At 30.2% G+C, this 120370-nt stretch overlaps 15 protein-coding genes across 22 annotated transcripts; 11 read left to right on the forward strand and 4 right to left on the reverse strand.

Moving 5' to 3' along the window:
- The first annotated feature begins 9610 nt into the window (after positions 1-9610).
- On the forward strand, positions 9611-18441 carry LOC115725051 (serine/threonine-protein kinase BRI1-like 1). Of its 3 annotated transcripts, none has more exons than XM_030654464.2 (3): positions 9611-9819; positions 13955-14032; positions 14150-18441. In XM_030654464.2, exon 3 carries the CDS (start codon positions 14368-14370, stop codon positions 18001-18003), a length of 3636 nt encoding a protein of 1211 aa, XP_030510324.2. In that variant the 5' UTR covers positions 9611-9819; positions 13955-14032; positions 14150-14367; the 3' UTR covers positions 18004-18441. The 3 variants fall into 3 exon arrangements, with proteins under 3 accessions (XP_030510324.2, XP_030510325.2, XP_030510323.2); XM_030654465.2 differs by having other exon boundaries at positions 9646-9810; XM_030654463.2 differs by lacking the exon at positions 9611-9819 and having other exon boundaries at positions 13611-14032.
- Positions 18442-24003: 5562 nt separating this feature from the next.
- Positions 24004-28185, forward strand: LOC115725114 (probable WRKY transcription factor 2). Its single transcript, XM_030654543.2, has 6 exons — positions 24004-24555; positions 25108-25587; positions 25901-26098; positions 26187-27031; positions 27184-27342; positions 27463-28185. Exons 2-6 carry the CDS (start codon positions 25156-25158, stop codon positions 28013-28015), a joined length of 2187 nt encoding a protein of 728 aa, XP_030510403.2. The 5' UTR covers positions 24004-24555; positions 25108-25155; the 3' UTR covers positions 28016-28185.
- An 866-nt stretch (positions 28186-29051) lies between these two features.
- On the reverse strand, positions 29052-30926 carry LOC115725698 (putative F-box protein At3g20705). Its single transcript, XM_030655290.2, has 2 exons — positions 30382-30926; positions 29052-30291 (listed from the first exon to the last, which is right to left on the reverse strand). The coding sequence occupies exons 1-2, from the start codon at positions 30431-30433 to the stop codon at positions 29222-29224; spliced, it is 1122 nt and encodes a 373-aa protein (XP_030511150.2). The 5' UTR covers positions 30434-30926; the 3' UTR covers positions 29052-29221.
- A 1298-nt stretch (positions 30927-32224) lies between these two features.
- LOC115725369 (chloride channel protein CLC-f) lies at positions 32225-37264 on the reverse strand. Its single transcript, XM_030654863.2, has 9 exons — positions 36715-37264; positions 35831-36245; positions 35198-35392; positions 34414-34868; positions 34208-34312; positions 33863-34096; positions 33557-33769; positions 33226-33458; positions 32225-32704 (listed from the first exon to the last, which is right to left on the reverse strand). Exons 1-9 carry the CDS (start codon positions 37174-37176, stop codon positions 32623-32625), a joined length of 2394 nt encoding a protein of 797 aa, XP_030510723.2. The 5' UTR covers positions 37177-37264; the 3' UTR covers positions 32225-32622.
- A 1234-nt stretch (positions 37265-38498) lies between these two features.
- On the forward strand, positions 38499-41398 carry LOC115724993 (uncharacterized protein At4g26450). The gene is made up of 4 exons (XM_030654383.2): positions 38499-40424; positions 40509-40698; positions 40900-40954; positions 41047-41398. The coding sequence occupies exons 1-4, from the start codon at positions 38857-38859 to the stop codon at positions 41100-41102; spliced, it is 1869 nt and encodes a 622-aa protein (XP_030510243.2). The 5' UTR covers positions 38499-38856; the 3' UTR covers positions 41103-41398.
- Positions 41399-54026: 12628 nt separating this feature from the next.
- On the forward strand, positions 54027-60372 carry LOC115695694 (uncharacterized). Of its 4 annotated transcripts, none has more exons than XM_030622761.2 (4): positions 54027-54224; positions 54555-55080; positions 55595-56954; positions 57220-60372. In XM_030622761.2, exons 2-4 carry the CDS (start codon positions 54926-54928, stop codon positions 60091-60093), a joined length of 4389 nt encoding a protein of 1462 aa, XP_030478621.2. In that variant the 5' UTR covers positions 54027-54224; positions 54555-54925; the 3' UTR covers positions 60094-60372. The 4 variants fall into 4 exon arrangements, with proteins under 4 accessions (XP_030478621.2, XP_060972723.1, XP_030478623.2 ...); XM_061116740.1 differs by having other exon boundaries at positions 54052-54349; XM_030622763.2 differs by having other exon boundaries at positions 54052-54224; positions 57232-60372.
- A 5084-nt stretch (positions 60373-65456) lies between these two features.
- LOC115694773 (uncharacterized) lies at positions 65457-69032 on the reverse strand. Its single transcript, XM_030621859.2, has 2 exons — positions 68869-69032; positions 65457-68616 (listed from the first exon to the last, which is right to left on the reverse strand). The coding sequence occupies exon 2, from the start codon at positions 68539-68541 to the stop codon at positions 65611-65613; it is 2931 nt and encodes a 976-aa protein (XP_030477719.2). The 5' UTR covers positions 68542-68616; positions 68869-69032; the 3' UTR covers positions 65457-65610.
- Positions 69033-76924: 7892 nt separating this feature from the next.
- On the forward strand, positions 76925-80088 carry LOC115724888 (WPP domain-interacting protein 2). Its single transcript, XM_030654254.2, has 3 exons — positions 76925-77084; positions 77224-78445; positions 79194-80088. Exons 2-3 carry the CDS (start codon positions 77377-77379, stop codon positions 79922-79924), a joined length of 1800 nt encoding a protein of 599 aa, XP_030510114.2. The 5' UTR covers positions 76925-77084; positions 77224-77376; the 3' UTR covers positions 79925-80088.
- A 3107-nt stretch (positions 80089-83195) lies between these two features.
- Positions 83196-86182, forward strand: LOC115725676 (uncharacterized). 2 transcript variants are annotated; one of them, XM_030655260.2, is made up of 5 exons: positions 83196-83378; positions 84453-84643; positions 84725-84832; positions 85457-85531; positions 85633-86182. In XM_030655260.2, exons 2-5 carry the CDS (start codon positions 84510-84512, stop codon positions 85862-85864), a joined length of 549 nt encoding a protein of 182 aa, XP_030511120.1. In that variant the 5' UTR covers positions 83196-83378; positions 84453-84509; the 3' UTR covers positions 85865-86182. The 2 variants fall into 2 exon arrangements, with proteins under 2 accessions (XP_030511120.1, XP_030511121.1); XM_030655261.2 differs by having other exon boundaries at positions 83197-83378; positions 84444-84643.
- A 909-nt stretch (positions 86183-87091) lies between these two features.
- Positions 87092-91192, forward strand: LOC115725152 (transcription factor HHO2-like). Its single transcript, XM_030654583.2, has 5 exons — positions 87092-87579; positions 87681-88039; positions 88174-88540; positions 89003-89079; positions 90725-91192. The coding sequence occupies exons 1-5, from the start codon at positions 87354-87356 to the stop codon at positions 91040-91042; spliced, it is 1347 nt and encodes a 448-aa protein (XP_030510443.2). The 5' UTR covers positions 87092-87353; the 3' UTR covers positions 91043-91192.
- A 2745-nt stretch (positions 91193-93937) lies between these two features.
- LOC115725209 (KH domain-containing protein At5g56140) lies at positions 93938-98432 on the forward strand. Its single transcript, XM_030654647.2, has 7 exons — positions 93938-94184; positions 94435-94520; positions 96368-96513; positions 97279-97398; positions 97482-97598; positions 97687-97830; positions 97934-98432. Exons 1-7 carry the CDS (start codon positions 94057-94059, stop codon positions 98084-98086), a joined length of 894 nt encoding a protein of 297 aa, XP_030510507.1. The 5' UTR covers positions 93938-94056; the 3' UTR covers positions 98087-98432.
- Positions 98433-98985: 553 nt separating this feature from the next.
- Positions 98986-100126, reverse strand: LOC115725154 (probable calcium-binding protein CML21). Its single transcript, XM_061117687.1, has 4 exons — positions 99958-100126; positions 99571-99776; positions 99343-99517; positions 98986-99253 (listed from the first exon to the last, which is right to left on the reverse strand). The coding sequence occupies exons 1-4, from the start codon at positions 100124-100126 to the stop codon at positions 99114-99116; spliced, it is 690 nt and encodes a 229-aa protein (XP_060973670.1). The 3' UTR covers positions 98986-99113.
- Positions 100127-104496: 4370 nt separating this feature from the next.
- LOC115725523 (F-box protein SKIP2) lies at positions 104497-106424 on the forward strand. The gene has a single exon (XM_030655075.2). It carries the CDS (start codon positions 104619-104621, stop codon positions 106293-106295), a length of 1677 nt encoding a protein of 558 aa, XP_030510935.2. The 5' UTR covers positions 104497-104618; the 3' UTR covers positions 106296-106424.
- Positions 106425-108538: 2114 nt separating this feature from the next.
- On the forward strand, positions 108539-112455 carry LOC115725085 (ubiquitin-conjugating enzyme E2 8). Of its 2 annotated transcripts, none has more exons than XM_030654502.2 (5): positions 108539-109964; positions 110256-110368; positions 111260-111387; positions 111829-111933; positions 112033-112455. In XM_030654502.2, the coding sequence occupies exons 2-5, from the start codon at positions 110299-110301 to the stop codon at positions 112177-112179; spliced, it is 450 nt and encodes a 149-aa protein (XP_030510362.2). In that variant the 5' UTR covers positions 108539-109964; positions 110256-110298; the 3' UTR covers positions 112180-112455. The 2 variants fall into 2 exon arrangements, with proteins under 2 accessions (XP_030510362.2, XP_030510363.1); XM_030654503.2 differs by having other exon boundaries at positions 110275-110368.
- Positions 112456-113326: 871 nt separating this feature from the next.
- On the forward strand, positions 113327-115475 carry LOC115725086 (uncharacterized). Its single transcript, XM_030654504.2, has 2 exons — positions 113327-114174; positions 114829-115475. Exon 2 carries the CDS (start codon positions 114835-114837, stop codon positions 115165-115167), a length of 333 nt encoding a protein of 110 aa, XP_030510364.1. The 5' UTR covers positions 113327-114174; positions 114829-114834; the 3' UTR covers positions 115168-115475.
- Positions 115476-120370: the final 4895 nt, after the last annotated feature.

A 120370-nucleotide genomic window follows, 5' to 3' on the forward strand; every position in this document is an offset into this window, starting at 1 on the left:
TTAATTTTTATACTTTTTTCAAAAACTTATCCCTTGTGCGAGACATCCTTCTCGGTTAAGTAAGTTGAGACAAAATAAAACACACAAAATCATATGTACAAAGAAAAGTACTTATTCATTATATTAATTATTTATTTATATATATTCAAGTAATTAAATTTCCATTCTATCCAATAAACAAGTTAGCATTTTGGTTAATTTTTTTTAGGATTGTATACGTAATAATAATTTATGATTGTTTGTAAATTTTTAAAAAAATTTGAGTAATTTATAATGATAAAAATAAGATTACATATTTTATTGCATGCATTATTTTTTATATGTAATTTTTAACATTATAAATTATTTAAAAAATTTACAAATAATCTTAAATAGTTATAACATGTACGCAATCATAAAATAAAATTAGATTAATTTTTATTTCTGAATGAAGAAATAGATAAAAAATTTATTAAAACGGCCTTTTGAATTTTTTTTTTTAGAAAAAGTAAATATTGGACAAGACACTATAGTAATTATGTATATGTTGAAAGGATATAATAATATCATTTAACTTATTCTTTTACCCTTTTGCTAGCTAATAATAAGTAACAATAAGCAAATGCAAACAATATATAATCATTCTCATGCATGAAAAATCAATTACCTTGTTGGCAATATTGTTTTACTTTTACCCCCCTACCTATATACCTTTTTCATTAATTATTATTATAATTCATTGGTTAATATTAAATTTTGTAATAAATAATTTTGAAATTAATTGAGAAAAGAAGCAATTAGGCAATGATCAAGTCTTTAATTAAAGTCACAAATTAATTAAGATGTTGCATGTGTATAATTATAATTATAACTAATTAATTTCTCATTTTCAAACATAATTATTTGATGCACGTACTATATATATATATCTTAAACCCATCTAATCATATACACACAAATTTTAAATTTATTTATATATAATATCTTTATACGAAATTTATGACTTAGTCAAAAGAGTAATATACGTAATGTTTGAATTAAATATGTATATATATATATAATAGGGAAATTTGATTTTCTATGCTTAGAAAATCAAAAAATTTGATTTATAAACCAATAATTAAAACCCTAAAAAAACTATACCTTTTTTTTCAAAACCCCAAAAATACCCCCAAACTAAAACTATCTCTCTTTCTCTCTCTATCTAGCCGGTCCCAATAATCCCACACCCCAGGTCCGATGGTCGGACCATGGGGTCCGATGGGGTCCGACCAATCGGACCCATCGGACCCCAAGGTCCGACCATCGGACCACTCTCTTCCCCTCTCTCTCAAATCGCAGGAAAAAAAAAAAAAATTAAAGTCGGTCGGACCTTCAGTCCGATGGGTCCGACCATCGGACCCATCGGACCCGAAGGTCCGACCATCGGACCCTTTCTTCCTCTCTCTCCAAAATCGCAGAAAAAAAAAAAAAAAAATTCAAAGGTCCGATGGTCGGACCTTGGGGGTCCGATGGGTCCGACCATCGGACCCCCAAGGTCCGACCATCGGACCTTTGTCTTCTTCCCTCTCTCAAATCGCAGGAAAAAAAAAAAAAAAAGTTTCAGAATTTTTTTTTTTTTTTCTTCAGATTTCAGAGGGTCGGAGGTGGTGGAGGTGTGGGTTCGGTTGGCTCTCCGTCGGCGTCTCGGTCGGAGGTGGCATTCGCCGTTCTGCGATGGTTGGTTTTGGGTGGAAGGGAGGTGGATCGGCAGTGTGTTTTGGTGGGTTTGATTTGAGAGAGAAAGGAGGAAGAGAGAGAAATGGTTGAGAATAATGAGGGGGGTATTTTGGGGTTTAGGTAAAAGTAGTCCTATTTTTTAAAGAGTTATAAGTATTAGTTTAGATAATTAATTTAGGTATAAAAAATGCATAGAAACTCAAATTTCCCATATTATATTGGATGTTGATATATATCATTATTATTCCGATAAATATCAAATCTATACGCTAAAAAAGCCTTAATTAATTAATCAATAAGCCAATTAATTAGATTTGTATTAATAATTAACGTCATTCAAATTTATTATTTATTTATTTTTATTACATGCATGTATATTATATGTATTATTTAGTATTAATTATATAATTGTTATAAATATTATTAATTATGTGGATGTCCAAATCTTTTATTTATTACCATTAATTGTAATTAACATTACTCTTTTCTTAGTTTCCCTTTTTCTTAGTTTCTTAATATTTAACTCTTGTATTTGTATAAATAGGGGTTCACCCCATTGGAATAAACAACTCAGAAATTCTCATTCACTTTCTCTTTCTCTCTTCATCTTCTTCTTCTTTCTTCTCATCTACTTTATATTATTTTATATTATTTTATAACACGTTATCAGCACGAGTCTCTGTCCAAGCTTCAAGCATGAGTCTATGCTATGTCCCAATGTAAGTATTTTGTTAAAGTTCTTGAATTGTTTCAAAGTCATGATACACTAAATATATATTCATATATATACTTATCTGACTGAAACAATTTCAAGAATCCTTTGTTTTCTTTTTTCTTTTTATCTATATATCTATATATTATATATGTATGTATATGTTTTTATATATTTATTATTAATTTCATATATATATATTATGTTCTTATCATTCATAATATTTACAATATATGTGCGCTTATGATATGATAGAGAAAATCTATATAAATTATACATATATCCAAAAGATTATGTATTATCGATAAAATATTGCATATATCCTAAAGATTATGCATCATCGATAAAATATTGCATATATCCTGAAGATTATGCATCATCGATAAAATATTGCATATATCCTGAAGATTATGCATCATCGATAAAATATTGCCTATATCCTGAAGATTATGCATCATCGATAAAATATTGCATATATCCTGAAGATTATGCATCCTCGATAAAATATTGCATATATCCTGATGATTATGCGTCCTCAATAAAATCTTGCATATATCCTGATGATTATGCAAACGTAATATTCATTATATAGTTGATGGATATATAATGAAAGAGATGAATACATATTTATATATATGTTCTTGTATTCTTTGAGGACAATGAAAAGTAATCTAATATCGATATAGATTTTGACAAACATTTCCTGAAGTAAATGTTTTATATTTGTCAAAAAAAAAAATGATTGTATTTATGTAAATACAACTAAAGAATCATTAAAAATGATTATTATTGATGCAATTTTATAGTGGGTTTTGAATACCCAAAAAGAATGTTAAGAAAATTGCATTGAAACATTAAAGTATAAGAATAACAGTGAGCATGACTAATGTTATTTAAATACATGAGACATGTATTTATTGTTCATTATTCCCTGCAGAGAATGATACGAATTGAAGTCAACTACTTTTAAAGATTGTTTGTATTAGTCATGTTATTATACACTGTTATTGCTTGCAATGTTGAAAATTATTGCATGTGACATATATTAAAGATCAAATTTTGCATACATCTTGGAGATTATGCAAAAATTGTATTCATATATTCTTTGAAATATTGTTAAAGAAATTGCTGAGTAATTTCTTTTTATATATGAACAAGTAATAAATTTTTAAGAAATTTATAATAATGTTCTACTTGTTCAACGTCATTCCCCGAAGTGAATGTAATGATTTTAAATAATCAATGGCATTGTTTGCTACTCAAATATTTCCAGAAGAAATTGGAAACAACCAAAAGATGAAATACCACACACAATCAAAGTGCATGAAATCTATATATCATGTGTGGAATTGAATAATAGTGGTCGCGTACCTGTAGTACGGACACACTTATAATCAAGATAAAAGTATACTTGATTATTTAATAGAATGTGAATTGTACAAACTTATTGTACATTTAGAATATTTAAATATCATTACCTAAAGAGAATGAATAGACATGAAATTCTATTTCAAAGAATATAGATTTCACATATATTGGTAATGCCAGAAACAAATTAATATATACATATTTTATTATTTCTTGAAATCAATAGTTTCAAACTATTGTTGGCACAGGATATGTATATATATAGTTACTATATAATTTAGTTTGCATATTCCCAAAAGTGGATATATAATTTACTAATATTTGTTAGTGATCCAATATAATCAAAGTGATAAAGAATCACAAAATGATTATTTGAAAAGCTTCCTGAAGAAGTCTTACATACAATTGCTACTTGGAGTAGTAAAATATATTTGTATGTACCTAGATGTATAACTTTTATCTAGTTATGAAAGCGATAATAAATAACTTATAACATGTACTTGTTGTACATTTAAATATATAATATATCAAGTCATGATAATTAGACTGATGAATAGTCTATTAATAAATTAGACGACTTGTTAAAAAGATATCAGGAAAAATAAATGCTATGTTATGGTTATATATATTTGACCATTACAATAACATGATGAAGTTGTCATGTATCTTTTAAATTATACACATCATTGAATTGATGATAGTGATTCCTGAAGAGTGTATATGTTTTGGAGAATAATATAATTATATTATTCGTGTATATAAAAATGAAACTTGTAATGATTATGTTGTAATGAATTTACATTACCTTTTGAAAGTTTCATTGAAATACAAATTATAGTGAACCTGAAATTCATGAATTGAATTTTTTGACATGATCAATCATATGCAATAAATTGTCAAAGAATTTGACTAAATTTTGTTGAAGAACCAAAAGATTCTTCTCATTGTTATTTATAAGGCTCAAAAGAAGAATGTGCATATATTTCCACATAGAAAATATTTAAATTATATTTTCTTAACAATCTTGAGCCATTGTTAGATTTTTATTGCATAGTTTCTTATCGATGTGATAAGATTATATAATCATGCATTTACAAAATGTGTAAATTTATGTATTTCTAATTATACACGTATGACTCATTCTTAGAAATGAATTAAGTTCATAAGGATTGAACTTGAAACTGAAGTTTATTGAACCTGAAGTTCAATGTCATATAGTATATATGAGTTTAAACAAATATTGATTCATTGTGATATACTGAAATCCCTACAGGTATATTAATATTATTAGATATCACAATTTTTAAAAATTCTCTCGATCAGGGGGAGAGAAGCAGTTGGGATCGATGATAATTTTTGAAAATGATCCTTGCACAAAGTATATAAGAACAATATAGTTCAAAATGATATATACCAACTGCAAATCAATATTATTCAAAGTTGAGTTAGAATGAGTTGAAAACGCCTGAAGCGTAAATGAACAATATAGAAATTGTTAGTAAATGTTCATTTGATTTGCCCTGAAGTTGTTAAATCTAGAGGTACTCATGGAGATACCTTATTGTTATAAAGTATTAAAATGATAACCGTGATGAAAACGGTACTCGAAAAGACTCCCAAGAGAAGTTAGACATAACACATTTCATCATAATTGAATCCCTGAAGTGATTCGTTATAGGTACCTATAAATGATAAACATATTTGAAAAATATGTAATTTAAAGAGATCTCTATAAGTTATGTCAATATGGGAGGAAATTATCATTTATTGAAATTTTTGTCGACAATAAATATTGAATGTTTGCATATGCAATAAACTAACATGAGATAGCAAGGATCACGGTATTAGATTTGTCGAGAATCATCGACTTACATTTTGATTTTTGGCCAAAATATTATGACGCAATCCAGGCAAATTTACTCACATAAAGTGAAGTAAGACCTGTAGGGTGTGCAAATAAATATTTCTAATGAGAAATTTGCATATATGTATTTGTACATAATGAATTGTTGTACAAAGTTTGCATAGACATGAGATTGATTGAAGTAAGGCTTAAATATTGATAAAATATAATCATTATTTGATTATAGCCTGGAATATATTTTATGAGGATTTATAAGCGTCACATAAATGTTGCAACAAAAGATTATTTATTTGGAGCTCCTAATATAGTGAGAATTTGAAATAAGCCTTATCTAAAAATTCTAGAAGAATTTAATACATGTCTTAAGTGATATAAATTCTAAGTCGCGCGCACTATATGACAAAGATCTTTGTATGAAATAAAAACATGTAAGTAAATTATTATTTGAAAAATACCTATGGTTGTCTATGCAATATAAATACGTAAAGTATACGTTGTGATAGACTCTTGAAGAGTTTTTGATTAATTGAAGAACAAACTTTTATTTCTTTTGTATTTCGAGAAATATTAATGTATAAAGTTTGTTCATTAGTATTGAAGTCCTGAAGTACTTCATATGTATCGAGAATTATAGATATATGATCATTTGATATGGAAATTAAGATCATAAAACAAGATGGAACAAATATATGGTCTTGGAGTACCATCATTGTCACAAATGAAAATTTGTAGTACCATTAATGTGTTATGTTCATATCTAATTGAAATTTTAAATTTTCGTATGAACAAAGTTGTGTACACACATGAATGATACAATTAGTTGGATAAAGACTAATGTTCCACAAACCCCTCATCTATAATTTAGAAGTCCATGCATACTCTGGAAGAGTTATAGAAAATATATGATCAAAGATTATATATGGTGATATTTTAAAAGTGATAACAATAATCTTATGAGATATATTATCACCAAAAGAATTATGGATCATATGTGCATGAGGGGGAGACATATTCATGTTGCACTCTTTTTCCCTTAGTTCAGGTTTTGTCCCAATGGGTTTTCCTGGCAAGGTTTTTAACGAGGCAACTTGCAAATAATTATGAATATGAAATACATATTGTACTCTTTTCCCTAGCTCAGATTTTGTCCCACTGGGTTTTTCTGGCAAGGTTTTTAACGAGGCAATTATAAATCATGTTAACATACTTGCATTTTATGAAGCAAGTAGAGAATGTGTGTGAGTGAGAACATTGACATAGCATATTTGGGAAACATATGGATTGCACTCAATAAAGAAGTATCAACCCAAGCAATTCTCTATGGATAATACTGCTTGCATCGTTCAACTAAAAGGAGGTAAATTGAAGGAGATAGAGTTAGAACACATTTCACCAAATTCTTCTTTATACGCTTCAAGAAAATGCATATTGGTGTTCAACATATTCAATCAAGTGTCAATCTTACAAACTTATTCACAAAGCTATTACCAACATCAACATTTGAGAAGACGGCAGACAAGATCGAAATTCGTCGATTAGAAGATCTCCACAAATGCCTAAATGAGGGGGAGTTAGTTTACACTATACTCTTTTTCCTTGAACCAAATTTTTCAGCAAGATTTTTAATAAGGCAGTTATATTATGGACATCCAAGGGGGAGTGTTATAAATATTATTAATTATGTGGATGTCCAAATCTTTTATTTATTACCATTAATTGTAATTAACATTACTCTTTTCTTAGTTTCCCTTTTTCTTAGTTTCTTAATATTTAACTCTTGTATTTGTATAAATAGGGGTTCACCCCATTGGAATAAACAACTCAGAAATTCTCATTCACTTTCTCTTTCTCTCTTCATCTTCTTCTTCTTTCTTCTCATCTACTTTATATTATTTTATATTATTTTATAACAATAATATTATTTTAATAATTTTTAAAAATACTTATTATTGGATTATTTTTAAACAAAAAATATCAAAAATAATGTGAAAGAGATATAAAATAAAATAATATATTTTTAACCGATATGGAAGTTTTTTACACTCATAAAGAATATCCCCATATGTTTTTATATATTAATATCGCTATTAGTATCGAATATCATATAATTTAACATAATAATTTTTAAAAAGTATTGTTAATTAATCGCAAAAACACATCTAACACTACTAACAGTATCCAATATATACTCAAAGATAAATATATAGAGCATTGCTATTGGGCACCAGTGGTGCCTAGCACCTTCTAAATGTGTCGACTTGCAATTGGCTAGCGATACTCTATAAAAATTATTATATTAAACTATATGGGACCCGATACTTAATTGCACCAATAGTGATATTGACACGTAGGAGGGTGCTAGGCACCAATGGTGCCCTTTAGCATTTCTCAAATATATATTATTTTTAAATAAATAATAAATAATAATGAATTAGTAGTAGTAGTAGTGTAGCATAGCATAGAGAATAGAGTTAGGGAGGGAACAGTCCCAACCAAAATCAGCCCCATTTCCATGCAACTATTCCGCTATCTAATAATCTATACTTATATATTAGTTACTTAATTACTCTATACTATAATTATTCTCAACAAAATCAAATCAAATCAATCAATTGGTTTCCTCCTATTGATTGATTATATATCATATCATAACATAACATACATACATACACATGTGATGAATGATAATAATAATAATAAGATTTTAATTTTGGATTTAATTGCATAAAATAAAAAAGTGAAAAAGTGCAAATCTAGTAAGTTAGAACAACACACTTGCACAATACACATCACACACATACACACACTCGTGTGCAAAGCATTTTAGGATATTGACAACAAATTAATTAATATGTATCATCATCATCATCACCTATTATTATTATTATTATTATTATTAATACAAACAAAAAAGAAAAAGACAAAAAACATAACATAACATTATTTATTTATATTTATATTTAAAATAGGTAATTATTTATGCCACGCTCTCTTTCTCTATGGTCTTTCCTATGTCCCGCGCCCCGCGCTATTTTTCTCTTTAATAATTAAATAAATACATATTTGTTTTTTTCTACTTTTTTTCAAATAAATTACAATAATATATTTTATGGTATAAATATTTATCTTTAAGAAAATTGTTACAAAGTACTAAGTATTGGTATGTAGTATCTTTCTTGGTATAATATATTTATTAGTATAATTAAGTATTAAAACTCATATAATTTAAGAAAATAACTTTTAAAAAATATCAATAGTCAATCATAAAACGTCATCTATAAAAAATCTTGGGCATTACTTATGTCCAATAATAATGTTCCATAAAAATTTTAAGTCTAGTTGTAAATAAATACTTAAATTTAAAAGTGTTAAGTCAATAATCACGTGGCGGTCTTTGATTGATTTAAGTCATTAAATTTTTATTTTTTATTAATAATTAATTTAAATATACTAATAAAAAATAATACTTAAAGGTCATATACATTATAATTTAATTATAATTGCCATAAAAAATTAAACTTAATTATTTATCTACAACTAAAAATTAAATTTAAGCATTCATCTCACAAATTACTCAAACTATTAGTATTACTATTACATATCTTTCTTTCTTTTCCCGCTAAAAATACATAAAATAATAGTAAGTAAAGGGTCATTTTCTAATTCTATAAATAATTAAACAAATATATAATTTGATTTATTATTATTATTTTATATATGGTAAGATAAGTAATAAGGTAACCCCTCTATCTTTATTATTACCCTAAATATATACACTTTTCTTTCTTCTTTGATGTGTTTTTGTCAAACAATTACAAAGACGTGTATGTTTACCCAACATCCACTTTTAACATCATAAAAAAAACATTATTTATTTATTAAACAAAATTAACAAATAAGTACCTATCTTTAAACATTTGCCAGTACATATATTAATTATTATTATTAATAATAATATTGATTGTATTTATCTCCTCCTATTAATTCCCATTACCACCATCACCTTCTTCTTCTTCTTCTTTTTTTTTTTTTTCTTGAATTCATATTGGGATTTGGGTCCCATCCCATTCATCTCATAAACAAAAACCCTTCTTTTCTTTTCTTTTCTTTTACAAAAGAAAAAAAATAAAGAAAGAGGAGAGTGAGTGAGACAAAGACAAAAGCAAAGGTAAACAAGGTGTGTAATCCAATACCAATATTCATATATTCATTCATTCCAATTTCCATACAAAAAGGCTGAGTTTTTATATTTTACTAGGGAATGGTACCGCGCTTCGCGCGGTTTTTACAACAATTGAGAATTACATATGTTAAAATCATTTTTTATTCATAGTAAACTTTGTATGTTTTATGATTTAAATTCATGGTTAATTTTATAGTTGTGGTGCAATTTAAATTATTATAAAAATGAATTTGTTAGTATTTTTTTTCTCTTGATTTGAAAAAAAAATTCTTTGAACTATTACTGATGTCAAATATTCTCGATACTGAGTTGTGATCTTTCTCTTACTTTCCGTCCTATATGGTTAATATAAAACCGATATGACACATTAAATCTTAGCATATTTTAGTTATATCAATGCAATGTGTAAAATAAATAAATATTTTGTCATCTAATAGTTATAAAAAAAAAAGAAAAGAATTGTTCTCTAAATTTATTAACTTTTAAAAATTATTTAAAATAATAAAACTCAATTATTTTTACGTGTATACATGTATAGTTAGAGCCAAAAAAAAAATATGTATATATGTATTATATCTTAATAAATAAATAAATTATAATTTTTATTTTTAAAACTATTATACATAAGATAGTTAAAAATTATGAATTTATTATTATATTTTGAACTGTATATTATGAGTTAATAGAAAAAGTATAGAATATGTGAAGATTAAAAAAATCAACCCATCTATATTATATAAAAGTTTTGTTGATGATTAATATTTTTATAAGTTATATTTATATTATTGATTTTGCTCCTCATTAGTGTCAATATTATGAATTGTAGATAAAAATGTTTATAAGTAATCAATTTTTCAGAAAAGATTTTTATCTATTAATTATGATATAGAGATTAAAAGCATAACTCATCAAAATTAGAAAAAAATCAAAATTTTATTAAAAAAAAAAGAAAGAAAGAAAAATATAAAGTAAAAATGATAGGATGTCACATGATTTTGCTTGGTTTTTCTTTATTATCTATATATAGATAACCTCACTTTCTATTTTATAATAATAAAAATATCATGCAAGTTTTATATTTATTTAGTTAATAATAATGTTTTAAATACATTTATAATCTCGATGAATAATTTATATATTATGTAATTTTTCATTCACTCATATTTTTTATAATATCTTTATAATACATCTAAATTATAAATAAATAAATTTATATTTATGAAAGAATTTATGTGTTTTGACCAATTACTCTTTTGGGCTACATATATTCTACAATTGATTTTTCTTATAATAATTCTATTTTGGTCCATATATTTGATATGAATATATTTTTGTTTTTAAAAGATTTTATCAAACACCTAAATTGTATATAAATTTTTAAAAAACACATAAGAGAAACTCATTATAATTCTATTACTCTACAAATCAACACTATTTTTTTTTTTTTAAATAAAACACCATATATCAAAATATAATATAATAAATTTATATATAAAATGATAATATAGATAGCAAAAAAGAACAAAAATAGAGATTAATATTTATTTATATATATATATATATATTGGTTGGCGATTTTAATTGTGAAGAATCATTATTCATACTTCTCTTTGAAACGTATAATAATATTTGTATGTATAAGACAATCTCATATACGTGTATATATATTATGTCAAATACAAGAAAAATATTTACTTATTTTAAGAAGTTTAGATTAAAATTAATTATAAATAATAATGTGATTTTTTTTCCACAAGTTATAAATACATAAAATTATAGTATAGAACATTATTCTATGAATCTAGAGTGGCAAAAAATAAGTTTGAGACTTGATTTACTTTTTTCTTTTTATTTTATGTTACTTATAATATTTATTTTTTCAAAATTTCAAATATATATAAATATTGTTAATTTTTTATATTGCTCTAAAACAATAAATGTGGGAGATGAAACACCTAAATATATTATTGTCAATAGCCTAATTCTCTCATTTATATTATAAATGTTTTATTATATAATTGTTATTAAAATTACTATTAATATGATTTGAATTTTAGTTATAATACATAATAAAACTAAATTAATCCTAACATAACAAATGAAGAGTCTCAATTATATATTAAATTTGTCTCTTCAACTAATAAATTAATTAATATTATTATTATTATTTTGAAGGAAAATTAATAATTATTATTAGTTTATATTAAATTGAAAAAATTATAAAAACCCACAAAATTAAAATATTACAGTACTATAAAAATAAAATCATCTCTTTTTATTTGAAGATTATATAGATAAAGATAGATAGATACATAAATATAGATATAAATTATATAGGAACACTTTTATAAAATTTATTTTTCAATAAGTAATTGAAAAAATATACTATATATAATTAATAATAATTTTAAGTTGAAATATTTGTTTTAATGATGAGAATCAAATGGTCATGATTATATATCATGTACAAAAACTATATAATTTCTCATGCATAAAATACATAATTTTATAAATACATCATCATTATTTTTAATAATTAATATATAGAAATATATTACTAATTATTAATAAAAAATAGAATAAATATTTGTGTAACAAACTATTATTTACATCTGTAGTCTAATTTTAACATAATTTATAATATATAATAGATAATAACATTTGCATTGTCATCTAAAAAAGATAAAAAAGAAATATACTATTAACTTATATAAATTAACATTTTTAACATATAAAATCTCATGATTAATATCTAATTATAAAATTAAAAAAAAATTACCGAATAAATAATGTGTTCTCTAACATAGGCACATAAAATTATGTCAAGGGTTCTTGTAATACTATGATCAATCAAATTGTGAGACCAAAATTAATCAAGTGCATATACACCATATTAAAAAATTAAAAGATTTCTCACTTGTATTAAAAGGCATATTGTTACTTGTGTACATATTTTAAATTTTTTTTCTATGTTGTAAAAGTTCTACAATCTCTAAACTTCATAAAAGTTTCACCAAAGATATTAATAAAAGAAATTATAAATGCATTAATATAAAATTTAGAATTGTAGCAAGCAAAGCTAATTGTTACTTTTTTATTCTAATCTTAATTCTCTAAAAAAAATATTTTACATAAAGTTCATAATAAAATTGAAAAATATTCATAACAATGAAAATTAAAATAAAATAATAATATTGATTCTTATTTATAATGCAATATATAATTTTATTTTTCTCATTGACACACTATAAATACTATTTAGAATGCTATAATGTTTAAAACTATAAATCAAAGATGAGATATATTATTTATTAGAATAGAAAGAGATGAAACTATGAATAGAAATAGAATTATCATTTTTTATTACTACTACTTAGGAAAAGAATATGATAAATACCTCAAATATTTGAAAGCAAATGAGAAGAGATGGTGATTATTTTTTTTTTCCATAAAGAGGGTTATATATACATGATATTAGTCATTTACTAATATGAATTAACTTTTACATATTAATTATAGGAATATAAAAAGTTCTTTACAATAATTATAATAATAACAATAGTAATAATAATAATGAATGATAAAAAGTTATAAAATATGAAAAGTCACTATATACATGCTTTAATAATAATAATAATAGTATTAATAATATGTAACTTATGTTGTGTTTCCTTTAACAAAATGTGAAAGCTTTAGAAAATAGTAAAAATAGTTAGAAAAAAAGATAAGATGCCACCAAATATCTTTTGTGCTTTCCTTTATTTATATATATTGATTTTTGGGGAGAAGAGAATCAAGTTCCCCCAACCCAACCCAACCCAACTTTGACTGGACCCCAAATTTACGAGAAGAAAAAGTTGAGACTTTGAGACACTACTCAATACTCAATACTCATTCATAATATTAACAACTACTCTTTTCTTTCTTCTTCTTCTTCATCTGATTTTCTCTGTCACAATAGCATTTGATGTTGATTTTAAACAATACCCAGTTTCTTAAATTTCCTTTCTTTTCTTTATTATATTAAAAAAGAAAAAAAAAAACAGAGAAAAAGAAAGTCAAGGTTGGATTTTGTTTTGTTGGGATGAAATGAGAGAAATAATGAATGTGTTTTTGTTTATGGAATCAGATTTTAGCGTGTTCATTTCATCTTCTCTGTCTCAGTCTCAGACACATTTCTGAACATCGTACATACAAACACCTTAAGGTATCTTTTTTCTTTCTACTATCATCATTCATATTATTATTTATGATTGTGATTGTGATTTTTCCACCATGGCTGTCATGTCCACCCCTCTTATTATTTTTATTGGGTTTATCACAGATCTGATAACCAAGTACTAAACACACAGAAAACAAATATCAGAACAAAAAGAAAGGAAGAGTCTTTACTAAATGTCTTTGAGTTCTTCTCTCCAAAGGAAAAGAAGAAAAGCTTCAAACTTGTTTTCTGAGACAACCAATATTAAAGACAAGACAAGACAAGAGAAGAGAATATAACTAAAACAAAACAAAGTTTGTATAAATATTTATATATATGTGATGGGATTGTTTTGGTTGGTGCTTTTGATTGCGTTTCAGCCACTATTTATAATTTCTTCATCATCATCATCATCAAGTTCCACTAGAAGATTCTTGTCTGATCAGAAAGCAGTGGAGTTGTTGTTAAACTTTAAAAACTCATCTGTTGAGTCTGATCCTAATGGCATGTTGGTTGATTGGAAAGCTTCTTCATCCACACCCTGCTCATGGAATGGTGTTTCATGCTCATCTAATGGCTTAGTCACAGCTCTTAATCTCAGCAACGCTGGCCTCACAGGCAGTCTCAACCTCTCCCATCTAACTGTCTTGACCACTCTTAAGTATCTTTACTTACAAGGCAATTCATTCACAGCAGCTGATCTCTCTGCTTCAAATGATAAAACATCATGTGCTCTACAGGCCATTGACCTTTCCTCCAACAACATATCTGATTCTCTTCCAAAACCATCTTTCATGTTTTCATGTCAAGCTCTCTCTTATGTCAACCTATCTCGTAACTCAATCACTGGTGGAACTCTTTATGTGGGGTCTTCTTTGATGCAGCTAGACTTGTCTAGAAATCGGTTTACAGACTCGGGTTTGCTGTCTTACACTCTCTCAAACTGTCACAACTTGAATATGCTCAACTTCTCTGATAACAAGCTAAAGGGTCAATTGGGTGTTACTCTAAAGTCTTGTAAAAGTCTCTCAATTCTTGACATTTCTCATAATCTGTTGTCTGGGAAGATACCTTCTACCTTTGTTGCAGACTCTCCACCAACTCTCAAGTACTTGGACCTTTCTTACAACAATTTTTCTGGGAAATTCTCTGATCTTGACTTTGGCAGATGTGGCAACCTCACTTGGCTCAACATGTCTAGGACAACACTTTCTGGTGCAGAGTTTCCTGTCACACTCAGCAACTGTCAGCTTCTTCAAACACTTGACCTCTCACACAATGAACTTTCCTCAGAAATTCCAGTTGGTAGCTTGGAAGTTATGAAGAACTTGAGAATACTGTCGTTGGGTGGAAATGATTTTTATGGTGAAATACCTTCTGAGCTAGGAAAGCTTTGTGGGACTCTTCAGGAACTAGATCTCTCAGCAAACAATCTCTTAGGTGAGTTGCCTTTGAGTTTTGGAACATGTTCTTCATTGACAAGTTTAAACCTTGGGAACAATCAATTCTCTGGTGATTTCATTGTTACTGTGATTAGTAATCTTCAGAATCTGAGGTATCTCTATTTGCCATTCAATAACTTAACTGGTACAGTTCCACTGTCTCTCACCAACTGTACTCAGCTTCAAGTGCTTGATTTAAGCTCTAATGGCTTTATTGGAACCATTCCTGAAGGATTCTGCTCCTCCTCCTCTTCTACCTTGGAAAAGATACTTCTTTCAGACAACTTTTTGTCAGGAACTGTGCCAGTTGAGCTTGGAAAATGCAATATGTTAAGAACAATTGATCTCAGTTTCAACAATTTGAGTGGTGAAATTCCCATAGATATTTGGAGGTTACCAAATCTTTCTGACTTGATCATGTGGGCTAATAATCTCAGTGGTGGGATCCCTGAAGGGATTTGCATTATTGGAGGGAACATACAGATGCTAATTCTCAACAACAATCTCTTGAGTGGTACCATTCCACAGTCCATTGCCAACTGCACAAACATGATTTGGATATCACTTTCGAGCAACCGGTTTACTGGTGAAATTCCTAGTGGGATTGGAAGTCTTGTCAACCTTGCAATCTTTCAAATGGGGGATAATTTGCTCTCGGGGCAGATTCCTCACGAGCTTGGCGATTGTCGCAGCCTCATTTGGCTCGATTTGAACAGCAATCAACTCTCTGGCACTGTCCCCGCCGAGCTTGCTAACCAGGCTGGCCTAGTGGTTCCCGGTATTGTTTCTGGCAAGCAATTTGCATTTGTGAGAAATGAGGGTGGAACAGCCTGCAGGGGAGCCGGAGGACTAGTTGAATTCGAGGGTGTTCGGCCTGAGAGACTAGAAAACTCTCCCATGGTTCACTCTTGCCCCTCAACTAGAATTTACTCTGGCATGACTGTTTATACTTTCTCCAATAATGGAAGCATGATTTATCTTGATCTTTCTTATAATTCTTTGTCTGGAACTATTCCAGCGAAACTCGGTTATATGAACTATCTCCAAGTCTTGAATTTAGGACACAACAAGTTCAGTGGCAAGATTCCAGACAGCTTTGGAGATTTGAGAGCAGTAGGAGTTCTAGACCTCTCTCACAACAACCTTGATGGATATGTTCCGGGGTCATTAGCTACTCTATCATTTCTCAGTGACTTAGATGTCTCTAACAACAACCTGAGTGGTGCCATTCCCTCAGGAGGTCAGCTCACCACATTCCCAGCATCAAGATATGAGAACAACTCTGGTCTTTGCGGCCTTCCATTACCGCCTTGTGGATCACTACCCCGCGGATCAGCTTTGAACAGCAGAGGAAGAAGGCAATCTATGGCTGCTGGGATGATAATTGGCATTGCATTCTTTGTGATATGCATTCTCATACTAACACTAGCTCTATACCGAGTGAGGCTGCACCAGCAGAAGGAGCAACAAAGAGAGAAATACATAGAAAGCCTGCCAACCTCGGGTAGCAGCAGCTGGAAACTTTCCAGTGTTCCTGAGCCTCTAAGCATCAACATAGCCACATTTGAGAAGCCATTACGCAAGCTTACTTTTGCTCATCTACTCGAAGCTACAAACGGTTTCAGTGCTGATAGTTTGATTGGTTCTGGTGGTTTTGGCGAGGTTTACAAAGCGCAGCTCAAAGACGGGTGTGTTGTTGCAATCAAGAAGCTTATTCAGGTAACAGGACAAGGAGACAGAGAGTTCATGGCGGAAATGGAAACCATTGGAAAGATTAAGCACCGAAATCTAGTTCCTTTGTTGGGTTATTGTAAGATTGGTGAAGAGAGGCTTCTTGTGTATGAATACATGAAATGGGGTAGCTTAGAATGTGTTCTTCATGAGCAGCCTAAGGGAGTAGGCTCAACAAAACTCGGTTGGTCAGCACGAAAGAAAATCGCCATAGGATCAGCAAGAGGCCTGGCATTCCTTCACCACAGTTGCATACCTCATATCATCCACCGCGACATGAAATCAAGCAATGTACTTCTTGATGAGAATTTCGAAGCAAGAGTATCAGATTTCGGTATGGCAAGATTGGTGAATGCTCTCGACACTCATCTCAGTGTGAGCACCTTAGCTGGAACACCAGGATATGTTCCCCCAGAGTATTACCAAAGCTTTCGGTGCACAACTAAAGGGGATGTGTACAGCTATGGTGTCATACTTCTCGAGCTTCTTTCGGGGAAAAAGCCAATAGACCCTTTCGAGTTTGGTGATGACAACAACCTTGTTGGTTGGGCAAAACAACTTCATAAAGAGAAGAGAAGCAATGCGATACTTGACAGTGAGTTGTTGAAAGAGAGTAGTTCAGGTGAGTCTGAGCTTTGCCATTATCTAAGGATTGCTTTCGAGTGCTTGGATGATAGGCCGTTAAGGCGTCCCACCATGATTCAAGTGATGGCTATGTTCAAAGAACTTCAAGTGGATGATTCAGAGAGCAGTGACATACTTGATGGATTCTCAGTAAAAGAAACAGCCATTGATGAATCATAATCAAAATCATCATGAAATCAAATCAAATAAAAAAAATTAAAGGCAGAGGTTAGAGGTTAGAGGTTTGAGATTTGTGCAGTGTAAATAAGATGATCAATAGAGGGATAGGAAGGAAACTAGAGATTGAGTGAGTGAGTGAGTGAAATGAATTGAAAAGCAGCATTGGCATTATTACATACAAATATGGATTCATTTGTTTTTATTAAGGGTGGTGGTGGTGATGGTGATGGTGTTTTTAGTGTTTTACTTACCTAAACACACATTGACATTGACACAAAAATGAGATTGACATTGACAAACAACAACAACAAACATAATTGTGTTATGTTTTTTGTTGTTCATACAAATCTTTCTCTCTCTCTCACTCAAAACATTTTTGTAAAGTTGTAGCATTATTATTATTATTATTACTATTGGCAAATTCAATTTCAGTTGTTAGTTGTTGCGTTGCAAGAGGATCATGTTTTGTTTATTTATAAATATCAAATTTTCATATACATATATAGTAACCACATTTCTAGGAAGAGCAACACTCCCACTCCCATTCTTTTCTTGTTTGTATTTGGAATAATTTATTTAATTAGGAATACAAAAACAGAGAAAGTCAAAAAGGAAATAAGAAAAGAAGGAAAAGTAAAGAAATAAAGGGTGGTTTGGTTCGGTTGTCTATTATTATTATTATTATATAGTTGATATTTATTAAAGACTAATTAGCAGTTAAATTCTCTTATTTTTAAATTTTTATACTCTATTTTATTTTTTTAGTAATATTCTCTTAAGTTTATTTTTTTTTTATAAATTTAAAGTGTTACTTTAATATCAATATTAAATACTATCTAAAAAACAAATAAAGAAAGTTAAGTGTAAAAAATTAAAATAGATTTGGCTGTAAATAACCCATTATTAAAAGAATTGAAATATTGGGTTAGGCTGTAGGCAGGCATGTGTTGTGGGACATATTACATTTTATTATTATGATTATTATAAGTATAGGATATATAATATAGGGGTTATTATTATTAATTAGGGAATCCTAATATGTAATGTTTTGTTTTTTCTTTGGCCATAGCCACAATCTCCGCATTTTCTTCGGTCTAATCTCATAATTATAATAATAATAATAATTAATAATAGATTAACAAATACTTGCTTTTGGATTTTGGGTGGATTTTCTTGTCTGATTCCTACTACTCTAATTAATATTTAATTTAATTCATTATTAATAATATAAAACTACTAATATTTCCCATTTCCCAACTTGTTTTGGATTTTATTTTTCTTTTTTTTTTTAATGCATCCTCATCAATGTAAAATGTGACTTCCACGACTCTTAAAATCAAAGCGTGTAGAGTAGAGTTAAGACTTAAATAGTAGAAGTAATAATTAGAAAAAAGCTAAAAGGTACCGATAGTTTTTAGTATATTTTTATGTGTCAATATCGCTATAAATTTACTTAAGTATCAAGTCTTATATAGTTTAATATATTAACTTTTAAGGAATATTATTAGCCAATTATAAAGCGATATGTTTAAAGGTGTTAAACACCATTGATGCTCAATAGCAATACTCTAACAATTAGGATATAGAATTGAAAATTTATTTAGTGGACACCATAAATGATCATTTTGATAGACTATTTATCTGTTTCGACGTTTATATTTTTTTTAGTTTTTATGATCACGTACGGTATAACTATCTAAGACTACTTATAAATTTATAGAAAATTTTGAATAATTTACAATGATGAAAATAAGATTTAAACAGTTATTTACTACGCGTCTAAGAAAAAATGATAGCGCATACAATAAAAAAAATCTTATTTTCGGTATTGTAAACTATTTAGAATTTTCTGAAAATTTACAGGTGGTCCTAAATAACTAAACATACACGATCATGAAAAAGAGAAAATAACTAAAAGGTTTTCTTTAGGGATGTTTGCGGTGCGAGTGGTGGGGTTGTAACATTTTTTCAAACCAAACTGCATATGCTGTTTTTGTAATTTCTCAAATCGCAATCGCACCGCGAGATCTTAAAACTGCCACTGTGAAAATACAATGTGGTGCAGTGCGATTTGAATGGTTTACACTATCATCATTATCAAACATTATATTGAAAAATTTAAAAATTAATCTAATAAAATTTGAACAATACAATATATATTATTAAAATTTTAACATCATAACATTTATTAATCATCAATTCATTATATTGAAGTGTCTCTAAAAAATAATGTAATAGACACATATATTACATATATTTAATTTTTTATGAAAAAATTAAAAATTATATGTAAAAATTAACAAATTTGTAATACATAGTGCGGTGTGATTGTAATTATTAAATTTAAAATTGCAAATTGTACCACATTGTAGAGTTTGGTAAACATGCAAACTATAACTCCACCGCAAAAAATTTTAAATCATATTTTTATACAGTATAATATGATATTAACCGTTTATTTAATGTAAGCGATTTAATAAACACTTCTAATTTTGAAAATCTATCAAAAACTCTTTTTCAGAGGGTGTTATGTAGACTTAGTATTTATCAAAAAAAAAAATAAATAAAAATATAATACATTATACAAAATTCCGTAGTTTTGGAAATTTGAGGTATAATTATCCCAAAGAAAATGAGCTCCAAGTACAAATGGTGGGCTATCTAGAAACTTCAAATAAAGGAGTGACCAGTGACCACCGAAGCTTGGCCCATTTGTAGACAAAGAGCAAGTGTAAGGCCCAAGCTCACTTAAGATGAAGGCCCAAACAATTACTCTGGAAGAGGAGGGAAAAGATACAGACGTGACACGTGGGAAGCGGTGAGAGTGACAAGTGGCGAAGAGAGTGAAGTTGGTAGTGACAAGTGACGACATAGATAAACTTGGTCAAACAATCCTTTTTGACTGAGTCATGGTCGTCGTCACTAGTGGGACATGTTTTCTCTCTCTAATTAATTTTGCTTTACACAATTATTGAAAATGAAACCAAATTTATTTAAATAAAAATTCAATATTTATTTCTTGCCTAATTAATTAATTAATTAATTCATTCATTCATTTATATGTCACCCACGACGACCCCTTTCCGATACTCAATTTTTTCTTTAATTTTTTTTGGGTAATGTTTTAATTTAAAATTTTGGATGCATTCCATTTTTATTTGGGTAAATTGCGGCAAAAATACTTAATATTTCTGATTTAATATACTTAAATACCTATTGTTTATTTTTGGTGGCAAAAATACATAATGTTACAATTCTCTTCCACCGTTACTACCACTTCCTTACTAACTCATAAATATAGACACGTGGAGGGCCTAAATGCATTACATTTATTTATTTTATTTTAAAATTTAATATTTCTTAATATAAAAAACTAATTACTTGTTTTTTTAAAAAAATAAGAGAGATGCAATACTAAATTACCATAGCTGAGTGAACTAATGTAGTATATGGAATATGATTATCGAATTGAAGTGCCAATATCATGTGAAAATTGTTAATGAGAACACGTTTTTTTTTTAAACAAGTAGCATTTAGTTTCTGATATTAAGAATATTAAATTTTAAAATAAAATAAAATAAATGTAATGCATATGAACTCTTCACGTGTCCATATTGAGTTAACGAAAGTGGTAGTAACAGTGTAAGAGAATTGTAACATTAGGTATTTTTTCCTCCAAAAATAAACATTAGGTATTTAAGTGTATAAAATCTGAAACATTAAGTATTTATGCCGCAATTTACCCTTTCTATTTCTTCATCCCTATTTTCTATAATAATACATAAAATTATTAATACTATTTTAAATTTGTGTTTTGAATCTTATATTTTGTGAAAACTATTGATGAATTATTTATTTTGTTAAATAATAAATTAGATTATATATATTTTTAAAATAGTATAAAATAGTACCATGCACCTTAACAATTTTATTTTTAATATTTAACTTGAAGATAATTTTTAATACGGAGTCTAGAAAATATAATCAGCATTTTCATAATACTTATAAATTAAGTTATTATTAAATTTTATTTTGATAAAAAAAATAACCCAGTACTATTTTATACCATTTTAAAAAATACAGAATTAAATTTATTATTTAACAAAAAAAAAAATCCAATCAATCAGTAACTTTCAACAAAAAAAAATATTACCTAATATTAGTATTAATAAAATAAGAGTCAATATATGATTCTTCCATTTGGAATTTCCAATTCATGTTCCAAACACAAAATACTCATCTACTTATTTCTTTATGCATGCATAAAAAATTACATGATATAATAATAACAATAATATGATTCTTTTTTCTTATTTCTTTATGCATGCATAAAAAATTACATAATAATAATAATAATAATAATAATAATAATAATAATAATAATAATATGATTCTTTTTTCTTTCTTTCTTTCTTTATAGTAGTATATATCATGGTGATTATTGATTAACGAATTGATTACTATAAGCTATAGATTTTGTTTATTGTCATTATATATACATGTTGTTTAATTATCTAACATATATAATATAAAAATATTTAAATGAAGAATAATAATATGTAATATTGGGAGATTTAGTGAGAAATGAGAATATAATAACTTTATACAAAGTAAGAGCCATTGAGAATTAAACCTTATTATATAAGTGCTTTTGTTTGGTTGCTTCTACATATGCATGATAACAAATTATTCTATAACATGATAAGATTTTAATTATTAGAATGAGATCCTTTTTTTTCAATATATTATAACAATAATACTAGATAATTCATCACCAATTAATATTAAATTAATCACTCTTAGGCTAGGGTAGGCTACTTGTGAACTTATTTATTATTGTAAAATAATTTTTTTTAAAAAAAATTAAAAATAAAAAACAAGTTTGTAATAAATGATAATATCATTTGAATAGTATTATTACATTGGTAACTCCGATGATGCCGTCCTCTTCCATTTTTTTTTCTTTTTACTACCTTCCTTATACATGTATTTTTTAAAAATTAAAATTTTAAAAAATAAATAGCTCATTACAGTTTTTGTCCTAAACTTTGATATGTGCTAAATCATACTTTTTAAATTTTTAATAGTTAAAGATAAGAAAATTATGCTCCATGTCCACTTTTTATTTATTCTTTTAATTTTTACATTTCTTTTATTATTTTTTAATTTATATCTAATTTTATAAGTCATATTCTTACTATGTGCATTAAGAACTCTAATTTTGATAAGTTATTTAAAGTTATATTTGACGCTTTAATTATAAAAGAAGATATTTATAAATTAAAATTATTTTACAATTATATTTGGCTAATGTATAATAAAAAAAAGATAATTAGCAACTTATCTGTTAAAAAATCTCCTAGAATATTAAAATTGTTAGATTTAAAAGTTTTTGTCTAATTTTATTAAATTTATTAATTCGGTAATTGTTTATGTATTAAATCACTCTTTAAATTTTGATATCTACTAAATTATACTTCTCGAATATTGATAAGTATCAAATTATACTCCCTAAATTTTTATTCATATTAAACTTTTTTTATTAAAATTAAACAAAAAATTTTAAATCTAACGATCCTAAAATATAAAAATTATTAAAAAAATATGATATGATATATATCAAAATTCATGACAAAACTCATTATTAGCTTAAAAATATATATTTACATAAAAACAAATAAAATTAAATATTTTGGGAAAATGAAAAAGAAGGTATTTATAAGAAAGAATAGGTTATAACAAGAGCCAAATATATTGGAAGGAAAACAGAACAAGTGTACAGGTGTTTGGCTAGTAATAGTAGAAATTAAAGCACTTTTTTTTAGCATCTAAAAACCAATTTTAATTTTATTGACAGCTTGCCTTCCACTTAAATTTTACTATAAATTGCTTCTGTACATCACATGATACTAGCTACTTAAAACATTCCATCTTTGAATTCAATTATTATTAATTATTAAGAAAAAAAAACCAACTAAAAAAAGGGTTTTTATATTTTTGTTATTAGAGGCTAATTAAGAGAGTAGTGTTTAAGGAAAACAAAAACAAAAAACAAGAAGAAAGATGAAATGGGTTTTGGGGGTTACAATATAAGTTGTTCTTGTTTTTGTTTGAATAAGATTATTATTAAGGAAAAAGGAGTATTGGTAAAAGTGAATGGAAGATAAAGATTTGATTTTTATTATTAGTTCTTCTTCAAAGATTCCATCCGTTTCCGGTCCACCACCACCATTACCCCAAAACACCCTTTTTTTTTTCTTCCTTCTTTTGTTCTTGTCTCAATTTCTTTTTCTTAAATTATTTATAATTTATAATCTCTCCTTTTTTGTTTTTCATTTTTCTCAGACAAAAGAACAAAAAACTCAACACAACCCACACCCACACACTCACACACCATTTCATTCTTCTCTTCTTCTTCTCAATCATGATTCTTCAAACAATAAGCTAACAATTTCTCAAAGCAACAAAATTGGGGGTTGAGTTTTATGCTCAATCTCATTATCATCATCATCATCATCATCATCATCAGCTCATTTGACTATCTCCACTCAGGTAATCATTTTTAATCATTCTTTTTTTTTTCTCTCTCTAACTCCATCCCAACCCAACCTAATATATTTCTATCATAAATATCATAATTCTGCATAAAAAAAGAACCTTTCTCCTACCATCTCTCACATTTTCTTATGTTTGGATCTTAGAATTTGGACATATATGTATTGTATTATATACCCATTTGTACATTTAGGTGAAAACTGCATTAAAGATTCAATTTTTATTAGCTTACTTCTGTTTTTGGTGCTTTAATCATATGATATGCTTCTTTTCCTTGATGGGTCTCAGTTATTAGCTATAATAATTGCTACCCAAATCGTAATTCTTAAGATTATTTTTGGCAAAATAAAAAACTCAGCTTTTTTTGACTCATCCAAAATGAAGCAAAGGACAATCAATTTAACAAAATGGTATCTTTGTCAGGTTGTTCGATGACAATGCTGTCTAGTGTCTAGTGTGTCTAGTATTAGCTCAAACAAACACACCATCTTTTGCTTTTCTTGAATCAAAAAATTATTTAGCTTTAATTGGGTTCTAAAATCTTTTCAGGGATAAAAATTTGATAGTGTTCTGGTGGGAAAAGGAGCTTTGATTTTCATGGCAGGCTTAGATGACAATGTGGCTATAATTGGAGATTGGGTACCTCCTAGTCCCAGCTCAAGAGCTTTCTTCTCAGCCATGTTAGGTGAAGATATTGGGTCTAGGCAATTCTCAGGCACAACACATAACAAGACAGAAGATCTATTTCCAAACAATAACAACAACAACAACAACAATTTCAAAGAATTTAGGGAAATGGGATCATTTTCTTCCGAGCAAAAATCAAACTCCCGTGGTGGGGGACTTGTGGATAGAATTGCAGCTAGAGCTGGATTTAATGCTCCTAGACTCAACACTGAAAGCATGAGATCTTCTTCTTCAGACCTTTCACTGGCTGCTTCTGAGTCTAGATCTCCTTATCTGACAATACCACCTGGTCTCAGCCCCACTACACTTCTGGATTCTCCTGTTTTCCTTTCAAATTCATTGGTAAGGCCTTTTTTTTAAAGAAAGAAATTACAACTTTATTGGTATGCTTGCTTGTTGCTTTGACTGTCTTTTCTTTTGCTTTGGGGACTTGGGAATCAGGAGAGAGAAGCTTTTATATATGATATAAGTTCTGTTAAGCTGTTCATCATCACTTTGTGTTGATCTGTTAATAAATAAAGATAGTTGCTTTACATGCAGTGTGTCAGTATGTCAGTCAGTCAGTTTGTCTGTCTGTCTATTCTTATCCAATCTCATATTATACACACAAATGATTAAAGGAGATGAATTGTTTGTGTTGTGTTGTGTTTTGCAGGCACAACCATCCCCAACAACTGGGAAATTTCCATTTGCTTCTTCTAATGGCAACACAAGGAGTTCAACATTAATTATGGAAGCCTCAGATAGAAATAAAGAGAGTTTCTTTGAGGACATAAATGCTGGTTCTTTTGCTTTCAAACCTGTCCCTAACTCAGGCCCCTCCTCCTCATTCTTTCTTGGAACTGCAACCAAAGTAAGTAACAACATAGCAGTTAGTTTATGATTATGTCAATATGGCTAATATTAACTATTATGATTATGATTATTGATTACCACTATAGATGACATCAGCTGCTGCCATGCCTCCTCATCCTCATCCATCTTATCCCAATATTGAAATGTCAGTTCAGTCTGAAAACTCACCTCCTCAAAGTGTAGGAGGAGGAAATGAGAAAGATAGCAGTAGTGATCAAAAGGGTGGAGAGCTTGAGCTTTCTCCACCATTGGAGGAGCAAGGAGAGGAAGAAGGAGATCAAAAGGGCAGTGGAGGAGATTGCTCAGCAGGAGGTGGTGGTGGTGGTGGTGGTGGTGGTGGGGGCACAATATCAGAAGATGGATACAACTGGAGAAAATATGGACAGAAACAAGTAAAGGGTAGTGAGTATCCAAGAAGTTATTACAAATGCACGCATCCAAATTGTCAGGTGAAGAAAAAGGTGGAAAGATCTCACGAGGGCCATATCACTGAGATTATCTACAAAGGGGCCCATAATCATGCTAAACCTTCTCATAGAAGGTCAGGGATTGGATCATCATCCAACCCACTGGCCGACATGAGAATGGACATTCAAGAGCAAGCTGGTATGCAAAATGGTAATGTTAATGTTAATTGTGGTGGTGGTGATGGTGACCCAGTTTGGGCAAGTACACAAAAGGGTACTGTTGTTGATTGGAGGAATGACAGCTTGGAGGTAACATCATCAGCATCAGCATCAGCGGGACCCGAATACTGTAACCAGTCCACCTCTTTACAGGCTCAAAATGGTACTCAGCTTGAATCAGTTGATGCAGTTGTTGACGCCTCATCTACTTTCTCTAATGATGAAGATGAGGATGACAGGGGGACACATGGCAGTGCTTCATTGGGTTATGAGGGTGAAGAAGATGAATCTGAGTCCAAAAGAAGGTTACTGCTCACCTATTTTTATATCTTTTTTCTTCTCTTTTTGGGGAATGCTCTTTTAGTATCTCTATGTATATATATATATTGTTGTTGTTGCTGTTGTTAAGAGTGAAGTGGTAGTACTTATATTATCTTTATTATCATGAACAAATCAGGAAACTAGAAGCCTTTGCAACAGAAATGAGTGGAGCCACCAGAGCTATTAGAGAGCCAAGGGTTGTGGTCCAGACCACCAGTGAAGTTGATATCCTTGACGATGGATATCGCTGGCGCAAGTACGGTCAGAAAGTAGTGAAAGGAAATCCAAACCCCAGGTTTTTAACACTTATACCTCTACTCACTGTCTTTATTCTACTACTACTGTTGCCGCTGTTTTAGTGAAGAGAACCTCTTATTCTAATTCTGTTAGTAAATTTGTTTGATGGGGGATGCAGGAGTTACTACAAGTGCACCAATGCTGGCTGCACAGTGAGGAAACATGTGGAGAGAGCATCCCATGATCTCAAGTCAGTGATCACAACATACGAGGGAAAGCACAATCATGATGTTCCTGCTGCTCGGAATAGCAGCCATGTCAACTCTGGCCCTTCTATGCAACTACAAGGTTCGGCTTCCACAGCCATGCAATCCCATGTTCACAGGCCTGAACCGTCTTCACAACAACTTCATAACAACATGGGAAGACTGAGTTCATACAGTCTACCGAGGCAGCAATTGGGCAACTACTCTTTTGGAATGAACCAAGCAGGTTTGGCCAATCTGGCAATGGCTGGTCTGGGCTCGATGCCACCCAAACTTCAGGGAATGCCCATGAATCCTTACTTGGCGCAGCAGCAGCAACGACAGGCAAATGAAATGAGTTTCATGTTGCCAAAAGGAGAGCCCAAGGCAGAACCAATATCAGAGTCTGCCACTGGTCTGAATCTCTCCAATGCCTCTGTGTATCAGCAATTTATGAGTAGGCTTCCTCTTGGACCTCAAATGTAAATCAAACCCCTTTGGCTTTGGGCTATCTTTCTTTTCTTTCTTTGTTTTTTTTTTTAAGGAAAGTAGAGGTATTTTTACTGTTCTTACTTACAAAGAATATAACTATATATATATTATATATATAATGCAATGTAAGGGTCATGAGAAATTATATCAAAACAATCTTCACATCACATCTATTGATTCTTTATGCAATGTTCTATTTACTTGACTTTTTTCTTTTCTACCATCGTCTTTGTCAAGTAACAAGTTAGGTGATTAAGTAAAGTCTAGATCTTTATCATGGTTATTTCATTTTGAAGCCACACAATATAATCTTTTTATCATTTAAAATTAATTATTAAATAAAAATTAAAAAATAAATTACCTAGACCAATCACAAAGTGATATGTAGGTACTAACATATCACTTAACAATCAGTACCTACGAAAATTTTCAGTATTTGTCGCAAATTACTCCCTAATAATTTACTCACTCCATACCATGTGATCACCTCTGACTTTGTAGAGTATTGTTATTTGATATCTTAAAGTGCCAAATACCAACATCGATATGTCATTTTATAATTAGTTAATGATTTTTTATATCTTTTATTAAATAAAAATATACAAGATCAAATATTAAAATGTACCAATAACAATATATCACATCTTGTGGTACTTCGTGCCTTAACATTTTTCGTTTCTTGGAGCTTTCCTCTTACTTTTCAATTTTTACTGTCCGATACTATTTAGTGATACTACTGAAATTACTAGCTACATTGTTCTATTTCTAACTTTTTTTTACCCTCTCATTTCTTAACTTTACTTTTAAACAAGCAATTTTGTGTGACAATCAAATCACATGTTTTTGTGAATGCTATTGCAAATTTGTAATCTATACAAAGATGTTTCAAATATCTTTTAATCTTTGTTCATGATGATTTATGAGCTGATCATATATAGATTTAAACATTTCTTCCCATAATCATAATCATAGGCTTTGGTAATTAATTACGAAATATACACCAATTCTAAACTGAAACTAAACACTAGAATTGGTATAAATGCAATGTGTTTCATGTTGGTTAACCATTATAAAAAGAAAAAAAAAACAAATTGATATAAAAATGTTGAAATCGAACATTACAAGTTGAACTCCACAAATACAAATCTTAAAAGAAAGAACTCTTAATACAAAACAATAAAGAGTCCCAAAATCCCAATTCTAGACTGAAAACAAAGTCTTTAGAGATGGAATAGCATGAGTGCAGTAAAACATCCTTCCAGGAACATAAACTCTTCTAAGTTGTTTAGTTCTAATATTATATGAAACAACCCCATCTTCATCTCTATAGCTCTTCAATAAAATTTCATCTTCCTTCCAAAAATTCATGGGAAAATACAATGGTGGCAATGGCCCAAATTTGAGACACAATATCCATTTAATACGAATACCATCATCAACCATCACCCACATCTGGTAAATATTTAACAGAGCAACAGATTCATTCCATTCTCCCAATATAAACTCTTCTTCATTGGAACATGGAATTGGTATTGGTACAACACCAAATTTCTCATCACACATCTCAAAACAAAGAATCATTAACCTATTTCTCATAACCCCATTCATTCTCCTACAAAGCCAGTAGTAAGCCCCTTTACAATAAATACCAGGGAACAACATTTTACCCTCTAAATGATCAAACTTAACCTCTCTCCAACTGGAAGAACTAGTCCCTAGAGTGTGCACCATAGCTTTTACATCACCAAAAATCTTAACTAACTTGTAAATGTTAGATTTGGCATCATACCCAAATCCAGACCCCCTCACATCCACATTGGAATTGGGAGGAGGGTCAGGTCCCCGGACGAACTTATAGCCGCGGATTGTTGGATTAAAGAGGACAGATGATAAATGGTTTTTACTAAACATGTGAATGATTCCATTACAATGAGAAATTTGTAAGCGTTGCCTTATTTCTAAGAAGACATTCACTTTTTCAATGTGACAATGAAAATCATCAGAGACAGTAACTAGTGAGAGAAATGTTTCAGAGTGATTGTAACGATCCCCCAAACCATGTAAGCAAAGAAAAGAAACCATCTTCTTTTTCTTGGCATTTTTATGGTATTGGTGGTGTTTGATTGAGAATAAAGGATCATTAATAAGATTAAACCAAGATTTACAAACGAACCTACAATCATCTGTTAGAGAATCAATGTCATCCACTCTCAACAAAATATTCTCCACAATCTCGTTTGGAATCAGCCAAAATCTATTCATTTTTCTTCCTGTATGTATCAAATTCAGTCATATATTATAATATGCTATATATATATATATATAAAAGTAGGATTATTAGAATTGGAAGAGAGACGTACCTGTGTGATGATAATCAAGGTGATGCGCGAGGCCATGGCCATCGAAACCCATTAAGTGATTATTAGAGGCGACTGTGGAAAACAATTTGGGAAACTAGGGGTTTTCTAAATTAATTCATTAATTCAAATTCATATGATCATATATATATATATACTAATGAACATAAAGACAATATTTCCTAGTGAAATATAACTATACCTCAAACTTAAACTAATATTTTATATTTTTTAATTCCCGTCTTTCGTTCATTATATACCATAGCACATTAAAATAATATATTACAATCTTAAACTAATATACTACCTTTCAGTTATTTCAAAATATATATATACTACCTTTCAGATTTTTTTAATATATTATTGCACATAAAAACAGTATACTATTGTGCAAAATAACTATACCAAACACTTAATTATTCAAGGTTATAATTGTAATTTTATCATCAAATTTTTAACTAAAAGGACATTTTGTTAATTTTTTTAAAAAATGGACATTTATTAACTTAATTGTTAGATTTAGGGTCATTTTGCATCTTGGCCCTAAACAGAATCGGACTACGTCTCTGGGTTCAATCATAACCCTCTCTTGACTCGGACCTTTTTGGTCCCAGAAAGAGGACTCACTCTCACCCAAAGAAGTAAAGGTTCAAAAAAACACAACCGGATACCCACAAGGACTTTGGAAATACACATGTCACCATCCGAAAATGTGAATAACAATAACAATGAGTTTCATAATTCAATCTCATTTTGTTAATTAGTCCATATGTAGTTTAGCCCTTTTATACAATTTGATATACAGTTTAACAATTTTATAATAATATACTTAAATACACAAGTATTGATGTTGAAAATTGACCAATTTTGTATCGTCTGATAAGTGATAGCAACAACTAAAAAAAATAAGAACTAAAGAAAGAACACTACAATTTATAGTAGTTCACTCTTTATATCTCGATGATAATAAAACTACGTTTACCTCAAGATTTTATTAATCACGAAAAGCAAGTAGCTTACAAGAGACTTTGATAAGAAAATAAATAGTGTTTACCGAGAAACTAGTCTTGGTGGCATGGACATCATTCTTGACATGTGGCAACAAGAAAAATATTCTTGAACTCCCACGAGCCTATAGTCATAGTAGTCAACTTCAAGATGAGTCTCTAACCCAACGTCCAAGTTGACATGGGTCCCTAGTCCAGCTCCCAAGTTGACATGGGTTCTTAGCCCAGTCCCAAGTTGACATGGGAGGACTCTCAGGCAAATATTGGACCCCGCCAAGTTGCTTTCTAGTTACCTTCCCTCAATAGTCTAGGCCAACAAGTCAAGAAGACTCTAAGTCACATGTCCCCTAGACTCTAAGTCACAGACCTCAAAAAAATATTCTAACATATAATATCGTGTGTAGATGTTAATTAAGAGATTTTATTTAATGTAAAAATATTTATATACATGTGAATTAATAGATAAGTTTATTTTAAAAATTATATTTATGAATTTAATTTGAGGTTTATTGAATACTATGTTTTCGAGCTCTTATATTCATGCTTAAATATCATGCCTTCCACTTAAAGTTTTTTAGATGACTACAGCAAAAATCCAAGGAAAAGTCATGAATTATGGTTTTGCAATGTCTTATTTGTATTTCTTTAAATCCTACACAATTTATTATGTATAGTATATTAATATTACTTGTTGAGCTAAAAATATTATTCAGATAAAAGAAATTATAATTCTAATATATATATATATGAAATAAGTGTTTTTATTGGTTACATGATTTCTGGTTTGAGTAAGAGAAGATGATTAATGTGAGCTATATGATTTTCAACACAATGCTCAATAAAAACAAAAACAAAAAAGAACCTTTGTTGAGTTGAGTTGATGAGGGGCCACCAAATAATAATTGCATGCAATAATACAATGCTTTATTCCAACAACAGCATCTACAAGCTGAAAAAAATTGCTAACTTACTTACTCTAAACTATATATGTGTATGTGTTTTGTGTTAGTATACAAAATATTACTTTTCTCATTTTCTTTTGTTAACTACACTTGACTTGACTTGAGTTGAGCCTCCACCCTGAAATTTCAAACTCCAAACAGTAAGAAACCCCGAGATCACTGAGCATATGTAGCTTAGCTTGAATCCATGAGCGTGTCAAACGCACTAGTTCAAGGGCCATTAACTTGTATCGGCGGGGAACAGCTAGAGATTTCAAGAATAGCTACAGTCATTATTAATGGCCATTTCCAATGATTTCCTCCGAATTCGCCTCTTTTCTTTGTGGGTACTCCAACTTCCGCCGATCTATCACTTCTCTGCACATAACACAGAGAAAAAAAGAAGATTAAAGCAAAACATCAATTCAATTTAACATGTCTCCCTATGATGTCTCAGAATGATGATATATTTTACTTTATATCAACCAAAGAAAGGCCTATTGTGTGTGTGTCAATAAGCTCTATATATAACTTTCAACTTTATATTTTCATGATTTTATTAGTTGGTAAACTGTCACTGTTGCTTTACCTGTAACTGCTAACTGCTTATTTGTAATCATTGTCATCCAACAATTGCTTGGAATTACCACAAAAGAAATTCTTGTAATCTTTCACTCACAATGGCTATAATGAAATGAAACAATTGAATAATTTTGCACATTCTCTTGAATACACCAATCAATCTTTACAAGACTTTTATTTGAAATGAAACAATTTAATCAAATGAATAAACAGTAATTTCGGGACCAACCACACAGAATCAATAAAAGATATAAAATGAATAAATAATCACAAGATGAAAGTGAAACCAGTTTTTTTTTTAATTGTTTCGTGCAAACCTGAGACATTTTAAGATTGAATCATAGAGAAGAACAGCAACAATCCTCCTCTTCCGCTCTCTTATAGAATCTCTACCACGCTTAACCACCGGCAACTGTGTGATACCCTTGGCCTCCATAAGCTGCTTTGCAATCGCTAACTCAGTGTCCGGATAACAGGTTAAGAGTCCACGAACTTGCCCTCGGTAGCTAATCCCTCGAGTACAAACAGAAGAAACAAGGCATGTATTTGCCTGCAAGCAAAACATAAGAATTTATACACGAGTCTAAGGAAGGAAGAATAAATAAAAGGCGCACAAAACCTATTAATCATGCAATTGCAATTACATACATCGAGAGATCTTGAGTCGGACTTGGAAATATCACTAGACCTCTTGGATAGACAACGTCTAACATCACCGTAGGTTAATATTCCTTCCAGAAAGTCATCATCGTCGACAACCAGCACGAACGTCTGCTGGTTTTCATGCATGTGCTTTTTTGCCTCTTTCAAAGTCATAGAGAGAGGAACCTTCAGGTAGTTTGTTGACATGACATAAGAAACCTGCCAACAAAGACGAATGCATGATTGAGGGAAGTCAAAGAATAGAGATAAAAATCGAAAGACCAATGAGTGGAGAAGCAATAGATAGTAAACCTTTAGATCTTCTAAGAGAATATCTTCATTAGCAGCTTCAGAATAAGCAGCTTTTTCTATAACAGAGAGTTCTCGATCATCTCCATTATTATTTCGTCTCCACCCAGCTTCATCTTTGTCTTCATTAGGCGAAAGAGAAGAGTATCCTCTTCCCAAAGTTGGCTTATCAGATGCTTCAGCATCCTTTCCCACGTTTGCCACGGAGGGAACCCAGATTGCCAATCCAACAGCCCCCTACAAGAGACACACAACATTTGAAACCACCAAAAAACAAAAAAAAATTGAAGAATGAAAACAAGATCATCAAAAAGGAGATATTTATAAGTGCAGCAAGGCATGAGATACCATCAAGGGAAGCAATATTCTGTAATCTCTGGTCAGCTCAAAGAGTAGCAAAACTGATGTCAAAGGCACTGAACAAACTGAAGCTAAAGTAGCAGCCATTCCAACCTGCACAAGTTGAAAGTTTTCTTAAATAAATTACATAGCTGAGTGAGGATATATTTTGATGGCGATCCAAAAGAAAGTTGTTACGATAGGGGACATTTTACCAGTGCATAAGCCTGTGGCTCGGCAACAGCAACATTTCCCGGAATCGCAGAATTGATAACTTCAGCAGCTACACCACCAAAAACAGCACCAACAGCTGCGCCAATCATCAAACTCGGGGCATATAGACCACCAACAAGCCCAGAACCCTTACACAGAGCTGTGGCAACAACTTTGGCTAATGATAGTTGGGTTAATAGCCAAATTCCGGGGGCCGAAGGAGTTTTCCCAGTGTGCAGGATTTCTTCAACATTTGTGAAACCCCAGTACAGTATTCCAGGATACTTGAGAGCAATTATGCCAGCTCCTAAACCACCTAAAGCAGGGCAAACAATGGCAGGAAGGCCGAACTTTTCCTTGATATAGTCAAAGAACTTTGTGAACCAAGTAACCAAACGAGTGAAGACTACGCTTACAACACCACATAGCATGCCCAATATTAGGTACAAAGGTAACTCTGCAAGGTCAAATCATATCGGGTCACATATATTCACACTGCTACAGCCAACTCCAAAAACAATTGTACCACATTTCGTTCCATAGATTGTTAAAGCACATAATATATAAGTTTTGTCCCATGATGCACTTTCAACAGCAGCTTTGATTGACCTATAGTCGAAAAACAATACTCACGCATCTATACTCTAGTTCTGTGTAAATAAAAGATAAGCTTATATGTGAAACATTGAATACCCTAGATAGTTATCTTTTTTGTTTAACACACTTACAAACAACAACAACAACAACAACAGCAACAATAGAGAGAGGGAGAGCAAATTTCATTACCAGCAGCAGATTTCAGGTCGTATGTAGGTACTGTAAAAGCAGATTGTGTTCCCATTGAAACATTTGACACGGTCGATGATACAACAGAGGCCAAGATTATCATTGCAGTTGTAAATGGAGGTGAGTTTTCTGCTCGAAGAGGCCTCAACACAGTTTCGATAGCAAAGAAACAACCAGCTACTGCCGCGTTAAAACCTGAGAAGTTTTTTTTTTCAAAAATAATTATCAATTATGAAGACATTATAAATGTAAAACGAAATGCTTTAATATATATATATATACATATATATATATATATATATATGCAGAATTCAACTTAGTACATGCTTTTAATCACTTAAGCATATAATCTGGACTGCCATTTTACTTTCCAATAAGGCAAAAGAAAAAGGATCATGAGTTTTTCTTTTTGCATATGGTAGTGCTATTTAGTGAATCGTACATTGAACAACAACGTTTCATGATTTCATCTAACATGATCTGTCACAATGAGAATAGATTAAAAAAAGAAGAAAAAGTTTATCATTGCTGTTTTGTTTGTGGCCAACATAAGACAAAAGCAAGTTACCTTTTCATAATTACGACACATAAAATGGCAAACAATTCAAAGAGAGGAAAAAGTAATTGAAATACCTGAAGAGATACCAGCAGCTGCACCAGCTGCAACAAGAGCAATCTTCCTTTCTCTATTGTTTTCCATTAACAAAGAAAAGCCATTTGCACATGATTTTCCAATATCAACACTAGGACCTTCAGGACCCAAAGAACAGCCGGTACCTAAAGTGACAGCAGCCTGGATTGCTTTTATGGTAGGAAAAACCCCAGAAAGCAAACTAAATCCTTGTCCTCCAGGTGATTGAGACGAAGAAGTAGACTGCCTTATCTGTTCTAATATTTCAAGTAAACCATGCATCATACCAACTATAACTCCCCCAGTGACTGGTATCAAAAGAATTCTATGCCAAGTGTCAGCAAGTCTCTGCACACGAAGCCAAGCAGCTCCCTCATTCGGAGTACCAGCCCATGCCCATTCATGAATAACATGCACCTACATTGCCAATACAGTGAGTCTAATGTCATGATATCAAGAGAACAAAAGTTCCAAACTTTTCGAGACAGTTTGGTATCTCCCCGAGTAATCTTTTACTCACTTTGTAACAAAACAATTCCTCCCCTCTTACAAATGATCAGCCCTCTATTCATACTAAATTTCCCTTAACTGTTTTAACACCTTAGAACCATAAGATAGCTCACTTAAAGCCAACAACTCAGCCTCTAAAATTCTAATCAATTATACTAATGAGGCTAGCATTAAGGCCTAACATGTCACAGTCTCTACCTAGATCTAAATTGAACAAGAACAACAACCATATGCATTGTCAAGGTTTCAGAGAATAATGTGTTCATGTTCCAATTATTAAGGAAACAAATATATAACAAAAATGGGTATAGTAATAAGCACAAAAGAACAAGTTTTTACAATGAAATTGAATCATTGAAATCATTATTAGTATTACCCCATTGTTAAAAGCGGCGACAAAGAGACCGGTGGCGAGTCCAAGAAGGCAACCAATAAGGAGCAAAGCCCATTCGGGAGGAGCGGAATCAGCAAGAGTATCGACTGAATCAGAATCTGTATGAGTAGAAGAAGAAGAAGAAGAAGTAGAAGTAGTTAGTCGATCTCGTTCTCGTTCTCGTTCTCGCTCCCAATCTCGTTCGCGTTCTCTGCGCTTGAAACTGAGTCGGCGAGGAGAGAAAGGTGGATCGAAATGACGAGTGAAAAGACCCTTGAGAAGAGAAGGGGAAGAAGTTGAATTGGAATTGGGGATTGGGTCTTGAGATTCCAAATCATCGACAATAGTAGATGGTGTTATCACTGCCAATGCCGATACTGGATGATGATGAAGATGATCGGAGGTGGGTGAAGATGATCTGAGCAACCGTGTAGCTTCGCTGAAATCTTCTTCTTCTCCGGACATTTCCACCAATTCCCAAAGCTTTGATTTTTGGTTTTGGTATGTGATCAAATCAAATCTAATCAAAGTTTCTTTCTTTCTACTAAAAATGACTCTTTTTTTACATATAACTTCAATTCTAATTTATCCATAATTACCTTACTAATTACAATATACTTTTTTAATCATAAAACCAACCAATTGTTAAAAATAAAGACCCTTTTATCTTAATATGCATTTTTGTTCTTTGAATAAATTTTTTTAAAATTATTGAAATTGTTGAATTTAAAGACTTCTGTGTAATTTTATTTAATTTTATTAACGTAGCCATTGTTCAAGTAGTAAATCGTGCTCTCAAATTTTAATATGTATCAAATCGTACCAATCTGAAATATAATTCACGTCAGGTTTTCGATAGTAAAATATAAAATTAAAAAAAAGTATTTAAATCTAACAATCTCAACTGTTCAAAAAAAAAATTTAACGATTTGAAAAATTCATAAAATATGATTTGATATATGTCAAAATTTGAATGAAAAAAATTTAATCCTAATCACATAAGGGGCGAGTTGTGAATTAAATTTGGGTAAGTTTAATTTGTTAGTGGATATTAGTATTTGCACTGAAAGGAGGCAATTTGGTATCGGAGGTGGTTGTAGCTTGTTCTGATGGTGATGTGCTTTGTTTTGCTGATACTTTAGCAGATGGCTTGCCTGAACCTCATGTGGCAAGGCTTCAGCCTTCCTACATGCTTTTTTTCTTTGTAAGAGATTGGGGTATTCTCGTTTTTGTGTGTTCTCTAGTTGTTTGTGTTTGGCAAATTCATTATCTAATAAGATACAAATTTACAATGAGTATGATATTATTTTGAATGCTATTTTATTATATTTGGAAGTGATTCTCTCATATTTCTATCTTTTATTGTAAGCAACTTAATTCTCGAGTTTTGGTGGTCGAATCTTTTGCTCAACTTACTTTAATTTTTCGCAAAATCTATTTAGTTTTCTACTTTTTATAATGGAATTATTTCTTTTGTTCAAACAAAAAAGAATAATTACCCTTTCATAAATTGAAAAAAATGAGTTTTCTTCATACTGTAAGTATTTTTTTAAAATTTTTATGAAATATACTGTGCAATTTACGGGCCAATCAATAGAGTAATTCAAATTACAACCAAATTCAAACTCTAATCCATATTGTAACCCACACAAATCGCAATCAACTGAGCAATTTAAATCATGAAAAAAAAAACCAAAAAAAAATAATAAAAATAGAAAAATAAATAAACAAATAATATATTAGGTGATTTTCTATATAATCTTTGTTTATTATTTTTTTTACATTAAAAAATCTATATTTTGATTATTATTATTATAATAATAAAAAAGAAAAACAAAGAAAACAGTTTGAGTAGTGTTTTGAGTTTAATAAAAAGAGTCCAAATCCAAATCCAAATTCTAAGCTCATCTGAAATTCTCTTTTCTTGTTTCACCTCCAAACCCAACAACACAACTCTTCTTCTTCTTCTTCTTCTTCTTCTTTTCTTCTTCCTAAAATAAAAATCTCAACTTTTTTTTTCTATTCGGATTGAGCTAAAAATCCAAACTTTCTCAACTCTCATGGCTTGATCGATCAATCAATCAATCGATCGATCTACTGGTAAACTTGATCAGCTGAGCTTAATTGGGTGTTAGTTAGTTGAATATGCACGCTCGTCATCGTAGTCCCGGAAATGGGTACAGATCAACAACGCCCAACACTTCCCGGATCTCTCCCGACGACTACCACCGTTCCTTCAATCGACCTCTTCTCCGTCCCAATTCCAATTCTTTTCAACCACCACAACCACCTCCGCGAAAGCCCGACATCTTCGTCGACGCCGGTCGTCTTGCAGCAGAGTATTTAGTCTCCCAAGGAATCTTACCTCCAAACGTTCTCTCTCTCCCTTCAAAGTGGTCCAACGGTAGTTTCAAAAGAATATCTCGGTTGCCGGAACCGGAAAGTTTCAATCTTGGGCAAGAGGGTAGAACCTCAGCTCTTGCTCGGTTAGGAAATGCTGTGACTGATTCAGTTGCAGTTGGGTCAAGTAGAAGAAGGTTTGTTGGGGATGAATTTGGGTTCAGAAATGGGTCTAGAGGTAGGAGAAGACCGCCCTATCGTGGTGGTTATGGGTCTGATTGGGTTAGTAGAGACTATAATAATAATAATAATAGTAGTAATACAATTTCCAGAAGTGGTTCTTTTCAGGACCAAGATAGATTGAGTAATGATATTGGGGATTATTATTATGAACATGATGATGATGATGTTGTTGTTTCTGAGCAACAACAACAACAACAACAACCCATTAACGATTTAGTTCCAAAGTCTGAAACTTTAGATGATTCTAAGCCCAATGAATCATCTGAGATTGAGAAAGAAGAAGGAGAAGAAGAAGAAGAAGAAGAAGAAGGAGATTGTTCTAACAATACCTCATCAACTGATTTGTTAACAAAGTGTAAGTTTGCTAAGGTTCCAACTAGAATCCGTTCTTCATTGTCATCATCATCATTATTATCATCATCTAAAAGTCCAAAGCTTGATTCAACTCCAACAACAACAACAACAACAACAGCAACAACAATTGAGGTGGAAGAACAAGAAACTAATTCTGCAACTTGCTCTGATATACAAAGAGCTCAGTCTGCTGAAAATGTGGGAGAATCAAGTCATATTCAACACATTAAGTGTGAGAGGTCAGTGTCTATGCCCAATAGAGCTTTTGTGTATGATGATAATGAAGAGAAGGAAAGGGTTGACAAAAGAGGTTTTGAAGAAGATGATGTTAAGGAAGGAGTCAAAAGACCAAGAGAAACAAGTGATAGAATTATTGTGGATATTGATGATAATGATAATGATAACGATAATGATAAAGATGATGGTGATGGTGTTGGTGGTGGTGATTTTTCTCAAGAGAAACAGCTCTTTCCAAGTTCATTCAAAATCTGTGATCTTAATCTTATGCAAGTTTCAGAGACACATGAGAATCATGATTGTGATGCTGCAACAGTTAACATGTACCAATCTATTTCTGAAAGGAGAAGAGAAGCAAAGCCAATGGATATTGGCTTGTCAATGAGTAACTGTAATAATAATAATAATAATAACAACAATGTTGTATCTGGTGAGAGCAGCAAAAGACCACAAAGTGACCATCATAAGGAGATTGAAGTAATCGATTTAGAAAACGATTCTGCTCAAGAAGACAAGGATTTAGTTATGGAAGATAGAAAGTAAGTTTTCCTTTGCCATGATAATGGTAATGATTAATGATATGATACATGTTTTTAGTGTTATAATGTTGTTCAACTATGCAGGACAGAAACGGTTTATACTGATCTAGACGAAATTCATAACCATGCTCAGAACACTGGCGGTATTCCTGATACACAAGACGGTTATGGGCTTATGATCTCGGAGTTGCTTGGGAATGATTTTCCAAATTGTTCTGCAGTACCAGAACACATCAATCCTATGCATAATGACATTGGTCTCCCTAATGAAGAGGTAACCATGTTCTTGATGCTTATATGATCTGAATTTGTTATGCAATTCAGCCTTGAGTTTTTTTGATTGATTCGAGTATTCGTAACAGAAAACCAACTTGTATCAACCAATTGAATTTGTTGCATAAGTAGTATCACTAATCGGTAGTATTAACCATAGAACTTAGAATATTTGAACCACAAGGCGGTTATTTTGTTGCAGGGAGCTATTGGCGATGATGATTCGATATACATGTCACTTGGAGAAATACCACTAAGTATGTTAGATCTTTAATCTAATTTGGTCTTGTGGTTCTGTTGGTAGTTTCTTTATTCGATTTTTCCTAAGCGGTTTGTAAATTATGTGTAGCTTTTTTAAGGCCGTGGGAGCAGCCACCGCCACAGGAGTATGAAAAGCCTTTTTGAAGAATAAAAAGAAGAAGATAATAAGAGAAGAGAAGAGTGTCTTTTGAGACATAAAGAAAATTTGGTATGTTTAATTATTTGATCATTGGGGTCTTGTTAACTCTATTATGTTACAAAACATATCTATCTATCTATGATATCTATTCAAAAAGCAAAGAATGCTTTGCTTTTTTATTGCTTGTTTGATCTTTGCTTATCAAGGCTGCAAGTAAATATGTCTTTTTTGGGCAGAGGTTGAAAGATATTGATAAGAATCTTCCCTTCTTTTCCTTTTCTTATGAGATTCCATTGTTCCACATAGTTGTTCTTAACTTGTGTAGGTAGAAATGATTGTCTCATGGAATCCAATTCCTCAATGGCCTGTCTTACAAAACAAATGATGTGTTACTTAAACCATAGATATTTATAGCTTCTAAATCTTTGTTTGCATCGATTAATATTCGTTCTCGTAAAAAAGTGGATCCATCTAACGAGTAATGATGTATGTACACACAAAATATGCACCAGAGTATTACATACAATTTTTATTTTTGACCGATCCCAATTCAAATTATTTTGAATTACATCACTAGTGCCTACATGTTATATCATTATTAGTGTAATTAAGTATCAGGTCCCATATAATCTAACGTAATAGCTTTTAGAGAGTATTGTTAACCAATCTTAAAGTATTTTTTGTAAAAAGTGTTGGACACCACTGGTGCTTAATAGCAATGCTGAAAAACATCTACCATGTATGTAATATTTGACATGAATATTCTAGTCTAGTGTAGAATATGCTTGGTGTTATAGAATCTTAGCAAAGAAGAGTTGAGCCTATTGTCAAAGCACATAAAATTTGGGCCTAATTCCACTTCATTGTTAGATCTTATGAATAGTACCAAAACCAAATTCTTAATTTTCTTTATTGATGAAATCACAACTTTACATTGACTACCTCTCCCTCTCTCTCTATTTATCTTTATTGAAAGAAAGAAGGGAAAAAAAAGTGATGATGTTGATATGTGATAAGAAGAAGAATAAGAAGGAAAATGGTGAAAGGTAGCTTGCACTAAACTGTGGTGTTTGTTTGTCCAATTTATGCTATTGAAGTTTGTATGGGAATGAAGTAATAAGAAAATCATGTATAGGACTTTAAGATGGATTGGATGGATCATGGATGGATGAGCTGAATTTAAGGTTAAAGACAATTAAGCTCATATGTATATGGGGTCCCCCACCACCCATCATTCATACTTAGTTTCCCTTTTCATTTTCTTTCTTTATATTTTGAATAGCATTTTAGGAAGGGTTGGAGAGGGGATATTGATCAAATATCATTAAGATTAATAATTGAAGATAACATAATAGTAGTAGTAGTAGTAGGTAAGGTATAAGGGGGTATATATATGAATGAATGTGTTACTATAATTAACAAAATCCAAACCTCTCTCTCCTTACACAAGACACAATTGATCTATACATATACCCTTAATGCTATATTATAATTATTTAGAACCACTTATAAATTTAAAAAATAAAAAATAAAATAGTTGACAGTGCTGAAGATAAAATTTACATATTTTCACTTGCAATTATTTCTTTCTTATACGCGTGATAAGATTGTTTAACTCTAATTTTTAATATTATAAACTATTTAAAATTTTTGTAAAAATAAATAAAAGATGTACTAAAAGGACCCTATAAGATTAAGGGTTAGTACATAAATTTCTTAAATATATTTGGTGTTGTAAATGTAATGAGCCTTGTTAACTAAGATGGGTGGCCATGCAGCATACATAGGTAAGTAGCAACTAGCAAGTCCACTATATTTATTAGTTTAGTTTAGTAAATTAGAATTGAGAAGTATGTGTGTTTGTAATTAATATTTATGTTGTATGATGATGAATAATATTTATAGTACAAGCAAGTTGGACAATTGTCAATTGGCCCCCCTTTTAATTTTTTTTCATTTTCTCTAGAGAGAAAAAAGAAAAGTAAAGAAATGAAATGGGATTGGGATTATGATTAGGGGGTTGTAGAGTGAGTCCATAGGACCCTCTTTATCTCTCTCTCTCTCTTTATATTTCTCTTGTGAGTTGTGATAGTAACAACATATGTGGCGGCGTGCCCTTTCCTTGCCTTTGCCGACATAATATATGCATCATCTCATCACTATTATTTATATTTATTTACAGCTTAATTTAAATTTTTATTCGCGATATCTATTAAATTATACTTTTTAAATTTTTTAAGTCATTAAATTTTTTTTTAAAACTACTAAGATTGTTAGATGTAAAAATTTTTATTTAATTTTTACTAAAGAAAGTCTGATATAGATAAAAATTTAGGGGTATTAAGAGTTAGTCTCACATTGTTAATGCGTAAAAATAAATTGTGATATAGAAGATAAATGAGCTACTCTTCCCATTACCAATTGATTTTGAGATAGAATCTCATTCATCTTATTCCCAAAATCTAACATAAGTTTTGAGATGGAACCCCATTTATCCAAAAAGTCGTTTGTGATCCGTTGTGAGCCAAAGTGCTGCCAGTCCAAACAGATACTTCCGTTGTCTCCTCTTTAACCTCCATTTAAGACTTTTCAGTCAATATGTGTCAATTTCCAGTATTGGGGTCTTTGACCTGTTTCAAAATCTACAAATTTTCTGACGTGTACACCCACAAATTTCTTGATATTTAGTCTTGTGGGATTCTTTCAAATGTCACGTTCGGTCATGTGGTCTCTTAAAGGTCATTCGTTTTAACCACACTTTTGAGGCCCAAACGTGAGGAGAGTATATTAATATTTAGTCCCACATTGCTAATGTGTGGAAATAAATTGTGATATATAAGATGAATGGGCTACTCCTCCCATTGCCAATTGGTTTTGAGATAGAACATCATTCATCTTATCCTCAAAATCTAACAGGGGGTATAATTTGATATTTTTTTTTTTTGAGGAACAAGAGGCTGCAACAAAGAAACAAGACGAGAACAACAGCAGCCAAAGGAGGAAACTAAAACGATTCCTCCAAGTCTTCATCTCGCAACCTGAGGGCTGCCTTAGCAAGTGAATGAGCATTTTTATTAAATTGACGTGGTAAGTGCAGCAAAGAAGCCTCAGGAAAATTGGAGAGGGAGAGCCTGATCTTCGCAATTATACTGGATAAGGTCGAGTGATCATGCCAAGTTCCATTCACTTTAGTGACAAGATTAAGACAAACGGTAAAGATGAAAGCTGGGTTCAACTGGGGGTATAATTTGATATATGTTAAGTTTATTGGACATAATTTTGTAAATATTAAAATTTGGAGACACAACTTAGTATATGGACAATCGCCACATTAGCAAAATTAAATGAAATTAGATAAAAATTCTTAAATCCAACAATCTCAATAGTTCAAATTAAGAGAATTTTTAACGACTTAAAAAGTTCAAAAGTATAATTTCGTACATGTCATAGTTCATGGGTAAAAATTCTAATTAGTTTTATTTATAAATATAAAGTAATTTCAATCATTTTAGTAATTTTAATTAATTATTTTTATTTAATATGGATTTATTTATTTAGACTGACTTATCATGTAGATGTGTGTTTATTGTGTGTGATTTTATATTATGAGCATATAGTGTTGTAAATTCATGTATGTGTCGTGTTGGTTTGACTTATATATTTTCGTGTGTGTTTTTTAAAATATGGATCGTATCGTGCGTGTTAACATTTTTAAAGGATAGACTTGATATTTCTATTGTAGTGTTTTATTTGGATTGACTCGTTTTTCTTAAACATGTTAGTCTGTTTTTATATCCGGACTCAAATTTGTGCTAAAGTTTTTCACTTTTTTTTTATAATTAATAAGCTAATTACTAAATTATATTTGTTTTTTATAACTTCAATTATTTTTATAAATTTTAATAATATTTTACAAAAAATTATTAAAGTTAATAGAAATTGAATATTTACTTCTAGATACTTAAATTTTTAAATTGCATTTTACAAATAAATTAATATAGTTATAGTTTTAGTTTTAGTTTTATATTTGTTTTAATAATTGTAATTATAGAATTACAATATTCAATATTATGTTTAAGTTTATTATTACTTTAACTTATTTATAATTGATAAATATGTTATTATTATTATTTTTAAATTACAAAGTTTTTTAATGCATCCTAAAATGCCTTTTTGTTCTTGTTATGTTGTATCTTCTTGACTATTCTATTTGTACTTACATGTTGTGTTTTTTGGGCTTGTTGTGTCGTGTTGTGTCCAAGTTTATATTTTTCCGTGTCTGGTTGTACTCATACCTCTCGGGTTCATGCAAGTCTTGTCTTGTGCTCAAATTCATATTTTTTCGTGTCTAGTTGTACTCTTGTCTCTCGGGTTCATGCCAATTTTGTGTCGTGTCAAAAAGCCTAACCTATATATACAACACTATATGCACATATCATTATTACCATCACCTAAAGCATCAAATGGTACTCCTACTTCTCCTGGCATCACATTTTTATTATTAGAGCATTTCTAATGTAACACTAAAAATATAGTGTATTATTATATTTTAGTATATTTAAAATAATATAATTCTAATAGTATTCTAAAAAATGTGTCAAATTTACAATATGTTAAAAAATTGTATTAAATTTAGCCTACAATAAATAATATTTTATTTATTTATTATCATACTATTAATTATTATGATTTTTTGACTTTTAAAAAACCTTACATATTTTATTTACTATATTACTATTATTTAACAATAAAAAGAATAAAAAATAATTTTATATATTTTTAATAAAATATTAAATGGCAATTAATAATAATTAATATATTTTTTAGTTATTTTATATTTTGTACATTGGAACATAACTTGATGAAATGATTGTACATAATACTAATAATAATAGCATAGTCTTTTTCTTCTTGATTTTAATTATGTGTTCTTTTTCGTAGATATGAAGCTAAGTGTAGAGAGCTTTAATTCCTTTTCTATAAATAGTTTTGTGAGAAAGAAAAAAAAAAGAAGCTTTTTCATTTCCCCAAAATGGGAAAAAGAAGAATTAAATGAAATTAAAAACAGATTTAAACAAAAAAAAATATATGAATGAATGAAACCATACCAGTACCACTAACTTCTTTATTTATCATCAAATGGATAAAAATAAAAATATATAATAAAAGTAATAAGTGGGATAAATATTGAATAATTACATGAAATATTAATTTTTATAAAAAATTTATATTTTTATGTGTAAATTTATTTTTATATTTTTACGGTATTTTATAAAAAATATAAAAAAATAATAGAAAATTCAAATGAAAGTAATAAAAAAATAACATCAAAACAATAATAAAGTAACATAAAAAATAGGGTAAATACCATTTTGGACCCTCTGTTCTACAAAAGTTATCAATTGGACCCTGTGTTTTGTTAAATGACAAAATGAACCCTGTATTTTCTAAAATAGTACAAATAGGACCCTGAATTGATTTTTTGTCAAAATAAAGTTTAATTATAATCCGATCTAAAAGTACTATGACAAAACTGTTTATATTTTTTTGTATTTGTTCGTATTAAGCACTGTCTTCAAGTTGGTTGTATTAAAAAAAAAATTGTCAAAAATTAAGCTCAGGGTCCTATTTTTACTATTTTAGAAAATACAGGGTCTATTTTGTCATTTAACAAAACACAGGGTCCAATTTGTAACTTTTGCAAAACACAGGGTCCAAAATAGTATTTACCCTAAAAATAATACATAAATAACTAAAATTCAACAATAAAATAATAAAAATACAACATAAAATGTACTAGAAAATCGTATTTTATGTAAATGAAATCTAAAAAACCGTAAAAATATTGAAAATTCCATACATATTGTATTTTTATAATTTATTTTTATTGTTTTAGTGTATTTTTTTTTTTTTGAAATTATCCCATAAATAAATGTTGTAGTTATTTATGCTAGACATCATGGGTGCTTTCAGCATTTCTCTTTGAAGAAAGGTTCATTAATGCATTCAGCATATGGGAGAATTTTAGTCCAATTTTTTTTTCTGATCGTCTACGTTGTAGTTATTTAAGACAACTTATAAAATTTTGAGAGATTCAGAAAAATTTAACACGTTGAAAATAGGATTCAAATAGTTTCTTGCACTTGAGAGTACTCTTTTATTTTATGTGTGTGAAATAAACTGTATAAATCCTATTTTAGACATATTAAATTTTTCAAAATTTTCAAAGAATGTCCTAAATAATTATAACATTGATTTTAAATGTCAAAAGAGATATAAATGAATTAATAATGCTTTTAGAGTTGCATTGTAAAAAATTTCATAAATATTTATATATATGTGTGAATATATATAATAATGAGGATTATTGTTGTATATATTTTAGTGAAGAAAAACTATTTATTTCTAGCTTGTGTTGTGTCTAGATGACCAAGTAATATTTATATATATTATAAAAAGGAAAAAAGATGAGCAAAAAATATTAAAACCTAACCCTAAAACCAACCTAACCTTTCTTCTCTATCCCTACCTAGCTAGGTCTATAAACTACAACTACAACTACGAAAGCAGCACCTAAAGTCAATAAATAATTACAAAAATGTCAATTAAGAAAGAGTATTTGTCATTGGACATCATTCATGGCTCAACACCTTCTATAAATATCGCAATATTTTTTAAAAATTATTTTATTAATTTATATAAGATTAATATTTAATTACACTAATAGTAATATAACAATATTAAAGATGAGTGTTAGGTACTAATAATATCTTATTTGTATATACATATAAATAAGTTCTCATTTCCTAATACATAAAAATCTTATTTGTACCTTAAATTCTTAAATTATATAAGTTTTGGCAAGTTAATTCTTAAATTTTATTTTTTGATAAATTAATTCTAAACTATATATGTTTTGGTAAATTTATAAATGGTCCCTAAACTTTTATCTTATTATTAACATTAAATTCTCACTCTTAAATATTGATATTTTTATTATTTTATTACTTACTATTTAATCTATTTTGTGTATTGAATAATCCCCACTCTTAGTTTTATGTAGATATATTAAGTGTAATGATATGTACTTAAAATACAGACTCAAATTTAACACACTAATGTGATAGTTTCTACAATCAATTATAATGAATATTTAAAATATATATAACTGAATATAAAATATGTCACATATATATTAATGTATTGTGTGTAATATGTAAGTATATATTTTAAATGTACATATGAGTAATGGATCACAATACATTATAATTAACCTCCATAAATTAATACTGATCAATTAATTAATAACTTATAATTAAATTATAATTTTGTCCAATAATTATGACTCAAAAGAAAAAAGTAGTAATGATATACACTCAAATTACAAACCTTTATCTCACAAAATAATGTGTATTAAAAAATTAACTTTATATAGTTTTAAGTGGGGAAATCAATTTAAATTGTGTGGTTAAATTAATATTTGTGTATTTAATTATTTGTTTTTGTATATAATAGTTGTGTTATTAATAATTGCTTTCACTTCATCAAAAATAATAATAATCTCTTTCACTGCTTAACTAATTTATTTGACAATTAAGGAATATATATAATAATTATAATATTTATATATATATATCATCATACAAAGTATATCTTCTAAAATTCTACTACTCATTATACAAGAAATAATAATATTCAATATATAGATAGAATATATTATTTTCTTTAAGAAAAAAATAAAAGTGAATTAAATAACGACAAAAATATATGTATAATACACTAATGAGTACGTATAGTGCACTATGAAAAAATTAGACTAAATAATTTTTTAGATATCAAAATAGATAAGCGTGCATTAGTGCATCTATTTCAATGGGTGTATTGTAAAAATTTTCTACTGATCAATTTCACTATACGTACGTATGGACATATATGCTTTACATTGAATCTAGCCATATATAATATATATACATATATGGCATGCATGTGCATGTGTTTCTTCTTTCTTTCTTTTTTTTTTCTTTTATTTGGATAAAATATATAATAATTTATAAATCTAGGTGAAAAGGGTACTAGATAGAATTAGGAGTAGTAGGTGTATATATATGTGTATTATTAAGGTAATATTATTACTCTAATAGTAATTAAAAGTGAATGAGAAATTAATAATTAGAGTAATATATAATTGATTTTTACAACAAAAGAATGTCTCTATTAATTAATTTTTTTAATTAAAATGAAATATCAATTTCATTAAAATTTAGTATTCAGAGTACATAAGGGTTTGTAAATCAGCCGGAACATTATAATCAATAATGCTTCAACTAGAAAGAAATCGAGATTGCCTAGCAATATAATGGGCAACTCGATTTGCTGATCGTTTTACAAAATAAAGACTTACATTTTTTAAAGAGGAGAGTAAAAATTGACAATCTTTAACAATAAGACCAAAGACAAATGACATAGTGTGACTATTTCGGATTGCTTGCACAGTAAGCATGCAGTCAGTCTCAACCTCAACATCTTCCCAAAAGTTCCTCTTCACCCAACTGAGTGCTTCTTTCACTCCCATAGCTTCAATTGTCTCGGCCGGATAAGTACCACCATGGTAGACGACTATAGCTTCAAGTAGTTTGCCTAAATAAGCATCCCTTGCAACAATGCCAAAACTGTAACTTTGATCCTCTTGGAATAAGGCGCAATAATTAGGAGTACACAAAAACAAAAAACTAAATTAAAAAATAGAGAGATATTTGTAATTAATTTTATTTATTTATTATTAGATTGAAAAAAGAAAGATTACAAAAATTTTACTTTGTCACAATAAAATTTGTAACTAAAAGTAAAAATATTGTGACTAAAAAATTTCTGGCTAAAAAATATTAGTCACAAAAATCATAATTTGTTATGTCCAAAACTAAATTAGCGATAACTTGTATCTAAATATTATGTTTTAGTCACAATTAATTTTTTGTTGTGACTAAAAATTACATTTAGCCACAAAAAAATTATGTTATGACTTGTAATTAAAATTAAATTAGTGTTAACTTGTATTCAAATATTACATTTTAGTAATAATTAAAAGTTATATTTAGCTAAAAAATTTATTACTACATGTAAGTTTGTTTTTTTGATAGAGAGGTGAAATGAAAGTAGAATAAATTTGAATGGAAGAAAAGTATAATTAATGGAAGAGTTAAGAGGAGTTATAAAGATGTACCTCTCAAAAATAGATGTATCGGTGTACTTCTTAAAAATAGGTATATATAGTTGGTGTACCTTTTATGTTTTTAGTTTGTGAATAGTTATAAATTTAATTTTCATATGATGGTGTGCAATGTGCATTAATGTACTTATTAGAATATTATGTAGTTTTTTAAAAGGGAAATTTAACTTTTTATTTTCTATATATTTATCAAATTAAAATTACTTTTCTAAACTTAAATTAACTGATATTGGTAGAATAGGCTAATATTTCATAAAATTTAATCTTACTCTCCCATTTCAAACTTAGTCCTCTCTCTTCCTCCTCTCTCTTGCTCTTTGAACTCACCCCAAGAATTACTCACAACCCACCATCTACAATTTCGATCCCTTCTCTCTACGACTATATATTGCGAACACAGACCCAACAACCCACAGACTTAATGAGTTCTCCATCAATCACGGCTTCATCATCGATAATGTTATCAAAAGAATAAATTGTATGATTAATATTTTTTGTGAGTAAATGTTAGATTTAGGGTCAAAAATAGCTGAATCTGAGTTTTAGGCAAAAAAAAACCAGCCTCGATGGTGGTCTAATGGTGACCCAATGCTTTTATGTTGTTAAAATGAGTAAAGGTTGAAGACGAATGTCCAATGGTGGTTCGATGATATGGTTTGATGGTAGTCCGTTGGTGGTCCGCTGCCTTCTTGTTGTCGAGTAAAAGTTGTAGACGAAGGTTTGATAGTGGTCCGATGGTGGCCCGATGATATGGTCCAATGGTGGTTCGATAGTTGTCTGATGCCTTCCTGACGAGCTTAATGAATGGAGCTTAACATCTATAAATATAAAATATGGTCTAATGTTAGTCCGATGATGGTCCGATAGTGGCCTGATACTACTATTTTTTATGTATAAAAAAATGGGTAGCATCGGGCCACCATCGGACTCTTATCGGACCACCATCAGTATGGATGGGAATGGAGAGTATGAATGGTGTGAGTTCGATGAGAAGAGAAGGAAGAAGGGTATTATGAGTATTAATATAAAGTGTGCCTATTTTCTTAGGGAAATTTTATTTACACCTCAAAAATTTTTAAAGACACCTCATTTTAATAATTTTTATTTTATATGAAATTTATATTTTTAATTGTACTAAATTTTTTATTTTTTTTTCTTCCAATTCATATTCTTAAAAAATATATCTATCAAATAAAAATAAATTATATTTTAAATATTATGATAAAAAAAATTAAAATACAAAATTATATGAATTTTTTTTAGAAAAAAAATAAAAAATATATATACATGAGTTAGAAAAAATTATGAAAATAAAATCAAAATAAGTATTGAAATTAACATAATATAATGTGAAGAAAAAGTTTTAAAAAAATATTAAGAGTAATTTTTAAAAATTATTTAAATTTATAATTTTTAATAATAAGGTGTATTTATTATTTTATGGGGTGTAAATAAAACTCCCGTCTAAGATACTGTGGGACCCATCTGCCGTACAACAGATTGTAATCCGTGTTTTTCAATTCTGAGCACAAAATCGACCGCCTATAAATATATTGATAAATGATATAACAATATCATTTAATATTAACATACCCAACTTTTAATTAGATAAATATAAAAATATTTATATATTATATTAATTTTTTTTTTTGAAGAAATTATATTAATAAGTAATGACGGTAAAATTTTCTTATATTTTAATTTTTATGCACTTAATTTTTTTATTTATTTATTTTTTTTTTTTTGTGTGGCAAAACTTTATTATGTTTATTTTTCTTTGTAAATTTAAAGTGTTAGTTAAATATTCTGTCAAATACTAACTAGTCATGATCAATGCATATATGTATAAACGTAAAAGTAAAACTTCAAAATTAATACAATAATAATTTAATTAATATTCAACAGTAATATTCAACTCACATCTCAAATTTATATAAAAAAAATAAATATAAGTGTAAAAAATCAAACAATAAAGTTTTTCCCAATATTAATATAAGAAGTTGAGTTGATAAGTTAACTTAAAGGCCTTGAACACTACTTACTTACTAATAATACTATTATTACAACTACGTGTGTATGTGTATGAAAGTTGTAACGTATATAACTATATATAGGGTTTGTGTAAAGAAGTACCTAATATTACACCCCACACATCACATACATATATATATCATATCATAATATATAATATATTATATTATATGATCACTCCTTTTAATTAATATATTATAGAATATTACACACTTAATTATTCTTAGCTTGTGTATATAATTTTTTTATTTATTATATTTTTAGATTTGCATCGATGGAATGGAAGAGTTTGGTTTGTAAAAAGTTTGAGAAGGTGCTAGCTAAACAATTAATTTAATTCAAAAAATTATATTATTATTTTTAAATATTATTATTAGTATAGTTTATGCAAAGAGTTGATGTCAATTATTAATTATTTTTAGAAAAAAAAAATATTTATAGAAAGAGAGAGAAAGCATATTGTCCACATACAAACACACGCATATCTAAGCTAAGCTCAACAAAGTCAAATTTATACAACACTTTAACTTTTTTATTATATAAAAAAAAAATGTATATATAGTTTCGAAATAATGACTTTAATATAGTAAATAGTAAAGGAAATTTATGTAGTAATTCTTTCTAAAGGAGAATTCACTATTTGTTTTCACTTAAAAAAAATTAGTTTATTTATTTTTATAATGCTGGAAACTATTTAAAATTATTTGTAAATTTAAAAAAATAATAATTTATTGCACTAAAACAAAATTTAAATAATTAATTATTATACATATATAAAAAATAGTTGCGAGTATAATAATATATTTCAATATTATTTTTAGTATTATAAATTATTTAAAATTTTCTAAAAATTTACAAATAGTCCTACATAATTATAACATACATAATTATTAAAAAAAATTAATCTAAAAAACTTTTTTAAATACCTAATAATAGTGTACTATGCACATACTCAATAGTAAATAGTAATGAAAATTTTTACAATATATACCCTTGAAATAAGTGTACCGATATATTTTTATTTATTACGGTATTTAAGAAAAAATTAGTCTATTTTTTTATGGTCGTATAAATTGTAGTTATTAATATATTTAACAAAATTTTGAAAAATTAAAAAAAATTTAACACGTCGAAAATAAAATTCAAAAAATTTATTACACGCGTAAATATTTTTGTTTTATTTTTTTTTAAGAAATAACTCTGCTTTCATTAATTAAGATAGTTCTTTAATAACATAAATATTTTTGTTTTATATACATCTAAAATAAATAATTTGAAATATTCTATATTATAAAATATAAATTATTTTAAATTTTATAAAATTTTACAAAATATCATAAACTAAGAAAAAGTTAGATTTAAAAAATTCTTATCAATATGCCTATTTTAATAGAGTACAGTGTAGAAACCAGTAATAATTTTAATTTGTTTGATTTGTAATAAATAATAAAGAAAAGTAAAAGAAAATGGAAGATGATAGATTAGCAATACTCTTTTGTCGTTTACCAAAACATAACATATCATCAAACGATATATTGATAAAACGATAAACTGAGAGAGTAGGTACACGATACGATATATTCTCGATATATCACGATAAAAGAGAATCTGATGCCGTTTTTGATTTGATGTATGAGTGGGTGGTGCTCTCTCTCTTCTTTTTCTTTATTATTATTATTTTTATCAAAAACCCAAATACTTCTCCTTTCTCCATTTCTTCTCTCCTCTCTGTAATCCCTTCTATTATTATTATAACAATTAATATATAGATATATATGTATATGTACTGCTATAGCTACTATTATTAACCTTTTTTTTTTCTTCAAATCATAATAACTCAAATACCAAAATCCAATCTTTAACAAGCAAGGTCTCTTCTTTCTTCTTCTTCTTCTTCTTCTTTAAAGTTTGTATCTTTCTGTATTTTTTCTTTCAAATTCATGATCTATACATCTTTTTAATCCCAAAGATTGAAGCTTTCTCCATTGATTTTACGCAAGTTTCTTCCTTTTCAATCTCTCAATTCATATTTGTTTCTGGGTATTTATGATAATTTTAGATTGAAGCTTGGTTTTATTATTATGGGTTTTTGTTCAAATCTCTATTCTCCCCACATAAAATAACATCTTCTCTCTCTTCTACTACTTACTACTTCACATGAAATAACTATGTGTGTTTTTGTTCTTGTGTTTAATTACAGGCTCTTTTCTTTTTCATGGATGAAGATTCAAGTACTCAAGATGAGACAAAAGTAGAGGGAGAATTTTACAAAAGGGTTATTGTTGATAATATATACATACATATATATACTTATAATAATAAGAATTACTAGCTTCAGGATAAGGTCATCAACAGATACAACAACAACAACACTGTGTTTATCTAAACAAGAAGAAGAAGAAGAAGAAGAAGAAGAAGAAGAAGAAGAAGAAATAGTAGCATCATCATCACCATCATAATCATTATCATAATAATAATCACCACCAAGTGTTTGTGTATTTGCTTGTGCTTGTAACTGTTGGTAAAACAACAGCAGCAACAGCACAAGTAAAGAGAGAAGCTTTTCATCAGATGTTATCCGTTGAAAAGCATCCACCTACAGATCCCTCTTCCTCATCTGATCATAATCATAATCTTAATCATAATCATCATGAGATTGATGATACTTTGCCTCAACTAGATCTGTCTAACCCAACTACTACTCTTCTTCCCAAATTTTCCATAAGGTATATATTTCTTCTCGCTTATCTTATATGCTGCTTTGTTGTATAGCTTTTGCAGATCCATATATCCAATCTTAAATTTTGCCTGTGATTTCATGTCATTTCTCCATATGATATTATCCCTCTCCTCTTACAGTCTGTACTTAATTCTGTCATTAACCCCATCATCCCTATCTGTGACTGAAAAAGATAAGAAAATATATTTTCTGAGCTCATAATAATATCATGACCATATCGAATCTCTTTGTTTGATTGGGTCTATATCTTGGCTGTTTCTATACTGTTCATATGTTTATTTTTTTACCCCTTTTCTCTCTTCTAAATCTAAAATCACATATAGGGTCCATAATAGAAAAAATCCCAACATGAAATAAAGGCCTTCCTTTCCTCTCTATTCCATGTTGTTTGTCTCATGAATTTATAGTCATATTCCCCACTTGGTTAATTATTATATGATGATGTTATAACTCTTAATTAGTCAATTAATTAGTGTTTGTGTTTTTTTTTTTCTTTGCAGAGATTATGTTTTCACTTCTAGAAACAAGGACATCAAGACCAACTGGCCTTTCTCTCAGAAAAATTTGCAGCTTTGTCTGAAACATGGTGTGAAGGATGTGTTACCACCATTTCAAACTATTGATTCAGTAAAGAATCAAACTTTGAAGAGATCATGTACGGTTGAAGAAGAAGAAGAAGAAGAAGAAGAAAACATAGCAAGTAATACTAATATTATTACTAATAGTAATACTAATACTACTAATATTAATAGTAATATCTTTGATGGGGAGCCTTCTGAATCACCTGTTGATGATGATAATGATGAAAATAATCATGATGATCATGATCACCCGGAGGTATTATTAGACTCTTTTAACAACACTCAAGCTCAACAGCTGAACCAGAAGCAGAAGCAGAAGCAGCTAATAACTTCATGTGGTTCTGGAGAGAATGATACTACAACAAGCAGTACTGTTTGTCAATCTGAGTTCATAGATCATAATCAAGATCACTCAACTGAGCCTGCTCCTCCTCCTCCTCTTCCTCCTCTTCCTCCTTTTGTTCACAAGAATCAAACAACAAACCGAAATTCGGGTAGTAAAAAGTGCAGATTGATAGTGAAATTCGGTTCCAATTTGGATAGAAGCTCAGCTGAAGATATTGCTTCAAATTGTTCAAACCCATCAGAGTCAATGGCTTCAAAGGTTTGCCCTGTTTGTAAAGTCTTCTCCTCATCATCAAATACTACTTTGAATGCTCATATTGACCAATGCCTCTCTGTGGAGTCAACTAGTCCCAAGTGGACAGTGGACAGTAGTACTAAACTTTCAAGGCATAGAATTAAACCAAGGAAGACAAAGCTGATGGTTGATATCTATGCAACTGCTATTCCTTGCACTTTGGAAGATCTTGATAGAAGAAATGGATCAAATTGGGCCACAGTTGTTTCAAGCTTTCCTATTCAGCAGAGTAATGACAAGTCTGATCATCATGAGATGATGATAATGCCCTTGGAAGATGATTCAAAACGAGTGTCATCATCATCTGGACCTTCTTCTTCTTCTGATCATCATCATCATAATTCTGATGATGTTGATGATGATGTTGGTGCTGTCTATATTGATTCCAATGGTATCAAACTTAGGATATTATCCAAATCTGATGATATCCCTTCTGTGTCAAAGCTCATTGAGCATCTTCGTCCAAGGAAACCTTTGAAAGGAGCAACTAATAATAATAATAATAATATTAAAGGAACCAAATTTCTCTCTACCAGAAAGAAAAAGAGGCGTCAGTATAAGTATAACAAGTACCTTAACAAACTTGCTCAAACAAAAAGGAAGTTACTCTCTTCATCAAAGTCTCCTCGTTCTCCTCTGGTAAGCCATACAATTCATCATGCTATTATTAGTTTCACCACTTTTATTTTACTTCTCCTCCTTCACTTGCTTTCTTCATTTCTTCAACACTGTACTATATATAGAGATAGTGTATGTAACAATTCTGAAAGTTGCTTCACTGAGAGAAGTGAACCTTGTCTTTTTATATTTGGTGTGTATTGACTTTTACTACTCTAAAGTGCATGTGTTTCAAAGTTAGAAACTTGCTTGTTTGTTGCACACAAAATGATATGAAAGACTTTAGCTTTTGGAACAGAAAAATGGTGGTCAAGGAAAACAGTATGGAGCTGAGAGAAGTAACATGGAGAAGCAGGTAAATCCCAGCAATCCTGGAACTTTAGGAAGGTGGGTGTGTTCGAAAAGAACTGGGGTTGCTAAGAAGGTCAACAGTGAAGCAAGACATCAACAAGTGCAACGAAAATGGCCTGGAAATGAAGATTCCGGGGTTGAGAGTCTTCAATCACGTTTGGACCGAAATGGTGAGGAAGAAGATGTTATGGATTTGTCTCCTGAGAACAGTGACAGCAGGTTGGAGAAAGTATTTTATGAAGCCCGGGCTTGTCACAAGAGGGAGCAGCCACCGCCTTCTTCTGGGTTAAAGAGATCAGCGAAAAGTTCTTTATCCAGCGCCACGAGTAGAGGCAATGTTGTTGAGAGATCCTTTGCGACAATGAAACCCCGTCAGTTGAGAAAGGACATATCTTCTGCGAATGATTATCGCATGCTGAAACCTCCCAAATGTACAAGCCCAGTTGAGGATTTCGAACCTCCACCTGGTCATGCCTCCAAGTTCAGATCAAAAGCAAGGAAAATCTCCTCAGCTAGAGAACATTTGTTGTCTAGCCAGCGATCATCACCTGTGGCTGAAGCCGACGATTCTGACGTTGCTAATAACTTCTCAGCCCTTAAGAAGTCTCAAGTGCATTTGATGACAGAAACAGAAACAGATGATGAAGCAGCACTATGGAATTCTGATGCCAGCAATGAATTTCACCGAAAATTTGCTGGAAATGAATCTGAAAGCGATGATGATATGAATAATGAAACCTCTCTTTGTAGAAGCACTGGATTTGAAGTCAGACAAAACACAGGAGTTTTAGGGATAGCTGGTAGGAATGCAGCCAAAGTTTCGGAGAACTTATTTTCTTCTACTTTGGACAAAGCTGATGATGATATGGGACCAACATGTGAGGACGAGGATGAGGAGGAGGAGGATCTTCAATGCTCTCAAGATGACCCTATTAGGGACAGTGCTCTTGCTAATTGGCGTAAATCTGCTGACCCTGAAGTTGATCACAAACCGGGAAATCGTTCTAAGATCCTATCAAACTCTCTACAATACAAGGGGGCTTTATTTGATGTGGAAGGACTAACAGGTCCAGGTGGAACAAGTTTTGTAAGCGAGCAAGAGACGTTTTATTCTGATCGATTAGGAGATGATGGCATGCTTGTGCAGGATGTTAATATAGGGGAGGAACAGGAATCCGATGAAGATGGGGAAGCAAGTAGGTTTCCTGAGGTTGATCCAATACTAATTCCAGGACCACCAGGCTCATTTTTACCAAGTCCAAGGGATATGGGGTCAGAAGATTTTCAAGGGAACTCATCATTAACCACGAGCCGAGTTCAATCTTCTCAAGATCAGCATGATTTTATTGATGGGGATTCATCAGATTCTCCTGTTTCAGCAACATCAACTATCTCTAATTTTACAGCTACACGAGATGATCATCATCGTAAGCATGCAGAACTATTACCATCTGTAGTACATCAGCAGCAGGCCATTCAAGACAAAATTAGATCAAGCCTCTCGGGTGGTAGTGTGGATTCTTCAATAGAAAATGTTCCCTTAGTTCCTCGGACAACAACGAATACAGCTGCAGAGAGAGTCACATATGACAGAGAGAAATTTAAAGCGAACAACAAGATACCTCTCAACGACGAGCCATGTTGTTGCCAAAGGAAAGAGAGAGCTGCGCAGGGTGTTGTTTTAGATTATCAAGAATCTCAGCTCTTAAGGCGACGAGCAATGACTTCAGTGATTATGGAGAACCAGCAAACAAGTTGCAATCTTAACAATAGGCCCAACAACAACAATATGGAATCAAGGTCTGACATGTACACTCCAAGCAGTACTTGTCCAACTTCGAAATCTGAACAGGAGGTGGTTCATCGTCCAGCTGTTAATTCTTCTGGCAATCAAAATGCTATGAGGGGTTCTGCTGCAGATGCTGCTGTAGCCAAGTTTACCAGTCGTGGCGATTGTGATTCCATGAGTCCATCTTCTAACTCCATACTCAGGTTGATGGGTAAAAACTTGATGGTTGTCAATAGAGATCAAGATGAATCCATACCACAAGCCCAGGCTCAATCACAATCCCAACTCAACCATATAACTTCACCATTTTCTACATTTACCGGTGTATCTCCCAGCAGTACTACACAGAACCATGTCTACCGTCCATTCCAACATCCCAACTTCCAACGAGGTTCAATTTTTCCAGGCCAGCAGTGTGTTGATCCAAGGATCTCAAATGGTATGAGAACTTATGAGGGAGCAGCATGTTCATTTTCAAACCACCGAATGGATAGCGGTTTTGGGATCAATATGGAGCTTCGCGAGTTTGAAGCAGATTATAGTATTGAAACACCACATAGAAAGTTTAAGACTGTACTTTCTGGTGTCAGTCCTGTTAAAGAAATCATCACCATCGATGATGCTCCTGAAACCGAAGCTGATTTGACCGGTGATCACACTGCAAAATACTCAAGAGGGTTTGGGGAGAATCCTATAGTTTCATCATCAGGCATTATGATTCCCAACTATAATGCAAAACGCTCTAATACTTCTTTCTATAGTTGTCAGTCTGATCATGACCAGTCTATGCATCCCGAACCACCATTAGTTCATCATCATCATCATCATCATCATAGCTCTGGCTTCCATTCACTGTCCTCCAGGCAACCGAATTCAAGCCCTGCAAGGTGGAGTACTTGTCCCACAGACGACGGTTCTGCTGGCAATCATCCTTACATTACTGCATCATCTTCATCTTCAAGAGGGCATATGAGATCACCTGCTGCAATGTATAACAACAATCGTCAAAGCTTGAGATAGTGATGATGATGATAACAGCTGAGATATCTGGAATAGAGTTGGTATATAATAATCCTTTTTTTTTTTTAAAAGTTTTTACTAAATGAATGAATGAATGAATGTTTGGGTGGAATTTTGAGAGGCTTCTGAGAGGGCATAGCTTTTTAAGCTTACCCTGAGAGAGACTTAGTCAATTAATGTATAAGCAAGCAAATCATGAATAATAGTTAACAAGAAGAAAACACTTTAAATAGACTCAAAATATTTTCATCTCTATATATATATAGTTTTTTTGGTTTATATATCAGAGTTTGTAATAGTAAATTTGCATGAGAATGATTAACATGAATGTGTTATCATATGTGTTAACTTAATATAGTTGACACAATGTAATGTAAGTACTTAACTAATCATCTACCATGCAGTGATATACATATGTATATGTATGTTTTGAAGGTGAGTGAGTCTGACAACAGAGAAAAATGCAGTTGTAGTAGTAGTACTTAGCTGTAGTGAATGGTACTCTACTAATAATACTACTACTGTACTAGTTGATGAATGAGTCAACAAATGACCCCATCACCCAACTCAAAACACTTCATTCAAATCAAACCCCACTTCATTCATACAACTTAATAGTAATAATAATTAAGTTTTTTTCCTTTTCTCTAAAATAAAAAAGAGATCATGTGGTGCAGTAGATTCCTTCCTTACTCTTTTCGATCCTTTTGACAATTCTGAAAACTACGTACCAGCTATAAGGATTTTATACTTTCAGCTGCTTTAATTGGGTTATCGATAATTACCATCTAATAAAACTAATCCTTATCATTACACCACACAACTTAAATTATTTTCTTTGGTGTAGTTATCACTTATCATCATCCCTACTACTCATGCATATAGTCTATATCCACTTCGTGCATGTACTATAGTGTATATATATATATCATAATGTAGATGTTAAAAGAGGTCAATATTGTTGGCCTAGCTACGTACACTATTACAAAAAATAAATAACAAAAATTGAAGTAAATGGCATTCCATGTTTTGTTTGATATTAGTATTTTAATTAATAAGCAAATAAGTAAAAGCCACCTATTCTTCCTTGTTACATGGGTGGGAATATTATTATCATTATTAATTATACTTAATTAATTAATTAACGTGGGGTTTGGGTTAATGGGGGGTAATGTAATTTTTTTCTTTTTGCATGGTGAAAAGTGGGACCCTTTCTCTTTGCATTGAACTGTTTTTTTTTCTTCAAAACACAAAATGGTTCTTCTCTCTGTCATGGTGGGTGGGCCCAATCCTTGTCTTTCTCTATGTCTGTCTCTTCTCCAAACTTTATTCTAAACCTTTCATTTCAAACATAAAATAAATGATATTCTCCCCTACTATTGTAATTGCCCACCTATATTAGAATCTTTGGAGCCAAATGGACCTAGGCTAGGCTTGGCTACACCACTATCTATATTTATTACTATACATCCCCCCTTATTAGTATAGTATCATTCTTTCATCTACTAGAATCCTCTCTTATCATATTTTTTTAGAAAAATGTTAAAAGCTAGTGTAATGTTTTTTTATATATTAATATCGCTATATATTTAATTAAGTATTAAGTTTTATATAGTTTAATATAATAATTTTTAGAAAATATCGCTAGTCAATTATAAAACGACATGTCTAAAAGTGCTAGACATTAGTAGTGCTCAATAACAATGCTCATATTTTTATTATTGAGTAATTAGTATAATAAATACTTAAGATTAACTTCCGGTTATAGATAAATACCTAAGTTTATATTTCTAAAATTTCTACAGGTACTTAGTCGTTAAGTATTAAGTCAATGACTATATGACAGTTCTTGATTAGTCCAGGTTATTAAATTTTATTTTATATTTAAAAATTAATTTAAATATACCAATAAAAAAATAACATGTACTTGACGACTTACAAAAATTTTAAAAATATAATTTAATTATGATATTGTCGAAAATTAAACTTAAATATTAATTCGTAATTGAAAGCTAAATTTAAAAATTAATCTTTATTATTTTATAAGAAGAAATAATGAAAAATTAACCAATTAGAGCTTGGCTTCTTTCAAATATAACAAATTTACAAATAAAGCTCTTTACTTTGTGAAAAAGTGAAGAATTTTACCATTGCCCAATATAACAAATTAACAATTAAAGTGATAATGTTTAATGTTCCACCACAATGAATCATGATTCATGAACATGAACACATGATGATCAATGATGATGATGATGATGGTGATGATACACCAAAACAAACATGAAACTTTTTTATATAAGAAAAAAAATATATTTCTATATAACAAAGTTTCAAACTTTACTATTTCCTTTCCAATATTATATTATTGAAATATTTAATTTGTCGTTGAAATAAATATTAAAATAAGCTATCAATTGATTAAATAATTTCACTTCAATTTTTAACATTTATATATCAAACATATTAAAGTATAAAACAAATATTAAAGAGTGTGTTTAAAAAGTTATAGTGTAATTAGATTTATGCATAAATAGAAGTAATTATATAATTTAGTATGTTTGTTGACTATGTAATTACACTAAAACTGTATAATTAGAGATAATGAAAAAGTTTCAATTACACTCTTTAATTGAAGTAATTGAATGTAATTACACTGTGAAGTACTAAAAACTTTCCATTTTAAATATTAATTACTAAAAATATTATTTTTCCATATAATTACTAACTATTTTACCAAACAAGATATTGAGAATTTATATATATATATATAATTACTACCTCATATCCAAACACACATTATGTAATTACACTATTTCCAAACACAGCCTATATTTTTTTTAAGAAAAATAAAACAAAAAAACAAAGTTAATTCAAACTTTACTAAATGCTTTCCAAGATTTTATACATACAATACTAATGAATCAACTTATATATCTATCATTCATGAATATGAACACCAAAACAAACATTAAACTAAAAAAAGTTTCAAACTTTAGCATTGGATTATACACATACAATACTAATGAATATGAATTATGAATATGAGAGCTTCTTCTCAAATCCCAATGTGAGAATTATATAGACCTCACATCCTCCATAGTTGGATTTCCTTGCCACCTCACTTCTACACCAATGCCAAGATCACTCCTTTATGGAGTTGGGATCGTGTGTTATGCAGTTCATGTTCTTCTCATGGACCCCAGACAATGGACTCTGTTGATATCTCAACAAAAAGAAGTAGAAGAAGAAAGAAGGCCACAGCTCATGAGCAACCATATATCATCTATATATGTCCATCTGACTTTTGTGTTCCAAATAGTGTTTTCTTTTTTCACTATATATGGGTAAATAGGAACCAAAATTTTAAATTTACTATATAAATTTAATATTTATATTTTAGCGGTATAAGTACTCAATATTTATAAAATTGTAATTTTTCTTTAATTTTGTCAGTATAGACTTTGTTATTATCTTAAACATAACACATATAAAGCTTAGATTTTAAATCATTGGATCTAGACAAAAACATATATTATCAGTTACTTCTAAATATTCATTTAATAAATTCAAAATAGAGTCTGATAAAATTAAATAAAAATTATAGTTTTATAAATATTTAGTAACCATTAAAAATAAATATTAAACTTATATTGTTTAGAAATTTAAAGTTTTAGTATTTATATGGCTATTTATCTATATATATTGAAAAATGAAAGTGTTGATTTTGTGAAAAATCCAATTAAATTTGAACCCAAGTGGCATAAATTGTAGTCAGAAAGTACTTATACAGATACAAATACAGACAAAGATACTTTTCAAGTTTCAAACTTGGAACTATTCTTATCTTCACCCATCATTTTATTTTTATTATTTTGGCTCAATGGACTCTTTTCCTTTTTAAAGAGATTAATATTTTATTAAATGCATATAAACACCAAACAAAGATGTGAAATTTGGATTTGTGTGCTTCATATTACTTCCATTCTTATAGAACTTTGTTGAGATTTGGTCCTCATTTTTGTTAGGTTTTTCTTTTGCTATTACACTTGTTTTTGTTTGGTTTCTAACTTGTTTAAAACCAAAGATTTAAAGGTTATATTCAAGAGTTAAAAAGTAGAGTAAATACTATTTTAAAATTGTATTTTGTAATAATTATCGATTAGATTATCTATTTTGTTAAATGATAATTTAGACCATGTATTTATAAAAATAGTACAAAATAGACCATAAGTTTAATTTTCGTCAAATTAAAACATAGTAATAATTTAAGCTAGAAGTGTTATTACCATATTGGTTACAATTGTTGCATCTGTTCGTGTTAGATATTGATTTTCAGTTGATTATATTAAAAACATAAATCGTTAAAAATTGAGTTCAGGATCTATATTGTACTATTTTGAAAAATATAAAATCTAAATTTTCATTTAACAAAATAAAATATTTAATTAGTAAACTCTTACAAAATACAAGGTTCAAAATAGTATTTACCCTTAAAAGTTTATATACATGTATATATAATAGGGTTATTTACAGCGAAACATTCTTATATTTTGATTTTTTACACTTAACTTCTTTATATTTTTTTTTTGTGACAAAACCTCTTTATATTTACTTTTCTTTGTAAATTTAAGGTATCAACTGGATATTACAATTAAATATCAATTGAATTATTACTGTATTGGCTTCGAAATTTTTATTAATTTTTACGTATATACACGTGTATACAGTGATTATCTAGTTAGTATTTAACAGTGATATTTAATTGACATCTCAAATTTGTAAACAAAAGTAAACTTCAAGAAGTTTTACAATAAAAAAAAATAAAGAGGTTAAATTTAATATACTTAAATTTAGAGATGTTGGTCATTCTTGGACAGAAATGCGAGACTTTTGGGAGGGTTTGGTAATTCTTAAACAAAATAAGACCTTTTCAAAAAAAGTTGGAGACATTCCTATAGTTCAAAGATAAAGTTTACACACTTTGGAAAATTTGAGGTTTATTAAAGAACTTTGTATACACAATGGGAAACACATATTAGTTGAGAGAATAAATAGGCTTAGAGATTGTTCAAAAAGTTGATTTGTACATTTCTAACTCTTTGAAGGATTAGCAAGATTGAGTAAGGTAACTTTTGACCAAAATATATTTGAGTTCTTCAAACTCTATTAATGATAATGTGGTGGAAAGTCTCACTGTTAAATATATTTGACTTGATTAAGGTGACTAGTAAGATTGTTCAAAGAGTTAGATTAGTGTTAATTTATGATCAAAATAATCCCATATGAAAATGCTACTTGGGTTAAAGAAAGAAACTTTGATTTCTGATTTTTTTTGTAAATATTTGCTAATTGAACAACTAACTTAACTAACTTTGATTTGATCACTGCAAAAAGTGCAACCTTTCACTCTAATATGATGTAAATATAGATTATATATATTCATAAGTAATGTAAAACAAAACTGAGTCCCAAAGAAGAAAACATAAACTAGAAAGCCTCTTTCTTTGTTTTTTGTTATATCTTGCTTCTCATCCTCACAAGCTTGGCCAAAGTTTCTTGAGCAGCCAAAGTGTGAGCATGGTTATGACCAAGCATCACAGTCCTAATACTAATACATGTTCTACAAAGCTCTTCTCCACTGTCAAAATGGCCTCCTCTCATCAACAATTTCGCCCTTGTCTCGAGCAGGGTAGCCTTAAGCAGTGTCACATCTTGCCACACGTACTCGTCCACCCTCTGATTGTTACTACCGCCGCCTTTTAACTTGTTCTTCCAACACAACGAGCCGTGGCACCAGTCTTGAATCTGTGACACAAAAGACTTCTCTACTTCTTCTAGCACATTGGTGCAAACCTTTAAGAGCTCTAGAGCCGAGTTGCATCTTGAGAACGTGGTGAATGCTCTTATGGCGAGCGGTAGAGCTGTTCTTTTGATGTATAAAACCATGTCAATCGCCTTGAGTTGGACTAATGGAGGCTCTGATTTGAATCCAAACACAAGAAATGCTGAACCCCATAGATGATCAGAGTTCAGTAAAGGATTTCCACTCTTTCTTATACCGTCTACTGTGGCCTTTGCAGCCTGCAACCCTTGGTTTCTTTTCCCATATACTTGAGTTATGGGATGGAATTGGATCCAACATCCACCCTGCTTGTTAGCTCGACGAGCCAATCCTAGTTTGACAAGAAGAAGAGCTGAATCTTCTTGGCTCTTCCAGTTTTGCGCTGACAGACAACTCGAGCAGCACACAAACGACATACTTAGGCAACTTGTCCATTTCCTGAACCGATTCCCTGCAGCAGGCATGTTCTCAGCTGCTGTACCGAGCAAACTCGTGGAGATTGGAGACGGGGCAAACCAAGCACCAACTAGCAGCATTCTTGCAGCGAGTCGGTTTGCTCTTCCACTAGTTTGTTGTAAGATGGCAAAGCAAAAAGTTAGGACTTTGATCAAGAAAGGGTTGTTCTTGCAGTACTGCTCTTCGTCTATGCTTATGAACGAGCAAGGAGAGCTCTCGTCGAGTTGTAAATTGTTGATAGCATCAAACAATGCAGATGGGGTGATTGCAAGTTCGGAGAGTAAGCAACCAACAAGCCACAAACCAAAGCTCAACCTTGCTAGTTTCTCATCAAATCTCATAAGAAACTCCAACTCTTCAGCAGGGTAATCTTTCTTCCTTCTTCCCCTAATCAAATTCATAGCATCTGAGATTGGCAAAGGTGGAAGCTGCAGCATTGTGTCGAAATTCATCACCTTGGACAACCTAGTAGTGATTATAACATGTGAACCACCTGTGTTTCTTGGGATCAAATCATTTAAATCTTTCCCTTCCCACCACTCCCTCTCAGTCTCAAGATTATCAATGATCAACAAATAAGGCATGTCCCTAAACAACTCCCTCTTAACTCTCTTAAACGCTTCGAATTCTTGTTCCTCAAAGCTTCTAATCCTTCCCCTCTCTTTCTCTGCATCAGAACTCACATCCAACCCAAGATTAAGTGAAAGATTAAGAATGTTTTGCCTAAAGTACCTTGCTTCACCACCAACCCACAACACCATCTTATACCTTTGAGAATATCTATAAGCATACTCAAGAACAAGCTCAGTCTTTCCAATACCAGGAGCCCCATTTATGCAAATAACACTACTACCATTTTTAGACTTCTTACACTTTGAAAAAGACCTTCTTGTTGAGTTTCTAACAGGTTGTTCAATCCAAGCCTCTAACTTTGGCTCTTTACACTTACCAAGCTCAAGATTAATGAATCTTCCTCCTCCTCTTGTTCCCACATCACTTTCCTCATCAGCTAACCCTTCAGACTGGCCACTTGCTTCACCTTTAGTAAAAGGCAAAGAACATTCTTGCTCAAAACAATCTCCATAACCAAACAAAGTAGCTTCAATTTCCGAAATCTCTTTATCCCTTCCAACAAAAAACTTGTTTCTCGAAAAGGGTAGTTCCTCAAAACCGCCTTCGATATCAGCTACAGCCACACTCTTCCTCCCAAGCTTTCCTCTAAGAATCCCAGCAACTCTAGCTATACAACTCCTCCAGTTACTCCCATTAGCTTCAAGCTTAAACTCATTACAACATTTCATAAGCCCATCAATGGCTTCCCTACACTCTTTATCACCACCTTGTTGCAGACTCACAATCTCAGCAGGCACAGTCTCAAAAAAGAGAGGAATCAAGTTCTTTTTCTGAGCAAAGAACCTAATCTCCTCCAAACTAAGATGGTTAAGAAAACTCAAACCAGTAACAACCACAACCCCATAAGTAACAGAACAAATAACTCTGTCAGCAATCTCATGGCTCTGAGTATCAGAATACTTAGCTCTATCAGCAGCAAAACAAGCAATCCCTTGAAGCTCAAGCTCAGACTTAACCCACTTGCAGAACCTAATCAAGTTTGGATTTTGACCATGGAAACCAACATAAACATCACAACTCCTTAACTTAACATTAGAAGAAGGAGAAAGAGACCCCCCTTTTGCAAATGAAATCCTAGGAACTGGGAAAGAGAATGAGATACGTGGGGGTGCAGATGAGTCAGAAACAGGTAAGCAAGTTACAAACTTTTGGTCCCCACCAACACCAACAACACCATTACAGCCCCAACCATCTTCAGAAAACTCATACTGATCTGAAGGTGGAGTGTATGAGCTACTTGGAATGTCATCTGACTGAGAACCCCCTCTGAAGGAAAGTGGGGGAGAAGGGTAATTTGTTGGGGTTATTATGGCTCTTGGTGATATGTAAGGAGATTGAAGAGCTGAGACAAATGCTGAAGAGGGTGGTGAAATTAGGGAAGGTGAGTTGTAAACAGAAGAAGCTTCAATTGATGATTGAGATAAAGAGAGTTGCTCATTGGATTTAGTTCCTGATATTTTGATAGTTAAACCACTTGAAATAGAGGTTTCTTCTGGTAATGGGGTTTCCTCCATGGCTATGGCTATGGCTGTTGCAGATCTCAGTTACATTCACATGATGATATTATTATTATCTACTGATTATTTTTCCTGGTTTGAAAGGAAAATACACAACAAAAAGAGTGTCAGAACAAGAAGAAGGAGATGAATGCAACAGTTAATAATAGGAAAGAAAATATGAGATTATGTGATTGTGATGTGATATGATATGAGTGGGCCATTATATATATATGATGATGATTATTATGAACCAAGCTTGTTCATTGATGGCTTGACAATGATAAAGACTGAATTTTTAGTTAAGAATTGGAATAAAGAAATGTTTTTTATTATTATTATTACCTTAGAAGCATCATAAGAGAGAGTCAAGTCATCTTCTTCTCTGGTTTTAGTTTTGTGAGTTTAAAGAAGAAATGGTTTTGATGAGGTTGGAATATGGATCTATAAAAGGTTTTATTTTGAACATTTAATAATAGTTTTATAGAAAAAAGAGACAGTTCTTAATGGTGGTGCAGCAACACATACATAATTATTTGTATTTGTATTTTTTGTTTTATGTGTTGTAAGAACATGTAATGTAATGACTAATATAGGCCTTAATTAATTAATTAATTAATAATTAATAGTATAATCAAATCTTAATCTCTCTTTCTTTCTCACTATATAGATATAATCTAACATGGGTTTTCTCTCTCATGTCAGAAAAAAAAGATATTGGGACTTAAAAACATGATTCAGATTTCAGAATTTGTTGGGTTTTTCAACTTCATTTTCATTCATAAAATGGCCTTAAACTAATTTTTCTTCCTATTTTTGTAAATTTTTATAATTTTTTTTCAATTTTTATCATCAGCATTGCAATATGTAGCAGGTTATTATATCTGACACAGTTTGGAAATATTTAACCTTGGAAATTGGAGCTTGGACCAGTCCAACTATCACCCCAAATAATATATATCAAATAATTCAATTTTTAATTATTATTATTATTAATATTTTACCTGTTTTTGGTTGGAAAATTTGAAAGCTGAGGAGAAAGAAAGAATCTTTTGAAAGTATTTCATTATTATTATTATTATGTTATTTGAATAAAAATTTAAATGATAATGATTTTTTCAGAAAGGCTTTTTGAGTGAGTGATGATTAGTGTAATATATGGAAAAGGGTTACAACATATGATATCATATGATGAATGAATGTTAATCTTAGTTTAGTTCTACATCCACTTAGTTATAATATATATATTATAAAGTGCTTTTATAATATACATTCTTAAATGATACACTTTTTATATGTTTCAATTTTATAATTATTTAAAAAAAATTTAAAATTTTAAAAATTCAAAATAATTTATAATATAAAAAGTAGTGTTCAAATAGTTATTTTAAACCCATATAAAATATAAAGGTTACGTTTACAAAAGACTATTTAAATCTTATTTTCGGCACATTAAATTTCTCTAAATATCTCAAAATTTTACAAAATATCTTAAATAATTATAACGTACACAATTATAAAAAAAATAGACTAAAAAATTATTTCGAATACTAATATAAATAGAAATGTATCAGTGCATCTCCATTCAAGTTTTCTAATATATATATATAGTTAGTTGAGTTGACCACTTGTAAATTAAATTGTTGTATTATATCATTAATATTATTAATTAATTAATAATGTTTGATAGAAGAAGTCGGTGTTTAATTATGTGCAACTCTCTCATTAGTGGGTGGTGTGGTCCTTTTCTTCTATAGTTTTGATGCATGTTTATCCATGATACTAATTTAGCATAGGATCATACTAGCTAGTGGTTTTAAAGGAATGAAAATGTCAATTTCAAGAATAATAATGAAAAATGAATATTAAGGTTGGGTTAGTGGTGTGAAGAAGATAAGTTAATTGAGTCATAATAACACTCATTAGCCATTTGCACCATGAATTTCAAATTAATAGACACATTACTACTATATATTATAGATATTGCACTACACATTACACAACAAAATAAACACAACACACAAGTCATAACATTTTTTTTATAAATTATTGTCCATACTTCAATGATATACTTCAAGGATAACACGTAATTTCACTTGATTTATTGAGAAGACCACGTGGAATGATCCACGTGGTACTCAATAAAAAGATTGTCCAAATGTATTAGCAATAGATATTGCTAATAACCCATATCACTACCGGAGGTAAAAAACTTCCCTTAATGATCACTAAATGAGCGTTTCGCTCTTGAAGGCCAAAGCCATCTAGAAGGAGCAGTGAAAATACACAAACATGATCCTGGACTAGAGAGTTTCAGAAGCCTAAGATAAATACGGTCAAGTGCGGTCCTCACTTGTCAACGAGAAAAAATATAAAGTTACACTTTCATTATATAAAAGAATCAGAGTTTAGTTCTCGAGACAAAATCTCTGTTAAATTTTTTAGACAACACCCGACTCATGTATTGAGATTATTTTACAATCCCAACTACATAAAAATCATATTCTTTTCTTGCTTATTAATTTATTCTTTTTAGTCTCTATAATCACATTTCAATTTTAATTGCTCAAGATTCCTATCTACATATATAAACCATTACACAATCGATACATTGATTTTATTTATTTTTAAAAAATAGATTATATAATATTAATCCTTAACTTGATACAACCTACTAAAATTAAAAAGACTACAAAACTCTTCCAAAAATAGTAAAGAGATGAGTTAATTGAGTCATATTAAACACTTATTCACAATGCTATATGTATCTATACGTAGTTTGGTAAGTGTGAATCTCTTTTGCGGCCTATAAAATATGGTTTCGAGAAGAGTAGTTATATTAGGGCAAGGAGTAACTCTTCTTTGTAAAGTAAGTCGCGATTAAAGTTTATGTAGTCATTATACCGCGTAAACTTTTATGACTTTATTATTTTAGATATGTTTGTTTTGTTTTTAAGATTTAAGATTGGAATTGGCTCTTTTTCATTTGATAATTTATTTTATTAGTTACATATTATTAATTAATTTATATATGCTTTTGTTGTAATTACCTTTTAGATTGTCTTTCTTATTTATGTATGCCAAGTCATGATCACGTAGGTTTATATTAGTGGTCTATATATGTATTATTGTTGCTTGTTCAAGTAGTGATTTATAATATATATTTTTCTTAACTTTTCAAGAGTTATTAATTAGTTGTTTGGTTAATAAAAGCTAAGTCTTTCTTTAATAAATAGTAAGTAAATAACACCATTAAGCCACTTTGTCCATAAATTTATTCAAATTTGAAAAAGGGATACATGAGACAATTAAGTATTAATAATAATGCACTATACTACACTAGCTAGTACATTACACATCCAAGTAAGGACAACAACACAATTAATATTCTATAGATATATCGACATATATTCAAAAGAATAACAAAAAATGTTAAAAGATGCATACACAAAAATTAGCATAATGTTATTATTATATTTTAATATTAATTTTTATATATTTTAATTTAATAAATAATTTAGAAAATTTCTAACTAATTATTGTGTATCACATCGATATGTTATTAAGCACTTTAAAATAATACATAACAATAATAATACAAAAAATCATTTAAAAAAATAGTATAAAGATAATTTATAAAAAAAGATATAAAAATTGTAAAAAATTACTAACCAATTATTAAGTACCACATTAATATGACATTGAGTACCATACTAATAACAAATATAAAAAAATACCAACAAAAAATAGTAAGAAAAAAAAAACAAAAAACAAAAGAAAGTATAGCGCATGTTTGTCATCATAACTAAAAAACTGTTTTTTGTTTTTAAAAATAGAAAATTGTTTTTAAAAATAATTTGACTTGTTTGGCCTTGTTTTTTAAAAACAGTTTTCAGAAAATAAAGTTACAAAAAACAAGAATTTTGAAAACAACAAAATGTTGTTTTCTGTTTTAAAAACCAATTCACTTTTAGTCAATATTGTTTTTAAAAATCACTAGCCAAACGTGACTTGTGTTTAAAAACTTCAAAAACTATTTTTTGTTCTCATTTCTAAAAATAATTTTTTAAAACAAAAAACAGAAAACAATACCAAACATGCTCATAGTTTTTTTTTTTTTCTTAATATCCATTCTTATTATACATGTTAATGTTATAGATATATATATTCAAAGGAGAGAGAGGAGCATTAATGATATTATAATAATAAATGAGTAGTGTATAAATATAAAGTAGAGGCATAATAATAAACATAAATAGAAAAGAGATAGTATAGTTAATAATGGTGGCTCTGCCATTACATTACATTTACAATGTTTGTTAGAGCTCAACATATATATATATATGCATTTTATTTGAATTTCCATGTGATTATTGTTTGAAAAAATTGTTTATTCGATCATATTATTATTTTCGTAACTATTGTTAGTAAACACCAATTTAACATTTTGTAAGGGGTGATATTTTATAATTGGTTAGTCATATTTTTTTAAAAAAAAATTGACAGTGGTATTTTTTAGAATTTTTCTGTTTTTACTTTTGTTTGTATAAAATATAATTTGTGTTAATTGTTGCTCGTTTTCAAAAAATAAGTATATCACTAGTTATAATAATATGATTATTCTATATTGTGGAGTAAATAGTAATTATTAGCTTTATGTAATTATACACTATATATTAATATAAGTATACCACTAGAATAAATTATAAATTTTAATTAGTAGCATACTTGATCAAATGTTTATTAGATATCAAATAGTAATTTATAGACTAAATATTAAGTAATAATTATTAAAGAATATAGTATGTAATTAATTGATACTATGTAATTGTTTGAATAAATAATTAATTATCCTTTTTTATTCGTTACTAATTAATGATTTTATAACACGATAAAAACTGAACTTAGCAAGAGATAATACTAACTTTCTTCAAAATATTTTTATAGTTTGATTAAATTAATAAACTATTTTATTCAATTTATAAAAATATGAAAAAGAAAGAACATTCAAAGCAAATTATTATTTTAATTAATTGGTATTAAGTAATAATAAAAACTCTAAAAATGATAGTACTGTAAAAATAAAATAAAATAAATAAACTAATAATACACTATCATACTTTTTTTTCTTAACATAAACTATCATAATTGTTGTTTTTGTTTTAGTTGTATTCTTCTTAGGGGTGTGCATAAATCGATTCAATCTAATGAGAATCGACCGATCCAATTACAACCGACCGCCAAATATTGGATATCCAATTGTGATCGGATCGGATTGGATGTTATTTTTAAATATCCAATTGGATCGGATCGGATGGTGGATGAGGTGTCTAAAAATCCAATACATCCAACATCCAATCGAACTAATTAGTATTTTCATTTAGTTTGGATGAATAATTAGATTTTATATTGTTATACGTCAAATCTATATGTATATATGAAAATTAACATTAAAGTTTTACTTTTCTTTTCTTGGATTGGATGGATCCAGTCCAATCCAATACATACTGGATCTAAAATATTGGATGGGTCCGATCCAATCCAAAAAATACTAGGTTTAAAATATTAGATAAATCCAAATTAAACAAAAAAAATATATATGAAATACATCCAATGGATAGAACCGATCCAATCCAACATCCAATGGATGTTGGATCGATTGGATGACGAAATTAATTGGATCGGATTGGATGGTAAAATCTAACATCCTATATATGATTGGATCGGATCTGGATATGCCTAAAAACATTAGATGTCATCCAATGAACACCCCTACTTCTAATATATAATAGTAATTAATATATGTGATAAAGATAACTTTTTATATATATATATATAAATATATATATATATTTTAATTATTATAGATTAATAATACAATGAATGCTCCTCCTTAAAGCTAAAATAAACATTATTATAAATGTTGTTAAAAAGTTAGGGAAAAAAACAATGAATGAATGAGTTAAAAAGGCATTTCAAAAAGCTAATTTTAAAATAATATAATCACCTTTCTATTTATTAATATTTATTATTGTAAATAAAGGACTATGAATATAGTATACATTATTACTTTTTATTTAATGGAAGATATATAAATATACTAATTAATCATAAAGTCTTGTGTATTCATTAAAATTAGGGTGGCTTATTAATGTTATTGTTATTGCTTTAATAATATAACAATAATAAATTACATTTTTATAAATACTTAAATTATTATTTTTCAACAATTAATACCCTCTTCATAAAACCATTTTTTTTAATATATCAAACAAAGATTCTAACTCTATTTGTCTCCCTAACAACCATTTTTATATAATATTATACTATATATAAATATATAGAATCGAATCGTACTTATAATAAAAAAAAAATAATAAACTAAATATTATCATTAGTTTTCTCTAAATATAATAAGGATAGTACACATTAATTGTACAAAGAAAAAAAATAGAGAAAGATCAATACATTTAAAGTCAAACCAACATGAATAATTATTTTTCTCATCCAATAAAAATAAATTCAAAGAAGATTAAATGAAAGTAATAATGAATTTTAATGGATTGAAATTGTTACTAATGTTTTGTCCTCTGATTATTTGCTCTTTTAATTTAGGCAAGACATCAGTGAATTTGCCTGCACGTTTTTAAAAAAGACATGCCTAATTTGCTTGAGATGCTAGAGGAGACTTATTAGCACGAATTCAAGGACTAGTTGATGATTCCATGGAGACAAAAAGACTACGATATAGAACAACTCGATAAGTCATTTATGCAAGATTCTATCGATACTACGAGTTTTATTTTACATAATATTGCGAGTCATTTTCAATGGTGCAAATTTTATGTACTTGAAGTTCGACATTCTTGTGGGGAAGAGAAATTTATCCCAACAACAAAATTTTTTATGATGTTGCTTTGTTTAGTTTAGTTTTTATTTTTGATATATATTTGGTTTCATTTGTTTCCCTTGTGGATTTTTTCTTGTTGAGAATTTGAGACGAATTGCCTCTTAGACTAAAAAGAAATAGAATAAAGAAATACCTATCTATTTACTAGATCATTTCTTCTTATTCAACTCCTTCAATCCTCTTCATCCTTCGAAAATCGTTATTACTTTATATTTTACCTCATCTTAATATTTTATTTTATTCAAAAAAAAAACATCAACATTTAAAATCTTTTTTTTTTTTTGAAAAATGTGTTTATAAATAAAATTGAAGTTAGACCTCATGGTCATTACAAAATATATTAACAGGTATAGTAGATATCTCTACTATGCCCGTAACATTGTTGGCAAACACTCATTTGTCCACATTATGGGCCGCGTAGTTACAGTTTCTACTTTCTAGTTATACAAGAGAAATTACAATTAGTCATAAAAGTAGAGATGAGCTTGCAATGACTCACATAGTTCTCAATCCCCCAAATAGAGTCATTCCCTTTTAGGTTCTTGATAACAATCTCTGAATCACTCTCCACTAAAACAAAAGGATGATGCAATGAGACCGCTGTCTCTATGGCTAAAAGACAGGCAACAGCTTCTCCAGTGAGTGGGTCAGAAAAGTGTAGCATTTTAACCGCCATCCACAATACTGATTCGTTATGGTCTCTCGCAATCGCCACAGCACACATAGTTTCACCTCCGACTTTGACATCAACATTTAAAATCAATACATAGAAAACATACATTTATATTAGCACATTTCAATTTTTTTCATAATAAGGAATAATAATAATAATAAAATCTAAGGTGTTTGTACAATGCAACCCTACAAAAGAGGGTGCACTGATGGACCGCTCTTTATTTTTGATATTTAAGATATATATTTTAGTTTTTTTTTTGCGTAGTTAGTTGTATACGTTTTAGTTATTTAAGACATCTTGCAAAATTTTGAAAAATTTAAAATAATTTATAATATAGAAAGTAGTATTCAAATAATATATTTTACACACGTGCAACGAAATGTTTAAATCTTATTTTCAATGTGTTAAATTTTTTTCGAATTTCTCAAAATTTTGTAGGATATTTTTAAAAATAATTACGTATACGACTATAAAAAATTGGCCTAAATATTTTTCACAGAAACTAAAATAAATAGGGATACAAGTAAATCACTTTTAAGTAGTACTATTTACCTAAAATATATAATTATATGGGAAATTAACATATTTTATTATAAAAAAAATAATAAAAAATAAATTGTGTGATGAGGAGAGTACAGCGGTGTCCAGTGGGCCACGAAAGCCCGCATGTGGCCCATCTTAATCTCAATCACCACCACGCACCCACGTTCTTTCTCTATTCTTTTCCTTTTTACAATTTACCCCCTTTACTTTTCCATTATTCAAATTCCACCCCTTCGTTTCTGCTATTTACTCCTTCCTTCTTCTATTTTCTTCATTATAATAATAGTAATTATTAATATTAATCTAAACAGTAATAATGGATTCGTTTTCTTGGCTATAAATCTCCAAATCCAACTACTGTTTAGGGTTTCCGTGTTCTTCCATTTCCCAATTCTCTCAATTAATCCAATCTTCAAACCATTATTGGTAACGGTAAGCATCAATCTCCATAATTATATTTCTTTTTGGTATAATTCGATTGTATTGTTAATTTTGCATATTGAATTCAATACTAATCGAGCTTTTGATTGTAATAATCTTAACTTATGCTGAATTTAAATTTCTAATACAGTTGTTGAAAGAAATTGTGAGCCACGAGCTGAAATGAAATGACTTGATTTGATTTGATTTGATTTGATTACCTGTTGGCCGTTGATCTTGATCTTTTCCAATCTGTTATGTATGTGTGTTTGTGAGAGAAAGAGATTTTGGGATTTGTTTTGTTATGGATTCAGAAACTGAATTTTCTGTTGAGAAAGATCATGATCATCATCATAATAGTAATGATAATGAGGTTAGGAATAATGGGAATGGGTCTTGTGCTGACCAGACCCAAAATTTGGTTAAGACTGGAGAAACAAACCCATCAGGATTGGAATCCAAATCCCCTCCTTCAACCCGAATAGGCGTTGGATTGAAGAAATGGAAGAGAATTAGGAGGAGAGATGGGGTGAAGGATAGTCCTTCTTCCCCTACAGTTGATTCAAGTAAAATGTTGAAGAGGTTATTGACTGAGAATGACCACTCAAGTAAACATCAGCAGAATGTCAACTCAAGTAAACATCAGCACGAGATGAAGGCGAGTAGTGAAGGTTCTGTTGGATCTGTAAATGTGTTAAAGAATTCTGGGGCTGGGGCTGTTGATGGATTTGCGTTTCGTAGCTTGGATTTGGATTCTAGGAATGCGGTTGGGTCTTGTTTTGTAGCTGGTACGGATTCGGAGAATAGTGAAGATCGTAGTAGCAAGTCTTCCACAGCTGCTAGTGCTCCTAAGGCTAAGTTTGACCAGCCTGCGGTATTGGGACAGGGAAGAGAGAAGAATAAGGTGAAGGGGGGTATGAGTGGTAAGACTTCCGGTAATTCATCTCAAAGGATTCCTCAAGTTGGTAAGGCTAAGATTGAGATCAGTAAAAAGGCTAGAGGAGAAAGGGTCAGATTTGAGAAGGAAAATTCTCATTCCAGCATTGAATCAGATTCTAGAAGCTCCAACTTTTTCTTTACACAGGGTTCAAATGTGAGTAGTAATGGAAAACAGATTGGAAGGTCAGTGAGTTATGACGGGGAAAATAGCGAAGATGCTCATGCAAACGAACAACGATTCGGTGAAGATGTTCAAACTAGTTTTAGCAAGAAGAATGTGGGGGAAGTTGAAGATTTGCAAGATGATTCGGTTGCAGAAAATTCTTGGAGGGCTAAGGATGGAAAAAGTGGGAACAACATGTTCTCAACAGGCCGGGATCCACTAGTTCAATCCATGCTTAGTCTGCAGTCTGTACAAGAAGCACTTGAAAAAGGTTAGTCTATGTTTTCTCAGATAACTTTCATTTATGCTTCTTTATAGTATTTAGGAAATAGTTTATTAAATAAATGTAAGAAAACGTTTCTTTCAACTTCCCAATATGCAGAGCTTATGTGTTCATTTATTTGCAGCTGAGCTTGAATTAACTTGATCGGTGTAAATGCTTTATTTATTTCTTTGTTTTTTCTAATTTAGGTAACCCTTCTAGCAAAATAAACTTATATTCTAATCTTTACCATTTAATAAGCAATTCATCCCTAGAACCAATTGCATTCACTTTACCTTGTGCTTTGTGTAACCCTCCTTTTTATTTTCTTTAGCCACTTTCTCTTTTCATTGCTTTGTTTTTCCTGACTTTATGCTGACCTTTTATAGCAATTTTAACAACTTTTACTTTCACTTTTGAGAATGCAATGAGACCTTATAATGTTTGACTCGTTCTTAGCACAACCCCTCATCGTTTGAATCGGTTATTAGAAACTCATTAAATTACTTATTTTTTGGAAAAAGGCTGAACTTTCTCAAAGAAAAAGAAGAAAAGGTAAGTTTTTTTAGCCGCAGAATGGTCAGTTGGTTGTGAGGTCCCTAACAATCCCAGATATTTTCTTTTTATATGTTTTTTTACCATTTTCTGCTTTTGGTTAACTAATCTAAAGGTTATTGATGATACTCAATCTTTACTAAAATTTGGATGTAAGTTTAAAGAAAATTCATTTGATGGAGAGCCATTTGTCATTTTGCAGAAGTTCAGAAATTAGCAGAGATTAGGAAGGAGCCTATATTGGCTGCTAGTTCGATGGAGGGTGGTTCCGACTTTGCTAGTACAGGAATTCAAGAACCTTACCTATCTAGCCAGTTAACTTCTGAAAAACCTACACAATTGGATGTTGATTCCTTGCAGGCGAAGGTTTTGAGCCTGGAGCAGAATGTGAAAATTCTGGAAAGCAAACTGGATGAGTCCAAGAATTTACTTGTATCGAAAGAAATCAAGGTAGCCGAACTCAAAGCCACCATTAACAGCACCGAGTTTCTGAAGGATGAATCAGGTAGCACAACAGATTTACAGGAGAAAAGGCATAGACAGATAGAAGAAGAGATGGAGGGCATGTTTAAGCAAAGGATTGAAGCTGAAATCGAGTTTTTGACGATTTCAATGGCAACACAGAATTTAAAGGTGGTTGCAGAAAAGCAAACAACACTCTTTGAAGAACAGAAAAGCATTGCAGAGGAACAAGCCCAGATGCTAAACAAGCTCGGAAATGCTGAAATAAAAGCTGCAAAGCTAGAGAAACAAGCACACGAATTAGAAAACCATTGTGGTGATATTTTAGAGATCGAAGAGGTTTCAGTTACTCGGAGGAAAGTATATAAGGTTACATGGTGTGTTTGTACACAATTAATATTGCTCGTTTTAGTTCTTTGGCAGTTTGTTTTGGAGTTAGCGCCTCCTCCCGAGGCGGTTGTGCCCACCTAAGTTTGAAAATAGTAGGGAGGCTTAAATTTTTGTTTTGTTGTGTTTATTTATGTTTCCAACATTTGTGGATGGGGGTAATATTTGGACTTGTTGATGTGGGTAGATTTGTAGTAGTAAAGTTTTGTTGAAAATGTTGTTTTTGTAATTCATTTTTGTTGTTGTTACTGTTGTTGGTAGAAACTAGAAAGTTGAAGTGCTTCTAGAGAGAGAGAGAGAGAGAGAGAGAGAGAGAGAGAGAGAGCTAAGAGAAAATGTTATGGTTTCCAAAGCTGGTTCAACTTTATCAATGTTCTACTCTTGTGTAATGTGGTTGTGTTCAAAAGTAAAGAACACCAAAGCCTATTGTTTTCCCTTATCAAGTCAAAGTCAAACAAAAATTGTATGTAAAAAGCTCAAGAAAGTCTTGTTATCATCATCATAAGTGATCATGTGTTACATTTTTGTCAAAAAATTTCATATTTTGTTCTTTTTTTTTGTTATACATAAAGCTTTTGGAATTGTAAATTGTGTTTGTCTTAATTACATGATTTTGTGTCAAAAACTTGAAATCCAATTAAATTAGTCATTAAACTTAACCATATATTGAATATGTACCTAATTAATTAAGCTTGGCTTCAAATTTAATACTTTCACTTGAACAAAATGTGGTGAAGTGAATGCAAACCTTGTAAAAGAGGAAAGTTCTTCTCTTGATTTTTTCAATTACCACATTCCAATTTCGATTGTGTCTCCTCCTCCTAAGAATGTATTGAGAGGCCTTTCAAGAGTTTAGCTGCAATGCTTAAGTCGGTTTAACCAATCTTTATGTATTTTTTTATTCGTAGAGTACATTGAATGTTTAAAAATAACTATAATAGTGTATTTGTTATTCATACTGAGAAATTTTATTTACTCTACAATTTGACAGTAACAATTAAGAAATTGAAAGTTTGAGATTTGGGTAATTGACTACTAATTATAGAGGAAGGTAACAAGTGACAAAGGATTTAAGAAAACTTTGGTCCACATGGCATAAGTCTCTCTCCTCCATTCTTGTGTGTAGGGGTGTTCACTAAGTATCCGATCCAATCCAATCCACACGATCTAATCCAATCCAATCCGCAAAATGTGGATATCCGCACTTGCGCGGATTGGATTGGATTGAAAAATCTAAAATCGACACTTGTGCAGATTGGATATTGTTTGACCTCAAAAAGTAATCAATCTAATCCAATCCACACTTAATTAAATATATTTTTAAAAAATTATAATATATAATAAATAATTATATATTAATTTTCTAGTAATATAAAAAAAAAGACACAAACTTCTAATTTTTTAATCTTTTTTAATAATATATTGAATTGGTATATTTTATTTGTTTTATAATAAAAAATACTAAAAAATTATTCTTATTCACATAGACACATACACATAAATTTAAATATATATGCTAACTAATTTATTTTAGTAATAAATACATATCTATTTTAGTGTAAATCTAGTACATATATATCGACATATATGTATATTAGTTTGATCTATATCTATTCTATATAAAGTGTGCCTATATAACTGAATTCTTGCGTTTATGAGAAATTCATGGATAACTTTTTTTAAAAATAATTTTCTATTCAAAAATAATATATTTTTTTTATTAAGATGTATTTTAATATTAATTTTTAAATAAATTAATATTACTTTTAAATTTTAATCGGGTTTATGAGAAATTTATGGGTAACTATTTTTTAAAATAATTTTCTATTCAAAAATAATAATATTTTTTATGAAGATGTATTTTAATATTAATTTTTAAATACATTAATATTACTTTTAAATTTTAATCGTATAAACCTAACCGGAAACACAATCTCTGAAAATTCTCAATAAAATAACTAACCCCAAAAGGATGAGCAACCAATCGTGATTATTTAGGATAATCATTTATAATTTCTTTTTCTAAATCTCAAACCCTCAAACCCTACATTGCTATTGAATTATTGCCTCATCTTCTATGTCGTGATTCATGGCCTCTCTGCTGCGATTCCTCACTTTTTGTTTATTTGGGTGTAATATTCAGTGTTCTATTAGCGAGTTATTCTTTGTTGCTCAAGTAATTATTTATTTGAGTAAGTCTTCTATTCCCTTGCTATATTGCTTTACTTTTAAACAGCTTTGGGATATGCGCAATATAATGTCATCCGTTAGAAAGTTTGTTGGGCACACCAAAAGTAACAAGATATCCTTTTCAATTTATAATCCTTGAATTTTTGATGATGCTCATTTTGAAAGGCTAGGTGTAATTGTAATGTCGGAGTAGCTAGATTTTTCCCAGAAGATAAAACTCACATCAGCACCGCCATTGCTGGCACCCATTCTAACGAATACTATTCTTCTAAGCTCATATCTAACACACAATCCTATGGAAACAACATAAAATTGGGTTGAACCAAGATGAGATAAACATTTTTAAGTGTATTACCTTTTAATATAATAAAAAATACCTAGCATAAAATTTAGTATACGTGCCTCGCACGTAACTTTTTACTAGTATAAATATAGATGGAAATAGATTATTATTGGAGATTAAGAAACAATAGTCTTTTTTTAATTTCTTTCTATAATATATTAAATAATTTATTATCAAAAAAAATAACCGATCCAATCCGCACTATTGCGGATTGGATTTAAACTGTTATGCGGATCGAATTGGATCCAAAATATGAAATCCGCACTTAGTGCAGATTGGATGTTGTTTGACCAAAAAAGTGCGGATTGGATCAGATGAACACCCCTACTTGTGTGTGTAACATGGTTTTGTTTTGTTTAGTTTCGTTGTCGATTCTTCGATGACTCGTTGTTAGTGGTTATCAATAATAAGTTTTCTAGGACTGAAGGGGTTGTTAGTAGTGCAACTACTTATCTTGCATAATGTTAAGTGCTCAAGCTTCGAGGTTGAATGAACCTACTGCAACAATTTCTACTGTTGTATTTTCTAAGCAATAGATGAAACTAAATACATATGTTCTTAAAGTTAACTGTGATGTTGCAGTCTTTTTCATCTTATTTTATTTATAGTTTTTTGTAAAATGATTTGAAAATTAGATTGTTGATTATTTAGCTCATTTTTTCTAATTCTAATCTTGACCATGTCTTTAAAAGGTCTTTAACATGTGAGATATCTCCATTAGATTGTATGCTATTATTAAAATGTTATGATTTTTTTTAAAAAAGAATTATTTTGAATTATTTTTCATTATTTAATTGTTGTGTATGCATATTTGTCCGAAATAATAATATATATTTTGCACATTAAAACGACGTAGTTTTGGGGATGAATTTATTGTTAGATCTTAAACCCTAACCTAAGCCCCTTTCTCCTCATAATCATATCTCTCTCCTCTTTGTTGTCTCACAGTTTCTCCGCCGTGAGTCGTCGCCTTCCGCCGCGTTTTGTCTTTTCACATTGATTTGGGTACGTCTGTTTTATTTATTTATTTGGTTAGTTGTGCTCTACTGTGCTAAAAGTTTGATTCTTTTTTCTTTCCTTTGTTATGATTTGTCTTGAACTTTTTATCAGAGTTTCTGTGGTGTCATTTGGGTATCAGGTTGTGAAGTAGAGGTTTAGTTTAATCTTGGGTTTGTTAAATTTGGTTGAAAATTGCTTTTTGGGGTTTTTTTTGTGTGTTTATTGTTTTGAGTTTTGAAGATTATTTGGGTTTGAGGCCTTGGAATCCCTTCTAGTTTTGTGATTGTGATTGATCAAATGGCTTCTGAGAAAGTATGATAAGTCTGAACAAATAATTGAAGAGAAAGACAAAAATGCTTTGTATGTTTTTAATTTGGAGATTAATCACAGAGTCACAGAGTCAAACAAAATTGATAGGGTATAATCAGTGTGGGTGAGTGAGATAATTCTTCTAATATGTTCTACTCTTTTGGTATGCAATTGGAATAAAGTAAAAGCTAATTCAAGTAAATTGTGTTCTATTGTGTAGTTGGTCTGGTCCTTTGTCTGTATTCTTGAATCTCCAGGCTCAAATAAGCTCTTTTTAAATGTATGTTGTAGCTTCTTGACCACATCTCATATGTTCATTATTTCATTAGGTGAAAAAAATTTAACATGCTAGTCCAATCTTCAAGATTGAAATCACTTCTTAAAACCATATTAATCACTTCTTTTAGATTTCATTTCTGATCAATATTAATGGTTTTGGTTATGAAATTATATTCTGTGAACATAAGGAAAACCACACTTCAGATTCTATTTCTAGGGAAAAAATTAGCTTGGAATTGATTTATCCATTTCATTCGAATTTTTAAATTGATTTATCCAGATTGTGTTGTATCTGAGACACTTTCAAGGGTTTGACTCACTAAATCAAATGATAGAATTGCACATTATATGTTAATTTGATGCTATATGGGTACAACCAAATATTACAACAATTTAATATAACTTCAATTGTATATGTATAAAGCTTAATCCTCAACCCCTCTTTGACTTGGGTTGTAGAATCTGCAAATTAACAATTACTAGTTTGTGAAGTGTTTGAAGGTTGGTCTTTTCAACAACAAAGAGCAACAGAAAAGTTAGTGAAAAACCATGAGAAAGCTAAGTTTCCACGAGAAAAAGCTACTGAAGAAAGTCAACTTCTTGGAATGGAAGAGCGAAGGAGGTCACAGAGAGTCTCATGTAATGCAGCGCTACCATGTTACTGGTCGTGACGATTATAAGAAGTAATTAATTCTCTTTTAATTCTTTGTGCTTTTTGGTCTATTTGATTTCTCTATCAATTGTTTATTTATAATTTTGTTTAGGTATTCGGGTTTGTGTCGGATGGTGCATAAATTGGTAAACGTATTGATGAAGATGGATGGAAGAGACCCTTTTCGTATTCAGATGACTGATATGCTCTTGGAGAAGATGTAAGTCCCTTTTCTTTTTATCGTTTTCTTCAATGCTATAGTTCTTTCTTTTTTGGGTCTTTAATTTTGGTATTAAAAGTAGTGCTTTTGTGGTGAGTGTTAGTGCACATGGTTTTTAGTTGAGGTATCCAAATCAGTAAATTGGTTACAGTTCACATTATAGCTTCCCTTTTCTTTTTCTTCTAAGGATATTGATATGTCTCTATGTATATGTACACAAATTTATGTGTCAAGAAAGAACAGAATTGAGTGATTTAAGGCTGGAAAGGTTTAATAAAAAAGAAAAACAGGACTTTGTTGTACTTATGTTAACAATCATGAGATTCGTTGTATCTTTAATCAATCCAGTCACGATGATGATGTTAAGTTTCGTTGAAAGACCTTTTCGAGTGCTTGTTCTTGTTCCGTACATTCCACTTCTGGTTGTTATTTTCAATGTAGCTATAAGACTTTGTAAAAGGTCTTCTTAGATCTAATCTGCAGAGAAAAATGTGTTCCGAATTCGGGATCAGGCACAAAATAATGTACCAACAACTATCATATCTGAGAATTTGGAGTGTTCATATAACCAACTATCTATCTTCATAGTTAACTATTAAGGAATAATATTTGGTTTTAACACAGGTACAACATTGGTGTGATACCATCTAGGCAAAGCTTGGCTTTGTGCGAGCGCTTAACTGTCTCTGCTTTCTGCAGGTAATGCTTTATATCTGATTATCGGATTTTCATCATTTAAGTTTTGTAATGTTATATTAATTTTTACTTTTGCTTTTTTTTTTTCTTGTTCTCTGTTGTAGACGAAGGCTTTCGACAATTCTGGTGCGGTTGAAGTTTGCCGAGCACTTGAAGGAGGCTGTGACATACATCGAGCAAGGGCATATACGAGTCGGTCCAGACACTATCACCGATCCAGCGTTCCTTGTGACAAGGAATATGGAAGATTTCATTACATGGGTCGATTCATCTAAGATAAAGAGGAAGGTGTTGGAATACAATGACAAGTTGGATGACTACGACGCAATGAACTGAAGATAGCGCCTGCAGGTTGTTGCGGCTATAGGCAAGATAGTATGTCAAAAAAGAAAACGGCATTGATTAGGCTTTTTAAAACCCCATTTAGCTTCACCGGGCAATGAGTTTTGAAGAAGCAGATGAAATCTGCCACCAGATAGAGCGATAGTGCCCTAGGCTTCGGAAAATCCTCTCACTTGTTTTTCTTTCTAAACAATCTTTCAGAGCCATGTGATGGTAAAATAGCTATAAATATCTCAAATTTTACTTTGGAATTGGACGATTCAAAATGTTATGAAAAACTTAAACGAGTATTTATAGTTTTTGTGCTTTAAATGCCCCGATATAACCATTGGATCAATGTAAAAATTGGACATAAAGTTGGCTATATGTTACAATGAACTTTAAACTCTACAAAATTGGCCATGAAATTCATATTTGACTTTGGTTTTCTCCCAATCATTCAAAACTCCTAAAGAATACAAGAACATAGTGCTTATTGATAAGTTTTTTGGTTGAACTCTTTTCAAGGTCATTTTGTATTTTGGTTTAGTAGTTTGCATAACCAAATTTTTGGACAAACCATCTTACAAAGAATTATTAAAAATAAGCTAAATTGCAAAATGAATAATATCTTATAAAAACTCATAATTTGTGTGATGAATTTTTTAAAATATTATTGTGAAAATAATATTATAATAAATTTATATAATTAAATTCTCTAATACCAATTATATAACAAAATTAATTTTACATATAGTAATATATAATTATACTCAATTACTAGAAAAAAAAATTAGTAAGAAAAAATAACAAACTATATTTATAATTACTACGGTTGTCAAATATTTAAAATTACAATTATCTACATATATTAAATAATCTATATAGAAATAATATTAAATTTACACCTATTGAATGGATTAATATATGCATATATTTAAAAAAATTATACTAATAAATAAACAATGTTTAAGTATTATTGTATAAGTGAAAATAATAATATAACTAAATTTAAATAATTAAATCCTCTGATACCAATTATATAACAAAATTAATTTTACATATAGTAACATATGATTATACTCAATTACTAAAAGAAAAAAATTAGTAAGAAGGAATAACAAATTATATTCACAACTAGTACAGCTGTCAATCTGAAATTATAATTATCCGATAAATATTAAATAATCTATATGGAAACCATATTAAATTTACACCTATTGAATGGACTAATATAAGCATATATTTAAAACTTTTATACTAATAAATAAACAATGCAAATACAATGTATCCGAATCTCTTTTTTGTAATATAATTTGTCTTAATTGGATTTTTTTTACTTTTAGAGTTATTTTTATTGAACCTAGATTATGATTTCAACTTTCTATGTGTATTTTTTTTTAGTATATATAGACCTCAATATGCAGCCTCTAAATCATCTCTCTCAAATATATTATACCGTAGAAACGTTTTTTTCTCTGTTTCATTTGAGGGTGATAAAAAAATGGTGGGTTCTGAGTCCAACCAACAACTTGAGCTTACTCTAAGCCTTAAGCCCTCTTATGTCCCCCAAACTCTCACCAGTCTTCTAAGCGATCTAGCCAAAATCGATGATGTTGAAAAGAAAATATCTATTTTGAATGATTATTTGAAAAAGTATGAAGAAGAACTCTCTCAGATCAAAGATCTGAGATATGACGTTCCCCAATGCATGCTTCTCCTTATGGACGGTAATAATTTCTTTCATCATTTATTTGTCTAATTTATTTTCTTGATAAAATATACAAAAAAGCTTTTTGTGTCAACAATCTTATATATATATTTATTACAGCGATTGAAATCGTAAAGGATGAAATTACTAAGACAACAATGAGGAAAGTTGTTTATGATGATCAAGATATATCTGTATTATATGATTATAATCATCATCTTGATGGCCATAAACTGAAGAGGCGAGTTTCTGAGTTTCTTACAAGTAAAAAAGAGACTTACCAGAATGACTACCGTAATGATGAGATACAAATGAAGGATATCATCATTAATAATACCATTAATAAGAATAATGTACCGAAAAATAAATACATATGTAACGGTTTAAGTATTCAGAAGGACAAATCCAATATTTTAACTGAGGCGAGCAGCTTTGTTCCATGGAACCCTTATCAAGACCATCTCTTTACAACTCATGAGGTACGAAATCTAATCTGGTAAAATATTTTTCTAAAATGACTAAATTATCCTCAAAATTATTTATTCAAGTATTTAATTTTTTTTAATTATTTTAAGTATTTATAAAAAATAATTAATTACATTGTCTTTTTCAGTCATCCAATCACGATAAAAGGATGGTAGAGATAGATAATACAAGGAAAAATATAAATGACAATGATGGTCAAGATGAGCCGATGTCAAATATAATACATAAAAGAACGGTGAAAGAGAACGATAAGAATAATGAGAAAAGAGAAAGATCGAATGATATCGATGAAAATATGTCGAAATTGAGGAGATGTGGTAGTGTAATAAAAGAGATGAATGAGATGATTCATGGGGGAGGAGTAATGTTGCAGGCAGAGCAAGAATTACTTTTGGATAGCAATTGGAAGGGTACTACTATAACTAGGAGAACTTGGACACCTCCTCTTCATTTGAAATTTCTTCAAGCTTTGGATGTCCTTGGAGGGCACGAAGGTAATTTCAACAAAAAATATATATATATATATTTTATTATAAATTTTAATTATTATTCTAAATATAACTTTTCGGTTTTGTAATAAAAACTAAATTATTTTACAAGGAAAGAAATGAAATTTTGTATATTTTTTTTTTTCACTTTCACTACCATTTTGGGTATTCATTCATTCCATTTTAACTTATTAGATTTTTTTTTTATTTCTTTATAAGAATACATATTTGACTTTATTTTCCAAGTAAGGATTATAAAAATGCATTTATTAGATTCTTTTCAATCCTTTCAATTGTAACCTATAAATGCTAAATTGCATTTTTGTCCATACTAAAATTTCTCCACTTACCAAACCCAAATTATTATTAATATTTGTTTAATTACTTAATTTTAATTAATACCACAATATTAACATTAATATTTTTTTATTATAATATATATATTTTTTTGTGTGTGTTTGAACACAGTTGCCACACCGAAACAGATTAAGGAGCAAATGAAAGTGGAAAACCTCACTAACGACCAAGTTAAGAGCCATCTTCAGGTAATTAATTAATTTATTAATTAAATTAATTAGCACTATGAATACTTAAATTTACGGATAAATTAAAAAATATCTCTTTTTTTTGTTCCATTAATCAAAAATATTCTCATATTATATTTTTTTAAAAATATATTCACTTTTTTTTTTTAGTGAGTTGTCCAATATACTTTCACTCTCTACTTAAATCTTGTATATAATTTGCTTAAGGAATTTAATGAGGATATCATCTTTAAAAGTGGGTATATCTTAAAGAATATGAAAATGAAGATAAAAATAAAAACAAATAAAGTAAAATGGGTATATCATGTAATTTTATCTTAAATTTAACTCTCGGTTGTGAATAATACATAGATTTAATTTTTAACAGTAATAATACTTAAGTTATAATTCTAAAAATTCCATAAATACTTGAAGGTCCGGCCCAAGGCATAGGCGAGTTAAGCTTGTATCTAGGGCCCACCTAACTCTAGGATCCCAAATATTTTATTCTCCTTTTAAAAATATATATTTTTTTATTGATTTTAGAAAAATACCACATTTTTTTTAATAAGGGCTCAAAAATATTTTCTTTCCTATGAGTCACTTAATTTCACCGACCTTAGTACCTAGTCGTTAAGTATTCACATATTATTTTTTTATTGGTATATTTAAATTAATTTTTAAATAAAAAATAAAAATTTAATGACTTGGACTAATTAAAAATTGTCACGTGACTATTGACTTCACACTTAACAGTCATGTACTTACATGCAACTAGAGTTAAACTTATAGCTTGTTTACTTAGTGAGAATGAGAATCAATGGTATGATATTAATTTACATACAATTGTTTACTAAATTTTGAAAAGAAAGAAAATAGTGGGGTCCACACAAATTAAAGAAAAATAAAGAAAAATATTCTTCCCCAATTTTATAAGGAATGTTTTTTTATTTCCTAATTTATTTTATTTTAATTTTATTAATTAAAATAAAAAAAAAATAATTAAATCATTCGATTATTTTTCTAATTTTATAAATAAAATAATGTAATTTTTATTTTTTTTATTTAGTAAACAACGTAATAAAATATTATTTTTTATTATTTTTTATTTTAAACTCATTTATTTCTCCAATTAATTATTCTAATTTAATAAATTAGTCATTTAATATTTAGGGTGATTCCACAATGCACCCTCTTAAAAGGGATATATTGATGCACCCCTACTTTTCGGCATCTTAAAAAAAAATTTACTCTAATTTTTTTCATATTCATGTACGTTATATCTATTTAAGATATCCTACAAAATTTTGAAAAATTCAGAATAATTTACAATATAGAAAATGATGTTCAAACAGTCTATTTTACACGCGTATAAAATAAAATAGTCACGCGTGCAACACACTGTTTGAACGTAATTTTCGGCGTGTTAAACTTTTTTGAATTTTTTAAAATTTTGCAGGATGTCTTAAATAACTATAATTTACATGACTATGAGAAAAAATTTAACGAAAAAATTATTTCGGATACTAAAACAGATAGAGATGTATCGGTGTATCATTTTTAAGAGGTGCAATATAATTTTCCTAATATTTATTATGCAAATTAATTAATCACATCAATTAATTTAATTCTCTAATCTCAATTATTTTATAATAATGAAAAACAGAAGTATAGACTTCACCTGAAAAGTTTTCCTCCGGCTCCGGTTACTCCTCCGAATCAAATCGGCGGCGACTCAGATTATCATCCAGAACTTCCGAGTCCGAATCAAATCAACGGTGAGTCAGATTATCATCCAGTCCTTCCTGGATCAGATAACTGGTTCAGTTCAAGCTCTGCTGATGCCAACATAACCGAAGGAATAGCTGGAACCAGTGGCGGCGCCGCCTCATCCTCCGCCACTACCGTCGAGAATGAGAACGAAGGAAGCGACGTCGTTAATGAAGCTGACGACAGTTTCGGTGGATGGTTTGCTCAAGGCTGAATCACTGGGCCAACATGATGGGCCTATTGGGCCGAGATCGTGCTGTGTAATAAGTGGGCTGGCCCACATGACTTTCTTATTTTATCAATAAAAAACTTTTTAGTTTTGTTTTCTTATTTCAACTTCAATCAAATTTCTTATTTTCTCTTTCTTTTGCTTGATAATTTATTTATTTAGTAATTTTTTTTTTTGGGAAAATTTAGCTTAATTTTTTTTTTAATATTTTTATGGTATGTTGTTCTTTTAGAGGAAAATAACGTTGTTTTTATGTTACTACAACATAAAAATAATGTGCAAATAACTCTTTTTAGAACCGTCAAAATATAATGTTGTATATTTTAGTAAAATAAATAATAATATTCCGTAAAAAAGAAAAAATTGTAATTTTTTTTTGGGGATTTATGAAAAATCATTTTTTTTTTAAAATGAAAAAAGTAATCCAAACTACAAAAAAAATCATTTGGATTTGGATGAAATGAAAGTATTATCCATGACAAAATTAACTTCATTCTAATTAATTTCACAAATTTATTTTATTTCTTAGTTTACACAAAAAAAAAAAAAAAAAATCCATTTCTACCAAATTGTAAAAATGAACCCAAAAAAAAATATCCAAACATTAATTGCTTTTTTCCTTTGAAATAAATTTATAAAGAGATATATTTTAAAGAATCAGGTGCTAATGAATCTTACTTACCAAAATTATTAATTTACTAAAAAAGTGAAGATAATAACATTTATGGTTAAAAAACACCTGTATTGCAATGGTCTAAAAATAATTCCAATTAGACTCATTTCACTATAAGAAATTTATAATAATAAGATTTTCTTTTATATAATAATAATAATAATTATTATTATTATATAACATATTATATATTGAAAGAAATGGAAATATGTTGTGAATAATTGAAATAATATATAGATGGAAAAAAATAGAAATAAGAATTAATTGGGGTTGTGGTTGGTCAACTTGAGGTGTGAGAATTATTCAACCTTATTAATCAAGCAAAGATTCCAATAATAAAATTTTCAGAAAAATATTCAATAATTATTTAGGTGAAATTGTTTTATAATTTATAACAAAGAAAATGAAAAGTAAAATATTATAAAATAATGAGCAAGTAAAATGTTCCACAAAGATGGGAGTTATTTTCCATTGTTCAAAGTCCACTAGAGTCTAAGACCAAATATTATAATTTTTTAGTAATTAAATACAATATATTTACTTTAGTATATATGAATTTAGAAAATATATAGTTTGATTATTATTATTATTATTATTATTATTATTATTATTATTATTATTATTATTATTATTATTATTATTATTATTATTATTATTAATATTAATAATAGATAAAATATTACTCAACCCAACCACCAAAACACACATAACACGCCCCATCTATTCATTATTATTATTATTATTATTAATTAACACATTTTTTTTATTATTAATAACACTAATAATATACTACTATGATGACTATGACTATTGAGTTGAGTCATGAGGAAGAGTAAGAATGAGAAGGGTATTTTTGTAATTTGGAAAATAGAAAAAAGAACACTACATGTGCACCTAAAAAATTAAGGTTTACTTCATTTCAATTTTAATGATTTTTTCCATTCATAAAGATATAAGAGATTGGGTCACTATACTTATACTGTTTTTAAATTTAATAAAAAAGTATATTTGAGTGTTTTTTTTTTCATAGGAAGAAACAAAGATTTTTTTTTTTAATAAAGAAAACAAGTGTTTATTTTTTAATATGTTACCATAGAATTTATTGAATCGAAAATAAATTTAAAATAATTAGTTTCACATAATAAATAATAATAATAATAATAAATATATACATATATAAATAATTTCTTGAATTTTATTTTCACCACAATATTATTTATAATTTTTCAAAATAATAAAAAAATAAAAATAACACAAGTAAATTAAAAAAAATCACGTACCAAAAATAAAAACAGCTCAACATAAAAAAAAAATTCCAATATTTATTTACATACGTAAAATAAAATAATAGTATATTATGCATTCTTATTCATATCCCATATTCGACACAATGATCATGTCGTTTTGATCATTATTAGGTCCCAAACAATGTAAAACGACATTATTTTCTTCTTCTATAGTCCAAAAAAAGTTTTCTTTTTTGATAAATTTACACAAAACTCTTAAAAGTAATGTTTTAACATAATAGCTTTTTAGTCAAAATTTAATCATTTAGGAAAACTTATAAATTTTAAAACAATTTGAATAATTTACAATACCAAAAATAAAATTTACATATTTTGTCGCATACACGATTATTTTTTTTATACGCGTGTTATGTAACTGTTTAAATCTAATTTTTAGAACTGTACACTATTTAATTTTTTAAAAAAATTTACAAATCATTCTAAATAGCTACAATACATAAAAAAAAATTAATTTTCTTTTTACTAGAATGACCTTTCAAGGAGTCTACTACTGAAATTTACATTCTTTTTTACTATTACAATCTTAATTATTTATTTTATTTTAATTAATTTTATATATAAAATTTACAATACCAAATATAAGATTTATATATTTATATTACACACAATTATTTTTTCTGAACGGTTCAAACCTAATTTTTAACACCGTAAACTATTCATAATTTTTCAAAAATTAACAAATAATTCTAAATATCTCCAATATATAAAATTTGTATTGCACTTACTATTACTTTTCTTATATATATAAGTGTTCAGAATTTTTCTGTAAAATTAGAATAATTTTTTTTTTTACCAAAGGAGGTTTTAGGGGTATACTACTGAAATTTACTTTCTGTTTTTTTTTACTATTACAGTCTTAATTATTTATTTATATATAAATAAAAAGAGAGTGAAAAATGTAATCTAAATAAACTAAACCCAAATCGATCGAATGCCCATTTCCTATTTGCACCGACGATTTTGGATTGAGTTTTGAGTCAGAGACTGAGTTTGAGTTTGAGTTTGAGCTGAGAAGATCCATGGCGTCCTCTCTCTCTACAGGAGGAAGATACATGGCTTACTCACCATCCCCATCATCGCCTCACCTACTCTCTGCTCTTCGTTCAGCTTCATCAACCTCTGCTTCTCTCATCGTCGATCAAGAAAAGTAATCTCTTTTTTCCATCCCCGATCCACTTTCTCATTCTCATCGCTTATATTTATTACTCATTACTCATTGCTCCACTCTCTGTTTTTTTTTGTTTTCTTTTGATTTGATTTGATTTGATCTGAACTTGAGTTTTTCGTGATCTCAATGACCTGTTTTGTTTTCTGTAATTCGATTGGGGATTGTGTTGAGTTATGATGATTTTTTATGAAAGGCTTGATCTTGATTCTCTTCTTTTTGTGTTGTTTAGATATCTGGCTGAGCTTCTTGCGGAGCGTCTTAAGCTCACTCCTTTTGTGGCTGTGCTTCCACATTGCTTCAGGTTGTTAAACCAGGGTGAGTTTAGGTTCTACATCGACCAAGTTTTAAGCTTTCCCGTGATTTTAAGGGAAATTCTGATTGTTGTGCTTATGCGGTTTCGATAAGAGTTATAATTGGAGCCATTTTGTATTGAATTGATGGTATGTATAAATTGAGTTATTTAATTGCAGTGGTGTTCAAATCATTATTGACTTACTTTTCTCTTGGATTTAATGCACAGGTTCTTGTTTGTGTAAACTCTCAATTTTGTATTGTGTTGTTTGTTTCCTTTAGGAATCTTTTGCTGCATTTCTGTTGGGCAGAAATGATCAAATTAGTAATTGAAGTTACGATATTTGGTGTCAGCACAGCAAAGTTAGGACACACTTTGCTGTTTGGTGTTTCTTGTTTGTCGTACATCTTCACCCAAATGATACTTTTTCTCTGTCATTTATTTGATTTTCAACCGTTCTGCTTTCCTTGGCAATAGGAAGGGTCTCAATACTCAGCAAATTGTACTTCTAATACTTAGGAGGGTTAGCTCAAGGTCTTTGGTTTGATTCTTCATGGGATCCTACCTAGTAATTTGCTAGAGTTTCTTGCCCCCAAAGATGGTAGGGAATAAGTATAGAAGTTAAGAAAGTCCATCTAACTGTCCTGTGTATGTTATGGATTTAGCAAGTTCTTCAGATGAGAGCTACAGTGGTGTCAATAATGTTATTGTGATCACCTATATTTTGTTCTCTTGCAGTTTATTTCATGGGTAGGGAGATCTTTGCATATGTGGCACCTCAGATCCTGAGGCTGCCACTAAATGTCTCAAAATTATCAAGGGCCAAGCTGTTGAGCAGACTTACTTGGCTGTGAAAGATGGTTATGATGATCGGAAGAGTATAAACAGTTAACTGAGTACTTTGCCACCCACATGAACTTAGCTGCAAGAATATGAAATATTGTTAATCAAAGGCTCCTGCCTTTTATTTTAGTGGTACTTACTTTACATCTGAGATGTCTGTAAATAACCTTTTCTATATAGGATTTAGAATAGTTATCTACGGCTGTTAGGTAGGTGGCTGACTAGTTGTTTGATTATGGATCATAATCATACAGTTTCATAATCTAAGTCGGATTTTGTTGTGGAAACATTTCTGCACGAGGAGGATCAATCGGTTGGCCAACAATCTTTTTTCTCACATATGGAATGTGATTGAATTTGGCAATCTTAAAAGAAAAACTGCACAATCCGAAATTATTCATAATCGTAAAAGGGTATAGGTGGGAACTGCTGACATATCACTTTAGTTTATGGGCACTTTTTCACTTATCATTTTGGAATTGTTGTAAAAGATGGCAAATAGCTTTGTTGTTAACAATCGTCCATGGAATTGGACTACCTCTTTGAGTCTTCGGTTTATTTTTCCCCACAGTTTTTTTCTGTTTTCCCATTTCTCCTTTAGGCTCAAATGCCCATTCTGTTACTTTATTGTGAGAGTTGATTTTATTTGTGATGACTAGGTATTGGTTTCTTAACTTCTACTAAGGAATATACACATATCTTTCTCATTAATTTTGTAACTAACAATAATTTTTGGTGGGGGATTTTTGTCCTTACTGCTTGGCTTACTATTAATATGGATCACAATATATAAAAGTTACTCATTTACTAATCTTATTATACATGAGCGGTAGTGTTTGAATAACTTTATTTTTTCTTTAATATATTTATTAGAGAGTACATTAATTGAGTAACATTCATTACTTTTGGGGAAGCTTTAATTTACTGACTTGGAGAAAATATCGTGTTGTCTATCCATTGACTGCTAACTTTTTAACCAATGCTGACTGGTACATCTTATTCTTGGAAATTGACATTTTTGGAGCAGAAATATTGCGTGTAACCACACTGTTGGGGAATGCATCAGTTTTAGGTCAAAGTGGGCTTGAACATGCTAGCCCCCTGGCTTCTGGAGGAATGTATTCAAATGGAGGTGCTGATGTGAACGTATGGTCATCACGGTTCCAATCAGAAGTACGGATTACTAACCATTAACATAACCTTATTTTCATCTAATTTTTACTGTATAATTTTAGAGTATTCCTGACACGATTTTTTGCATTCCAGTTGTTTAACTCTTAACATTTGTTTGAGTGCTTGCAATTTAGTGACAGGTAGTCAGAAGCTAACATCAACGAGCAATCAATAATAGATTTTAGCTTAGCTTCCTGTTCCAGAATCTACTGATGGTTCTCTATTTCTCATGCCTTTATATCTTTGCTTTCCAGGCAAAACTTGATTTCAAGGCGTAGTAGCATAGTCTCGTTTACTTTTTGACATAAGGCTGCATTTTCTGTTATGATGCAATTGTGAAGCAGTGTAGTTTTGAACTAAGTAGCGCACCTGATCTTCTTATGACTGACCCTCTGTTTATTCATCTAGTAGTCTTATATTTGTTGTCATTAGGGAGATTTTAACTGACATCATTTAACTTTTCGGGTATAGCAAAAGTGCTTAACTGAGATGTCAGTTCATCAGCTAAATAATACTAAAAAAGAAAAAAGTTTGTCGTTATAATATAAAATTAGTGTCTTGGTTGTAGCTCAACTTCTTGATGTAAAGCCTAGAAGAAATAGTCTTCTTCTTCTTCTAAGGTTAAGTTTGATATTTTCTGGTTATATATCAGCTGCAGCGCATTTTTTCCCTCACTTAATATTAATCTCTCCTTGCTCGATTATATCCTGTGATTTTCCTTGCACTGGCTTTGTTGTGGAAATTGACACTTATGGTAATATTCAGATGTCGAGTTTGTTACAGCCTGCATCATCACCAAACTGGCTGAGTTCTCAAAGTAGCTCATCAGGTTTAATTGTTAAGCGAACAATCAGAGTGGACATTCCGGTTGAACATTACCCCAATGTACTTGTTAAAAATTTTAAACCACTTTTCTCAGAGACTTTTATTTGATTAAAGTCTGACATTGATTGCTTTTGTTCATGCAGTATAATTTTGTTGGCCGCCTCCTTGGTCCTAGAGGGAACTCTCTCAAGCGAGTGGAAGCGACTACCGACTGTCGTGTTCTAATCAGAGGTCGTGGTAGCATAAAGGATCCAACTCGGGTAATAATAAGATTTTCTAGCATGTTGTTTCTATAGTTTTTTTATCATAAAAATGTTAGTTATTTATTCTGTTGTTCATTTCTAACAGGAAGAAATGATGAGAGGAAAACCAGGGTACGAGCATCTGAATGAGCCTCTACATATTCTAGTTGAGGCAGAGTTACCGGTTGAAATCATTGATGCTCGTTTAATGCAAGCACGCGAGATACTCGAAGATCTACTCAGGCCAATGGTAATTCCTCCATTTCTATCATCTTAAAAAAAAAAAATCATGTCTTTACAATCTGCTATCACAATTTACTTCCCTTTACACCTTCGTACCATTTTGATCTCAGGACGAATCCCAGGATTTCTACAAGAAACAACAGCTGCGAGAGCTAGCAATGCTAAACGGTACTCTTCGCGAGGAGGGTTCTCCAATGTCTGGCTCGGTCTCTCCATTCCAGAACAACAGCCTCGGCATGAAAAGGGCCAAAACCAGGGGGTAAGGGCTCTTGTTGTAGAGCTTGTGTGTGAAAATTTCAGCGAGTAAAAACAAACAGCAGTTTCCCGTGCCACGGGCATCGCTGCATCATCATCAGAAACCGTCGGGGGGTGCACCAGCACTGGCACACTAACCAATGTGCCAGTTGTTCTAACTTGTTTCTATATATGGTGTGTGTTGTTTATTCTAGTTGGGGGATCGTAATGAGAGAGTTAGTAAAGAAAACGTTTTGAGTTTCCAAGATTTGCTTTTTTTTTATTATAATGTCATGTCTCATAAATTTAGGCTGTTTGGTCTGACCAGTCTCTCCAAGACTGCATATAATTATATTATTCTTATTATTATTTTTACTATTAGGCTTTATTGGTAATAATATTATTATTATTATATTATATAAGATAAAGCGTTGTGGTAACAAAGTTTTGTTAGTAATGGTATTTGGGGTTTGGTTTCAATGATTTTGCTTGTATACCAAACTTTTCAAACAATACTCTTCTTCTTCTTTCTTTCTACCCTTATGGATGATTGGTTTTCTTTGTTTACTATTCAATTGTAGATTTCATATATATGTATATGTATATATATATCTTCTAGTCAATTTTGTTTTATGAGGAAGAACACTAGTCAAGTCAAGGTGTATATACTCGAAAGGCAAGCCAATTATTTTGGACAAGTTTTTTTTTTTCTTTTATGTTGAAATCAATGATTACATTTTTCTATAAGTGACATAAAAGGGTTTTGATTAAGTTGAGAAGTATTTACAGCTACACATACATGTTCAATATACTCAAATAGCTCAAAGAAAAAGTTGTAAAATGTACTATTTTTAGCTTTCTTAAGTTTAAAGTGAAATGCTGCATCAAAAAAAAGTTTAAAGTGAAATACTACCTTTTGTTTTGTTTAAATTGAGAAACAAATGGTAGTATTTTGCTTATACTTAAAAATCTAAAAAAGGTATTTTCTCTTCTCAAATCATCCCAAGAGGAGATACATATACACTACACAAATACATAGATAGATACATATAGAAATTATGAACCACAACCACCTTCTTCTTCTTCTTCTTCTTCTTCTTCTTCTTCATCCATCTCATCAATTCCAACCCATCTAGTAAATGCAAAAAGAAACTCTTTGAAGTTCACCATTCCATTCTTATCCCAATCCATCTCCTCTGCAGATCCCAACATCATCATCACAAATTTTATGTCACTAATTTTAGTTGGAAAGTTGATCAAAAAAGAGAGAAAGAAGAAAGCTCACCAAATCTTCTCATTGCAATCCGACCCGAGGAGCGTTCGCCTGATGTAGTTTCATTAATAGCCTCAACCATTTCACTCCTACTCACATAACCATCCTTGTTCTTCTCCAAGAACACAAATGCATCCACCAATGTTTCAAATGTCGCCTCTAAATTCGGCATTGCTGATTTCAGTTTCTATAACAAAGTGTGTTAAAGAAAAACAATGGTTAATTTTAGGATAAGGATACAGTACTGTGAAGTGTAGCTTGATCTTCCTTGAGTAAATAAACTAAGCAAAGAAGAACAATGAACTCATTGAACTTTATTCCCTTATCTTCATTGAAATCACAAGCTTTGAAAAAATCATCCATATCCTCTTCTGTGAATGATATTCCAAGCTTATGGAAACATTTTTTCATCTCTTCTTCATCAATTGCTCCATTTGAATCCTCATCTGTTGTTAGGACAAAACACCAATTGTTAAAAAACCAATCTTTGGGAAATTGAACACACACACACACACTATTACACTATTTCATAGTGTAAGGGCTTCAGTTCACTTTGAGATTGTCCTGTCTCAAAAAGGACCTCTTTACCTATCACACACACACATATATATACATATACATACATACCAAAGAGCTGAAAAGTAGTCTTGCAATTTCTGAAGCTCTCATCAATCTTTGGGAACTTTAAGATTATGCTATCAAATGATTTCATTGAAGTTCCTTGAGTTGCTCTTTGTTGCATCACTCCAACTAATTTGGCATCAAGTTTTGTTTCAGATGTGCATACTTTAATCATCTGTTTATAAAAAAAAGCCTCACATTTTGTGGTCCCTTTGTATTCATCAGATTCTTCCAGATTGTATTAGAGAGGAATATACAGCTTCATCCACGACACTTTGGTCGTAGTCTGCGAGATAATATCGTCTCCAAGCTGATGAAAGACAATAAAATGGGTTCATCTGGAAAAAAGAAAAAAGAAAGCATCTTTTTCTATCTTTCTTTCTTTTCTTCTTTTGATTTGTTTGTTTCCCTAGGACAATAAAATTAGTACTCTTAAGTTTGTAAATGAAAAACCTTAAAGTTACAATTTTAATTATGTGGAAAAGATGTAGTATTTGGACATCATAGGATATAATAGTCCCATAGATGTTGGTCCTTGAAATGTTACTATTGTTTTGTTGGATGTGAAATGTTATTTTGACATCCTAGGATAGTAGTATCTCTTCAATCTTTTGTTACTTCTTCACTCTAATTTAAAGGAGAGATACTTGAAGCTGTTGTTAGTATGGTAAATAAGGTACGCTTATTATTTCTTTATGACATACATGCCCATTAAATATTATAAATTTGTGTTTCTAATCAAAGTGAGAGTGTACAATAACATCTGGAAATTACAGATGGGGTTTTTCGCTGAAGTTGGACCTGTTCAAATTTTTGTTTCAAACCATGTAAGTTTATATCTAAGTTTTCGCTGAATAATATATGTATCGATATTAAAAGTGTTATATATCTAAATGTAAGTGTATCTTGTCGTGGGTGGATTGTAGTTGATATGGAATTCCAGTTAGGAGATATGCCCAATTACACCACTTCAGATGGATCCGTACGTATTTATGATAAAAAACTTATATAGAGTTGTTATTAAACTTATGGATAATAGAATTTATTTTTTTTCGAATTAATCGATCTTGTGGATTTAAAAAATTCAGTGTGTTGGATCTTGCAGGTTAAGATTCAGAAAGATAGTGAAGTGAGACTAAAGATAATTGGAACAGAAAGAAATTGTATGCTTTTCAACCCTTTTTCTTAGAAAAGAAATAAGACTGTTTACACTTACCATATCAGTTAATAACCGTATCTTTTTCCCCTCAAAACTTAGATATCATGAGATCACTTCTTTTAGTTCAAAAGTGAATGAATTTTTCTGATTAGATTCGTAAAATTAGGTAATTGGAGTTCCTAAAACTATTGCTTTGAAAATTGTCTGTAGTATTTAGAGTATATAACATTATCGTGTTGCTATTCTAATGTCTCATTTTATTTTGTTCTTCATAGTTTTGCATTGGTACCATAAAGGACGAGTTTTTAGGTGTGATAAACGATCCCTCGGCAACCTAATGGCGTTTCTCATAAACCCACATGAAAATTAATTTAGGCATTCGGTTGTTTGGAGATAAGGAGTTGAAATCGAAAGTGAATCTTTGATCCATCATTTTCTGTGTTTGGATATAAATTTAAAGCATTAGAATGACATTTTCACAGTTTTAGATATGGAATCAGTGACGGACCCAGAATTTTTACTTTGTGAGCTTATTTATCATTAAAAAATATTTATACACATATTATAATTACTCTTATTAAATTATTTAATTTTGTGGGGGCTTTTTCTACTATTTTAATCTATAATTATGAAATTAAAAAAATTGCATTTAATCTTTTAAAAGGCAATATTTTTGTTAGTAGGGGCTATAGCCCCCACATCATTCAAAGTGGGTCCGTCCCTAAAAGGAATGGTTATTCCAACCCTAATAACAAATGAAAATGTCATTCCAATGTGCAATTAAAACATAATTATTTTCGTTGTTTTTACTTCCAAACCCAAATGTACTCTTAATCGTTAATCTAAGTTGAATTACTAATACCAACCACCCTTTTCTTTAAGTGACACACTAAGTTGGCTATTTTGTAATTGCCACATTGAATAGCATAATATAAATATGTAATTTTTGCACAAGTCTAATGTGTAAAAAAATTTCATTTGATCATGGTGAATGTTAGTGTAAAGCGAGACTAGCACAAAGGAGATTAACTCCAATTTGCATGACAATAGTTTTGTGTGTGAGAATTTTTATTTGCTTCATGATATACAAATGAAAATCCTAACTACATTCTCAAATCGAATGACGAATATGGTCTAGTATTTTGTCAACATCTTGATAGGCCTTTTCCTTTGGATCAACTGAATAGCTTTAAGATAATCATATTCAATACTATGCCATTGTAGTTTTCGCTGAATGCCAACTTGTAAATCTTTAAGAATAGCAAGAGCTTTGCTTGTAGTGGCGAAAACTCTCACTGTAGCACAGTTCATACGAATGATACATCCCAAACTAGAGCAGTTGCCACCCTGAAGAACACCTGCATCTGTATTAATTTTCATCACAGTAGCAGCAAGCGGTATTCGCTTCCCATTTCGTCTATTTGCAACCTTTGTCTTCTCTTTATCCCCTCTTCTATATTCCATGATGTAATGAGCACACCATTCAATACTTTCCTATGCTCTTGGGACCTTCCCACCATGTTTGGAGGTGTTTCTAATGGACTACATGTGCTCCATTAGAAAATATCAAATCTATGCATTTAAATACCATATTTATTTCTAAATAAGGGCGCAATAATTTTTTCTTATGTGTAGGTTCGAGTTTGAGGTGTAGGTTTGGGTGTGGGATTTGGGGTTGGGGCCAGGGTCGAATCCGAGTCCAGGTACAGGGTTCGGGTCGGGTCTAGGGCGGGGGTCAACGTTCGGGGCCAAGGCATGGGGCTGGGGTTCGTAATCTGGGTCTAGGTTTGGGGTTAGGGCCAGGGCCAGGTCTGGGTTCGAGGCCGGGATCTTAGTTCGGGATCCAGGTTCGGTTCTAGGATTCGAGTTTGGGTCTAGGGTATAGGTTCAGGATTCAAAATCTGGGTCCGGGGTCTAAGTCTGGATCCAGATTCGAGGTCAGAGCAAAGATACAAATTTGAGTCTGAGTTCGATCAAAATTTAAAATATTATTAAAAAAAAATGAAAGTGACTTTTTTTTTTAAAATTTTAAAATTTTAATTCTTAATTAAAAAAAAATAAAAAAGTGAAAATGATTTTTAATAATATATTTTTAAAAAATATTTTTATATTTCTAATTAAAAAAACTATCAACTTATTAAAAAAATGTTACGTGAAACAAAAATGAAGGGTCCTGTTGACCAAAATGTTATATGTCAAAATATATTTCCAAGGTTTGAAAATTATTTATTCCAACTATATGTTGTTGTTGTTTTTTTTATCTTTCTCTTTTATGAGTCTAACGTATTTGACCAATGGTTGAGATTTGAAAATAATTTATAACATAATATTTAGTATTTTTTATTTTTTATTTTGAAAAAATGAGTTGTAGCCGTAAACAAAGAAATATTGTTCAAATTAAGATGACTGACTAGTTGGGCCAAGTGGCAAGTACCATGTCTTTTGGTGGAATTTTACATTTATATAAATATAAATATATACATCTTAATTTCATTAGTTTCTTGATACATTATAATTAAGATATTTATTAAGATAATTATATAATAACATAAAGTAAGTAAAGTTACACCTTATTATATACAAAAAAATAGTCTATAATCTATAATTAAAAGATGGCTTTTGTATTAAAAGACTTTGTTGTCCTAGTCAAAACGCATTATTTCTCTTTCTTAATTTCTGTTAATTAACAAATAACCACTACAAACAAACCATGTAAACAAACCCTTTTACACTTCAAAAGGTAATTAGTAATATATATATATATCTTTATATATGGGAAAATTTAATCATGTGACAAAATACACACATTTTTTTGCATAATTTTTTTTAAACAAAGAAAATAATTCCATTAATAAAATAAATTAGTCCGAAGACACGTCAAGGAATAAAGCTAGTTTAGTTAAAGTATGTGCATTTACATTATTAATTTTCTTACAAAGATTTAAGGAGGGGTGATCACCATAGTTTGATATTTAAAAACGTCTAAGATAGCTTAGTAAATTATATTATTATCGTTAAAAATTAAACTTAACTATTTAATAACTGTAAATTACACTATAAATATATACATTATTATCACTTATGATCACATAACAAATAACCTAGTAAAATCGTTAATATGGTAGATTTACATTTGAATTTGTAATATGTATTAGCCTAACTAAATAAACAACTTTAACACAAAAACAGTTTTTTTTTTTATTGTTTTTAATAATAACACAAAACTGTTTTTAGTTTTTACATGTATAACAACAAAATGTGTCGATCTTCGTTCAAAAGCGCGTGTCTTTGACGGCAACGACGTTAAATTAGACGGCAAACCCGTTTGACGGGTTGACGGCGTTAAATTAGTTAATTTTCCCCAAACTTTTTTTCCTTCTCTATTATATGATCTTTCATTTTCGTCTTCGTTTCTCTATCCCCATTTTCTCTTATCAGAAACCCTAATTTACTTTCTACCAATTTCACAAAAATTGTAAAGACTCTGAATTTCACTTCAATTGATCTCATGGGTCAGTCTAGTTCTTCGCTTGGACCTCCTTCGTCGGAGGATTATGGCCAGGAAATTTCTCGGAGTTGCAGATTTAGCTTCAGGTCTTCATCTTCTTCTTCTTCTTCGAAAGAAGAAGGTGAGATTTTTAATTTGAAAAGCGGTGGTTTTGATGGAGGAGGAAGTAGTGGATTTGGGTTTGACTATACAAGTAATCTTCCTGATGAGTGTTTAGCTTTGATTTTTCAGTCACTTGGTGCTGGAGATCGGAAAAGGTGTTCTCTTGTTTGTAAACGGTGGTTTAGAGTTGATGGTCAGAATCGGTATCGGCTTTCATTGAATGCTAAGTCAGAGATATTGACTTTTCTTCCTTCTTTGTTAGCTAGATTTGATTCTGTAACAAAGCTTGCTCTTCGTTGTGATCGTAAATCGATTAGCGTTAATGATGATTCGTTGATTTTGATTTCGATTCGTTGTCCTAACCTTTCAAGGGTTAAGCTTCGTGGGTGTAGAGAAATTACCGATTTGGGTATGGAGTTTTTTGCTCAAAATTCCAAGTCTTTGAAGAAATTCTCATGTGGGTCTTGCATGTTTGGTGCAAAAGCCATGAATGCTCTCCTCACTCATTGTAAAGCTCTAGAAGAGCTTTCTGTAAAGAGGCTTCGAGGAATCCATGAAGGTTCTGAGTTGATCGGGGAAGGCATGGCTGCTTCATCTCTTAGATCCGTTTGCTTGAAGGAGTTGATGAATGGACAAGTATTCCAACCTCTTATAGTTGGAGCGAAAAAGCTAACGACTTTGAAGTTGATTCGGTGTGTTGGGGATTGGGATAGAGTTTTGGAAAAGATTGGAAATGGGAACACTGGTTTTGTTGAAATCCATCTTGAGAGGCTTCAGGTTAGTGATTTGGGGCTTTCTGGTATATCAAAATGTTCAAATTTGGAAGTTTTGCGTATTGTTAAAACTCCAGAGTGTACAAACTATGGTCTTGTGTGTATTGCTGAACACTGTAGCCAACTCAGAAAGCTTCATATAGATGCATGGAGAACCAATAGAATTGGTGATGAGGGTCTTATTGCTGTAGCCAAACAATGCCTTAATTTACAGGAGCTTGTTCTGATTGGTGTGAACCCCACTTCATTGGGCTTAACAGCAGTTGCTTCAAATTGCCAGAAGCTTGAAAGGTTGGCTCTATGTGGTAGCGGCTCGGTTGGTGATGCAGAAATAGCCTGCATTGCTGCAAAATGTTTAGCCTTGAAGAAGCTGTGTATCAAGGGTTGCCCGATTTCGGATGTGGGGATAGAAACCCTTGCTTGGGGTTGCCCCAATTTGGCTAAGATTAAGGTCAAGAAATGTAGGGGAGTGAGTGGTGGGATTGCTGAGTGGTTGAGGGAAAGAAGGGAATCATTGATAGTCAATTGGGATGATGGTTTAGACAAGCCTTTGGTTGATGCTAGTGTTAGTAGTAGTCACACTGGAGCTCAAGAAATGGGAATGGTGCTTCACCAAACGGTTCGCCGAGGAACAGATGCTAGTACTGCAGCAGCTTCAAGTAGTAGTAGTAGTAGTAGTAGTAATGGTCCATTGACAATGTTTAGAACAAAAATTGGTGTTTTTGCATATAGAAATTTAGTGCAATGTGCTTTCAGCAGATATCCAAGTGATGATAATAGATCATCCAACAGAAACTTGTGATGATATCCAGCTTGTTATTTTCTTGAGGCAAAGCATTATTATTCTTTTGTGTACTATTTACTGATTTGTATGTATCTTTGGGGTTTTCTTTTAGTGAAATTGAATTGCTTTAGCTCTGCATTTTGTTAAGGTTGCTTAATTGTACATTATGTGTTTTACATCAATCTCTGTAAGTAACTACATTATGTGAATCTTTCATTTGTTCTAATTCTTCATCTTTTCTTTAATTTTGCTACATTTTTGGTTCTTTCAATTTTACTGCTTATGTCAGATTAGGATACTTTAGGGCTATAATTTAGGTTTCTTTGAAATATATAAGTAATGAGCATTATTACTCTTATCGAACATAGTGTTTTACATTGCTATAATTTAGGTTTCTTTAAAATGCCCACTGTTTTTTGTTAATAGTTAAATCCAGTAGTAGTAGTGTAGTGACATTACATATCATATCTACTTTTTTTTTTTTTTAATCACCTTAGTAGGTGTTGTATTGTACTCTCTTAATTCCTTTTCAAACTGAATCTGAGCTTAGTGCTGTGTTTCTTATGCATATTTTACCCTGTTTTTTAGAGTCATGATATCTCCCCTTTCTCCTCCTATATGATTGATTTGCTCTGAAAATTGGCATCTTTTGATTGTACTTTGGAACTTGTATTTTGACCTTTTAGGTTATGTTTGGTTGGGGGGTAGGAAGTGGGAATGAAATTTAATCATTTTCATGCAAGTAAAACAAAATAATATTTGACTTAATGAGGTAGTTTAACAAATTAATATATAATATTTAGCTATTTTTTGAGATAAATTACCAATTCAATATAGTTTTCTGTCAAAGTAGTATAAGTTTTAAATGAGGAAGTTTCAAAAATGCAATTCATGTAACATTTTTGTGTTAAGCATAGAGATGAGTTATAAAACCATATTAATAACAATAATTAGTTCGGTAAAATGCTCTTTTTCTTTTAATTCATTTTCTAACTTACCCTAGTTTTGATAATTATTTTCGAAATAAAGAATTTTTTCATTAGGGAACACTTAAAAATGACAACAAGTTTCCACTGTTATCAGAATGATAAATAAAATCTAAAAATAAAAACTAACAGACTCTCTTCATACAAAAAAAGTATTGTCTACTAAAACGAGAGATCAATATTAATTGACTACGATTAGCTTCAATTGTCACTAAAGAATCCGTTTTAAAGTACTTTTAAAAAAATCTATAAAAATGTCAATAAAACAGTACAATAAAATTAAGTGAATTTTTAATTTTATAATTTTTAAAGTATAAATTTGTAAAAATATAATTACTCTCTAAAAAATTATTTTATAGGAAAATTTAAAAAAAAAAAAGTTAAAAAATATAGAAAAAAAAATAAGATAATTGTTACTTCCTAGAGAGAAAGGTTTAGTTAGAGAGAAAGTCCTTAAAACATCGAAAAGAATGGGTTTGTTGCCCTTAGATTGATGAATCACTCATAATGGCAACCCGACCTACAGACTGGAGATCCCAAGAAATAGGTTCAATGAGTAATAATAAGTTATGAAGTGATAAAAGTAAGATCATGCTATAATTATACGAAAAGAGAAGCATGAATTCCTGAAGCGATTTTAATGCTGAGTTAATAGAAACTCTTAATGAGATCTATACTCCAAGTGGAGTGGAGTACCGAGCTACGGGAGTACTCTTGATAGACTCACCTATGTGAATGTGGGAGTGGGGCCGCTTCCTATGAAATTTCTAGAGCGTTCACTATATTGGGATAGACGTGCATGGCCATTAACGCACGGGCTTTTGATTACACCCTTGAAAAGGTTGTTGCGTGGTACAATATTAGAGATAGAGTTCAAGACTACGGGTCACTCTAGTAAAATCTAAATCGTATTCACTACGCAGAAGTTCAAATCGAAAGATACCTTTGTTTATGCTCAATCTTATTGTTGAATGATGCTAGTAGATGGAAATATTTTTTTAAAAAATTCAAGTGGGGGATTGTTGGAAATGTTGTGAATGTTTTAACAAAATATATAAGTGTCTTAGTGTGTGTGAGTTGGTAAGAGTCCCACATGGGATATGAACCCTCATTTACAAGAGTATAAAGAGTGCAACTTTGGCATTTGGGTTTGGGCCCCAAGGGTACCCAGTTTTGTGCGAATGGGTGAGGACACACACTTAACCCACCACACACACGCGCCGTCCGAGCCGGGTTGGTGTGACATATTTTTTACAGAAAAATTATTTAATAAAATAATTATTTTTTTATTTATTAATTTAATTAAGAAACGTGTTTAATTAAACTGATTACTTAGTCGTATCAGTTAACAGGACTGATGGGAAGAAAACATCTCTTTCGTATCAGAAAAATACAGTTTTTCATAAAATTAAAAATTCCATCTGCGATATCAAAATTTTCTGGGTGTATTCGACGGTGCTCTACAGAGCAGTGGGGTTCTGATACAGTGCAACGACTGGGCTGTTTTATCCTGGGGACGGCCGGCAATTTCCGACTGCTTGCACACTCTTGGGCAGTGTCGCGAACGTCTTAAAGAGAGCGACATAGTCCGCGACTCAACCAGAATTTTTCATTCGGTAATATCGTTCCTCTTTTATTTTGCTAGCAGTTTACTCAACAATATATCATAAAATTCATAACAAACAACGCATAATTTCATAATAAAGACATAAAATTCATGAATTTACTAGCTATAAGTCTTAAAATCATAATGAAATGCATAAAGGTTTGAAAGTAAGAGAAGGGGTGAGAGGAGGAGAGTATTGTGCATAGAGTGGAAGATGAGGGGAAAGTGATGAGTGCTTATGGTACCCTTTTTTATTTAGTTTTAGGCTTTTCAAATTTACAAAATTAAACTCAAAATAGCCCAAACAAATAGCTCAGAAAAGTTTAGAAAAAAGCTCACTAAACTCTTCAGAAAAGGTCCAATGAAACTTGTTAAACAAAGGTCGAGAAGACTACATTAGCTGAGGATTATGATTTAGTGTCTAATGCAAGATAACACCCAAACAATCTTCTATTGATAAAGTTGAAGATGAAGAATGTTCTAAATAATGTATAATTAATATAGCTATGTCATTGGATGCAAAGATAAGAACACAAATTGTCTCTTCACTTAATTGTCAAAACAACATTATGCTTCTCTAAGCTGATCATATCAGACTCATCAACAGAGTAATTCACAAATTTATAAATCAATCCGAAAAACAAAACTTCACCAGTATTCATCAAAATCCCAAATCAATCAAACAAACCCTAAAGTTGTTTTCTTTGATAAATAAAAATCACCCCCAAATAATGATTCCTCAATCCAACGCACAATCAACTTCAAACACTTCAATTGTGTAATTGATAGATTAGGGTTAGTGAAGAAGAAAAATAACCTGAAGGAGGTTGTTGAGAATTAGAGTCGATAGATAGGAGGAACTGAAATCCCCTCTCGTCTCGATTTTGAAGTAAAAATATAAACCGACATATTTGTATCTAGGTGGGCATACATTACACTGCCACGTGTAAGAGTGAGAGAGAGTGTATATATATGTGTATATATATATAGTTATGATTGTGACAAATCAGTAAGATTTATTTCCTTCGAACGCTTTGGCTCTCTCTCTGTGTTTGATTTCATTACTGAAAACCCTACCTACCATTTCCAATTCAGGTTTCTCTCTTTCTTTCTTTTAATCATTCCTTTGAATTCATTTTTTCATTTGTTTTTTTTTATTATGATCATCTTATTTAAATAACTATTTAGGGATTCGTTCTTTATTTTATTTTATATATATTATCCCTGAATACGATGATGATGATGATGATGATGATGATGATAGGATGGTTGTTTTACGAGCAAGCTCTCTGTTTTTACTATTAATTAAGTCTGGAATTTACGATTAATTTAAGATTTTGTGTTATAACAAGAACATGTTTTGATTATGTTTATGGTGCTGATCAGAGTTGTTGAATTAATAAAGGGGAAAGTTTGTGTGTTTTTGGGTATGGCTTCAAAAAGGATCAACAAGGAGTTGAAGGACCTCCAGAAGGATCCTCCTGCCTCTTGCAGTGCTGGTATTTTTTTTTTTTTTAATTGATTTCTGATCATTCATAATTATAGTGGATTTGTTTGTTTGCTTCCATTTTTTTTTTCAAACCAAATTAGTATTACGGTTTTTTAAAAAATGAAAACCAAAACAGACTGATAAAATCAAACAAAACTAATCCACACAAAAGTGGATTGGTTTCGTTTAGAATTATAGTTTGTATGTAGTAGTTGTTCTAATTTTTTTTTTATAATAATGGTTCATTTTTTGGTAATTTCTTTACTTTAACAAGTTTATAATATATAAATAATGATTAAAAAGTTATTATGGTAACAATATTTAAGAGAATATAAATATTCTACCAAAATTGTTCTTAAATATCAATATTTCGTCAAAAATAATTATGCGGACTGATTTAGTTTGAACTCCTATTGAGATATTTAAAACCCTGATCGAATTAGAGAATTTAAACGGTCTTGATTGACCAAATTATTTATACATTATCAGATTCATTTGGTCCGGTCTTAAATGATTTGGTTCGTATTGATTAAGGTTTGGAATCACGGATTACAAATTATAAGAACACTCTTGGATAATTATACATGTTTTGAAGAAATATTATAAACTCTATATGTATGTGTTATGAAAAATTCAACACGTAAGTGTACGCATCGTTAATAATAATAATAATAAACAAAGATTGTTACTAAAATTTGAAACAAGAAGAAAACAAGTGTAATTCTGTATTGTATTTATGTATCTAAGAGAAAAAGGGTTCATTTTGTCGAATTGATTACATTCAACTTTTGATTCATGGAGGAGAATGCAATTTTGTTATTTATTTTTATGAATTTGAAGCTATTATTTCATTGTAATTTGCATAGATTAGTATCTAAAGGGTTTAATGAATGTGGAGCAGGTCCTGTGGCTGATGATATGTTTCATTGGCAAGCAACTATCATGGGCCCAGCTGAAAGTCCTTTTACTGGGGGTGTTTTTCTTATATCTATTCACTTCCCACCTGATTATCCATTCAAACCACCAAAGGTATTACTTCATTAGTATTCATGCCATCTTACTTGATTACTTCTTAATGCTGTTTCGAATGTTAATATGGTCAACCATGTGGTTTGCTCTCGAAGATTGTAGGGTTAAGCAGGGATTCCTAAAACAGTTCTAGATTTATATGCTGGTGTTCTGGGAATCGATATAACTGTGTATCTAATCTACTTTGTTTAAACCATATAGCATATGGGGATTATTCGTAGCTATAATCAATATATGCAAATGGTCAAGTATTTGGTTTGCTATCCACTCCTTCCAGGGTTAATTGTGTACTAGTTAGTTTGAGTGTTGTGGTTTCCATGTGACTTGATCTATTGTACTAGTTAGTTAGTAGTTATAATCGAAATCTGTATCAGAATATCTCTGGTTTTATACAACACAAATTTTCTTATTCCTCGTGTGTTGCTGCTTCGGTTGGGACAGGTTTCTTTCAAGACAAAAGTTTTCCATCCTAACATCAACAGCAATGGCAGTATATGTCTCGACATTCTGAAAGAGCAGTGGAGCCCAGCTCTTACCGTATCAAAAGTAAGACAGTTTGTTTATCTTATCTTATCTTAGGTAGTTTCGATTCAATGGTGTTAAGGCTTATTAAATTGAAAATATGTTGGGGGAATTGTGTGGCAGGTCCTTCTGTCGATATGCTCGTTGCTGACGGATCCAAACCCAGATGATCCTCTGGTACCGGAGATTGCTCACATGTACAAGTCGGACAGAGCTAAGTATGAATCTACTGCTCGATCGTGGACTCAGAAATATGCAATGGGGGGTTGAGAGAGAGGGTTTAATTATGGTTTATTCTGCTAAGTGGTTTATCCTAGACCTGAGTTGGTAGAATTAATAGTAGTAAATAAATAGAGAGGTTTGAGTAACTTTTGTTTTTGGTTTTGTTATTATGCTTTGTGTGTCAACACTCTCATGAGTCTTGATACACCATATCACCCCCCTTCTTCACATTATCATTATTATTATTATTTTGAGATGTTGATAATAGTAGTATTACTATTAAATCTTTATCATATTCCATTAGTAAACTGTTTTTATTATTTATTTCACTGGTTGAAACAAGCATAGTTTTGGTTATTATTATATACACATTGGACTTTAGAGGGTGTTTTTGGTTTGGAGTTTTAATTTTACAACATCTGAAATAAAGCATTCCAAATAAACTCACATCTCGAGCCAACGTGGGTTGGATGAGATTGGTTGGGGTTGCGTAGTAGCTTTGTAGCAATTCCAACCAATTCCATCGTACCACGTGGCTCTGGCTCGGGATTTGTGTGAAATAAGTAAAGTTTGGTTTTGGTAGAGAATAAGGAAATTATATAGATTAGATATTATTATTATGGGATGTATGAAGATTTTAGAATAGGTAAGGTAATTGTCCTTGGATGGCTCAATTTAGTTATGATTGAAAGAATATGAGTTTTATAGGAAATACATAATAGACAAGGGAATTGAGTATTATTGACATTGATTAGTGATGTTATATTAATTGTTTGCTGTTGTGTTGCTTACTATCAATACAATAAAAAGTTTCTTTCTTCCTCAATTTAAACAACCAAACTTGTTTTTTCTAAGTGGATTGAATTGAATCGATTATTTTTACATATCAATTAACATCTAATCTACAGAAATACGAATATCCGTACTTGTATGGATTGGATTGAATTCGTTATTTTATGAACACCTCTAACAGTAGCTATAGTTTTGGGTTAATTGCCCGTGATGAGAATGGTTTTTCGATTGATGGGTGCACTTATTTTTATAGTAGAAGCAATTTGCTTTTACTATAAAAATTAGGGTTGTCTAGAAATGATCTAATCTAATGACAAATCGATCGATTTAATGTCAACATACTGCCAAAAATTAGACATTTAATCATGATTGGATTAAATTGGATCCAATCCAATAATCATCCAATATTAAAATAAAAAAAATATATATTTTATAAATTTATGATATTAAATATAGGGAAATTCTATAATGCACCTCCTTAAAATGGATACATTGATGTACTCTTGTCTGTTTTAGCACCCGAAATAATTTTTTTGTCAAATTTTTTCTCATGGTTATGTATGTTATAGTTATTTAAGACATCCTGCAAAATTTTAAAAATTTTGGAAAAGTTTAACATGCTGAAAACTACGTTCAAACAGTGTGTTGCACGCGTGACTATTTTATTTTATACACGTGTAAAATAGACTGTTTGAACATTGTTTTCTATATTGTAAATTATTCAGAATTCCTCAAAATTTTATAGGTTATCTTAAATAGCTATAATGTACATGAATATGAAAAAAAAATTAGATTAAAAAATTCTTCTGGATGCCGAAACAAGTAAAAGGTGTATCAATACATCCCTTTTAAGGGGGTGCATTGTAGAATCACACTGAAATATATTATATTTTAAAAACCAAAATAAAGAAGAAAAAAAAAAAAAAAAAAAAACCCTAATCAGATCCCTCCCCTCTCTCTCTCATATTCTCTCTCACACCTCACCCCTGTTTGAAGCCGCCTGCCCACTGCCCAGAGAGTGGACGACGACGGAGACGACACCATCTTCTCCTCTACTCGCTGTCGACGACGGCCATCTCCTCCCTAAGTCGCCGACGGCATCTTCACCAACTCCCTCCCCAACGACGACACAGCTCCTCCCTCCTCTGCTTCGCAAACGACACTGAGAATTTGGCAGAATTAATTGGAGCAATTCATCACTCGCTGCAAATCAAACCCTTCTCTCGCTTTCTTCAAATCCTATCATCAGAGGTATAAAGTTTACTTTTTTCTTCATTTTTTTGGTCATTATTGCATACCCATTTCATGTAATTTCTTTTCGTTTTCTTTAATTGCATACGGTAAGAATCTTTTTCATGTTCAATCGTATATATATATTTATATATTTGGGATAATAATTTGTTAATATGAGATTGTATGTCAAAACATGATGAAATTTTGATTATATAAATTTGATGTGGTTTTTGTTTAAGATTATTTAATTTTGAGCAATTTTGAGAGAAGAGAAAATGTTTGATTGGCTGAAATTGTTTATAGTTTAATCATATTTGACTGTTTAGGATTTGTTGAGTGGACAAGTTTATCTTAGTCGTTTAGGCGAAAAATTAGGTTTTACTCTTTTAAGGATTCCATCGGATGGAACTGATCCAATCCAATGATTTATTGGTTCGGTTTGGTTGAGCCTACAGTATTAGATTGGATCGGTTGGAGAAATTTAACATCTAATGTATAATTGGATTGGACCTGGATGGGTCTAAAAACATTAGAGGTGATCCAATGAACAGTCCTATTTGTTACCACGGTTTTCCTCCACCATAAGCGAGGGTATCTATATATATCGGGGGAAATAATAGTTAGAAATTTCTTATCGTAAAGGGGTTCTAAAGTTTGCTCCTTTTTTCTTAGGTCAATATGAAGACAGTGTCAGGGACTGCGATCTCTTCAAAGCCATTATCTCTATCAAAAGCTACTTCAATTCTGTCCACATTTGTCTCTTCTGATACTGGCGCTTCTCAAGCTATGGCTGCATATCTTCGACGCTCGTTGGCATCATTCAAGGAGCTAAAACAGCTTCATAAAGACCTCAAGACCAACAAATCAGAACGCCAGAGGAAGAGGCATAGAGCTGCTGATGATGATGAGGGAGAGACAAATGTTGGAGAAAGTGCAGCTCTAGTTTTAGACCCAACTCAAGAAGTAGTGCAACACGAGTTGGAACCTGAGCGTAAAAAACAACGCAGATGAGTTCATTGTTTGATGATTCTTCTTTTAAAGTTTCCCAATGTTGGCTAGATTTTTGGATTTCTGATTAGTAGGTTAACCATCGTTTCGGTGTCTTTCTATAATCAATGGCTAAGCCTCAATTTTGTTTAGGTTAGTACCATTTTATGTTAGGTTAGAAATTGAGTTTTACATGCTAAGGTTGTATCTTTATTATCAAGTTTAATTGTTCAGAGCTCGTCTATATAAATTTGTGTTGCGAACTGTAATGTATTTGTTCTGATATTTGATTAGTATACTAATGAAGGTTATAAATTGGGCCTTTCATGCTATGGTTGTGTCTTTATTTTTAACTTTTCTAACCATAATAATGTCATTTGTTCTGATATTGGACTAGTTTACTTCTGGTGAAACTGTTCTTGCTGTTGATGGATAATCCATTTCGGTCTTATAGGAAATGCCACATTGAGATAAAGGTTTGAACTTTAGACCACCCTTAGTGAGAACTTATGTAGATGTGAACTGGATCATGGATTATGCAGAGAGATTATTAAGTATTGACATTGTTTAGATTAGTCTTGACCATAGTTGCATTATTGTTAAGTCACACATCTGAACCAACAAATTATTCTTTTCTTGATGGGTCAAGTGTGACTTTGTGTTTGATTCTCATTTTGTCTGCGAATTTTATGAACATTCTAAGTACAACTAGCTGAAGACTTTGAACTCGTCGTAACTTCATGATGACTTGTGTCGATAGATAGTTCCTTTAAGAACAAAGAGTTCTTCTCACGTGATGGAGTAGACAAAGATTTACTTCTAAGTCCAATTATCGTCAACAGCGGGGCTTGGAGAAAGTGTCAGATTTACTTCTACCTAACGGAAATTGGGACACACTCAAGCTTCACAGTCTTTTTGACCAGATAATTGTTAGTAACATCTTAAGAGGCGGTAACAGTCTTTCAAAAAAAACAAAGCATGGAAAAAGTGTTGAGAGAGTTATGGTTTATTCTGCATTAATGGTAGTGAAATTAAGATTTATGCAGCAGCCTTTTTGGTCTGTTTCTATAAGCTTTGTTTGTGACTCTCTTGAGTCTTGACACACCACACCAAAGTCAAACCACCCCCTTCTCTTCACATTACTATTGTTAATGTTATGATGAATAGTTGATAATAGTAGTATCACTATTAAATTTCATGATTCCATTATAGAACTTTCACTTGTTGTTTATCAAGGCTATGTAATGTTTCTATTGGCTACAATACCATTAGAATAGAATTATATGATGGGTCATTGAGACAGGTTGGGTTTGCAGAGTTCACTAGTTTTATTTTATACACATAAGAAAAAGCCAAAAGGTACTGTTGTTTGTTGTGACTGTACATTGATAGTGACAATACCACCTAGCCTCCCCCTATATGCAATTTGCTTACTTTTGGATTCATTTAAATCTTATGTAATTGTTGGGAAAATTAAGTATTAGATTTTATATAAATTAGTTAAATAATTTTTAAAAAATATTGCTAAATAATTGTAAATATAGTGTCCAATAGTAATGTTCTTTTGAATTTTTATCTTAGTTCTTTTATTTAATTACTTACTCACACTTTTGTTTCTTGTTAAGAGTAAAATAAGCATTGCACGTTTTTTTTTTAATCAACAAAAAATAAATTATGTGGTCAATATCTTTTCTTCATACTATTGGTAGCTTAGAGAATTCTAGAGAATACGTGTCAATTATAAGAATCTTATACTTTATTTTTCTAAATTGGGTGATCGGTATGCACTTCGAGAGCTCTTATCCCATTAAAGATGACAATACCAAAACATGTTAGTTTTCTAAAGGGCCAAGCATAATCCCTCCTATAAAGAGTTGTGGTAAAATTCCAATCCTTTAAGTGAAGCAAGAAAGTATGACAATAAAGTTATAAGCATTATATGTTATTAAACAAAGGCATAACACATTAGACATAGACTAATAGTGTTTTTTCTTGGTTTGGTTTGGACAAAAAAAGAAGAAGAAGATTATGATGATGAAAAGTAGGGCTGATTTGAGTTTTTGAATTTTACAAGACAAACATGTGATTGTAAAATATAAGTAGACTTTATTTTTGTCAGAGACAAGCTAAGCTAGTAAAGTGAGTTAATAGAGATTATTAACTATTATAGGATAAAACCAAGAGAGATGTTGGAAAATCATGATTTTGAGTAGCTCACCACTGTCCCCAATTATATATATAATTATTAAAAAATGATAATAATCTCGACCAAAATTGTCATAGTTTTACTCTGAAAAATCAACAACATGCATAGTTTACTTACTTTAATAAGGGTCAAAGACTAGGTTCTTCTAGGGAAAATACAATATTCTTTTAAAGGTTGTTTGAAAAACTCTCTATCTATTTCATTAGGAGAATTTTTAGTCTAATTTTTTTTTTATAATTGTATGCATTGTAGCTATTTAGTACAACATGTAAATTTTTAAAAAAATTTAAATAATTTATTATGGCAAAAATAAAATTTACATATTTTGTTATTATTTTTCTTTTATATACGCGTGATAAGTAATTATTTAAACATTATTTTCGACACTGTAAGTTATTTAAAATTTTTTAAAAAAATTACAAGTAATCTTAAATAGTTATAACATATGCGAAGATGAAAAAAAAATAAACTTCAAAATTTTCCTGCCGAAACAGATAAATGGTCTACTAGAATGATACTTTAAGGTGATCCATTACATAAATTTTTTTCCTATATTATATATAATATATGTGAAAAATGCTAAAGGGGTACACGTGGTGCCTATCACCTTTCTGAGGTGTAATATTATTATTGGTGCAACTTAACTTTAGATCTCACTTATTTTATTTTAATAAATATTATAAAAAATTACTAATCAATTATATAGTGACACTTCATAGTGGTGGGTGTCTCATAGTAATGTTTTATCTATACACGAGAAGTGCTACAAGGCAATAATAATTCTTAGTATTTTTTTTTAGTTCAATTAAGTATATTGTTATTAATTAAATTAAGTATCAAATTATATAATTTAATATAAGCTAATTAGGATTTTTGTCCCCTGAACTTTAACATGTACCAAATCATGTCCCTTAAAACTTTTAAGGTCGTTAAAAATACTCCTTGAACTATTGAGATTGTTAGATTTAAGGATTTTTTTCCCAATTTTAGTAAAAAAGTCTAACATGGATGAAAGTCTAAGGATTATGATTTAGTACATGTTAAAGTTCGAGGGGTATGATTTGATAGATATTAAAGTCTGGGGAGCATGATTTAGTATATAAACAATCATTAAAATAGTAAAATTGAATAAATTAGACAAAAGTATTTAAATCCAACAATCTCAATAATTTAAAGAGTATTTTTAACAATCTTAAAAATTCAAAAAATATAATTTAATACATATAAAAATTTAACAACTAAAAATACTAATTAACCTTTGATATAATAATTTTAAAAAATATTAGTAAATCATTCACTTTCAATATGTATATATATAGATATAGAGTAGAGGGTAAAGAGTAGGGGGTTAGGTGTGTCATATGTATAGTGTTTTTGGTTTTTGTCAGAGTGAGAGAGAGATAGGGGAATCACGGGGGATTATTTGTCTTACCTTCCCAATTTCAATTCTATAATAATAATAATAATGTAATTATTATTATAATAATTAAGCATGTAATATTTTGTTATATATAAATTATTAAAGAGAATGAGAAGTAAAAAAAGGAGAATTTGGGTGGTGTTGTGTGTTCTGATGATTTCTGACTCTATTATATAAAAGAATAAACACATAGAGAAGTGGACAAAAGAGAATGGAAGAATTGAGTGAGTAGTCATGATATTGTTATTACTTATTAGAGTACTTAATGCATGCAAATTATAGTGTTGTCTTTTTGTCTTTGAATTTTACAATAATACAACTTCATATAGCATAGTAAAAACTCCAATTCTATTCTATTCTATTCTATTATATTCTTATTGTGTTTGTGTGTATATATTATGTATATATATATATATAAAGAGAGAGAGATAGGAATGTGAAAGTAACTAATAACTGCATGCATAATTGCATATATATATGTTTAGGACAAGTGGTCTCTGTGTTTGTTTGAAAGGGACTTTTCTTTATTTATTTCTTCCTCGAGACTCTCAAATCCATACCCCATTCCATCTTATCCCCTTTCCTATCCCACCTTATATTACCTACCGGGTAAAATGAAAACACTATCTATGGTGGTGAATATACATATATATGCTTTATGGACTTGTTTGATATAGTGTGTATTCTATTGTGTTATATTAGTATTATTTAATATAATAATATTAACTTGTACTAATAAATTGTGTAAATTTATCATATATTTTCAATAAACTTGACTTCAACACCGATTCTGGATCCAGATCTAGGTTCGAGTTCAAGTTTGGATTCCAGTCCCTGTCTGGGTCTGAGACTAGCTTTGGATCTGGGGTCTGGGTCCGAGTTTGAGTTAAGGTCTAGAGTCTGAGTTCAAGGTTTGGTTTGGGGTTCAAGATCCGTGGTTCAGATCCCGAATACAGGTTTGAGTCCAAGTCCCTTGATCCGGGTCCCTGGATCTGGGTTGGCGATTAGGGTTACTCTATATCTTTTGTAAATATTATAATATAAGCTAATACATACAATTTGTTATGTATTAAATAATACAACTTACATTGTATTAAAATTATTGATCGTAATAATTAATACAATATATTATTTTAATAAAACATAGTGTTATTTGTTATTTAATACAATACAACCCTTATACGAAACGAGTACCATGTACATCATAGTATACCCTCTAGTTTATACTAATAAAATTAATTAAAAAAATATCATAAAATAGTTATCTTATCAGATTATATAAAAAGAAAAAAATAAACTAAAAAACTCTCTTGGTTATTGAAACAAATAAGAGGTTCACTAAAATACTAAGGCTGACCCTGAGTTGAAATGAATCATAATAAAAAAAAAATTAGGTCTTTACTATAAAGATAAATGGTTTTTTTTTTTTTAAATGAGTCCCTAAAATGAGTAGGCCTTAGGTGCGGGCCTAGCCCTATGTCTAGGGCCGGCCCTGCAAAATACCTAAAACTGTTTCAGGAACAAACAAATTATAATGATTTTGCGTCTCTATTTTTAATCATCTTTTGATATTTTAAAATAACTTCATCAAAATTTTTCTT

This window comes from Cannabis sativa, chromosome 6 (genome assembly GCF_029168945.1).
Source record: "Cannabis sativa cultivar Pink pepper isolate KNU-18-1 chromosome 6, ASM2916894v1, whole genome shotgun sequence".
NCBI classification, from domain to species: domain Eukaryota; kingdom Viridiplantae; phylum Streptophyta; class Magnoliopsida; order Rosales; family Cannabaceae; genus Cannabis; species Cannabis sativa.

Bases quoted from the DNA above. Each gene is read 5' to 3' on its own strand.
- LOC115725085 (XM_030654502.2), top strand. From the start codon at position 110,299: ATGGCTTCAAAAAGGATCAACAAGGAGTTGAAGGACCTCCAGAAGGAT. The intron at 111,388-111,828 runs GTATTACTTCAT...CGGTTGGGACAG, and splicing joins ATCCATTCAAACCACCAAAG to GTTTCTTTCAAGACAAAAGT. The intron at 111,934-112,032 runs GTAAGACAGTTT...ATTGTGTGGCAG, and splicing joins CAGCTCTTACCGTATCAAAA to GTCCTTCTGTCGATATGCTC.
- LOC115725152 (XM_030654583.2), top strand. From the start codon at position 87,354: ATGGTGGGTTCTGAGTCCAACCAACAACTTGAGCTTACTCTAAGCCTT. The intron at 87,580-87,680 runs GTAATAATTTCT...TATTTATTACAG, and splicing joins CATGCTTCTCCTTATGGACG to CGATTGAAATCGTAAAGGAT. The intron at 88,541-89,002 runs GTAATTTCAACA...GTTTGAACACAG, and splicing joins TGTCCTTGGAGGGCACGAAG to TTGCCACACCGAAACAGATT.
- LOC115725154 (XM_061117687.1), bottom strand. From the start codon at position 100,126: ATGATTAAAGTATGCACATCTGAAACAAAACTTGATGCCAAATTAGTT. The intron at 99,518-99,570 runs GTATCCTTATCC...ACTTTGTTATAG, and splicing joins AAGCTACACTTCACAGTACT to AAACTGAAATCAGCAATGCC. The intron at 99,254-99,342 runs GTGAGCTTTCTT...TGGGATCTGCAG, and splicing joins GATTGCAATGAGAAGATTTG to AGGAGATGGATTGGGATAAG.
- LOC115725369 (XM_030654863.2), bottom strand. From the start codon at position 37,176: ATGTCCGGAGAAGAAGAAGATTTCAGCGAAGCTACACGGTTGCTCAGA. The intron at 34,869-35,197 runs GTAATGAAATTT...TTGACCTTGCAG, and splicing joins CGACCTGAAATCTGCTGCTG to AGTTACCTTTGTACCTAATA. The intron at 34,313-34,413 runs GTAAAATGTCCC...CAACTTGTGCAG, and splicing joins AGCCACAGGCTTATGCACTG to GTTGGAATGGCTGCTACTTT.
- LOC115725051 (XM_030654464.2), top strand. From the start codon at position 14,368: ATGGGATTGTTTTGGTTGGTGCTTTTGATTGCGTTTCAGCCACTATTT.
- LOC115724993 (XM_030654383.2), top strand. From the start codon at position 38,857: ATGCACGCTCGTCATCGTAGTCCCGGAAATGGGTACAGATCAACAACG. The intron at 40,425-40,508 runs GTAAGTTTTCCT...TCAACTATGCAG, and splicing joins TTAGTTATGGAAGATAGAAA to GACAGAAACGGTTTATACTG. The intron at 40,699-40,899 runs GTAACCATGTTC...ATTTTGTTGCAG, and splicing joins TTGGTCTCCCTAATGAAGAG to GGAGCTATTGGCGATGATGA.
- LOC115725209 (XM_030654647.2), top strand. From the start codon at position 94,057: ATGGCGTCCTCTCTCTCTACAGGAGGAAGATACATGGCTTACTCACCA. The intron at 94,185-94,434 runs GTAATCTCTTTT...TGTGTTGTTTAG, and splicing joins CTCATCGTCGATCAAGAAAA to ATATCTGGCTGAGCTTCTTG. The intron at 96,514-97,278 runs GTACGGATTACT...GGTAATATTCAG, and splicing joins CATCACGGTTCCAATCAGAA to ATGTCGAGTTTGTTACAGCC.
- LOC115725698 (XM_030655290.2), bottom strand. From the start codon at position 30,433: ATGGGTTTCGATGGCCATGGCCTCGCGCATCACCTTGATTATCATCAC. The intron at 30,292-30,381 runs GTACGTCTCTCT...TGATACATACAG, and splicing joins CCTTGATTATCATCACACAG to GAAGAAAAATGAATAGATTT.
- LOC115725114 (XM_030654543.2), top strand. From the start codon at position 25,156: ATGGCAGGCTTAGATGACAATGTGGCTATAATTGGAGATTGGGTACCT. The intron at 25,588-25,900 runs GTAAGGCCTTTT...TGTGTTTTGCAG, and splicing joins TTTTCCTTTCAAATTCATTG to GCACAACCATCCCCAACAAC. The intron at 26,099-26,186 runs GTAAGTAACAAC...TTACCACTATAG, and splicing joins TTCTTGGAACTGCAACCAAA to ATGACATCAGCTGCTGCCAT.
- LOC115725086 (XM_030654504.2), top strand. From the start codon at position 114,835: ATGAAGACAGTGTCAGGGACTGCGATCTCTTCAAAGCCATTATCTCTA.
- LOC115725523 (XM_030655075.2), top strand. From the start codon at position 104,619: ATGGGTCAGTCTAGTTCTTCGCTTGGACCTCCTTCGTCGGAGGATTAT.
- LOC115724888 (XM_030654254.2), top strand. From the start codon at position 77,377: ATGGATTCAGAAACTGAATTTTCTGTTGAGAAAGATCATGATCATCAT. The intron at 78,446-79,193 runs GTTAGTCTATGT...GTCATTTTGCAG, and splicing joins ACAAGAAGCACTTGAAAAAG to AAGTTCAGAAATTAGCAGAG.
- LOC115695694 (XM_030622761.2), top strand. From the start codon at position 54,926: ATGTTATCCGTTGAAAAGCATCCACCTACAGATCCCTCTTCCTCATCT. The intron at 55,081-55,594 runs GTATATATTTCT...TTTTCTTTGCAG, and splicing joins CTTCCCAAATTTTCCATAAG to AGATTATGTTTTCACTTCTA. The intron at 56,955-57,219 runs GTAAGCCATACA...GAAAGACTTTAG, and splicing joins AGTCTCCTCGTTCTCCTCTG to CTTTTGGAACAGAAAAATGG.
- LOC115694773 (XM_030621859.2), bottom strand. From the start codon at position 68,541: ATGGAGGAAACCCCATTACCAGAAGAAACCTCTATTTCAAGTGGTTTA.
- LOC115725676 (XM_030655260.2), top strand. From the start codon at position 84,510: ATGAGAAAGCTAAGTTTCCACGAGAAAAAGCTACTGAAGAAAGTCAAC. The intron at 84,644-84,724 runs GTAATTAATTCT...AATTTTGTTTAG, and splicing joins GGTCGTGACGATTATAAGAA to GTATTCGGGTTTGTGTCGGA. The intron at 84,833-85,456 runs GTAAGTCCCTTT...GTTTTAACACAG, and splicing joins GATATGCTCTTGGAGAAGAT to GTACAACATTGGTGTGATAC.